The sequence below is a fragment of the Lithobates pipiens genome, unplaced genomic scaffold (genome assembly GCF_037356315.1).
Source record: "Lithobates pipiens isolate NorthernLeopardFrog02 unplaced genomic scaffold, aLitPip1_a1.2 Scaffold_22, whole genome shotgun sequence".
NCBI lineage: Eukaryota > Metazoa > Chordata > Amphibia > Anura > Ranidae > Lithobates > Lithobates pipiens.
The window spans coordinates 45,843,755-45,987,933 of NW_027507784.1; the positions used below are offsets into that span (position 1 = coordinate 45,843,755).

Sequence of the window (144,179 nt, forward strand, 5' to 3'; positions counted from 1 at the left end):
AGAGATAAATCGCTAGCTATTTGGTACACAAAAGTTATTTTCAGGACTGGTATAGGCGTTAGGTGTATATAGGTTTGCTGTGCTACTGATTGTTGCAGCAGCCTGAGTGTCTTTTGTCAGTTTAGATAAAGGGACAGAGCGCTGTGTCTGCTGCTATTTTAGGGACAGCCAGATTAGTCATCATCATCATCATCATCATTAGCTGTTACTATCAGGTCCACAAAAGTGCTATTCCAGTAACCAGTAATTGTTCCAGTCTCCTCTGTTTTGCCAGTTTGTATAGGGACAGGAAGGAAGCAGTGTGTCAGGCAGTGAGGGTCAGTTTAAACAGTTGCTGTTACTATTAGTTCCACAAAGGTTCTTTTCAGGACTGGTATCAGTGGTATGGTAATAGGCTTGTACACGTATAATATTCTTTCTTCCAAATATAGAAAGAATATTATACTTGACTGCTGCCCTTCTGCTGCAGTCTGCTAATCATTCACAACTCACTTGTTCCACAAAGCTCTTTATCAGGACTGGTAACTTGGTCTGTGTAGGGTGCTACAGTACATAGGGTTGAGTGCGGTACAGTCTGCCGTTCTGTAAGGACTAGTATCGGTCCACAATAGATAGGGTTGAGGTGCACCACTGCTGACCGCTGCCCTATACTGCAGCAGTCCTTCAGCAGTATAGGGACTGACGTACAGTCTGCTAATCAGTCACACACAACCTACTTGGTCCACAAAGGTCCTTATAAGGACTGGTAACTTGGTGAAGGGTGCTACAGTACATAGGTTTGAGTGAGGTACAGTCTGCTATTCTGTAAGGACTGGTATCGGTCCACAATACATAGGGTTGAGGTGCACTACTGCTGACCGCTGCCCTATACTGCAGCAGTCCTTCAGCAGTATAGGGACTGACGTACAGTCTGCTAATCAGTCACACACAACCTACTTGGTCCACAAAAGTCCTTCTAAGGACTGGTAAGGTATATAGGGTGCTACAGTACATAGGGTTGAGTGAGGTACAGTCTGCTATTCTATAAGGACTGCTATCGGTCCACAATACATAGGGTTGAGGTGCACTACTGCTGACCGCTGCCCTATACTGCAGCAGTCCTTCAGCAGTATAGGGACTGTCGTACAGTCTGCTAATCAGTCACACACAACCTACTTGGTCCACAAAAGTCCTTCTAAGGACTGGTAAGGTATATAGGGTGCTACAGTACATAGGGTTGAGTGAGGTACAGTCTGCTATTCTATAAGGACTGCTATCGGTCCACAATAGATAGGGTTGAGGTGCACTACTGCTGACCGCTGCCCTATACTGCAGCAGTTCCTCATCGGTATAGGGACTGAGAGTTTTGTCACAGGGTCATTTAAAAAATTACAGGCAGAGGAAGAGGCAGGCCCTTCCGCAGGGGTGGTAGGGGTAGGGCAGGAGCAACAGGCTTGAGCCAAAGTGGGAAGTTGCAGAAGGTGCGTTCAATTACTTTAACCACCTTCAGACCGGACCATTTTGCTGGTAAATGACCAGAGGTCTTTTTACAATTTGGCACTGCGCTGCTTTAACTGGTAATTGCGCAGTCATGCAATGTTGTACCCAAACAAAATTTGCGTCCTTTTCTTCCCACAAATAGAGCTTTCTTTTGATGGTATTTGATTGCCTCTGCGATTTTTATTTTTTGCGATATAAACGTAAAAAGACCACAAATTTTGAAAAAAAATGATATTTTCTACTTTTTGTTATTAGAAAAATCCAATAAACTCAATTTTAGTCATACATTTAGGCCAAAATTTATTCAGCCACATGTCTTTGGTAAAAAAAAAGTCAATAATTGTATATTTATTGGTTTGCGCAAAAGTTGTCACATCTACAAACTAAGGTACGTTTTCTGGAATTTACGCAGCTTTTAGTTTACGACTGCCTATCTCATTTCTTGAGGTGCTAAAATGGCAGGGCAGTACAAAACCCCCCCAAATGACCCCATTTTGGAAAGTAGACACCCTAAGGAAATTGATAAGTGGCATGTTGAGCCCATTGAATATTTTATTTTTTTGCCTCAAGCGATTGAATAATGACAAAAAAAAAATTTTTTTTTTTTTTTTACACAAAGTTGTCACTAAATGATATATTGCTCACACATGCTATGGGCATATGTGAAATGACACCCCAAAATAAATTCTGCTGCTTCTCCTGAGTACGGGGATACCACATATGTGGGACTTTTTGGGAGCCTAGACGCGTACGGGGCCCCGAAAACCAAGCACCGCCTTCAGGCTTTCTAAGGGCGTAAATTTTTGATTTCACTTCTCACTAACTATTACAGTTTTGAAGGCCATAAAATGCCAAGATGGCACAAAACCCCCACAAATGACCCCATTTTAGAAAGTAGACACCCCAAGCTATTTGCTGAGAGGCATTTTGAGTCCATGGAATATTTTATATTTTGCCACAAGTTGCGGGAAAATTACAAACTTTAATTTTTTTTTATTTTTTTTTCACAAAGTTGTCACTAAATGATATATTGCTCACACATGCTATGGGCATATGTGAAATGACACCCCAAAATAAATTCTTCTGCTTCTCCTGAGTACGGGGATACCACATATGTGGGACTTTTTGGGAGCCTAGCCGCGTACGGGGCCCCGAAAGCCAAGAACCGCCTTCAGGTTTTCTAAGGGCGTAAATATTTGACTTCACTCCTCACTACCTATTACAGTTTTGAAGGCCATAAAATGCCAAGATGGCACAAAACCCCCACAAATGACCCCATTTTAGAAAGTAGACACCCCAAGCTATTTGCTGAGAGGCATGTTGAGTCCATGGAATATTTAATATTTTGCCACAAGTTGCGGGAAAATTACAAACTTTTTTTTTTTTTTCACAAAGTTGTCACTAAATGATATATTGCTCACGCATGCCATGGGCATATGTGAAATGACACCCCAAAATAAATTCTGCTGCTTCTCCTGAGTACGGGGATACCACATATGTGGGACTTTTTGGGAGCCTAGCCGCGTACGGGGCCCCGAAAACCAAGCACCGCCTTCAGGCTTTCTAAGGGCGTTACAGTTTTGAAGGCCATAAAATGCCAAGATGGCACAAACCCCCCCCCCAAATGACCCCATTTTGGAAAGTAGACACCCCTAAATTTATGGGTACACTAGTGAGACTAGGTAATAAATGGCGGGTGCCCTGAAACTATAAAAAAAATAACTAACCAACCAGCGTCACCTGTAACAGTTATATGGTGATCACTGGTGAAAGGGTTAACTAGGGGGCAATCAGGGGGCTGTATGCGGTAGTATATGGGGGTCCCTGGCGCTATAAAAAGCTGCGGCGAACCTAAATACCTACCTGCCTAACTAGCGTCACCTGTGACACTAATACAGTGATCAGAAAAACGATCGCTTATTAGGCTGGGTTCACACTGGAGCGATGTGGGAACGCCACGAATCCGCGGCGGGTTCCCGCATCACATGCCTCCCGGCGGCAGTTCACACTGCCCTATGCGAACTGCTGGGAGTGTCAGTGAAATGTTAATGACACCCCCAGATCAGTTCGCATATCGCAGTGCGATCTGCAAACTCGGATCGCATGGTGTGAACACCCATGCGATCCGATTCTGCTGCGGACCAAAAAAAGGGTCCCGTGCGAGTTTGCGGCGGGTGCGGCGGGTGCGACACGAATTCAGCCATACTATCTGTATGGCTGAACTCGAATCGCACAGAGATCGGATGTGATTTGCACTGCAGTGCGGTGCGAATCACATTCGTTCTCATAAACCGCTGCAATGTGAACCCAGCCTTAGTGACACTGGCGACGGGGGGTGATTACGGGGTTAAACCTTTATTGGGGGGGTTAGGGGGGCACATTAGAACTAAAGGGGGCTAACCCTAACTGCCCTAACAGTTATTACAGTCACAAATGACACCAATGCAAAAAAAAAAAAAATAAGCAATTGGTGTCACTGTGACTGGGGGGGCAGGGGTAATTGGGGGGTGATCGGGGGGTAAAGGGGGGGTGTGAGTGTGCCTGGCATGTTCTACTGTATGTGGGGTGTGTTGGTGCAACTCACAGAACCTCTCTCCTCGGTGCCGGAACGAAAAATACCGACACGGAGGAGAGAATACATCACTTCCTCTCCTGTGTTTACATTACAGGAGAGGAAATGATGTCACCGGACATTTTCATTCGCCGGGAGCGATCGCGAGGGGGTGGCCATGAATGAATGGCCGTCCCCTCGTCCGGGATCGCTCCCGAACGAATACCGACCGCCGCAGGCACCGGGCGGGGGCCCGATCGGGCCCCCGACCGGCGGGCAGGCAAGGACGTACATGTAAGCCCTTATGCCTGCCCGTGCCATTCTGCCGACGTACATCGGCGTGCGGCGGTCGGCAAGTGGTTAAAGGACGCACCAGACTTGGTTGAATGGCTCGCTCAGCCTTACTCTTCTGCATCCTCCTCATCCTCTCGATCTGCACCCTCTTCTTCACTCTCTGCTATGTGCACCCCCAAAGACACTATCACCAACAACACCACCACCACCACATACCTTCCGCTTGAGTCACAGGAATTATTTTCCGATCCATATCAAGAGGACATTTCTGATGCGCAGCCACTCTTGGTATTGGATCAGGAAGAGGAGGTAGCAACAACCGCTACTCAGCAGTCTGACGACAGTACCCAGATCAGCCCAAGGAGGAGGTTGGTCCCCGGTGTTGCTGCCTACTCCGAGATCTCTACTTATAGCGGTGGGTAAGGTGACGTTGATGATGACGTGTCTAGTGATGTCACGTGGGTGCCCACAAGAGAGGAAGAGGAGGGGAGTTCAGAGGGAGATATGGACCAGCAGATAGGGAGGAGAAGCAGGAATAACTTACATTGCACAGGAGGGACAAAGCAGACTGCTAATGTATCAGGAGCGAGTCATCAACCATGCACGGTCACATCTGGCGCTCCCAGGACACCGGCACATGGCTCCGCAGTGTGGGCTTTTTTTAACGTGTCCGCTGCTGACAATAGCGTTGCCATCTGCAATCTTTTCAGTCAACGCATTAGTCGCGGTAAGCCCAACACTCACCTAGGGACGACCGCCTTAAGAAGGCACATGAGCAGCCATCACCGAGCCCAGTGGGAGCAACAGAACACACAAAGCCACATTGCAGGCTCTCACCGTCCAGCCTCGTCTTCTACTTCTCCTTCTCCTCTCGCCTCACAATTGTCCTCCACTCCACCTTCCATCACGCCAAGCTCACGTTTTTCTGCTAAAAGGCAGGCTTCCGTGGGCCTAATGTTCGAGCCTAAAAAAATGATGACGCCGCATAACCCTCTTGCCCAACGGTTGACGGCTGGCTTGTCAGAACTGATAGCCCGCCAACTATTGCCATATAAACTGGTGGACTCGGAGGCCTTTCGCAAATTTGTGGCCATTGGAACACCACAATGGAAGGTCCCAGGAAGGAAGTATATCTCAGAGAAGGGCATCCCAGAGCTATATGGCCATGTTCAGCGGCAAGTGAATGTATCTCTGGCACAGAGTGTCGGTGCCAAGATACATCTGACCACAGACACGTGGTCTAGCAAACACGGGCGGGGAAGGTATACCACTTTTACTGCCCACTGGGTGAACCTTCTGACGGCCGTCAAGCATGTAACCCGTGGCACCCGTGTAGATTTGGTTTTACCGCCACGGATTGCATGCAGGCCTGACTCTTCTTCTCCTCCTCCTCCTACTCCGTCCTCCTCCCTCTCCTCCTCAGCTGACTCCTCCTTTTCCGCTGCTAGCGTCTCTTCCGCTGCACCGTCCAAGCTCCCCAGAACCTATTCCACATGCCAGGTGAGACGTTGCCATGCTGTGCTGCTTCTGTTGTGCCTGGAAGCCAAGAGCCACACTGGCCCGGCACTCCTTTCAACTTTGCGTTCACAGGCAGATCAGTGGCTAACACCGCTCAATTTGACAGTTGGTAAAGTGGTGTGTGACAACGGTGCCAATCTGCTTAGCGCATTGAAACAGGGCAAAATCACGCACGTGCCATGCATGGCACACGTCTTAAACTTGGTCGTGCAGCGATTCCTTGTCAAATACCCTGGGGTCCAGGACATCTTGCGGCAGGCAAGGAAAATCTCGGCCCATTTCAGAAGATCTTACACGGCCATGGCTCGCCTTGCTGACATTCAGCGGCGACACAATCTGCCGGTCAGACGTCTTATTTGCGATTGCCCGACGCGATGGAACTCAACCTTCTATATGCTTGATAGGCTGCTCCAGCAGAAACGTGCAGTTAATGTCTACCTGTATGAACTCTGCGGCAGAAACGGTTCTGGGGAGCTGGGGTTTTTTTTGACCGAGCCAGTGGCTGCTCATGCGCGACGCATGCAGACTTCTGCGGCCATTTGAAGAGATCACCAAACTGATCAAGCTGTGGAGGAGCAGGAGCGGGAAGATGAGGAAGTCGCAATGCTGGATGAATTCCCAGGGGGGGGCTACTCTGAGACAAGTCAACAACAGGAGTCTGAAGAGGAGTCAGAGGAGGATGGTGCCGGGGCGGATGAGGAGGAGCAAGAAGAGCATGCTTTAAACCTTTCTGGGATCCCTGTTGTGCGTGGATGGGGAGAGGAGAATGAAGAGGATGATATTATCCTGGATGATGAGCAGGAGCCAGGCCACCACACCGCTTCCACTTTAGTGCAAATGGGGGCCTTCATGCTCCAGTGTTTTAATAGGGACCCCCGTATAAAAAGCATAAGGGTCAAGGACCAGTACTGGGTGGCAACGTACTTAGACCCCCGGTACAAACACAAAATGGCGGAAATGTTACCGCCGTAGCAGAGGGCTGTCAGAATGCAGCACTTCCAGGCCTTGCTTCGAGAAATGCTGCATTCTGCTTTTGCGTGTGCTGGCAGAGGAGCAATTCCCACTCCCAGAGAAGGAGTTGCGGGTACCAATCCAACAGCGCCTGCAAGAAGAGGCCGGTTTGAAGATGTGTTGGTGACTTCGGATATAAGGTCATTCTTTCAGCCGACCCATCGACATGTGTCACCTGGATCCAGCATCAGGGAACGCCTAGACCGTCAGGTGTCCGACTACATTGGGTTAACGGACGATGTGGACGCTCTGAGGAGTGATGAACCCCTGGACTACTGGGTGGGCAGGCTTGACCTCTGGCCAGAGCTTGCCCAATTTGCAATCGAACTGTTGGCTTGCCCCTCATCCAGTGTCCTGTCCGAAAGGACGTTCAGCGCAGCAGGGGGGATCGTGACCAATAAGCGTACTCGCCTAGCTCACGACAGTGTTAACTACCTCACATTTCTAAAAATGAACGAGGCATGGATCTCGGAGGAATTCAACACATGTGACCAGTAGACCTTGTATATGTCTATAAACTATTTTTTTAATCAAGCACACAGACCTTCTGTCTTCATTTGGCTCACTTCCTTGTCCAAAAAAAGCACACCGTACTATATGCCCCTACCCTCCTCTTTGAAGAGGTTGAACGGTGTCATATTTCTACTGGGGCTGCTTAATATGAGGGGCTCCCACCATCCCTGTGCTGTGCTGACATCCTCCTGGGGCTGTATCTCTGCTGTGCATATTATGAGGGGCTCCCACCATCCCTGTGCTGTGCTGACTTCCTCCTGGGACTGTACCTCTGCTGTGCATATTTTGAGGTGCTCCCACCATCCCTGTGCTATGCTCATTATGAGGGGCTCCCACCATCCCTGTGCTGTGCTGACTTCCTCCTGGGGCTGCTTATTATGAGGGGCTCCCACCATCCCTGTGCTATGCTGACATCCTCCTGGGGCTGCTTATAATGAGGGGCTCCCACCATCCCTGTGCTATGCTCATTATGAGGGGCTCCCGCCATCCCTGTGCTATGCTCATTATGAGGTGCTCCCACCATCCCTGTGCTATGCTCATTATGAGGGGCTCCCACCATCCCTGTGCTATGCTGACTTCCTCCTGGGGCTGCTTACGGTGCAGGTGTCAGTGCTGTATATCACGGTGCTGATGTCAGTACTCTCTATCACGGTGCTGCTGTCAGTGCTGTATATCACGGTTCTGGTGTTAGTGCTTTATGTCACGCTGCTGATGTCAGTGCTCTCTATCACGGTGCTGTTGTCAGATGACTCTATCACGCTGCAGGTATCATTGCTGTATGTCACGCTGCTGGTGATCATCACCTGCACCCTCTTCTTTGCCTACCCTGGTCCCTGACCTTCCCTCTCCTCCATTGTCTTCATGCGCGCCACAGTCCTGAATTGTCACAACAATTTCCCATATAAAAAAAGAATGCTTGTAGTTGTCGATCCCAGATTCACCTCATACATGTGTTATGTCATTGGCCATGTGGTAGGACTATGTTTGCACAGCTATTAATTATTTTGTGGCTGCAAATTTGACCTGTAGGTTTGCGAAGTTCGCCTCCCATTGAAGTCAATGGGGCCTGCCGCGAACGTTCTGATTCGCGAACTATCGGCCGCATCCCGTCGGAAGTTCGTCCATCACTAATAGAGAGCACTGACAGCAGCACTGATACCAGCAACTTGCTGCGGGACCCAAAAATATGACACCGCTCAACCTCTTCAAACAGGAGGGTACGGGCATATAGTACAGTGTGCTTTTTTTTGTACAAGGAAGTGAGCCAAAAGGTAGAAAAAAGGTCTGTGTGCTCGATTAAATAAATCGTTTATAGAGTTATACATATACATGGTCTACTGGTCACATGTGTTGAATTTCTCTGAGATCCATGCCTCATTCATTTTTATAAATGTGAGGTAGTCAACACTGTCGTGAGCTAGGCGAGTGTGCTTATCGGTCACGATCCCCCTGCTGCGCTGAACGTCCTTTCGGACAAGACACTGGACGAGGGGCAAGCCAACAGTTCCATTGCAAATTGGGCAAGCTCTGGCCAGAGGTCAAGCCTGCCCACCCAGTAGTCCAGGGGTTCATCACTCCTCAGAGCATCCACATTGGCCGTTAACACGATGTAGTCGGACACCTGTTGGTCTAGGCATTCCTTGATGCTGGATCCGGATGATACCTGTCGATGGGTCAGCTGAAAGAATGATCTCATATCAGAAGTCACCAACACATCTTCAAACCGCCCTCTTCTTGCAGGCGCTGTTGGATTGGTGCCCACAACTCTTTCTCTGGGAGTGGGAATTCCTCCTCTGCCAGCGCACGCAAAAGCAGAATGCAGAATTTCTCAAAGCAAGGCCTGGAAGTGCTCCATTCTGACAGCCCTCTGTGACGGTAGTAACATTTCCGCCATTTTGTGTTTGTACCAGGGGTCTAAGTACGTTGCCACCCAGTGCTGGTCCTTGACCTTTATGCTTTTTATACGGGGGTCCCGTATAAAACTGGAAGTGGTGTGGTGTCCTGGCTCCTGCTCATCATCCAGGATAATGTCATCCTCCTCGTTCTCCTCTCCCCATTCATGCACAACAACAGGGATCCCAGAAAGGTTTAAAGCATGCTCTTCTTGCTCCTCCTCATCCGGCCCAGCACCATCCTCCTCTGACTCCTCTTCAGACTCCTGTTGTTGACTTGTCTCAGATAGAGTAGCCCCCCCTGGGAATTCATCCAGCATTGCGATTTCCTCATCTTTCTGCTCCTGCTCCTCCACGGCTTGATCAATGACACGACGCAATGCACGCTCCATAAAGAAGGCATAAGGTACCATGTCACTGATGGAGCCATGGCTGCGACTGACCAGTTTGGTGATCTCATCAAATGGCCACAGAAGTCTGCATGCGCCGCGCATGAGCAGCCACTGGTTGCGGTGAAAAAAACCAAGCTCCCCAGAACCTGTTCTGCCGCAGAGTTTGTACAGGTAGTCGTTAAATGCACGTTTCTGCTGGAGCAGCCTATCAAGGATATAGAAGGTTGAGTTCCATCGCGTCGGGCAATCGCAAATCAGACGTCTGACCGGCAGATTGTGTCGCCGCTGAATGTCAGGAAGGCGAGCCATGGCCATGTAAGATCTTCTGAAATGGGCCGAGATTTTCCTTGCCTGCCGCAAGATGTCCTGGACCCCAGGGTATTGGACAACTAATCGCTGCACGACCAAGTTTAAGACGTGTGCCATGCATGGCACGTGTGTGATTTTGCCCTGTTTCAATGCGCTAAGCAGATTGGCACCCTTGTCACACAACACTTTACCAACTGTCAAATTGAGCAGTGTTAGCCACTGATCTGCCTGTGAACGCAAAGCTGAAAGGAGTGCAGGGCCAGTGTGGCTCTTGGCTTCCAGGCACAACAGACGCAGCACAGCATGGCAACTTCTCACCTGGCATTTCGAATAGGTTCTGGGGATCTTGGGCGGCGCAGTGGAAGAGACGCTAGCAGCAGAAAAGGAGGAGTCAGCCGAGGAGGAGAGGGAGGAGGATGGAGTAGGAGGAAGAGAAGAAGAGGCAGGCCTGCATGCAATCCATGGCGGTAAAACCAAATCTACACGGGTGCCACGGGTTACATGCTTGGCGGCCGTCAGAACGTTCACCCAGTGGGCAGTAAAAGTTATATACCTTCCCTGCCCGTGTTTGCTAGACCATGTGTCTGTGGTCAGATGTATTTTGGCACCGACACTGTGTGCCAGAGATACATTCACTTGCCGCTGAACATGGCCATATAGCTCTGGGATGCCCTTCTGAGAGAAATACTTCCTTCCTGGGATCTTCCATTGTGGTGTTTCAATGGCCACAAATTTTCGAAAGGCCTCTGAGTCCACCAGTTTATATGGCAGTAGTTGGCGGGCTATCAGTTCTGACAAGCCAGCGGTCAACCGCTGGGCAAGAGGGTTATCCGGCATCATCATTTTTTTACGCTCGAACATTTGGCCCACGGAAGCCTGCCTTTTTGCAGAAAAACGTGAGGACGGCATGATGGAAGGTGGAGTGGAGGACAATTGTGAGGAGAGAGGAGAAGAAGAAGTAGAAGACAAGGCTTGATGGTGAGAGCCTGGAGTGTGGCTTTGTGGGTTCCGTTGCTCCCACTGGGCTCGGTGATGGCAGCTCATGTGCCTTCTTAAGGCGGTCATCCCTAGGTGAGTGTTGGGCTTAACGTGACTTATGCGTTGACTGCAAAGATTGCAGATGGCAACACTATTGTCAGCAGCGGACACGTTAAAAAAAGCCCACACTGCGGAGCCATGTGCTGGCGTCCTGGGAGTGCCAGATGTGACTGTACATGGTTGATGCCTCGCTCCTGATACATTAACAGTCTGCTTTGTCCCTCCTGTGCAATCTACCACATGACATCACTAGACACGTCATCATCGACGCCACCTTCCCCACCGCTATAATTAAAGATCTCGGAGTAGGCAGCAACACCGGGGACCGACCTCCTCCTTGGGCTGATCTGACTGCTGAGTGGCGGTTGTTGCTACCTCCTCTTCCTGATCCAATGCCTAGAGTGGCTGCGCATCAGAAATGTCTTGTGATGGATCGGAAAATAATTGCTGTGACTCAAGCGGAAGGTATATGATGGTGGTGGTGTTGGTGGTAGTGTCTTTGGGGGTGCACACAGCAGAGAGTGAAGAGGGTGCAGATCGAGAGGATGAGTAGGGTGCAGAAGAGAAATGCCGCATACACACGTAGCAGACTATCCGTCAGAATTAGTCTGGCGGATTTTCCGCCGGACTTTCCGAACGAGCTACCTGCCCACACACGGTACTAAGTCCGCCGGACTATCCGCCGTACTTTTGAAATGAACGGACTCACCCACACACGCAGAGGAAAGTCCGCTCATTTTGAGCGCATCTCCAGGTAGCCGGGACCAGCGAAGGAGGCGTCGCTGGCCCCATCACCTGGTATGGACTTAAAGGGGAATCCCTACGCTGAAAATCGGCATGGGGTCTCCCCCTAGTTCCATATCAGACCCTTATCCGAGCACTCTACCCAGCCGGCAAGGAAAGGGGGCGGGGGTGAGCGAGCGCCCCCCTCCTGAGCCGTACCAGGCCACGTGCCCTCAACATGGGGTGTACCTTGGGGAGGGGGGCCCCACCCCAAAGCACCTTGTCCCCATGTTGATGAGGACAAGGGCCTCTTCCCGACAACCCTGGCCGTTGGTTGTCGGGGTCTGCGGGCGGGGGGCTTATCGGAATCCGGAGGGCCTGCCTCTTCCTCTGCCTGTCATTTTTTAAAAGACCCTGTGATAAAAGTCTCTAGAGAAGTCCAGTATGTATGTGGAAGAAGGTATATAACACCCCACTTCAATCTGTCGTTTTTGGGGGCCACTGGTCTATCACACCAGTTATAATACTTTTTTTTTAATTGCGTTTGTCACTCTTTGTAGTATCGCTGCAGAACCACTCAGCAGTCACAATGCTGCACAGTGGAAATGCACTATACTATGCTTTCTATATGTGCAAGTATTTTATACGTGTATTACACCCCTATATACTGCACACCAAATAGTACACCTATACCAGTCCTTAAAAGGACCTTTGTGAACTTAGTAGCTAGTGATTTGCAGACTGTCCCTCGGTCCCTACACTGATAAAAGACAGCTGCAGAATCGGTCAGCACTCAGCTCAGCAGTCAAGCAAGTATAATAGGCTTTCTATATTTGAAAGAAAGTATATTATACGTGTACAACCCTATATACTGTACACCTATACCAGTCCTTAAAAGGACCTTTGTGGACCTAATAGTAATATCTATTGATTAAACTGACTGTCCCCGCTCCACACAGTGTCCTGTCCCTACACTGACAAAAGACAGCTGCAGAATTGGTCAGCAGTGCACTCGGCAATCAGCAGCACAGCAGTCAGCAGCAGTGCACCAGAACCCTATATACTGTACACCTATACCAGTCCTTAAAAGGACTTTTGTAGACCTAATAGCTAGTGATTTGTGTCACTACAGTCTGTCCCTCCTCCACACAGCAACCTCTCCCTACACTGACAAAAGGCAGAATGTAAAATGGCCGCCAGATCAGGTCTATTTATAAGGTAGGGAGAAATGTCCAATTGTCCATGTGCTGAAATCTCTCAATTGGCTGTCCTGTACCCCATGATGGATGTGTCATCATGGGTCAAAGTTCTTTCACAGTTTAAACGCATGTGTCTGTCGCACAAACAGCGCCAGAAGTCCGCCGGTTTGGCCAATCGTGAACACGCAAAATTCGTTATGAACTGACCGCCGGGCAAACCGCAAGGGCATCCCTATTCATCAGTCAAAGCTCAAGGAACCCCTAGCAACCTCTGGAGGAACCCCAGGGTTCCACGGAGCCCTGGTTGAGAATGGCTGTTGTAGACTCTATAACTTTCACACAAACCAATTATCATACACTTATCAGGATTTTTTTTTTACCAAAGACATGTAGCAGAATACATTTTGGGCTAAATTTTTTGACGAAATTTAATTTATTTGGATTTCTTTTAAAACAGAAAGTAGAAAATGTATTTTCTTTTTCAAAATATTCAATATTTTTTCGCGTATATCGCAAAAAATAAAAAATGAAGTTGTGAATAAATATACCACCAAAAGAAAGCTCTATTTGTGTGAACAAAATGATATAAAATTCATTTGGGTACAGTATTGAGGTGGTTAAGAACAGAAAGTGAAAGGATTTTTTTCCTGCACGTTATTGTGTACATCTTGTTAATATGAAAACCTAAACTTTAGCACAAAGTACAAAGTTTGGATGCAGTATTCTTTCTTTAAGTACAAACTGAAGATAACTAAGAATAGTTGAGAAAGGTGCAGTGGTTACAAATGGATTACAGGAGGACACTTCTGCCTTTGTTTCTTCTATATTACACAGGTCAGTTCAGTTTAAGTTTTCTTTTTTCTGTTGGGGAAAATACAGCTAGATACAGTATACTTAACGTGTAAGGGGAAAAAAGTGATCTGAGGGACAAGGTGGACATTTTCCCCCTGGGCATATGTGTGCGTATCTTATTGCATCAGGGTGTGCACACCAAAGCTCAAACACATTGAAGCATAGTAAACTATAGTGAGTGTGTTCATTAAGAAAAGGAAGGGGTCCACAAATGACATATTGACCAGCCCTTTCCCCACTCTCTGTCCTGAAATATCCCCCTGAGCAACCGAGTGGAGAGGAGAGAAGAGGAGGGTGGCTATGGGGGGGAGGGGGTAACATGGGGGAGGGAAGCTTAGGTAATAAGAGAGAGTCGGCACTGTGCAGAGTGATTAGGGTGTGCCCAGGCACACCTGGCACAGCCCCTGCGCACGCCTATGCCCCTGGGCCAGTACTAATAATATACTTTGCACATCAATGCAATATTTACCAGGGATCACAGTGAGTAAAGGGATGAGTAAAGTCTTACTCATCCCTTGCCAATTTGTACATGGGATGGTGGGAACGGTCCCGAATTTTTGGAGCTGATAGTCCCAGCCAAGCACACACTGTGCTATACTGTGGCTACATAGACGACTTGTTGTTTATTGCCTCTGGACAACATTTCACTTTGGCTGGATTTCATGAATGATAATGAGCTTAATCTTCGGTTCATGGGACACAGTGATTTCTCATCGATCGGATTCTTGAATGTTTTTCTTACTGCTGATGGAGATTGAATAGCGTCCAGTCTATATAAAAAAAACCCTGTGCAGGGAACACCCTCCTAAGAGCTGACTCGAACCATCTGGGTCATACAATTAGGAGCATACCAGTTGGTCAATTCTATAGACTAAAACATATATGCAGTAAAGAATCTGACTTTAGAAGTGAGGCCATTCTCATGACCTCCAGATTTAAGGAAAGAGGTTATCCCAATTCTGTCATCAATAGGGCTTTGGATACTGCTGAGAAAACCCCACGGGATATGCTAATGTACAAAAAATCTTTGGGTAATAAATGCTGCAGGAGCTTGAAGCTAGAACCCCTGTTGCCTATGACTTGATCCTGCTGGGTGAGCTTGTCTGAATTGGAACTGTATTATGTTATATGCTGTGGCTGGGATGCTGAGCATTGTTTAAAATGGACTGTCTTATACAGCCAAGAAGAGGTGTTTTGCCGTTTTGAACTGCCTATGAAAACAAAGCCTGTTGTTTTTGCTCAATAAAGCCTCACAGCTGCCTGTTAACCCCTCAGATCCTGACTCCTGATCCTGGTTAAGGGGAACCCCCGTGCCAAACTTTTTAAAAAATGGCATGGGGGCCCCCCAAAATCGATACCAGATCCTTATCTGAGCAAGCAGCCAAGGCAGGCCAGGAAGGGGAAGGGAGGGGGGGTGTTGAGCAAGCTTGCTCAGATAAGGGTCTGGTATGGATTTTGGAGAGGACCCCATGCCATTTTTATTTTTTATTTTTGCATGGGATTCCCCTTAAAATACAAACCAGGCCTGAAGGGTCTGGAATTGATTTTGGGGGCAAGCCCCACACCATTATGTTTTAAAGTTTTGGCATAAAGTTCCCCTTAATATCCAGCCGCAAGTAATTTTGAATTACATTTTTTCCTTTAGAAATGTCATTTTGCTGCGGTACTGTAATAAATATAGAAAAGATGTGATACTTTACAGGCAGACTAAGGGGACCCCAGGGCACAATATTTAAAGGAATATTTCATTTTTATTGTTTCACTTTAAGCATTATTAAAATCACTGCTTCTGAAAAAGCTGTAGTTTTAAAAACTTTTTTTGCATTGGTGCATGTCCCCCGGGACAGGACCTGGGTTCCCATACACTTTTTATGACAATAACTTGCATATAAGCCTTTAAAATTAGCACTTTTGATTTTTTATGTTCATGTCCCATAGACTTTAATGGTGTTTGCACATCTTTTTCCTGTTTGCATGGGGGGGGGGGTGTTTGGCTCATCCATAGTCACAACAGGCCAGGGTCCATTTATTTTTGCACAGTAGTACTCAATTATATGTATGTTAGAATGTGTATTTTCCACACAAATGTGCATTGCTTTTTTTCTTCTCATTCAGATGCTGCTCTAAAAATGACGGGACCTTCAACACACAGAGCCATGCTGGGATCCGACACTCAAATTCCCTGCAAGTTTACAGCAGATAAACTTCCTGTGGATCCCAAATTTTTTGCAGTTATTTGGTATTATGCAAAAAATAGTATTCTAAGCTATGATAACACAGTGATGACAACTGATCCTAGATATTCAATTAATAAACATCAAGCTTTAAATGGCATTGCTGATCTGATTATATCAAACACATCGATATCAGACGGTGGAGTCTACATATGTTCAGTGACTGACAGTCCTTTCCGAATGGAGCAAGAAGTGACAGTAAACATTCAAGGTATTGAAATTAAGATTTGATTTATCATTAAAGGATCTTTTCCGCTGTTTTAGAAAGGTTTTAGATCTTTTCTTCCTTACTTCTACATCAGCAACAACTGAAATAGATATTTTATAGATAGGCAACGCCTATCCTCATATTGATTAGTGGTTCCAAATTAATAATAACTACTGCAGTAGGGAACAGACACAAAATATACGCTCAGCATTTTCCCAAATAACTGTTCTCCTTTATTATGACGCATTTGAAGGTTTTTATACATATGATTACGTAGGTATCACATTAATATTACAATTGTACGTTTATGGTAACAAGGGGTGTTACATAGGCAGGCTAATTCTAATCAGAACTCAAAATAATGCAAAACATGTACTGAAAACATTATTAGTGCTGTGTGCACAGTGAGGGCATTGTGCAATGCATATAAAATAGAATACAATTATATAGAGAACCTACAAATTTCCATTACAGTCTCCTCTCTTTTGATCAATATTTTGATCGCTAACCATACCTGCTATCACCTTTAACCTGGAACCTCCACACGCTTAGGTGGAGGTAATCCTGGCCAAAGAGGCAAAAACTCCATTGTGGAGAAAATAATAGCTGAGCAGTTTTTTTCATTACAAAATGACTTTTTATTGTGAAAGACAAATGATTGATGAGACATATTTACAGAGTACTGGCTGTACACTCCTGTGGCCAGAATGGCCTTCTAGCTTAATTGTTGGTATGCTGACTTATCAGCACATGTAAAACACAGACAATTCTACATAGAATGGAAGAGGTACAAAAGACAAATATGACTTCAACATGGATAAACTACTTTTCAAATATATATATCCCTTACAATTAAAGTAATTGAATCAAAAAGTACCCTAGACTGTGATCGCAAGAGGGAAACAAATCAAACACAGAGATTTCTTTCATTTAGTCATTTTTGCAGTGTCTGGTGTGGATCCAGGTGACTTTTCCTTCAAGTTTTGCAAAACTGTACATGAGATAGATGCTGTATTGAGTCTCCAAACATTGTAGACAGTAGGGGGTGTAAAAATAAAACCTCAAAACTTCTAATGAGGACTCTCCTATAAAAAATGATTTCCTCTGTTACTCTCTATAGAAACTGCACTCTGTACTTACAAACTACTTCTGATAACACGTTTTATTGTGGCCTTTGCAGAAGCATTTGCCACTGGACATCCAGAAAACATGTCCATAAAAAAAAAAATACATACCGTACTCGTAAGATCCTGACTTGGGCATCTGGATATATCTTTTTGTTATTTCTGGAAGGGATGTTCAGCTTTTGGTAACACCTTTGGTAACAGGTAAAACAAGAAGTGGTATGTTATAAAAACAACTGTGGTGAACCCTGGCTCTATCCCACGCTCATTTACTAAGGCAGCCATAACTACTTGTGACTGATGACACGGTCCATGTGTCAAGCTGGAGGGAAAATAGTAGCTGGCAGACATAAATTATCACCTTTTCCAAACTCTTGTTTTGTAAGAAGTTGCCCTCTTTGGAACACTTGTGCTTCTCGTTTTGGGGTCCTTAAAGTTGAATTATTGATCCCAGCTATACTGGGCCAGAACTAGGGTGGAATCTGTAAGTTGCACAGACCCAGCAAGTATCCGGAGCTGTAAATGCAGCATCCTTAGTCTGGTCTGCTTCCATATGCAAGTTTTAAAGTTGGTATGGCTACCTCAGCAAGAACCTGGAAGGCTGAAAACAGCCAATCAAATTAACTTAGCATGCTTGATTGGTTTACCTGCAGAAGTAAAAACAGAATTCTGGCCCTTCAAATGGAACCAAAAGATCTCTATATCTTGACTATCTATATAATTATATACTCTTTTTATAGCTCACAGGCTTTGCTACAACATGGAGCTCTGCTTCTTGAGCTGGGGAAAAGGGATCCAATGACTCTGAATACAGAGTATCCTTCTGGGTGATAAACTTCATCCTCGGTATAAAACCAGGAATAACACTACAAAAAAGTAAATACTCGGGTCTTCAGGGAGTGTGTCCTGCACTGGGCTCACAGCAGCTGATTCCCACGTCATCAATTTACCATGTGTGGTTTTTCTTTGTCTCCAGCCTCCTCCAATAAGAGGCAATAAGGTGGCTGGATTCAAATGTACAAATTTTTAATGGTTAGATTTGTACATAAAACAAATTCATATTTTGAGCCTTCCATTAGACAAACATTTAGTTAGCTATATATTTGCTGTGCAGAATGTCAGATCATTAAAAATTAAATATTTGACTAAAACAATATCTGTAACTTTGTCTAATAGCAACTTTCCATAAAAGCTACAGCTCTGATATATCGGGGTGAACCCTTCATTACTGGGTCCAGCTTGCATAAATATAACAATGGCTTGTTTTCTATCATGCTGTTTGTGTAAGAACTCCAATTTCATGTTTCAAAAAGACAACTTTTTCCTGGCAATATTATAATAAATGATAACAATACCCTGGGGTCATGCAGAGATGTCCATAAATCCAAAATATTCTTCTACTTATACCAACTGCACAAAGAAAAGGGGCACATCATTTCACAATCCACACATTCTGCTTTGGATTTCAAAAATAAAAATACATAAAAACAAAAAGGACCAACAATATGTATGACGGACCAGAAAGCACTTGGTCATCAAAAACTATAAAACAACTGGCTGCAGGCAGCAGCTATCCTATCAGGGTGTGTGGACTTGATGTGATGGGTCTGTTATATTTACATTTTATTTATTATTACTCTCACATCATGGACCGTACATCAAGTTATTATCAGACTTTAAGATTTAATTTCTGTAGAAAAACGTTTTATGTATCCCATCCATCTTGGCTTTGTTAAACATTATTGCAGCTGTATTCAAATTAACAACCTCATCTTGATCTTTTGTTTCTTTCCACTCAATAAATGTAAAATTACAAAATTGTTATCTTATTCTAAACTAATTCCTTTTTTACCAATTTCCCCATTAACCTGAATTTCATTTACAACCAAAGGTTGTCTAAACCAGTTTCAATATATCTATATTTATTAATAAAATTGTTAAACTCATATTAGAAAGTAATACTCATATGATAATTTCAATATCACACACTAATATATATGCACAGATAAATGTCCTTAACCACTTGCTTACTGGGCACTTAAACCCCCCTCCTGCCCAGACCAATTTTCAGCTTTCAGCGCTGATGCACTTTGAATGACAATTGCGCGGTCATACCACCTTGTACCCAAATTAAATTTTTATCATTTTTTTTCCCACAAATAGAGCTTTCTTTTGGTGGTATTTAATTACAGCTGGGAGTTTTATTTTTTGCTAAACAAACAAGAAAAGATGCAAAAAAAAAAATCATGTTTAATAGTTTGTTATAAAATTTAGCAAACAGGTAATTTTTCTCCTTCATTGAAATGCACTGATGAGGCGGCACTGGTGGGCAATGATAGGCAGCACTGGTGGGCACTGATAGGCTGCACTGGTGGGCACTGATAGGCACAGTTAAGGCGACACTAATAGGCAAAGATAAGGTGGCACCGATAAGCACAGATAAGGCAGTACGGATGGGCACAGATAAGGCGGCACTGATGGGCAAATATGGGCACAGATAAGATGGCACTGATAGGTGGCACGGATGGGTGGCACGGATGGGTGGCACTAAGGGGCAGTGATAGTTACCACTGATAGATGGGACTGATGGGCACTGATAGGTGGCACTGATAGGTGGCTCTGATAGGTGGCACTGCTGGGCACTGATGGGCGGCACTGATGGGCACTGGTAGATGACGGGCACGGATATGTGGCACTGAGGTGCAGCAATTTTGTTGAGGCAGATTGTGGGCACTGATAGGTGGCACTGTGGGCACTGATAGGTGGCACTGTGGGTACTGATGCATGGACACTGTGGGCACTGATGTATGGCACTGTGGGCACTGATGTATGGCACTGATGTATGGTACTATGGGCACTGATGGGTGGCACTGCTGGGTGGCACTTTTTTTAATATCTGGGTGGTACTGGCAGGGGGCAGGTGGGCACTGATAAGCTGGCCGTGATCGGAACTGATGTCCTGATCACGGCCGCCAGTGATCGGCTTTTTTTTTTCCCTCCTCGCGCTGTCAGCGCGAGGAGGAAAAATAGCCGATTACGTCTCTGTTTTGTCACATGATCAGCTGTCATTGGCTGACAGCTGATCACGTGGTAAGGGGTCGGGCTCGACCCCTTGCTCGGATCCGTGATCAGGCGAGTCCCATAGGGGGCGCGCAGGCCCCTCGTGCACGGGACGTCAATAGACGTGGTCACGGCAAAGCAGGTCCGCGCTGTAGCCGTCATTCGTCATCTCTAGTGGTTAAAGGGGGACATAATACTTAATTTTACTCAATTTCTCTTTTTTTTTTTAATGCACTGTTTCCACTATCACAGGATATTCAATTTGTGTAAGACACAGTTAAATGTAACCTTTATTTTACCGTGTTTGGAAAACATTAAAAAATAATTATGATCACATTGTTTATCATTAGATTTGTTAACCTGGCACATTTTGTTATAAATGTTTTGTCTAAAAAACTGAAATTGGCATGGTGTCCTTCCAGTTTATCACCGACCTCTCATCCCAGCTACATTCTTTCAGGAGAGCGCAAAGGAGGGGGTCACATCTGCATACATGACACACACAAGCGATAGAACTAAAAGTTCCAGCATTCACAAACATACACCAATATCTCTCTAAAATCGCTTAAATTTTTCCCATTTATACACAACATATGCATATCATTCTCTCACCTTCTTTTAACGCTTTTAATATTTCCTTGCTTAACTAATGCTTACCTGATTTTGTTCTGCCCCCTGAAATAGATATTTTATAGATAGGCAACTCCTATCCTCATATTGATTAGTGGTTCCAAATTAACAATAACTACTGCAGTAGTGAACAGACAAAAGATACCCTCAGCATCTTCCCAAATAACTGTTCTCCTTTATTATGATGCATTTGAAGGTTTTTATTCACATTAATATCACAATTGTACATTTATGGTAACAAGGGGCATTACATAGGCAGGCTAATTCTAATCAGGACTCGAAATAATGCAAAACATGTACTGAAAACATTATTAGTGCCGTGTGCACAGTGAGGGCATTTTGCAATACGTATAAAATAGAATACAATTATATACAGAACTTACAAATTTCCATTACACAACCTAAAAAAAAAAAGGTCTATCTTTGGAATGTATGTAAAGCTTAACTCGGTCTGGCCAATACTACTCATGTCTCCTGCTGACTCTGCCTGCTCCTAACACTCTCTTGCCTGCCTTGACCTCATCCAGGATATTGACCATGCTCTAGCTTGCCACCTGCCATAGACTCCATCTGGACACTGACTATGCACTAGCCTGCTGCCTGCCCCAACCCTAGCAACTTAAAGAAAAATGTGACACTCCAGGTCAGTCCGCCACTTACTGTCCAGACAAAACACAGGGTGCAGGGGTCCAGTTTGTGCGGCAGTTTCTACAAAAAGCAAGGATGTAGGACCACAAGTCGTACCTAAAAATCTGTCTTTTTTTATTTCCATCAATTAAAAACAGGACAGAAGCACACACAGACATCAAGGTTGATGAGTTTCATATCTTACTGATACTTAATCATAACCTAGGATTGTTATGATTACACATCAGTAAGGTGTGACGCACGTCAACCTTGCTGTCTGTGTGTGCTAACTGATGGAAATAAAGAAGACTGATTTTTAGGTATGACTTGATGTGTGCGGTCATCCAACCTTGCTTTTTGTAGTATCTGCCTCAACCTCAGCTTGTCCTCTGGCCTCCTGATGTTCCATATTCTTTTTCTGCATCATATTCATTCTGTTCCTAAGACACCATGGTGCGGCCACCCTGAAGACCACGACCTGGTGATAACTCATAAGAAACTGGATGATCGCTAATTAGAGTTTTGGTGAAGGCTGAGCTGTTGCTTAGACACCTCCTCTCACATTACCTGCCAGAAATGTCTCCTAACATAACCCTTTCCTGTTCTATCTGAAACTAAATAGAAGATTTGGGCAATGGTTGGCTCTTAACCTTTTTAATTTTTGCCATTGAGGATACATTCTGTATGGTAAGCCACTGTTTTTACTCACCAACACTGTAATAGCATAATCTAATTGCTTGTAGTGGGGCTACTCAAACTTGCCTGAGACAATTTGTCCTTTGGTCACTTTCATAAATAAAGTTAATTGTTTCATTTTATATTAGTGTAATAAAGGGTTAAACGTTATTACATAAACGTTCCTATGTTTAACCCATCAGATATGTGGGTATCGTACAATAATTTCAGTCAATTCGAGAGTATAATAATAAAAGGAATTGACTTAGCTTGATTTAACTACTTCAACCCCCGGATTTGCCCCCTTAATGACCAGGCCATTTTTTTTTGTTTTGGCACTGCATCGTTTTAACTGACAATTGTGCAGTCATGCAGTGCTGTATCTAAACAATATTTATGTCCTTTTTCTCCCCACAAGTGGAGCTTTCTTTTGGTGTTAATTGATCACCTCTACGGTTTTTATTTTTTGCGCTATAAATAAAAAAAGAGCGACAATTTTGAAAAAAAAAAAAAACAATATTTTTTCTTTTTTGCTATAATAAATATCCCAAAAATGAAGAAAAAAAATTGTCATCAGTTTAGGCCGATATATATTCTTCTACATATTTTTGGTAAAAAAATTGCAAAAACTGTATATTGATTGGTTTGCGCAAAAGTTATAGTCAAAAATGGGGAATAGATTTATGGCATTTTTATTATTATTATTTATTTATTTTTTTACTAGTAATGGCTGCGATCTGCGATTTTTAGTGGGACTGTGACATTGCGGAGGACAGATCGGACACTTTTTTGGGACCATTGACAATTATACAGCGATCAGTGCTAAAAATAGCCAGTGATTACTGTATAAATGTCACTGGCAGGGAAGAGGTTAACACTAGGGAGCGATCAAGGGGTTAAATGTGTTCCCTTTAAATGTGTTCCCTTGGTGTGTTTTAACTGTAGTGGGGATGAGCTTACTGGAACATGACAGATATCACTGTTCCCGATCACTGGGAACAGTAGATCTCTGACTTTTCCACTGTCAGAAGAAGGAAATGCCTTGTTTACAAGCAGTCCCCCATTCTGCTTATGTACAAGGCAATCATGGGTTGCTGGTGGACATCGAGTCTACCCGACCCACAGGCACGTTCCCGCAGCGTGCGAGAGCGCCTACCCACAACAGCGCTGGCATGAGTTGCCGTACAGCTATGACGATTTGCGCAGGAGAGACATTCTGCCTCTGTATGACGGCGGAAGGCCATTAGGCGATTAAAGAGGTATTATGGATGCTAAAAGTAGGTAAATACAGCATGTTCAGTCCAGGGGAGTTCACAGCTTCTTCATTTGAAGTTCCTGGGGGGGATAGTCCTTGATTAATACTTCTCTTCTGAATCCAACTCAATTAGTCCTTGGTCTTCCAGTCATACAGTATATATAGCAGGCAAAAAACTAGTTAAAACTGGTTTGAACCACGCCATAGAATATATAATATATAGAATATATGTAGCACTGACTCCCAAAGGAGCTGCTGAATTTGTTTGGGCCTGCACTCTATTATTATACCCCCACTGACTTGCCTCAGTCTCCTTGACACAGCTGTGGTGCTCTTGTTGGTATGGAGTAAATGGTGAAAAATAACCCCACAATATACAGTATAATGACAGTATACCTTGATTGTTATCTGGGTATCCAAGGGCTCCACCTGCTGGAGAAAGAACAATACCCCACACCAATGTACTTAACCAATAGGGTATTTTTACTGTGGTAAAAGTAAGGTGATTATTACAGTGATCCTGCTGTCACATCAACTTAACCTAACAATGCAGGGAATCTGAACAGGTAAATATGGCATAAATACAAGGGAGCTCCCCCTACATTGAGTTCTAGGGGCAAGGCCTTGCAATAACACACAGTCTTTGATCTTATTTTCTTCTGCTAGCTATAAAGGTCTGTAGTGATTTGTAATCCACAAAGTGAGATAAATGGGTTAACACAGAAGGGATCCTGGAACTGTTTCTGGAGGCACACTAATGGTTATTACCTCTGGTATGGCAGGGTACTAAAGTGTGATGAGGAGTAGGCTTTAGACCTGCCTATTGTCAGTCTTTGTTAGATGCTCCTCTGTGGGACTACAGGTCCCAGTACCTCTGTATGGAAGTCTAAGTGTATGCAAGTGCATAATAAACTGTGGGCCACAGCCCGCTCACCAACTGGATCTGATGGAATGCAGTAGTTACGCTCCGGTGCACTGTGTCTTGCTTCTAGCCGGCTGGCTCCATCACACCGCTCCATCCTGCAAGATGCACTGGGTCCCTCTGATGGCTCCAACAGGTGTCTCTGGATCCCTCCCAATCCGGTCACTCGGTCTCTCCAGCTATCAGATGAATGGCAACGTTTCTCTTAGCTGCGCTCCGCAGTGGCTGTAGTCCGCGCTCTCTGGAGCCCTCCTCACAGGTCTTCACAGGCAGGCCATGTGTCCAGAAGAGACCTAAGATGGCCATGCGGGGTGCTTTTGAAGCCTACCCAGCATGCCTTTCAGTACCAGGTGATCATGGGTTGGTCACCTGGCATTCTGGGTAGATACAGTAGGTGACAGCGATATTGTGTCAATTTCGCCGCTTTTATCGCTTTTAACTCCTTTCCATTTCAAAATGATCGCTTGCACAGTGCTCCTTGGGATGTTTAAAGCTTGGGAAATCTTTTTGTATCCAAATCCGGCTTTAAACTTCTCCACAACAGTATTACGGACCTGCCTGGTGTGTTCCTTGGTCTTCATGATGCTCTCTGCGCTTTCAACAGAACCCTGAGACTATCACAGAACAGGTGCATTTATACAGAGACTTGATTACACACAGGTGGATTCTATTTATCACCATCAGTCATTTAGGACAACATTGGATCATTCAGAGATCCTCGCTGAACTTCTGGAGTGAGTTTGCTGCACTGAAAGTAAAGGGGCCGAATAATTTTGCATGCACCACTTTTCAGTTTTTTATTTGCTAAAAAAGTTTAAAATATCCAATAGATTTCGTTCCACTTCACAATTGTGTCCCACTTGTTGGTGATTCTTCACAAAAAATTTAAATTTTATATCTTTATGTTTAAAGCCTGAAATGTGGCAAAAGGTTGAAAAGTTCAAGGGGGCCGAATACTTTCGCAAAGCACTGTGTGTATATATATATATATATATATATATATATCCATATCCCCAAAGTATAGTAATATGTATAGACAGAAGAGATTACTTATACACTAACATAATTGATAACAATTAACTATTACTAAGTTTCTCGTAAATCAATAACTGTTAAAAACCTACACTACACTTACTTAGCCCAGTTCAGTAGCATACATAACAATTGCCTCCACCCCAATTACTGAATACATACCTAGCAACATTTAAAAGACCTGGTTAGGATTCTTATAAGAGTGAACCTAATTTACCATCTTAACAGTTTGAAAAGTAACCATCTTTTAAGCAGCCGTGTAGCAGACATTTAACCACTTAAGGACTGCCTCACTCCGATATAAGTCGGCAGAATGGCACGGCTAGGCACAAGCACGTACAGGTACGTTGCCCAGAGCCCAGCCGTGGGTCGTGTGCCGCGATTGGGTCACAGAGCTGAAGAACGGGGAGAGGTAAGTGTAAACAAACCTCTCCCGTGCCTCCAAGTGAGTCTGTCACTGATCGTCGGTTCCCTGTCATAGGGAAAGCTGATCAGTAACATCACATGCCAAGCCACTTCCCCTACAGTAAAAATGTGTTAACCCCTTCACTGCCAGTGACATTTTTACAGTAATCAGTGCATTTTTAATCACACTGATTGCTGTATTAATGCCAATGGTCCCAGAAATGTGTCAAAATTGCCCGACGTGTCCGCCATAATGTCGCAGTCACAATAAAAATCACTGATCGCCGCCATTATTAGTAAAAAAAAAAAAAATATGAATAAAAATGCCATAAAACGATCCCCTATTTTGTAGAGGCTATAACTTTTGCGCAAACGAATCAATAATCGCTTATTGCGATTTTTTTTACCAAAAATATGTAGAAGAATACGGCCTAAACTGAGGAAAAAAATGTTTTTTTTATATATTTTTTGGGGATATTTATTATAGCAAAAAGTAAAAAATATTGAATTTTTTTCAAAATTGTCCCTCTATTTTTGTTTATAGCGCAAAAAAGAAAAACCGCACAGGTGATCAAATACCACCAAAAGAAAGCTTTATTTGTGGGGAAAAAAGGATGACACTTTTGTTTGGTAGCCACGTCGCACGACCGCACAATTGTCAGTTAAAGTGACGCAGTGACGAATTGCAAAAAGGGGCTTGGTCCTTTAGCTGCAAAATGGTCCGGGTCTTAAGTGGTTAAGTCGTTCCCCCTAATTTGTGTGACAACCCTAAAATACCTTTGTACATCTGGTGGTCAGCAAATGTTGCAAATGTTTATGCTGTTGTGCTAACTCTTTGGTTTTAATACTTTTTGTAGTTTGTAGCTCCAAAAAAACAAAAAAGTCCTTACTGACATATGTAATTTGGGATCAGTGACTCAAAGCATTGAAGCCAGGGCCCGCCAGACATCTAGCATTTTTGGAAGGAGAAATCAGTGATGTCAACCTCCATATTTCTTGTAAGGGGTTTCTTTTAAGAAAGTAGTGTTCGATTAAAATCCCCTTTTATACTGTGAATAAGAAGACCTTTTTGCACCACCCCCTATTGGAATTCTCCCAATATATGTATTAGTAGGAGGAAATAGCTTTGTCTTATGGTGATCGCCTCATCGGATCAATAGCAAGCTAACAGCTGGGTGGAACTGGCAGAGTGGTTTGTCAGAGAACACCCTAAAACCACTGTGCCAATATAGAGGAGACACTAGAGCTGCACGATTAATCGTTAAAAAACTGCGATCTCGATTCACCCCTTCTGACGATCTCTTCCGCTGAGAGTAGGTGATTCTTTCATATAAAGAAGTGGAGAGATTATCTGCTCACTCAGCTGTCAAAAAAAAGCATCCTGGGCAATCTGCCAAGTGTCCAAATTGAAATATTCTAACTAAATTTACTACTTAGATCAAAGGGAAAGAACTTCTTGTGTAAACAAATAATCTGGGCAGTCTGCCCAGTTTAACCACTTAAAGTCTAAATCTTTTTCTGACACTTCTTTCTTAAAGCGGAGGTCCACCCTAAAATGGACCTCCGCTCATCGGAATCCTCCCCCCCTCCGGCGCCACAATTGGCACCTTTCAGGGGGGAGGGGGGGTGCAGTTACCTGGATAATCCAGTTAACTGCACCCACTTCCGGGATAGCTGTCTGTGGAAAGGGGCGTAGATTACGCCCCTTTCCGCAAGTGCCCGCCCCTTTGCGCAAGTGCCCCGCTGCCTGCTGGGAAACACACAGATCCCAGAGGCAGCGGGGACCGTCCTGATTGCGCCACACGACTCGCGCATGCGCAGTAGGGAACCGGGAAATGAAGCCGAAAGAATTTCCTGATTCCCATACCCAAGATGGCGGCGGCAGCGGCAGCACACGAGTGTCGATCTAGAGATCGGCTTCGGGTGCCGACATCGCGGGCACGCTGGACAGGTAAGTGTCATTATTTTAAAAGTCAGCAGTAGCAGTATTTGTAGCTGCTGACTTAAAAAAAAAAAAAAAAACGCGGAGTCCCGGCGGACTCCCACTTTAAGTTAAAATCAATATTTTTTGCTATAAAATTACTTGGAACCCCCAAACATTTTATATATATATATATATATATATATATATATATATATATATATATATATATATATATATAAAATCAGAGACCCTAGGGAATAAAATGGCAATTGCTACAATATTTTATATCCCACTGTATAAGCCCAGCAGTCTTTCAAATGCAATTTTTTGGGGAAAAAATACACTTCAATAAATAAAAAATAAAAAACACAACAGTAAAGTTAGCACAATTTTTTTTTTTGTTTTAATGTGAAAGATGATACGCCGCGAGAATCGTGAGAGAATTGTGATCCATCTTCTAAACAAAAAAATCTCATTTTAGCCAGAATGGTGCAGCTCTAGGAGACACCTCTGAGCATTCATCTCCTGTTGGCTAAAATGATGCTTGCCCTGGCAAGGAGGTTAATGTGCTCATGTGCTAATAAGGAATATTCAGAGAGAACAGAGTGACAGAGGTGAGTTTATGAATAGGATGCTTCTCCTTTTATTGCCCAGTCACAGGGAGAGGGAGGGGCAAGACACAAGTCACTTAAATACACTGCTTTGCTGTGTGACAGAACTAGATGGATAGACAAATACATTTGTGGCAGGTAAACAGCTCCAATTGATGCATTCATTAGTGTATTTAGTTGTTTGCCTGGAGTTCAAGCTTTGAATGATTAGTGCCAAGTACATAAATAGAGCACAGGCTTATGCATCTGTGTTTAATTTGTATTCTTGTGAATATATATTCTCAAATTATAAAAGTGTAGTAATACCTATTTTTTAAAGTTGCTTTACTGTTTACTGTATTTTCTTATTTGCCAGCTATTCCAAATATTACAATTACAAATAAACTTGTAACAAACAATGAGAGCGTCCTGCAAAGTGTCATCTCTGGGTTCTATCCAGTGGACATTGATATTAAATGGCTCCGGGATGGAGAAATACTGGACAAAGTTATCGTGGAGAACCCTCAGAGAGACCCGGATGGGACGTACCATGTGAGGAGCTCAGTAACAATAACACCCACCGAGGAGGACAGAGAGCGGATCTTCTCCTGTAGAGTCCAACACAAGTCTCTTACTGCACCTCTCCAGGAAGACTTCCAGCTGGTGTATGGAGGTAAAGACACTAGTTATTTTAAGAAATACAAATCACCCCCTCAAAGAACCCCAATATGGACTCAACACTCTTATCTACCAAATTTAAATATATACTGTATTGAAAAAAATGCTTAAAACAGTCCCAATGACTGCTGCATAGAAATTGCTATGTCTAGTTACATATGCGGCATAACTATCATGGGCGTAGCATAAGGGGTTGCAGGGGTCACAATCGCAACACCCCCCCCTAGCTCCAGCAGGGGGTTCCTGCAGCCTCGCTCTCATATTATCATATCCTCCACAAAATCCAGCTCCAATCTGCCCTAGGGCTCCACAGCCATGCTCCAGTACTGGGCTTCTACTTTGCCTTGCACAGTCCACACCCCTCTGTTCCCATTGACTGGGGAGAAGCTGTGAGACATTTACTGAATGGAGAGGAGCACCAAGATGGGGGAGGTGTCTGTGTTGTGTGCTGGCAACATGGAATGGTAACCAAGCTCAGCAAGGCAAGAGGAGGAGAGTGCCGTACTGTAGCCACAATGGGGCCGATGTCACTGGTGAGGTATCTGCCTACTGCAACTACACTGCCGTTCTGACCAGAGAATTTCACAGGTCAGAAGGGCAACATGAAAGCCAGATACACCCTGTGAAGACTGACAGACTGTGTGTAAAGAATAGTGATTTCAGAACTGTGTAGTGTGTGTAGTGTGTGTGGGAGGGGGGAGCTGTATGCAGTGCTGGGATGGGAAAGGAGAAAACCTGCCAGGGGTCCAGCGGTGGAGGTATCTGCACGCACGTTGGAAGTAGCGGGGGGGGGGTGGCAGGTCAACTTTTGCATCGGGGGGCCCAGGACTTTGACATTGCGGCAGACATATCGGACATTTTTGACAACTATTTTGGGACCATTCATATTTACCCAGCGATCCTTGCTATACAAATGCACTGATTACTGTATGAATGTCACTGGCAGGGAAGGAATTAACACAAGGGGGCGATCAAGGGGTTAAATGTGTTACCTAGGGAGTGATTCTAACTGTGGGGGGAGGGGACTGACTTGGGGAGGAGACCGATCGGTGTCCCTATATACACGATCAGTCTCCTCTCCACTGACAGGATGTGGATCTGTGTGTTTACACACACAGATCCACGGTCCTGCTCTGTAACGAGTGATCGCGAGTTTACACACACAGATCGCAAGTCACGTCACAGAGCACACGCATTGGCTCCTCTGTAACGTGGCGGGTACGCACACCCCCAATACCGCCGGCAAGCCGAGGATGTCATATGACACCCACCCAGGATGGGAGATCCCATCTGCGGACGTCATATGGCTATGGGCGGGTAGAGAAGTGGTTAAGCCATACATGAAATCCTCTTCAAAACTCAAGCCATGGTCACCACATATATAGAAGAGGAGGAAGGAAGCTCCAATAGTGTGATATCATTTTTAAAAGGTTTATTTATAAACATGTATAATCAATAAACTCACATGTAACCGTTTTCGGACCAGCCGCCGCAGTTATACTGCAGCATGTTGGCTGCCCTGCGCGAGCTGTCGTATCTGTACGTCGGCTTTTTAGAATGCCTCCGGCGCGGATGCGAGTGCCCAGCAGGCACAATGACCACCGGGCTCCCGCGATCACTCGTGATAGAGCGAGAACCAGGATCTGTGTGTGTGTAAACACACAAATCCCGGTTCTCTCAGGGAAGAGGAGACAGATCATGTGTTCATACCAAGTATGAACACCGATCTCTGTCCTCCTCTAGTCAGTCCCATCCCCCCCACAGTTAGAACACACTTAGGGAACACAGTTAACCCCTTGATCGCCCCCCTAGCGTTAACCCCTTCCCTGCCAGTGACATTTATACAGTAATCAATGCATTTTTATAGCACTGATCGCTGTATGTCACTGATCCTAAAAATGTGTCAAAAAGTGTCCAATTTGTCCGCCGCAATATCGCAGTCTGGATAAAAAAAAAAATCGCTAATCACTGCTATTACGAGTAAAAAAAAATAATAATAATAAAAATGCCCTAAATAATAATGCAGCACAGACAATTAGATTAAAGTGAAACAACTTCCAAACGACACACATTGACAACATCAAAAATATTTGAGGGGAAAATATCCCCCCCACCCAAAAAATACAATAAACCAAAGTAATAAAAACTTTCTCTAAAACACAAAGACATAACAAACAAAATACAAAGAGAAAATACATGTGTTACAAACTCTATAAGGACACCCAAATGTACTCTCTTGCCGGCCACACGCACACAATCTTGCCTCTTTTCTGGGCAAGGTAAAGAATGCTATCTTCAAGCTTTATATAACATAGCTTTGCGTGCTAATGAGGCAATTGAAAAGCTAAAAAAAGAAAAATCAAAGTCCCTGAGCATAAAATAATATTGTGTAATTATTCCTGCGCTACCACATTTTTTTTTTTTACTAGTAATGGCGGTAATCTGCAATTTTTTTCATGACTGCGACATTATGGCGGACACATCGGACACTTTTGACACATTTTTGGGACCATTCACATTTACACAGCGATTGGTGCTATAAAATTGCACTGATTACTGTGTAAATGTGCCTGGCAGTGAAGGGGTTAACACTAGGGGGCGCTGCAATTATAGTCCCTGGGAGTGATTTTAACTGTGGGGGGAGGGGACTCACAAGGGGAGGAGACCGATCAGCGTTTCTCTGTACTAAGAGCACACCATCGGTCTCCTCTCCACTGACAGGACGTGGATCTGTGTGTTTACATACACACAGATCCACGGTCCTGCTGTGTTCCCGAGCAAGCGCGGGTGCCCGGCATACATTGAGGTACGCCTCCTAGACGGGCGGGAATGAGAGGACGTCATATGAACCCCACCCAGGATGGGAGTTCCCATCTGCGGGCATCATATTACAATATGCCGGTGCTGAAGTGGTTAAAAGCAAAAGTTAGCCCATGGAAATCCAAGGGTTTAGAGGGGGGAGACAAGAGCATTGTAGAATGGAGTGTGGAGTTTCCCTTTAAAAGCAAAAGTTAGCCCAAAGAAATCCTATGCATTAGAGGGGGAAGGTTAAATGCCGTTTTAGGAGGAGCTAGAGGAGCGAGAGTCTTTTTACATAATTTTAACAAGGTGCAAGTGACATGTTGGCAATGTAACATGCTGTGCGCAAATCTCCTTAAAAAAATACATAAAGATGAACCAGCATAAAAAAAAAGTCAAGTTTAGAGTTGCGCCCATTCAACCCATGCAATTGTATTTACGTTGCTTGACATTTACTAAAATTTTGGCCGCGCAGTGAACAAACGCATTTGAACAAGTGCAAGAGGTGCTTGCGCATGCGCAGTGCTTACATTGATCTCACATCGTTCTAAATGTACTTGCAGGCACAGCAGGCTTTCTGTGAAAAAGTTACTTTCTCATTCTATTTTGGGCATATTTGCTACTTGGGCAGTACTTACTAAACTTCTTCACATCAACCCACAATATTGGCACCTCCATCTTCTGTTAATATTGAATTGAAGATGCCGTGCGCCATGTCCATAGTGGTGCACTTATTGCATTCTCCCGTGCGCCGAGATCACTATAGTAAATGGGGGATTTGAGCTCTGTTCCCGGGGGAACCGTTTCGTAAATATGAAAATGTGCGTTGCGCCAAGCTATGCACCTCTACTGATGGCGCATGGCTTTCGTAAATCAGGCCCAGTGTCTCCATTATATGATGAAATGTGGCCCACGTCCGCCGCCTCATCTCCAGGGGCATATATCTTCTTTAGGTGCTGCCTCGTGGTGTCTGCACTTTGCATTATTTGGGCTCCTGCTGGAAGCATCCATCCCCCTTTGCCAGGCCGCCACAGACTCTTGAGTCTCTCGACAGAGCTCTGACACATGTGTCTCTCCTGCCATGTTGTCACCACGACGCAAAGACGAAGAGGCGTGGTTTGATTGTCAGAAGGCAGGGACAAAAAAGAATATTCGTAAAAAGAAACACACGGATCTTTCATTTACGAACGAACGTGTTCCGTGAGAATAGGGGAGCAGGCTGATGTTATAAGGGAAGTGGCGCTTAGTCACTGCCATCTTGGTACATTCCGCACTCGGCCACATTAATTAAGCATACTGTTAGAAGGCAGGAAGCGGTCATCTTATTACACCCACCAAAGTCTTCCCTTTCAATCACAGTGACACATGTTTTTAGCAGTAAACTTAACTGATGAATTGAAATAAACTTAGAAGAAGTCAGTGACTTCAAGTCTGATCTTGAATTTGAAAAGCATAAGCAAGCCTGAACACGTTTGTGAATCTGACAGAACACAGCTGCTTTCAAGCAACTTGCTAACGATCCAAAAATCGTCAGATCGTTAGTTTGTCAGAAAAAAAAAATGTAATTCTGATTTTTTTATCATGTGGCCTTAAGAAGTAAGAACACAATACATAGTCTTTGATCTCACCAAAATGTTTACAAATCAATTTTGAATTTTCAAATGGAATTCGATATAAAATCCGATTCAAATTGCATTTCTAAATAGCATCGAATTTCGGTTCGTTATTCGTTTATTCGGAATATTCGTAATTGTTTGTCAGGTGTAAAATTCCTTGTCGGAAATTTATCCAAATTAACGAATTTCGGTAATTCGTCCATAAAAAATTTGAAGCAAAACGAACTGCACGTCTAATATTTAGAAAACATAATTTGACATTGACCGTTCTGCCGAGTACTGTAGCATCTGTTGTGTTGCTGATGGTCTGTAGGTCTTTGAAGGTAGTAAAAATCCTGGTTAGGAGGCATGAATTCTGAATCATGTAGTTGTGCAAAGCTGGAAATCTTTTCCATGTAGGTAGTGGGGGATTCTTCACTGAAGGGGGATTTACATTAACAATCATGTAATAGGGGATTTTACCCCAATCACCAATATAAAGAGGGATTTCCACACTGGCCACCAATGTAAGGGGGGATTTCTACACTTACAACCAATGTAAGGGGGCACCCTACACTGATCCCCAATTTAACAGGGACATTTACACTGACCTCAGCACAACAGGAGTATCTACATCAACCACCAATGTAATTGAGACATTTACACTGACCTGCAATGTAACAGGTGTATTTACAGTATATTCCTCCATCTTACTGCATTCTTATCTCTCTCTCTGTACATCTCTGCCCCCCAAACTCTTCCTCTGCTAACCTCTGCCCCCCAAACCCTCCACTTCTAGCCTCTTCACCTCAAATACCACCTCTTCTAACCTCTGCCCCCCAACCTCTCCTCTACTAACCTCTGTCCCCGCAAACGCTAACCTCTGCACTCCAACCCATCCCCCCTTCCCATTTAAATCTGCACCTCCAACCCCCTTCCTTGTTTACCTCTACATGCCCCCTATGCTTACCTGTGCACACAAACCCCTCCCTCATATAATATTTATACCCCTTTGTGATACCTTCACTTTTTACTTCTTCGCCCTACTTGTTCTCTTTTTCTTCTCAAGCAATAACTCTTTTACTCTACTTACCTCTGCTGCATGTGCAGTCTGGTGACAGACTTAGTGGGCGTGATTTGCATATGAATCATGGCAGGTTGCCGATATCATTTGCATATTATATATATACACATACACACGCGTGATTTACAACCCTGGCGGGTTAATTGCATACCAATACCTTGCATTTCTCTCCCTCTAGCAGCTGAAAGCTAGCGGGAGGGGGATAAACAGGCTTTCAGCTGCAGAGAGCTGCACAGGGCAGGGTTCTGCTGCCAAACTGATCCCTCCCTGCCTGGGCCCCTCTGTGTGCTGGTTCTCCAACAATAGGATTGGTGCCCTGCCCCTACCCCCCCCCCCTCCCCCATCAGCGGCCCTGCTCGTTTTGCTTGGGGATCAAATACTTATGTTACTCACTGAACTGCAACTCAATTTATGACATTTGTATCATGTGGTTTTTCTGGATTTTTGGTTGATATTCTATCTCTATCATTTAAAATACACCTGTGATAAAAATTATAGACCCTTCAGTGGGCAAACTTCTGCAGGGGATTAAATAATTATTTTCCCCACTGTAAGCCTTCAAAATTGGGATAAAATCATTATTTTCCCCACTGTAAGCCTTCAAAATTGGGACTTCTGATTTTTCAAATTTGGGTCCCATTAGACTTCAATGGAGTTCAGGGTTCAGAGCTGAACTTTTTCTATGTTTGAGAGTTCTGTCGCAAACCGAACCAGGAGGTGTTTGGCCCAACTCTATATGAAAGGCGCTGAAGGATTGAGTTGAAGAATAGAGGGATATATTTATGTGTTACCAGTATCAATGGTATTGGAAGCCATGTGAAGTGGTCAACGAGGGTTGCTAACCGACCTTAAATTTGCGGACAGCTTGTAAAGATCAGTGATTTTTACAACTGTCTGTAAATGTCTGTTATGGACATTTTTTGTCCATGTAAACAAGGGCCTTTTGGTGACGTACTGGCAGACATCTCCACCAAAATACACTAGGAGCGTTGGGCAGGTGCGGGCTGTGGAAGGAGCAGGTGGCATTTTTTGCCTAAGTTGTTCCTATAGTCCCAGCTGCAGCCCTATCATGGCACAGTGGTGTGTCCTCTGCTTCTCGTCGCTTGCACAGCTTCACTTGCTGGGAGTCCAGGGCCCCCGCCCCCGCTGGCTACCATCCATATCCACTTCCTCACCTCCTCCCCCATCCTGAGCCCCACTGTGTCCAAGACTCCAATCCCTTCACCATACTGCCGCCCTGTGCGCACACTGCCAGGCCATGACCACAGCAGCACCTGCCCACTGTGGTGGAGAAGGAGAGAGCCAGACCGAGCTCAGCTCAGGTGAGACAACATGATACGAGGCACACAACAGGCACCTTATCACATACAGAGATTGCCACCTCCAGTCCAGGGGTCCCCCCATTAGAGAGACTGCCACCTTGAGTCCAGGGGCCGCTTCATAGAGAGATTGCCACCTCTAGTTCAGTGACCCCTCCATAGAGATACTGCCACCTTCAGTCCAGAGTCCACTCCATAGATAGACTGCCACCTCAATCCCTGGGGCCCCTCCATAGAGAGACTGCCACCTCAACCCCTGGGACCCCTCCATAGAGAGACTGTAACCTCAATCCCTGGAGCCCTTCAAATGGGATAAATATTACATCCTCTAGTAGTCCATGGGTCCTTCACACGGAGAGAGAGGTAGGTGGTCAGAGGGTGGTTCTATTTAATGGTCCTCTTTTAAGATACAGCCATTGTTAGATGCAGTCTGGCTGTGGCTATTGCTCCCTGTGGCATGCAGAGCAGAACTTGTTTTTTAGCTATATTGATTTTTTAAGAGTAAACCAGGAAAATTTGTTGTTATGGGTATTGTCAGTGTTTCCATAGCATGCGGTTGAGGCGTGGTAGTGTGGCATTTACAGGGTTGAATCAGGTAGTAAGGAGGTGACATATTGCCTCTTCACTGCCTGTCATAGGGAACCGCAAGTGTGAATGAGCCCTAAATGTCAAAGCTAAAGGAACTATAAAAAGGTAAAGTGTTGTGTTTACCAGTAATAATGAGAAAAATGCTTCACCTTACTTAACCAGTTGACAACCGCCCTATAGCACATTTATTGCTACGGGGCGGCCGCGCTGCACTGGATCATGTATTTATACGTGATCCTGCATTTCTGGATATCAGATGCAAGTGCACGCTGCCAGTGGCTCGCTCCCGCTGGGATTCTACACAGCGGGAGCTGATTAGCAGGTCCCGCGGATCCAATGTCTACCGGGACGGAAGGCATTGATCCTGTGTTCCTGCAAAGCATGGACACGGATCTATGCCTTCTATTAGTACAAGCACCTCCCCCACTACAGTAAAACACTAGGTAGACACACATTTAACTCTTTGATCGCCCCTGATGTTAACCCCTTCCCTGCCAGTGTCATTAGTACAGTGACAGTGCTTTATTTTATCACTGATCACTGTATAAAAAGTGTAAAAAGTGTCAGGTGTCGAATTTGTCTGCCACAATATCACAGTCCCACTATAGGTCACTGATTGCCACAATTACTAGTAAAATAAAAATAAAAGTTCCATAAATATATCCCATAGTTTGTAGACGTTATTACTTATTACGATATTATACATCAACCCCACTATGGCAAAGGAGTGCAACACGTTAACAAAGGGAGCCAAAAATGCTGCTAAACTTATCAGCTATGATGCATGTATGGTCAATTTCTTGTTTGTAAAAGTATCTTGGCAATGTTGATAGTTAATAGCAGATACAGTCAAATGTTTACGTGTCAATGTCTTTTATTCTCATCGCACAAGATTTCTCACCTTTTTAGGGTAAATTGTTTTTAAACAATGGATGCCAATTTTATAAACCATATATGTGTTCTCTGCAGCCATACCTCTAATCTCCATAGTTAGCACAAAGGTCCAGAGAAATATAAAGAACACCCTGATCTGTAAGGCCACTGGATTCTTCCCACCACAGATCAAAATAATGTGGTACAGAAATGGAAAGGTCCTAAAGAACCAGTTCATGGAAAAGCCACAAGAGTATGGAACTGGAACCTATCAAGTCACCAGTACTTTGACAATCACACCAACCAATGATGACCAGAACCAGATCTTCTCCTGTAGAGTCCAACATGACTCTCTACAAGAACCTCTGCGGGAGGACTTCCAGCTCATTTATGAAGGTATCAATGATCAACTCGTGCCAGGTTTATAATGTAATTCCTCCATGAATGCTGTGCTAGGAAAACATTTTCTCTTCTTTAACCACTTGTGTCTTTTTTTTCCATAGAAACATCAATGTTTTTGGTCATTTTGATCTGTAGTATTGTGGTGGCTCTGCTTATAATTGCTGTAGTTGTGAGCTTGTGTTGCTGGAAACATAAACACAAGAGATCAGGTAAGGCATTCACATTGAAATGAATGAAAGAAAATAGATGCAAGTCTAAAAAAGCAAAACAATCAATCTCGTGGATTTAAAGTGTTTGTGTTCGTTTTGTATGGAGTTGAAAAGGAAAATAAGTCTTATTCGGTTTTTATTGCCCTCCAGAGCTCTGCCAGAAAGAACCAAAGTTCTTTTGGAACCAACCCCCTTGATCCCATTTTGCTTTCCAGGCGTCCTTCACTTTGGACAGATGTGTAGGCCTTTAAAATATTTGTAATACTACTAAAAGTACTAATACTAAGGTATTACACTACACTAAACATTTCACACAAATATTTATTCATTCTTTATTTACTAATTCCTAATGGACTACATAACTGGGGGTGTGGCAGGGTATTTGCCTACACACTTTGTCTCTCTTTCCCATAACCAAAAGTTGTGAAGTATGTACATGGAGCATGGAGACCAATGAGAGCAGCAGAAAGATCAAATATCTAAACAGGAAAGAATTCTAGATACCATGTTAGAGGAGGTCAGGAGGTAATATTGGGCAAAGTTGGAAATAAAAAAATTACCCCTTGGTGTATTGCATTGCATTGTATTTTGCACGTCTCACTCAGGGGCGTACCTAGAGCATTCGGCACCCGGGGCGACTCCTATATCTGGCACCCCCCCTCACTTTAAAATGTAAAAACACAGCACTGTGTCCCCTGCATACCTCTGCATCCCCCAGTATCTCTGTGTCACTACTTTGTACCCCCTCTCCACAACTGGACCCCTTTACATTGCACAGCCCCCCGCAGCTCTGGATCCCTTTACATTACACACCTCTGGACCCCTTTACATTACAAAACCAGTGAACCTCTAGACCCCTTTACATTATACAGCACCCTGCACCTCTGGACCCATTTACATTACACAACCCCCTGAACCTCAGGGCCCCTTTACATTGCACAACACCCTGCACCTCTAGACCCCTTTACAATACACAACACCCTGCACCTCAGGACACCTTTACATTACAAAACCCTCTGCACCTCTGGACCCCTTTGCATTACACAACCCCGTGCACCTGTGGACCCCTTTACATTACACAGCCCCCTGCACCTCTGGACCCCTTTACATTACACAGCACTGTGCACCTCAGGACACCTTTACATTACAAAACCCTATGCACCTTTGGACCCCTTTACATTACACAGCACCCTGCACTTCTGGACCCATTTACATTACACAACCCTCTGAACCTCAGGGCCCCTTTACATTACACAGCACCCTGCACCTCTAGACCCCTTTACATTACACAGCACCCTGCACCTCATGACACCTTTACATTACAAAACCCTCTGCACCTCCTGGACCCCTTTACATTACACAGCACCCTGCACCTCAGGACCCCTTTACATTACACAACTCCCTGCACTTCAGGACCCCTTTACATTACACAGCACCCTGAAGCCTTTGGGTTCACACTGGTGTCTTGGAGTTTGTCGCAGTGCTGGGGTATATGCAGTTTTTCTGCATATAATCCTCATTTTTAGCTGCAGTCCCACAGACGTCTATTAGCTTGTGTCATTTTACTGTGTTTTCTGAAAGATTCAGTATAGAGGACATTCGGTGCGCTTTCAGAAAATGGTGCAAAAATGTGTAACCTAATAGAAGTCTGTAGGACTGTAGTGAAAATTGAGGCAACTGAACCACAGCGCATCAGTGTGAACCCACTTGAGTCCTGGTTCACATATATGCGATGCAGGAACCAGCGAGATTCCAGTGCGGATTCCTGCATTGCATGTTGCTTGTTGGCTGTTCATACTGCCCTTTGCAAGCTGCTACGGGTGTCAATGTAAAATTAATGACATCCCCAGATCGGTTTGCAAATCGCAGTGAGAACTGTGAAATGGTGAAAGAATCGCATTGCATAGGTGTGAACACCCATCCAATCCAATTCCAGTGCAACCAAAAAAAAGGGTCCCTCACCATTTTGGTGCAAATGTGATTTCAGCCATACAGTTTGTATGGCTGAATTTGCATCGCACAGACATTGCATGTGATTTGCACAGCAATTCAGTGTGAATCACATGCAATGTCTATGAACACAGTAGTGTAAACCCTGGTAAAGGAACATGATGGGGAGCATGATGGGAATATGATGGGGACATGATGGGAATATGATGGGGACATGATGGGAATATGATGGGGACATGATGGGAATATGATGGGGACATGATGGGAATATGATGAGAATATGATGGAAAGACACTGGAGGACAACAGAGGAAAGAGGGGGAGTGGATGAGATTTGGGAGAGAGAGGGCAGAGTCTGCACACAGGTACAGTGCTGATAACTTACTTGGATGTTCTTCCTCACACTGTTTAAATGTCCCCTCCCCCACATTCCTGTCAGAGCAGCTCAGCACACAGGCTGCACGGAGCATGGATGGGACACGCAGGGGAGAGAGGGGGCAGAGCTAAGGCAGACTCTTCCATCTCTATGGAGGGGAGGGGGGAATTGTACTCACTCGCTGGGCTGTTATAATTAAACAGAGAGTAAGAGCATTGTGACAATGGGTCAGTCTGCCTGAGGTCTCCCTGCTCAGCATGTCACATCGGCTGCACTACCAAGCCTGTCCCACTCTCACTGTTTCATACAGGGGAGCTGCCTGACACCCCCCTAATGTGTGGCACCTGGGGCGGACCGCACCCCCCGCCCCCTAGTTAGTACGCCACTGGGTACAGGGATCTACAGTATGTGTTCCCTTAGTAAAAGCACCTCCCCCACAGTGAGGCACACATTTAGCCCATTGATTACCCTAGATGTTATCCCCTTCCCAGCCAGTGTCATTAGTACACTGACAGTACATATTTTTAGCACTGCTCACTATATTAATGTCAATGGTTTCCACAAAGTGTCAAAAGTGTCACTTATGCCACGTACACACGATCAGACTATCGGACAATCCGCCCGTGTGTGGGCTCCGGCGGACTTTTTGAGCATCCTCCGGGACTGTGACATCATAAGGGGCGGGGACATCACCCGGTGACCTAATCCATTGTCCCTATATAAGTCGGCGCACAACGCGTCCCTGTCATCGCGGCCAGAGACAGCATTGAGTCAACATCTCAAGGAAGAAGAAGAGAAGAAGAGAAGGCGGCAGCTGCAAACGGTGATAGCGATGACAGAAGACCGGGCCACCACTAGTAAAAGAGCTGGAAGAAGGAGCGGAGGCCCGGCAAGAAGAACCGAAGAGGGGGACAAGACCCCCGAAGTCAGAAGAAGAAGAAGGTGCGGCGACAGAAGACCAGGTCACCACTAGTAAAAGAGCTACAGTGAGAAAGCGGAGGCCCGGCAAGAAAAACCGAGGAGGGGGACAAGACCCCAAAGAGGGGGACAAGACCCCCGAAGTCAGAAGAAGACCCCCAGGCGGAGATGAAAGCCGGGCTCCTCCGCTAGTAAAAGAGCTAGCTAGCAAAAGAGCAGAAAATAGCGGAGTCCAGCGAGAAGACCCCCCAAGACGGAAGAAGACCCCTGGAGCTGTGCAATAAATTATTTTAAAACCTTGTGTTGTGTTTTATTTACATTTTTTCACCAGGTGAATGAGTAGGGGTACATTGTACCCAATACTCATGCACATAGGGTGGGGGGCCAGTATCTGGGGGCTCTCTTATTAAAGGGGCTCCCGGATTCCCATAAATTCCCGCCTGCATACCCCGACAACTAATGGCCAGGGTTGTCGGGAAGAGGCCCTTGCCCTCATTAACATGGGAACAAGGTGCTTTGGGTACCCCCCAAAGCACCCCCCCATGTTGAGGGCACACGGCCGGTATGGCTCAGGAGGGGGGGGGCGCTCGCTCGTCCCCACCCCCTTTCCTGACCGGCCGGGTTGTGTGCTCGGATAAGGGTCTTATATGGACCTTGGGGGAGACCCCATGCCGTTTTTTCAGCGTAGGGCTTGCCCTTTAAGTCCATACCAGGTGACGGGGCCAGCAACGTGTCAATCTCACCGCTGAAGGCGGCGACATTGACTTCCTTCGCTAGTCCCGGCTACCTGGAACCGCGTTCAAAATAACTTTCCTCCATGTGTGGGCAAGTCCTTTCATTTTAAAAGTACGGCAGACTCCTGCCATATTCCGCTGGAAAAGTCCGGTTGTGTGTGGGCAGGTCCACTCGTTCAGAAAGTCCAGTGGACTTAGTCTGGCAGGCAAACCACCAGTCTAATAGTCTAAAAGTCGTGTGTACGCAGCATTAATGTCCGATTTGTCCACCGCAATATCGCAGTCCTGATATGAGTCACTGTTTGCTGCCATTACTAGTAAAATTAAAAAAAATATGTCCCCAGATTTCATTTTAAAAATCTGGTCACCTTATCCTAAGACTAAAATGAAAATTTCGAAAATTTGCTCCCAAAATTAACACTGGTGTACACAGTACACAATACAGTGCAGCAGTAGTACAGTTTCTACTACTTTTCTGGTGGTGTACACAGTATGTAATACAGTGTGTACAGTTTCTACTACACTTCTGGTGGTGTACACAGCACACAATGCAGTGCAGCTGTAGTACCGTTTCTAATACACTTCAGGCGGTGTGCAAAGTATCTAATACAGTGTGTACAGTTTCTACTACACTTCTGGTGGTGTACACAGTACACAATACAATGCAGCTGTAGTACGGTTTCTAATACAGTGTAGGCGGTGTACACAGTATTTAATACAGTATGTACAGTTTTTAATACACTTCAGGCGGTGTACACAGTATCTAATACAGTGTGTACAGTTTCTACTACACTTCTGGTGGTGTACACAGTACACAATACAATGCAGCTGTAGTACCGTTTCTAATACAGTGTAGGCAGTGTACACAGTATCTAAGACAGTGTGTACAGTTTTTAATACACTTCAGGCGGTGTACACAGTATCTAATACAGTGTATACAGTTTCTACTACCCTTCTGGTGGTGTACACAGTACACAATACAGGGCAGCCATAGTACAGTTTCTAATACAGTGCAAGCGGTATACACAGTATCTAATACACTTCATATAATATTGCATTCAGTGTAGCCCATATATACAGTGCATTTGGTGGTGTATAGTTTCTAATAAACTTATAATTACACTTATATTTTCTAGTACAGTATATAATGCAGTGTCGTGTGATGTTGCGAAACCAAAAATACATCATGTCCGGAGGGCCACCAAGGAGAGGCAGACACTCGCAGGTTACTAAAAGAGGGCAAGCAGCCTGTGTCTACAGTCAACAGTGGTGGTCGTGGACATGGTGCATCCTCTACAGGTGGCCATGGGGCGCTCTTGTCCTTTTTTGCTGCTGCTGGCCGTGTTATTGAGCCACAACATGCAGAAGAGTTGGTGGAGTGGATAACGAAGCCATCCTCATCCTCTGTCACCCAGGCTCAAAGTAGTTTGCCTTCCAATGCATATGCCTATTCCACTGGCTCCTTATTCAGTCACTCCTTCCATAACCCCACCATCATGCACGGAGGAGTTCCCAGAATTATTCGACCACAGTGTCGGGTACATGCTGCTGGAGGATGCGCAGCGATTTGAAGGCTCTGATGTTGGTTCCCAGGTTGAGGAAGGGAGTAATATGAGCCTAGAGAGAGGGGGTGCCACAGAAGGTCAAGGACATACTGCAAACGTTGCTTCAGTGACGAGGAGGAAGGGGATGATGAGGTCACTGACTGTACTTGGGTGCCCGAGAGAAGAGAGGAGGAAAGTGAGGAGGAAGCACAACTCCAACGAGGCAGGATGTCCTCTAGGGCGCCGCTTAAGGGCAGCCACTCTATTGCATCACAGCGCAGAGCTCCACAGATGCAGGGAGCTGCTGACTCCCTGCTGACTTTTATAGGTAATTTTTATAGGTTGGTGTGGGCATTTTTCGACATGCGTGCAGCAGATAGCACCATTGTGGTTTGCAACCTATGTCTTAAGCGGATAAAGCATGGCCAGAACAGCAGCTGCTTGGGCACCCTGTGCATGGCCAGACATATGATGACCTGCCATGCAGTCCGTTGGCAACAGCACTTGAAAGACCCACATCAAAGAAAAAGGCGGACTTCTCCTTGCTCCTCATCTGGGATATCCAACCCCACTATACCTCCAGTCGTCTCAAAAACCTGCACTGAGAGGAATGAAGGTATAGCAATAGGTGTCCCAAGTACTTGCAGCCAATCTGTTAGCAGTACACCACCAATTGATTTTAGCAGGCAAATTTCCCTACCACAGTAAAAAGAAATTCGGTCCCAGCCATCTACATGCTCAGCATCTAAATGCTAGCTTAGCCAAATTGCTAGAACTGCAACTGCTGCCTTTTCAGCTTGTAGACTCTTCCCCCTTTCGTGAATTTTTGGAATGCCAAGTTGCAAAATGCCATTTCTTTTCACGGAAGGCCATTCCAGCTCTCTACCGGCATGTGAAAGGCAATGTTTTGGCCTCGTTGGACAGGGTGATCAGCAGTAAGGTTCATATTACTGCTGATTCATGGTCCAGCAGGCATGGGCAGGGACGTTACCTTTTACTTCATGGCACACTGGGTAACTCTGCTGGCAGCTGGGAAGGATGCAGGACAGGGTTCAGTGTTGTTGGAGCTTGTTCCGCCACCATGCCTCCAAAATGCTAGCAGCTCTGTCCTCCACCCCCTCCTCTTCTTCTTCCTCTATGGCCTCTTCTGCAGATTTGTCCTCTAACCAGCAGTGCTCTGTAAGCGTTCAATGGGCTAAGTAAGCAGTCAGGCTAAAAGATGCCATGCAGTGCTTGCATTGGTCTGCCTAGGGAACAGGAGCCACACTGGGGCAGAGATTCTGTAAGCTCTTCAGGGGCAGGCTCAGAGGTGGTTGACATCATGCCAGCTTCAGCCAGGAATGGTTGTATGCGACAAAGGCACCAACCTTCTCTCCGCCCTCCAACAGGGACACTTCCATGTTTGATACACATCCTGAATTTGGTGGTGAAGCGGTTCTTGAACAGGTACCCAGGCTTACAAGATCTCCTGAGGCAGGCCAGAAAATTCTGTGGTCATTTCCACAGGTCATACAATGCCAGTGCTCGGCTGGCTGACATTCAAAGAGAATGCAACCTGCCCACCAACCGCCTCATTTGTGACATGCCCACCAGGTGGAACTCAACGTTGGCAATGTTGCAGTGGCTGCACACACAGCAGAGGGCCATCAATGAGTACCTGTGTGAGTATGGCACCAGGACAGTGCCAGGGGTGCTTGGCTTCTTTTCACCACGCCAGTGGCTACTGATCAAGAATGCATGCACTGTCCTGTCACCATTTGAGGAGACCACAAGGATGTGTTCCTCTAGTCTTCCTGCTGGAGCACACACGTCATGGACAGGGCACTTGAGGCAGAACAGCGGGAGGAAGAGGAGGACTTCCTTTCCTCTCAAGGCCCCCTTTATCCAAATAGCATTCCTGCAGCCCGTCAAACACACAGGAAGAAGAGGAGGAGGAGGATTGTGTCAGCATGGCTGTATAGGATAACACTCAGCAGCAGTCTTCAAGGGATGATTTTCAGTCCCCAGAAACCCAAGGAGTTGTACATGGCTGGGGGAAGGTAGTTATATAATGTCATCCTTAGTGACCCAGAGGACTCAGAATCAAATGCCTCTCCAAACTTGCACTGTATGGCCTCCCTGATTCTGCAAAGCCTGTGAAAGGACCCTAGGATTTGTGGTATCAAGGAGAGGGATCATTACTGGCTGGCAACCCTTCTTGATCCATGTTACAAGAGTAAAGTTGCAGAACTCATCCTGCCTTTGCAGGGGATGAAACATCTTCAAGAGGTCATGAAGAAAGGTTTGTGTAATGCATTTCCAGACCCTGGGAGGTTACCATTTCCCGGTGCTGGACGTGTTGCTGAGGCTTTGTTCAGTCAGAGGAAGAGCAGTGGAGGAGGTGGCCGTCTGACAGATGTCTTTAGACAATTTTTCAGTCCCAAGGTCTGATCGGTTCAAGCAACCAGTGCCCGCATCTGCATTATATGGTGCAGGAATATCTAGGGGCAAGAGCAGACTTGGAGACATTTCCAACAGAGCATCCACTGGGTTACTAGGTCTTGAGGATGGAACACTGGCCAAAACTTGCTCAATATGCAATTGAGCTACTGGCCTGTCCTGCATCCAGCGTGCTTTCTGAATGCACATTCAGTGCTGCTGGAGGTTTGTAACGGATCAAAGATTGCGCCTATCCACAGACTCCGTTGATAGGCTCACATTCATAAAAAAGAAACAGTCTTGGATCAGCAGCTATCAAGCACCCGATGCTGATGTAACTGATTGAATTTGCTATGAATCTGGGATCCCTGGAAGACTGCCTATACTGGCTATCCTAATCATCCTCAATCTTGATGATGCTAGCATCCAATAATACTTTTGGTTTAGGGCACCACGACCACTACCCAAGGCCCAATTTTATTGCCCCTGTTTAACAAGAGTAACTGTGAGGAGGTTACAGTGTTCTGGCACAACCAAAACCAAAGGCCCAATTTTTCTGCCCCTGTATAACAAGGGCACGTAATTACAATTGTTGATATAATATTTCAGAGCAGGGCCTGTTCCTGCCCCCAACAAGAGTAACTGTGAGGGGTTACAGTGTTCTGCACCACCAACACCTAAGGCCCAGTTTTTCTGCAGAGTACAGTGGTGTGAAAAAGTGTTTGCCCCCTTCCTCATTTCCTGTTCCTTTGCATGTTTGTCACACTTAAGTGTTTCGGAACATCAAACCAATTTAAACAATAGTCAAGGACAACACAAGTAAACACAAAATGCAATTTGTAAATGAAGGTGTTTATTATTAAAGGTGAAAAAAAATCCAAACCATCATGGCCCTGTGTGAAAAAGTGATTGCCCCCTAAACCTAATAACTGGTTGGGCCACCCTTAGCAGCAACAACTGCAACCAAGCATTTGCGATAACGTGCAATGAGGCTTTTACAGCGTCCTGGAGGAATTTTGGCCCACTCATGTTTGCAGAATTGTCCTAATTCAGTTACATTAGAGGGTTTTCGAGCATGAACGGCCTTTTTAAGGTCATACCACAACATCTCAATAGGATTCAGGTCAGGACTTTGGCTAGGCCACTCCAAAGTCTTCATTTTGTTTTTCTTCAGCCATTCGGTGGTGAACTTGCTGGTGTGTTTAGGATCATTGTCCTGCTGCAGAACCCAAGTTCGTTTCAGCTTGAGTCCACGAACAGATGGTCGGACATTCTCCTTCAGGATCTCTTGGTAGACAGCAGAATTCATAGTTCCTTTTATCACGGCAAGTCTTCCAGGTCCTGAAGCAGCAAAACAGCCCCAGACCATCACACTGCAAATGGGCACTTTTCCACTTACAGTAGCTGCGCATTTCTCACCCTAGGCTTATACTCGATTCAATAAGTTTTCCCAGTTTTTTGTGGTAAAATTAGGTGCCTCGGCTTATAATCGGGTCGGCTTATACTTATATCTGGTACTTTGTGCCATGTTTTAAGTAGTTCTGTTTGGTTTGAATTATGTTAAGTTTATATTATACAATTTAAAGGATCCCTATTGCAAACATATTGTTGTCTGGTAACTTTATGGGGTTACCGTATATACTCGAGTATAGGCCGACCCGAATATAAGCCGAGGCCCCCAATTTACCCCCAAAAAAACTGGCAAACTTATTGACTCGTGTATAAGCCGAGGGTGAGACATGCCTGTCCATCCCTGTGTGTGTGTCCGTCCATCCCTGTGTGTCCGTCCATCCCTGTGTGTCCGTCCATCCCTGTGTGTCCGTCCATCCATCCCTGTGTGTGTGTGTGTCCATCCATCCATCCATCCCTGTGTGTGTGTGTCTCCATCCATCCATCCATCCATCCCTGTGTGTGTGTGTCTCCATCCATCCATCCATCCATCCCTGTGTGTGTGTGTCTCCATCCATCCATCCATCCATCCCTGTGTGTGTCTCCATCCGTGTGTGTGTGTGTGTGTGTGTGTGTGTGTGTGTGTGTGTGTGTGTGTGTGTGTGTGTCCAGCCTACCTTTGTCCCGAGCCTCCGTCCCGTGCCTTGCCTCCTTGCCTCCGTCCCGTGCCGTGCCTTGCCTCCTTGCATCCGTCCCGTGTCGTGCCTTGCCTTGCCCCCGTCCCGTCCCGTCCCGTGCCGTGCCGTGCCTTGCCTTGCCTCCGTCCCGTGCCCTCTTCGTCGGCGGCCATTGTAAAATTCAAAAGCTGCGCCGCCGCCTTCGCCTGTGATAGGCGGAACACTGAATTTCCCAGCAGCCTGTGTTCCGCCTATCACAGACGTCGTATCATCCTCGTCCGTAGTACGAGGATGATACGATGTCCGTGATAGGCGGAACACAGGCTGCTGGGAAATTCAGTGTTCCGCCTATCACAGGCGAAGGCGGAGCCGGAGGCGCGGCTTTTGAATAGAATGGCCGCTGTCTGTCTGCTCGACACGCTGATCGAGCGGGCAGACAGCGATGACTCGAGTATAAGCCGAGGGGGGCACTTTCAGCCTCAAAAAAGAGGCTGAAAATCTCGGCTTATACTCGAGTATATACGGTAATATCTGCAATGACAGTATTTAGTATATGAATTTCTTTATTTCACATGCCTTCATTTATATTTTTCTCCACCTTCCTGTCAAAGAAAACCAATCGGCAAATATAACCAGAGGAAACCATCCTGAACATTCAGAGCAACTACTTCCACCAAAGAAAGGTATAGTAGCTTCAGCAACATGATCTCTTATACAAACCGCAACACCCCAGAGAATGGTCAGTTATATAATAATAATAATAATGATAGATTTTATTTATAATGCACTTTACATCAAAAAGATCTCAAAGTGCTACAAGTTAAAATGAACAACTATACGGATAAAACAAACATCTAAAACGATCAAAAAGCTTTGCTAAAAAGAAATGTCTTAAGGCCTTTTTTAAAACATTCAGTAGATTGAGGAGCCCTAAGGATGTCAGGTAGGGCATTCCACAGGCGCGGGGTAGCTGCACAAAAGGCCCTGTCTCCCATTGTCCTTAGTCTAATTCTGGATATTTGAAGAAGATTTGCGGGAGTGGAGTGGAGGGAACGAGTTGTGTTTTGCGAGTTAAGAAGTTCTTTAAGATATGGTGGGGCATGTCCATAAATACATTGATGTGTAAGAAGGGAAACCTTATACTCAATCCGGGCGGAAACAGGAAGCCAATGGAGTGAGTGGAGAAAGGGGGTAATGTGCTCATGTTTCTGTTTCATGTTTATATGGATTGACCTGACAGGAAGCCCAGTGGGCAGCTGATGGCTTACAGCAGGCTGATGTTGTGGCTGCTAATTGCAAAGCATTAATTTCATTTTGTAAATCTGAAAACAGGAAGTGCTCTGCAGGATCTTCAGGTAAGAAACTTTGCAATAAATTCACAAAAAACAATTAGTATTCCCACTTTTGCAGCCAAATTAGAATGGCACTTACTTTATTTTTGTTCTATGTTCTCATTAATATAGCGTATTTTAATAGGAAAAAAAAAAGCTTGCTTTCTTGGAATGTAAACGTGAGTTTGGTGAAAGGTTTCCTCTCCTGGCACAGTTAGTATCCGTTAGGGACACCAGGAGACCAAAAGTGTCCTAATTTTTTAGTTAGCCTATATAAGGGAATTTCTCTTAATTTAATGCATTAGATATATTATTCAAATCCCTAAGACTACGGTACATGCTTCGTTTTACTGAGATGTCTTTATTTCTTTTCCAAATGGAAATAATTGTCTTAAGTTGGCATTTACCAGGATATAGTAATACTGATATGTATTGTAGCGTACTAATTTGTATTATTTTATTTCAGAAAATAAAATATTTTGAAAAAAAAAAAAAAAACTTGCTAGTTACCTTTTTTTTTCAAACTGACAGTTTTATTGATTTTCAAGAAAGGAGGACAAAAATAAGAGAACAAAAAAAAAAGAGAACATAGCATTTCCAAAATGGAGTACAGAAAAATACATGGTACAGTAATGATCATAACATCAGATTTCCAATGCAACAAACATTGCAGCCAAGGGTAAGGCTTATTGCCGGCTCATGAAGCTTGCAGCCCCTGATGGCAGGCTCAGCTACCATATTGTAAGGTGGCTGTAATAGTGTACATCCTGTACAAGAACTCTTTAACAAATAGAAGTAGGAGCAGTAGAGAGGAGAAAAGCTAAGTCAGGAAAAGGAAAGAAAGATAAGAAATAGAGTGATAGAAGGTTAGGACAACCGCCCGCCCCAGGGGTCCAGTACCGCCGCCAAGACATCTCCCTCAGACATCGTTAGTCTCTGTGAGGAGAGAGTTGTGGGTCATAAAGCTGGGGGAGTCTCCAGTAGGACCCAAGGCTCCCATATTCTATTGTGCTTGTCAAGAGTGTCATTTAGGGAGGCTGTCAGGTATTCCATTCTTTTAACATCTCTGATCCTGGTGTGTAACTCGAATAGGGAAGGGGCTCCGTCTGTTTCCACTTTAGGGTCACCAGACAGCGTGCTGCAGTTAACACATGCGATAGTAGTTTCTGTGACACTTTAGAGAAGGAGACAAGTGGTAAGCCTAACAGGAAGACTTTCGGGTCGAAGGGCGCCTCGGCGCCGAAGATGGATCGGAGCAGAGAGTGCACCATCAGCCAGTACGGGAGAAGTAGAGGGCAGGTCCAATAGATATGGAAAAGCGTTCCCCTATCTTTATGGCAATGCCAGCAGAGAGAATCAACCGAAGAATATATGGAGTGGAGCAGGTCCGAGGTCTGGTACCAATAAAATAAGATCTTGTATTGATTCTCCTTATAGAGCGTGCAGATGGAGCTCCTAGAAGCCTGCGACCAAATACGCTGCCATGTGCTTAAGGGTATAGTTTCACCCAGGGCCTGCTCCCACTTACCCATATAGGCATGTCGTGGTCCAGTTGGTGATATGGACACGATCAGGAGCTGATAAGTGCGTGAGATCATACCCTTTATGGGATGAGCCCTCTAAACATATTTTTCGAATTCGGTTAAAGGGGAGAATTGAAGGTTGGCTACCAGGGATTGTGCATAGTGCCGTAGTTGCAGATAACTGAAGAAGGCCTGTTTGGGTAAATTAAAAGTGTTTTGCAGGTCCTGGAAGGATTTTAAAAATCTAGTTCTGGGGTTTATCAGGTGACCATAGTGGAATAGACCTTTTTCCATCCAGAAGTGGGACATCTGTGAGGTCAGGCTATCTTGGATATTAGGCGTGAACAGGAATGAGGTCACTGGAGAGAAGGCAGTAGTAAACAGATACGACAATTTCGCGTGCCGCCATAGCATACGCAGTATGACCATTGGGCCAGGAGCTGCGCCCCCCCCAACTGTTATATCAGAGCTCCAGAGCATGGAGTTCGGGTGGACGGGGGGCTAACAACAGTTTTTCAATTTGCGTCCAGCGGTTAACGGCGTGGAGGGTGTACCAAGAGGCCACAGGGCGCAACTGGGCAGCCAAATAATACTTGGCTAAATTAGGAAACGCGAGGCTGCCTTGAGTGCGGGGGGCGTACAAAACCGATCTGTTGATCTGGTGTCTCTTATAGTTCCAGAAAAAATTTAGGAGATCACCTTGCAGTCTTTTGAAATATGAGGTGGGGACGGGGATGGGTAACGTCTCAAAAAGGTACAGAAGTGTGGGTAGAATGGTGATTTTTAGTGTTGCGAGGCAACCAAGCAGCGTTAACCTCAGAGACTTCCACTTGGCCAGGGAGGCCTTGATAGATGCATACAGTTGGGGAAAGTTGGCTTTATAGAGAGAATCCTAGGTAGGTGTTAAGTGGACCCCCAGGTATTTTAGAGAGGATGTCTTCCACGTGTAATGAAACGTTTGTGAGAGGACCGATAGTGTTTGGGGGGGGTATATTAAGGGAGGGGGCTTCCGTTTTAGAGCTATTGATTTTCTATCCCGATAGGGTGCTATACCTATCCAGTTCTACGTGTAGGTCCGGGAGAGAGATTTGAGGCTGCGTAATAGTGAGGAGAACATCATCAGCGAATAGGGAGATTTTGAAATCTCTGATGAGGACTGGGATCCCGTGAATGTTCGGGTTCTGTCTTATATGGGTCGCTAGGGGTTCGATACACAGGGCCTATAGAAGAGGGGAAAGCGGGCAGCCTTGCCAGGTCCCATTGGAGATCTGGAAGGCAGGGGAAGTGGCAAATTGGGTGCGGCCACTGGCTGAATGGGATGAATACAGGTATGTGATGGCCCTGAGGAAGGGTCCCTCAATGCCCGCCCGTCGGAGCGTTGCGAACAAAAAGGGCCAACTCAGCCTATCAAAGGCCTTTTCTGCTTCCAGACTAAGCAGTAGAGCCTTCAGTCTGGCCCTGTTCGCAACCTCCACAAGGTCAATGACCCTCCGTGTATTGTCCCCTGCTTGGCGAAGGGGAACAAATCCCACTTGGTCTCTGTGTATTAGAGATGGCATGAGGACGTTCAACCTACCGGCCAGTAGTTTCGTAAAGATTTTTAAATCTGTATTGAGCAGTGCAATTGGCCTATAGTTAGAGGGGAGGGTGTGGTCTTTGCCCGCTTTGGGAATTAGCGTAAGGTAGGAAGCTTGCATGTCCCTCGGGATAGGTGTGCGTGAGAGAAATGAGTTGAACAGGGTCGCCATATGGGGTAGTAAATGTGGAAGGAAGGTTTTATAATACTGGTACGGTAGGCCGTCCGGGCCCGGGGCTTTGTCATTCGGTAAAGATTTTACCACGTCCCCTATCTCCTCCTCTGTGATCGGGGAGTTAAGGCTCTTGAGAGCCGCAGAGGAGAGTACAGGGAGGTCACAGTCCATCAAGTAGGAGTGGATATTCTTGGATAGTTCAGGAGAGGGGGGAGTATGTGGGACATTCGGGTCATTGTAAAGGGTGGAGTAATAGTCATGGAATAGTTGGGCGATTTTAGTGGGATGGGACTGGAGAATGCCGTTGGCATCTTTGAGGTGGGCAGGCGAGGAGGTCGCTGCCCGTTCATGAAGTTGTCGGGCTAGGAGTGTGTGTGGCTTGTTGTCTTTATCATAATAGGTCTGCCGAAGCCTGAGCGGAGCCTTCTCTATCTTAGCTAGGTCTATGTCCTTCAGCCAGGCCCTGACACTTATAAGCTCCCTAAGGATGGCCAGGGATGGGGAGGTGAGCAGTCTCGCTTCCAAATGCTTAAGTCTATCTAGGAGAGTTCTACGGGCTGTGTTAGCATTTCTTTTCAAGGCCGAGGAGAGGAATATGCACTGACCGCTAAAGACTGCTTTATGACCCTCCCACAGAGAGGAGATGGAGACCCCAGAGGAGCCATTTTCAGCAAAATACAAATTCAATGTTCGCTCCAGTTCCAATCTGGTAGGACTATGTTTAAGTAGGAAGTCATTTAAGCGCCAGTTGCATGTGCGGAAGGTACCTGGGGAGAGTGTAAGGGAGAGTTTGATGGGGGCATGGTCCGACCATGAGATGGCTTGAATGTGTGAATCCATACAGGCTCTTAAAGTTGGGGCATTAACAAAGAAATAGTCCAGTCGTGAGTGGGATTTATGGGGATGGGAATAGAAGGTAAATTGTTTCGCTGACAGATACATGGTGTGCCAAGTATCAAACAGGGTGTACTTCCTGGTCATCCTGGTCAGTTGGCGGAAGAGGGTAGATTTTCTATCGGTAGTCTTGGGGGTTTTCCCGCACCCCAGGGAGTGTTTGTCTAGACCGGGGGAGTAAGCCAGGTTGAAATCCCCTCCAATAACCAGATATTGGTGGGGAGCCTCAAATAGCCGTTTATACACTTTGGTCAGAAAGGGGACCTGATTAACATTTGGGGCGTAAATGTTGCATAGCGTGATATCAGCACCTTTCCAAGTGCCTCTGAGGATAAGGTAATGCCCCAGTGGGTCTGAGTGTAGGGATTGCAGCTGAAAGGGGGTGCCCCGTTTAAAGAGAATTGCCACCCCTGCTCTCTTGCGAGGGTTAGAGGCTGTGCATATTTGTGGGTAAGGTTTGAGGGCAAAAGCCATGGTGCCCGTCTTGGCAAGATGCGCCTCTTGAATAAAAATAATATCAGCTGCGGACCGCTTAAACTCTCGCAGCACCAGGCTCCGTTTAATATTGGAATTTAGGCCCTTTACGTTAAGTGATAATATGTCAATCATGGTGGATGCGTTATGCGGGGAGGAGGTAGCTTGATGGGGTCCAGGTGATCCCAAGGGCCGCCAAATGCACCCTCGGCACAATCAGAAGCTGGAGAGTTGCGGTCTCGTAAATGGGACCCGAGCCCCAGAGGCAGGAGGCGTCTAGTAGGGTGATGGTGAAAAGAGAAAGAAGAGGAGAGAAGCCAGAAGAGAAAGATAGGAGCCATAAAAATAAAAACATTAGATTCATTACAAAACTAATACCAGATAACCAAGCACAATATAACCCACCTAAAAAAGGCGGTGGGTTGGGGATCTCCGGAGGGCCCCCCCCCCAGCAGGAGGGGCAGAAAAGTCCCAAACAAAGAGACCACAGCAGGGAGCCATCCGGAGAGCCCCTGTGGGGGAGGAAGGCAGACCGGGGGCAGAGGTGGTCCGCTCCAAGGCCTGCCTGCATTTGCAAATATAAGTGCGGAAGAGAGGAAAAAAAAAGGAAAACCTGCACATATCAAGTTGAGTAATCTATACCCACAACAGGGGCTAGGCCCAAGAAAAAAGACAAAAAAAATGTTAACCAACCGATGTAACCATTAACCCAAGGGGTGCAAAATGAAGGGAGGGGGTGGGGGGAAGGTAGGGTGAGAAGGGTGGGGGGGTAGGGAAGAGGGGTAGGGGGAATAGGAAGGCAAAGGAGTAGGGAAGGCAGGGTAGGAAAGTAGGACGGGAAAGTAGGGCGGGAAGGGTAGGGGGATTGGGGAAGGGGGGGAAGGGGAGGGGGAGCTAGTTACCTTTTTTAAGGGGTTCTTACTTGCTTGAAAATCCTTAAGGTAAGGTGACTAGACATCCGCGATTTCTGGGGACAGTCCCCGGATTGAGGACACTGTCCCCGGACCAAGTCTGTCCCTGGTTTTGTCCCCAGATTGGATTTGAACAGGGACTGGGGCAATTTCAAAGACAGTCAATGCAGAATAAAAAAAAATCTGAATTACACACCTCTGCTCCGCCACTCCTACTAGCTTAGGGGGGTGTATTTTTTTCCATTATCTGTGCCCCTTTCTGATGATCATGTGCTGGTCGGAGCGGAGGGACTATTTCTTCAGTTTCGTGCCCATTCAGCTCCGCTCGCATGTTCTTCTGACTTGGCTCAAGTCCTAGCCAGCCGCCTGCCTGCTTATCTCCTTGCATTCCCTGGCGGAGTGATCTTCCTCTGCTCCCCACCCAGTAGTAGCCAGGCCTGGAGAGTTAAGCCGCGTACACACGGGCGGACTGTATGGCCTACTTAGTCCGTCATACAATCCGACGGACAGTCCGTCATACTTTCGAATGAACGGACTTGACCACACACGGCACTTTTTGAGCGGACTAATACGGCGTACTAAGTCCGCCGTACTATCCGCCCTACTTTTGAAATGAACGGACTCGCCCACACACGCGAAGGAAAGTCCGCTCATTTCGAGCGCGTCTCCAGGTAGGCGGGGCCCGCGAAGGAGACGTCGCTGGCCCGCCGCCTGGTATGGACTTAAAGGGGAACACCAACGCCGAAAAAAATCGGCGTGGGAGTCCCCCCCAAGTCCACAACAGACCCTTGTCCAAGCACGCTACCCGGCCGGCCAGGAAAGGGGGGCGAGCGAGCGCCCCCCCCTCCTGAGCCGTACCAGGCCGCGTGCCCTCAACATGGGGGGGTGCCTTCGGGAAGGGGGGGGCGCGTGGCCCCCCCTCCCCAAAGCACCTTGTCCCCATGTTGATGAGGACAAGGGCCTCTTCCCGATAACCCTGGCCGTTGGTTGTCGGGGTCTGCGGGCGGGGGGCTTATCGGAATCCGGGAGCCCCCTTTAATAAGGGGGCCCCCGGATACCGGCCCCCCACCCTATGTGAATGAGTATGGGGTACAATGTACCCCTACCCATTCACCTGTAAAATAAAAGTACAAAAAAAAAACACAACACACGAGATAAAATACTTTATTGCACAGCTCCGGGGGTCTTCCGTCTTTGGGGGTCTTCTCGCCGGACTCCTCCGCTATCTTCTTGTAGCTCTTTTGCTAGCGGAGGAGCCCGGCTTTCTTCCTCGCCGCCGGCCTCTTCTCCCGACTTCGGGGGTCTTGTCCCCCTCTTCGGTTCTCCTGCCGGGCCACCGCGCCTTCTTATAGCTCTTTTACAGGCGGTGGCCCGGTCTTCTGTCGTCGCCGCCACCGCCGCCCGTTCTTCTTCTTCTTCTCCTGGAGATGTTGCCTCGACGATCTCTCCGGCTGGAATGCCAGGGACGCGCTCCGCTGCCACTTATATAGGGACAAGGGGCGGTGTCACATGGCTTTATGTCACATGGGTTGGTGTCACATGGTGACCCCGCCCCCTTACGATGTCATAGTCCCCATGTGACATCAACCCATGTGACCAACCCATGTGACATAAAGCCATGTGACACCGCCCCTTGTCCCTATATAAGTGGCCGCGCAGCGCGGCCCTGGCATTGTGGCTGGAGAGATCGTCGAGGCAACATCTCCAGGAGAAGAAGAAGAAGAAGAAGAAGAACGGGCGGCGGCGGCGGCGACAGAAGACCGGGCCACCGCCTGTAAAAGAGCTAGAAGAAGGCGCGGTGGCCCGGCAGAAGAACCGAAGAGGGGGACAAGACCCCCGAAGTCGGGAGAAGAGGGCGGCGGTGAGGAAGAAAGCCGGACTCCTCCGCTAGCAAAAGAGCTACAAGAAGATAGCGGAGGAGTCCGGCGAGAAGACCCCCGAAGACGGAAGACCCCCGGAGCTGTGCAATAAAGTATTTTATCTCGTGTGTTGTGTTTTTTTTTTGTACTTTTATTTTACAGGTGAATGGGTAGGGGTACATTGTACCCCATACTCATTCACATAGGGTGGGGGGCCGGTATCCGGGGGCCCCCTTATTAAAGGGGGCTCCTGGATTCCGATAAGCCCCCCGCCCGCAGACCCCGACAACCAACGGCCAGGGTTGTCGGGAAGAGGCCCTTGTCCTCATCAACATGGGAACAAGGTGCTTTGGGGTGGGGGGGCCGCGCGCCCCCCCTTCCCCAAGGCACCCCCCATGTTGAGGGCCTGGTACGGCTCAGGAGGGGTAGCCGGCCGGGTAGCGTGCTCGGACAAGGGTCTGTTGTGGACTTGGGGGGGACCCCCACGCCGATTTTTTTCGGCGTTGGGTTTCCCCTTTAAGTCCATACCAGGTGGCGGGGCCAGCGACGTCTCCTTCGCGGGCCCCGCCTACCTGGAGACCCGCTCGAAATGAGCGGACTTTTCTCCGGGCGGGAAAAGTCCGCTCATTTCAAAAGTACGGCGGACTGGCATACACACGGGCGGATTGTCCGCCGAAATGCGAGTACGACGGACAGTATTTCGAACATTCCGAAATACTTAGTCCGCCAGACTGCACGCTGAAAAAGTCCGCTGAAGCCCACACACGAGCGGACTGTCCGCTGAAATGTGTTTCGGCGGACTAAGTAGGCCATACAGTCCGCCCGTGTGTACGCGGCTTAAGACTTGACACGCTGGGAGGCGGGCGGCGATAGACAGAGAGTCGCTGATTGGCGCTATTACCAGTAAAAAAAAAAAATGTCCCAGGATTTCATTTTAAAAATCTGGTCACCTTATCTTAAGGGCTTTTGTAATATTTAGAAGGGGCTGTGATGTAATGTTTAACATAAGTTCACTTGTAGCAACATGTTATATCTATACCTGGGTGCAACATGTAACATGTTACTAAAGTACCCCCCCCCCTCCAATTCCCCATTGTGACAACAGGCAGGGGATCCTCTCCCCACATAGCACATAATTTGTTCACAGAATACTGTGAATGAATGAACTACAAGTACCGTCTGCCAGCGGCAGCACAGCAGACAACTTGTAGTTGGATGCTGGTGAGATGAGCATGCTGGTGAGCACCCTTGTAGTTCATTGATTCTTCCTGCACTTCAGTAACAGTCTACCTGTATAGGAGGTACAGCAGACAGCTGTACTGAGAATCTGCAGGATCCTGGCATTGCATCCCCATCTGCTGATTGTGGGTACAATGCTCTGCAGGCTCTTAAGTAAAACAAGAATAAATGCAAATTTTTACTTTCAAAATGTAACCCTATCTGTACTGTGTGCACAGTTCTTCATTACCAACTGTAAGCTAGATTTGAACACCCTCTGTCCCAACAAAGGGTTATAAATTTAGAGACCGCCCTCCGACACTGTATATTAACAACTTCAATGTCGGTTATGCAATGCGGTACCCATAGCAAATTTCTATAATTTTTTTTTTTCACCAAATTTTTTTCTGTTTCATTTAATCACCTTTGGAAAAAAAGACAGAAAATTTTGAAAAAAAACAAACAAGTTTTTCTTTGTTGCTGTTATGCTTCTCCACATCGATCACATGGTACTGACAATGATCTGTCATCGGCTGTGTCCGACGGACTCGGTGGATGATAGATCATGTTGGACCATGGCCCTGTAGCATGCACGATCCTGGGAGGATGTCACATGAGGTCCTCCCAGGATAACATTGCACCCTCCCTCCTGTCATTTTACAATACGCTGGGCGAGAAGAGGTTAAGGAGGAATAGCTCAGTCTGTGTGGGGACAATGACAACGCAAGAGAAATGACTATGCCTGGTATACACAGCAAAGTTTTTTTTTTCTGTTCAACCCAGCGAGCTGAACAAAAAAAAAAAAAAAAACTGAGGAGCTGACGATGTTAGTACAGTTTTCTCCCTGCTGTGCTATTGTGTTATGGCAGAGAGACCAACCCCCCCTTCCCCCTACAGAACACACTGTTAGCGTTCGCAGCTATTTGTTGCAAGTGCTGATCAGATGCCGATCCACTTCTGGTTTTCCAGAATGCTTGTTCAACAGAAGTCGGTTGTGAGATCGGCTTCTGTCAGACAAGGACCTGTACACATGGGCTGAATGTTGGCTGGTTTATATCCTACCAGCCGATTCTGGCCAATATTCAGCCCGTGTATATGGGGCTTTAGAATTAGCCATGACATCTCCCTTCTTAGAAGCATCTTTTTATTTTCTTTTTTTAAGGTATGCTGCGTGAATGGAAACTTTTAAATTCTCAAATGTGACCGCAACAGTGGCAATACCCTTTAGGAAATCAGTTTTTATGTCTTTCTTACTTCTCCTTCAAGCAATCTGTATATAGCATGATGACAACCATATTGAAAAACAGATTTGGGTTTATGTAGACTTTAGCTGTGTTAGATAAAGCTAAGGTCACAATCCTGACTCAGGTGTCTGGCAGAAATGTGTAGATATTTTTGTTTAGTTTTCATCACTGAAAATATGCAGCTGACAAAAACTATGACAAAAATATTTTCATTGACAAAATGAACACTGCCAGAAAGCAGGGGGGCACAGATACCGATTCTCCTGCAGTGCAGCCGGAGGGAGAAAGAGGGGAGAAGCCAGCAGCACTGCAGGGGGAATCACAAAAGGAGAAATAGGGCAATACAGCCATCCCTCCTGCTTAGAAAATGCCTGGGCCCCACTTTTGAACTGATAGGGTCCAGGTCAGGTTCAGCTGGGCTGGCTGTACTGGCTTATCAGCAGCCCCCTACTTACATCAGAGTCCCCAGAGAGCCTCCCCTTACATCAGAGTCCCCGGAGAGCCTCCCCTTACATCAGAGTCCCCAGAGAGCCTCCCCTTCCATCAAAGTCCCCAAAGAGCCTCCCCTTACATCAGAGAGCCTCCCCTTACATCAGAGAGCCTCCCCTTACATCAAAGAGCCTCCCCCTTGCACCAGGGTCCCCAGAGAGCATCCGACTTGCATCAGGGTCCCCAGAGAGCCTCCGACTTGCATCAGGGTCCCCAGAGAGCCTCCGACTTGCATCAGGGTCCCCAGAGAGCCTCCGACTTGCATCAGGGTCCCCAGAGAGCCTCCGACTTGCATCAGGGTCCCCAGAGAGCCTCCGACTTGCATCAGGGTCCCCAGAGAGCCGACTCCACTAAAATCAGGGTTCCCCAGAGCCCCCCACTAAAATCTGGAGTCCCCAGAGAGTCGCTCCATACATCAGGGCCCCCAGAGATGCCCCACTTACCTCAGAGTCCCCAGAGAGCCGCTCCTTACATCAGGGTCACCAGAGAGAGGGCGAGCAGCAGAGAGATGATGTAATCTCTCTGCTGCCCACGGCTGCACAGTGAGGGTGGAACATCAGTGATGCAGGGTGGGAGGTGAGAGCTCTCTGCGCTCTCGCTTGCCCGGCTCTCCTGTGCTGCCTGCCACAAGGCTGCAGAGAGGCCACAGCCTGGTAGTGGGCCATGGCCCTGTGGTTGGGGACCCCTGGACTTGGTGCTATGGGCCCCAGATTCGGGGCTATAGCCCCAAAAGTCACCATTTGGCGACCCCACTGGTGTTCATTCAGGAGAGGAAGGACACATTTACCAGCCCCCTGCTTTTCATCCCGAAACATATACCCCTGTGTGCCTGCAGCAGCTGCCAGCAAGAGAGAAGAGGGGAGGAGGGGGGACCATACGGGGCCCCAGGTAGCAGTGTTAAATTTGGCATTCAATTTAGATTTAGTCATGTTCTTTTGACTAAAATGCCATTTTAGTTGTATTTTAGTCAATTAAATCTGTTACATTTTAGCCAACTAAAATTGAATGGGTTTAGTCAAATTGTAATGCATTATTTAAGCATTTCTCTAGAATTGCCAAACTAATTCTTTACGCCTGGAGTAAGACCCCTTTCACACTGGAGGCGTTTTTCAGGCTCTTTAGCACTAAAAATAGCACCTGTAAAACGACCTGAAAAAACGTCTCTCATGCCACCCCAATGTGAAAGCCCGAGTGCTTTCACACTTGGGTGCCGCGCTGGCAGGATATAAAAAAAAAAAGTCCTGCAAGCAGCATCTTTGAGGCGGTGTATACACCACTCCTCCACTGCCTCTGCCCATTGAAATGAATTGATATCGCTGCCAAAGCGCCCGCAAATTGATTAGGCAGCGGTGTTTTTTGGGCGCAATTAACAGTTTCTTTGTCTGCTAGCGGGGGTGAAAAACGCCCCACTAGCGGCCGGATTGCATCTTAAAACGACGGTAAAGCGCCACTAAAACTAGCATCGCTTTACCACTAACGCGGCTCAATGTGAAAGGGCTCTTAAAGTCTAATAACATATTATTTATTTACAGACAGATTCAGTCATTGTGATATATAACGTCTTTATGAATAAAATCAACTTTCATAAACAAACAAAAATATTGCCTTTTGACAAACAGAAGTGCAACTTTAAAATATAAAAAAACAAAAACATTGTAAACTCTTTACCTGAATATATTACCAACATTAAATATTAAGGAAAAAAAATAAGAAAAGCCTTCTTATTGTTTGTTTTTCTTTCATTAGCTTAGTAGATGTCCCCTACATATTCTTATGTGGTATGCACTAGTGCAATACATGTTCAAACATGTATAGAATTCTGATTTAGAAAAGGCCAGTAGGGGGCACCAACGAGCCTGTGTGAATGAGTGCAATTGTATAGGAAAGCGAAAGGATTGATGGGAGTCTGCGTCTCTCAGCCAATACAGTTTGCCAATAGAGTCAAGGAGCTGGGGCTTACAGACAGACGGAGCTCCGAAGAAAGTGAATGTTCAGGTGGGTAAATGTCCCTACCTCACATTTTTAGTAAAATAGTTTGTAAGGTTATATTCAAAAAGCCCATAGTCCATAGTCTGGATCACCTTGATCCCATATATCAGAACATTAGCGAAGCTTGAGAAGGACAATCCTTTCTAATATTTCGAAGATCAATATAAATATATCTAATCACCTATTCAACAAAAACACCTATACTTAAGTAACCATTATTTCACTTGGGCAAGAATCTGCCCAAAGGCAAAACAAAATAGACGATAAAAAGAAAAAAAAAGGAAAGGAAATATGTTTTTCCGTTTTTAAACTTTGAACTTTTTTAAAAGTTTTCTTCAATTGACTTAATTAAAATTGTATTTCTCATTCATTCATTGACAGACACGGCCTGCTTTATTCAGAACGGTAGAGTTATACGATCTCCGCAGGAGTAGGACTAGGCAGAACAAAAAAAAACAACCCCTGGCTAGTGATGGACGAACTTCCGACAGGACGTTTCGCGAACACGGCCAAAAGGCGAATCTTAAAAACATCCAGGTCATATTTTAAGCCACAAAATACTTACTAGCTGTGCACACATAGTCCCACAACATGGACACTGACATAACAAAAGTATTAAAGAGGGATTCCACCTAAAAAAAAAAAATATTAAAAGCCAGCAGCTATAAATACTACAGCTGCTGACTTTTAATAAATGGACACTTACCTGTCCCGGGTTCCAGCGATGCCGGCAGCCGAAGCCGATCGATCGCTCGGCTCTCGGCTGCTGCCGTCACCATTCTAGGTGAGGGAATCAGGAAGTGAAGCGAATTCCCAATAGGAATTGTCCGCGCTGTCACTGGGACCCGTGTGTGTCCCAGCAGACAGCGAGGCAGGACAGGAAATGGCGTAGACTCCCACGGGAGTCTATGCCCGGAAGTGGGTGTAAATACCTGTCTTTGACAGGTATCTCCACCCCCCTCCCCCCTGCAAGGTGGCAATTGTGACACCGGAGGGGGGGAGGGTTCCGATCAGCAGAAGTTCCACTTTAGGGTGGAACCCTGCTTTAAGTGAATCTGGGATCAACAACGACAAGCATTCTTTTTTTATCTGTGAAATTTTGACAATTCAGGAGCGCATGAAGGCCATGGAGGAGAGTCAAGGTAAGGCCAGGCTATGAAGGGGGTGCAGGAGATGATCAGTGCCACAGTCAGGGCAGCGCAGTCCTGTGCCAGTGTCCCAGTGTGCCAACCTGTGCTTGAGCCCCTCCCTCTGCCCGGCCCTTACCCCCACCTATGCAGGGCTCCACTGAGGTGGTCCGGATGTTCCAGTCCAGTGCTGATCCTCAGCCATAGTGCTGGCACTGCCTGCTGATTGGCTTCTCCGCTGCTATCTCCCTCACTGACACCAGCCCTGAGATTGAACACTGACACCAGCACCGTGATAGAGACTGAGCACTGACACCAGCACCGAGATAGAGAGCACTGACACCAGCACCGTGATAGAGAGCACTGAATCCAGCACCGTGATAGAGAGCACTGACACCATCACCGAGCTAGAGAGCACTGACACCAGCACCATGATAGAGAGCACTGACACCAGCACCGTGATAGAGAGCACTGAGACCACACCAGCACGAGATAGAGAGCACTGACACCACACCAGCACCGAGATAGAGAAAGAGCACTGACACCAGCACTGAGATAGAGAGAGAGCGCTGACACCAGCACCGTGATAGAGAGCACTGAATCCAGCATCGTAATAGAGAGCACTGACACCATCACCGAGCTAGAGAGCACTGACACCAGCACCATGATAGAGAGCACTGACACCACACCAGCACCGAGATAGAGAGAGAGCACTGGCACCAGCACCGAGATAGAGAGCACTGACAGCAGCACTGATACCAGCAACTTGCTGCGGGACCCAAAAATATGACACCGCTCAACCTCTTTAAACAGGAGGGTACGGGCATATAGTACGGTGTGCTTTTTTTGTACAAGGAAGTGAGCCAAAGGTAGAAAAAAGGTATGTGTGCTCGATTAAATAAATAGTTTATAGAGTTATTCATATACATGGTCTACTGGTCACATGTGTTGAATTCCCCCGAGATCCATGCCTCATTCATTTTTATAAATGTGAGGTAGTCAACACTGTCGTGAGCTAGGCGAGTGCGCTTATTGGTCACGATTCCCCCTGCTGCGCTGAATGTGCTTTCGCACAGGACACTGGATGAGGGGCAAGCCAACAGTCCCATTGCAAATTGGGCAAGCTCTGGCCAGAGGTCAAGCCTGCCCACCCAGTAGTCCAGGGGTTAATCACTTCTCAGAGCGTCCACATCGTTTGTTCACCTGATGTAGTCGGACACCTGTCGGTATAGGCGTTCCCTGATGCTGGATCCGGATGACACCTGTCGATGGGTTGGCTGAAAGAATGACCTCATATCAGAAGTCACCAACACATCTTCAAACCGCCCTCTTCTTGCACGCGCTATTGGATTGGTACCTGCAACTCTTTCTCTGGTAGTGGGAATTCCTCTTCTGCCAGCGCACGCAAAAGCAGAATGTATAATTTCTCAAAGCAAGGCCTGTAAGTGCTCGATTCTGACAGCCCTCTGTGACGGTGGTAACATTTCCGCCATTTTGTGTTTGTACCAGAGGTCTGAGTACATTACCACCCAGTACTGGTCCTTGACCTTTATGCTTTTTATACGGGGGTCCCTGTAAAAACACTGGAGCATGAAGGCCCCTATTTGCACTAAACTGGAAGCGGTGTGGTGGCCTGATTCCTGCTCATCATCCAGGATAATGTCATCCTCCTCGTTCTCCTCTCCCCATCCACGCACAACAACAGGGATCCCAGAAAGGTTTAAGGCATGCTCTTTTTGCTCCTCCTCATCTGCCCCGGCACCATCCTCCTCTGACTCCTCTTCAGACTCCTGTTGTTGACTTGTCTCAGATAGAGTAGCCCCCCTTGGGAATTCATCCAGAATTGTGACTTCCTCATCTTCCTGCTCCTGCTCCTCCATGGCTTGATCAATGACACAATGCAATGCACGCTCCATAAAGAAGGCATAAGGTACGATGTCACTGATGGCACCATGGCTGCGACTGACCAGTTTGGTGATCTCATCAAATGGCCACAGAAGTCTGCATGCATCGCACATGAGCAGCCACTGGAGTGGTGAAAAAAACCAAGCTCCCAGAACCTGTTCTGCTGCAGAGTTCGTACAGGTAGTCGTTAACTGCACGTTTCTGCTGGAGCAGCCTATCAAGCATATAGAAGGTTGAGTTCCATCGCGTTGGGCAATTGCAAATAAGACATCTGACCAGCAGATTGTGTCGCCGCTGAATGTCAGCAAGGCGAGCCATGGCCGTGAAAGATCTTCTGAAATGGCCCGAGATTTTCCTTGCCTGCCGCAAGATGTCCTGGACCCCAGGGTATTTGACAACGAATCGCTGAACGACCAAGTTTAAGACGTGTGCCATGCATGGCACGTGTGTAATTTTGCCCTATTTCAATGCGCTAAGCAGATTGGCACCATTATCACACACCACTTTACCAACTGTCAAATTGAGAGGTGTTAGCCACTGATCTGCCTGTGAACGCAAAGCTGAAAGGAGTGCAGGGCCAGTGTGGCTCTTGGCTTCCAGGCACAACAGACGCAGCACAGCATGGCAACGTCTCACCTGGCATGTCGAATAGGTTCTGGGGATCTTGGGCGGCGCAGCGGAAGAGACGCTAGCAGCGGAAAAGGAGGAGACAGCCGAGGAGGAGAGGGAGGAGGATGGAGTAGGAGGAGGAGAAGAAGAGCCAGGCCTGCATGCAATCCATGGTGGTAAAACCAAATCTACACGGGTTACATGCTTGACAGCCATCAGAAGGTTCACCCAGTGGGCAGTAAAAGTTATATACCTTCCCTGCCCGTGTTTGCTAGACCACGTGTCTGTGGTCAGATGTATCTTGGCACCGACACTGTGTGCCAGAGATACATTCACTTGCCGCTGAACATGGCCATATAGCTCTGGGATGCCCTTTTGTGAGAAATACTTCCTTCCTGGGACCTTCCATTGTGGTGTTCCAATGGCCACAAATTTTCTAAAGGCCTCCGAGTCCACCAGTTTATATGGCAGTAGTTGGCGGGCTATCAGTTCTGACAAGCCAGCCGTCAATCGTTGGGAAAGAGGGTTATCCGGCGTCATCATTTTTTTATACTCGAACATTTGGCCCACGGAAGCCTGCCTTTTTCCAGAAAAATGTGAGAACGGCATGATGAAAGGTGGAGTGGAGGAAAATTGTGAGGAGAGAGGAGAAGGAGAAGTAGAAGACGAGGCTGGACGGTGAGAGCCTGGAGTGTGGCTTTATGGGTTCCATTGCTCCACTGGGCTCGGTGATGGCAGCTCATGTGCCTTCTTAAGGCGGTCATCTCTAGGTGAGTGTTGGGCTTACCACGACTTATGCGTTGACTGCAAAGGCTGCAGATGGCAACACTATTGTCAGCAGCAGACACGTTAAAAAAAGCCCACACTGCGGAGCCATGTAACGACGTCCTGGGAGAGCCAGATGTGACCGTACATGGTTGATGCCTCACTCCTGATACATTAGCAGTCTGCTTTGTCCCTCCTGTGCAAGCTAACTTCCGCCTGCTTCTCCTCCCTATCTGCTGGTCCATATCTCCCTCTGAACTCCCCTCCTCTTCCTCTCTTGTGGGCACCCACGTGACATCACTAGACATGTCATTATCGATGTCACCTTCCCCACCGCTATAATTAGAGATCTCAGAGTAGGCAGCAACACTGGGAACCAACCTCCTCCTTGGGCTGATCTGGGTACTGTCGGCAGACTGCTGAGTGGTGGTTGTTGCTACCTCCTCTTCCTGATCCAATGTCAAGAGTGGCTGCGCATCTGCAATGTCTTGTGGTGGATCGGAAAATAATTCCTGTGACTCAAGAAAAGGGTGTATGGTGGTGGTGGTGGTGTTGGTGGTAGTGTCTTTGGGGGTGCACACAGCAGAGAGTGAAGAAGAGGGTGCAGATCGAGAGGATGAGGAGGGTGCAGAAGAGTAAGGCTGAGTAGCCACTCAACCAAGTCTGGTGTGTTCTTTGACGTAATCGCACGCATCTTCTGCAATTTGCCACTTTGGCTCAAGCCTGTTGCTCCTGCCCTACCCTTACCACCCCTGCGGAAGGGCCTGCCTCTTCCTCTGCCTGTCATTTTTTAAATGACCCTGTGACAAAAGTCTCTAGAGAAGTCCAGTATGTATGTGGAAGAAGGTATATAACACCCCGCTTCAATCTGTCGTTTTTGGGGGCCACTGGTCTATCACACCAGTTATAATACTTTTTTTTTAATTGCGTTTGTCACTCTTTGTAGTATCGCTGCAGAACCGCTCAGCAGTCACAATGCTGCACAGTGGAAATGCACTATACTATGCTTTCTATATGCACAAGTATTTTATACGTGTATTACACCCCTATATACTGCACACCAAATAGTACATCTATACCAGTCCATAAAAGGACCTTTGTGGATCTAATAGTAGCTAGCTAGTAGCTAGTGAATTGCAGACTGTCCCTGCTCCAAAAGCCAAACTGTCTCTCCCTACACTGAGAAACAACAGCTGCAGAATCGGTCAGCAGCACTGCATGCAGTGCACTATAATATGCTTTCTATATTTGAAAGAAAGTATATTATACGTGTACAACCCTATATACTGTACACCTATAAAAAGGACCTTTGTGGACCTAGTAGCTAGTGATTTGCAGACTGTCCCTGCTCCAAACACCAAACTGTCCCCCAGTCCCTACACTGATAAAAGACAGCTGCAGAATCGGTCAGCACTCAGCTCAGCAGCACAGCAGTCAAGTATAATATGCTTCCTATATTTGAAAGAAAGTATATTATACGTGTACAACCCTATATACTGTACACCTATACCAGTCCTTAAAAGGACCTTTGTGGACCTAGTAGCTAGTGATTTGCAGACTGTCCCTGCTCCAAACACCAAACTATCCCTCAGTCCCTACACTAATAAAAGACAGCTGCAGAATCGGGCAGCAATCAGCTCATCAGTACAGCAGTCAAGTATAATATGCTTTCTATATTTGAAAGAAAGTAAGTATATTATACGTGTACAACCTTATATACTGTACACCTATACCAGTCCTTGAAAGGACCTTTGTGGACCTAGTAGCTAGTGATTTGCAGACTGTGCCTCGGTCCCTACATTGCTAAAAGACAGCTGCAGAATCGGTCAGCACTCAGCTCAGCAGTCAAGTAAAATGGGCTTTCTATATTTGAAAGAAAGTATAATTATACGTGTACAACCCAGTATATAAGTGACATAGCCCCACTGGACAGGGGCTGGCCCTGCAAGTTAAACGTCTTGCGAGGTCGCATGCGACCGGGTCTCGGCCTGTGTCGCAGCGTACCTCATGGCCGACAGCTCCCCCCATTTCAGTGGCGAGGAGGATCTGTCCTGGAGTGTTACCCGCGCTTTCCACTGGGGAGGTAAGTAAGGGGTCCCCTCCTCTCCATCCCCGGAGTGGTGTGGGGTGCGGGTACTCCCTGGGGTGGTCAGTCCCTCCAGGGGTCTCCTCCACCCCCTCCCCCCATCCCCGGTGAGGCCCAGGCTCCTGGCCTAGGGGCTTTGGGACATAGTTCCCCTTCAGGTTGTTACTGGGGGGGGCATCTAGGGTTGGGCCTGGGAGGTGAGTGGCTGTAATTTGCAGCCTACCAGCTGAGGGGCTGCTCTCGTCGCCGGCAGCCAAAAAATTTAGGCCACGGCTTTGTGGCCTACCGCAGTCACGGCCGGCGGCTGAAAATTTAGGCCACGGCTTGGAGGTCCAAAAGCCTACCGACTGGCTGTCTGTTCCGTGGGCCACGCATTTGCTGTCTACTGGGATGCTTTTTTGTACCTATTGGGCCACGGCTTCTGTGGCCTCCTGGATTGGGACCCAGGTATATGCCCCCTGTGAGTGGCTCCGGAATGTGTCCCCCCGTATTTGCCCCCTGTGAGGGGCTCTGTTTTGTACCCCATGTAAAGGGCCCTTGGACTGTGAGGGTCATCCCATATGTGGACCTCGGGCAGGGGTGTTCCAGTTGGTGGCCCCCTCCCCCTGTTTTTTTTGTGATAGCGCTTGGGCATATTGCCTAGTATATGGCACCCCTGCCCTCCCCTCCTCCCTCTGTCTCCTATCTGGCTCTGAGGACATGGCCCACCTTGCGGGGTGGTGGCCACGCTCCCTATCTTGTTAGGGAGTGAGGATGACTGCAGTAGGGCATGTTATCACACTTATTACATCTGTGCAGGAACCTTTCAAGATGGGGGATGCAGCAGAGAGCCGATACCTCATAAGCAGTCCTGCGCGGCAAAAGCGTTCCCTTTTCCCTCTTTTGTCCTTGAAAATTTTGAGGGTCAACAGCGCATCTGTGTTTCTAAAACAAAAAAAAAATGCTTGCTGTGAGGTACCCATTTGGGAATTCCCCTGCCTTTGCTTCATTGCCGGACCGATGGCATAGACACTGCAGTATGTCAGCCACGCCTTGGCCGTAGTTCCCCTGGTTGCTGAGCTTCTAAGGTCTCCTGAGTGGTGCTTAGACAGGTATTTTGGGGGCTACCCTGAATGTCAATACTTTCAATGGGCATCTACTGCCAGACCGCTTGCTGTTCTCCACGGGGGAGGGGGGGATGTGCAAACTCCATTGCTGCAGAGTGCTTGTCATGGTTCCCATGTCCGGACCGCTTGAGATCCGCGCTATAGCCGAATGACGGCTACAGGGCGGACCTGCTTTGCCGGAACTACGTCTATTGACGTCGTCCCGTGCACAAGCGGCCTGAGGGGCACACACGGCGCGCTCTGTGATCAGCGAGTCTATGAGACTCGCCTGATCACAGATCGGAGCAAGGGATCGATCCCGACCCCTTACCACATGATCAGCTGTCAGCCAATGACAGCTGATCATGTGATCACAACAGAGCCGGTAATTGGCTATTTTTCCTCCTCGTGCTGATAGCGCGAGGAGAAAAAAAAAAGCTGATCACCAGCAGCCGTGAGAGGGACTTCAGTCCCGATCACGGCGAGCTGGGGCCAAGTCGTCAGTGCCCACCTGCCCCCTACCAGTGCCCCCTAATTATAGTAAAAGTGCCACCCATCAGTACCACCCCTTAGAGCACATAGTGCCACCCATTAGTGCCCATAGTGCCACCCATCAGTGCCCACAGTGCCACCCATCAGTGCCAACAGTGCCACCTATCAGTGCCCACAATCTGCCTCAACAACAGTGCTGCACCTCATATGCCACATATCCGTGCCCATCAGTGTCATCTACCAGTGCCCATCAGTGCCGCCCATCAGTGCCCATCTGTGCCACCCATCCGTGCCACCCATCCGTGCCATCTTATCTGTGCCCATCTTTGCCCATCATTGCCGCCTTATCTGTGCCTATCAGTACTGCCTTATCTGTGCCTATTGGTGCCACCTTAACCGTGCCTATCAGTGCCCACCAGTGCAGCCTATCAGTGCCCACCAGTGCCGCCTCATCAGCGCATTTCAATGAAGGAGAAAAATGACCTGTTAGCAAAATTTTATAACAAACTATTAAACATGATTTTTTTTTGCATTTTTTTTTTGTTTGATTAGCAAAAAATAAAACTCCGAGCTGTAATTAAATACCACCAAAAGAAAGCTCTATTTGTGGGAAAAAAATTATAAAAATTTCATTTGGGTACAGTGTTGTATGACCGTGCAATTGTCATTCAAAGTGCATCAGCGCTGAAAGCTGAAAATTGGTCTGGGCAGGAGGGGGGTTTAAGCGCCCAGTAAGCAAGTGGTTAAGGCCCTGACCTGCCTTGTGTGGGTACAGAAGGTCAGGATGGAGTTCATTAGCACGGCAGTAGCACTTGTTCATCATGGGGATCTTCTGGTTTCTATCGACATCACGAATGCTTGTTTACGCATTCCGTCATGTGCCCGAATCCAGCAGTTCCTCCATTTTGCTGTGGGTGCGGCGCATGATCATCACACAGTCTGGCCACCACTGCTTGGGAGTTCAGGTGTTGGCCCCGGATTGGGCGGGGTTGCATCTTTGGGGTTTTGCGGTCCTGGCTGCCTGGACGATCTTCTTCTGCCACTCCTTGGCTACCCCAAAGGGCAATGTAGTTTCTATACAGACCTTGACTGATTTCAGTAGGCATCTATACTATCTGAAGTCTGCTTGGGCCCTTCCAGAAACGTTGGATTATCTAAGCCCGAGCTTCAGCTCTGGCCAGCGTGTTTTCTTCTCTTGGACAAATTCCAGAAGTTGCATGCTGTGTTTTTAATTTTTCTGTCCAGCAGGTAGGCCCTATGCGGACCTGTGTGTGGGTGTTGGGTCTGAGAGTTTCTACCTTTTTGAAACAATTCCATTTGTGCAGTTCCATACAAGCTCCCTTCGGGGAGATCCTGGCATGAGACAAATGCCCGAGGTCTCGGGACAATCGGACTCGGCTGAGTTAGGAAACCAGGGTTCCCTGGTCTGGTGGCTCGCTCTCCGGTTCTTTGGCGGGTTAAATCCTTCCTCCCATTGTATTAAACAGGGTGACCACCAATGCTAGTCGGTCTGGGTAGGATGTCCTGGGACTGAGCTCTGCTCAAGGTCATTGTACGCTGGTGGAATCCGGACTACCAGGTAATATCCTAGAACTTCAAGCGATCAGGCTAAGTCTGGATCATGGACAGATCGACTTCGGGGGCTCCCGGTATGGTTCTATTCGGACAAGGCAACCACGATTGGTCAAATAGGATGTGGCAGCCCTGGCGCTTTTCCGGCGTATGCATTCTAGTAGTGTAATGCTGACAGGCAGATACCTCAGTTGGTGAGGGACGAATAGGCCCTTTACTGGGCCGTGTTTGTTCATGTTTGTTCCCACTGGGACACTCATGAGGTAGTTCTCTTGGTGTCCTGGTTCAAATGGATGGTACCAAGGTTTCTGGTAAGGTCACGGGTTGCTCTGGCAGCTCTGGTGGCCCATGGGGCTAGTGATGTTTCCCTATGCCTTTCCTCCTCTCCAGCTTCTGTTGTGGCTTTTACACAGGATCACAGCTGTGGGGTTCATTCTATTATCCCCGGATGGTCCAGTCGGTCTGCGTAAGCCTGATCACCGGCGTTCCTTGTCAATTGCCTCTCAGGGAGGATCTATGGTCCCAGGGCCGTGCTTCCATCCTGCCTTAGAGTCACTGGTTTTAACGGCGTGGTTGTGTTGAGCCAGGTGCGGCAGTTCCGACACTGTTGATGGCTAGGGAGTCCATCTTTTAGGAGGTTTTAACCTCCGGGTGTGGAGAGCGCATATATCCTGGTGTGAAGCACCAGGCATTCATCCTTGTTCTTTCTAGCTGGCTCCAATTCCAACCCCCATTTACGGGGGGGGTTAGCAGGGATGCGCCTCGAGTACCATTGAGGGCCAGGTGTCAGCCTGGTGGTCTTCTTCAGCATCCCCTGTTCTTGCGCTCCCTGGTGCTTAGCTTTATTCAAGGGGTTAGACGTCTGTTTCCACCGGTGCAATTTTTTTCTACCGTCGTGGGATCTGAACTTGGTGTTTTCGGTTCTCCAGGAGCCGCGCTTTCTCCCTCTCTCAAAATATCAGGAGATTCCACTGCTTACTCTGTCTCGGAAGGTGGCCTCTTGGTGGTTTTCACCTCTGCTCACAGGGTGTCAAAAAGGGTGACGTTAACTTCTCGTTCACCTTACCCAGGTTTAGGCGGTGCTTCGCCCTTTTCTATAGTTCCGTCCCTGGGTTTCCATTTGAAAAGGACATTGTGTTTCTTTTGTTGTGTCCCTGGCAACACATCCCAAGGAATTTGCTGTATCTGCCTGGGATGTGGTTTGGGGCATTTGGTTGTATTTGCCAACCACTGAGTCTTTTGGAGGTCAGGCTCTCTGTACTCACCAAGAAAGGGGCTGTTTGTTTCTTCTGCGACCTTCTTCTACATGGATCAGACATGACTCTGGGGCTATTCTGTCAGGAATTGGGTTCCTGTTTTCCCTGTTACGGCTCATTCTTCTCGGGTGCCTAGTGCGTCTTGGACCCTCTGTCTTCAGGCATTTGTGGCGCATTTTTCACAAGTTCTACAAAGTGGATGGGTTGGCATCTGCGGGTGCCTTTTTGGCTGCAAGCTTTTTGCAGGCTGCTGTTAAGAGGGTCAAATCCCTCTTGAAGGGGTATCGTTCAGGTTGGGTTCCAGCTTGTCCTGTATGAAGCTTCTGTACTCTGGTTGGCTTTTGTGTTAAGCTTGGGATTTTTCGCTGTCCCACCCCTCATGTTCAGCACTGCTTTGGGACGTCCCTACTGTTCTGAATAAAGAAAGCTGTGTCTGTCAATGAACAAAACTTACCGTAAAATCTGTTTCTCTGAGTTCATTGACAGACACAGCATCCACCCCTCTATGGAGTTTTTTGATACTTCTAATAATGCTTGCTACTAAACTGAATACCTAGAGCAGGAAGGGGATTATATACTGACGGAGGACAGCCCAGCCAGGGGTTGTTTTTTTTTCTGCCTAGTCCTACTCATGCGGAGATGATATAACCCTACCGTTCTGAATAAAGAAGGCTGTGTCTGTCAATGAACTCAGAGAAACAGATTCTACAGCAAGTGTTTTGTTTTCATCACTGAAAATATGCAGCTGACAAAAAATATGACAAAAATATTTTCATTGACAAAATGAACATTGCCAGACAGCAGGGGGGCACAAATCGCAAAAGGAGATATAGGGCAAAACAGCCGTCCCTCCTGCTCGCCAAATGCCTGGGCCCCACTTTTGAACTGATGGGGCCCGGGTCAGGTTCAGCAGGGCTGGCTGTACTGCCCATTCAGTAACCCTGTGGATGTAACCTCCTTTCTTTAATTTTCTTTAACTGGTTGCTAGGGATGAGCCGAACACCCCCCTGTTCGGTTCGCACCAGAACCTGCGAACAGACCTAAACTTCGTGTGAACTTTAGAACCCTATTAAAGTCTATGGGACTCGAACGTTCACAATCTAAAGTGCTCATTTTAAAGGGTAATATGTAGGTTACTGTCCTAAAAAGTGTTTGGGGACCCGGGTCCTGCCCCAGGGGACATGGATCAATGCAAAAAGAAGTTTTAAAAACGGCCGTTTTTTCAGGAGCAGTGATTTTAATAATGATTAAAGTGAAACAATAAAAGTGTAATATTCCTTTAAATTTCGTAGCTGGGGGGTATCTATAGTATGCCTGTGAAGGGGCGCATGTTTCTGGTGCTTAGAACTCTCCCTGCACAAAGTGTCATTTGTGCAGGGAAAAAAGTCTTTTAAAATCACTTGCGGCTAAATTGTCGGGTCTCCGTAATACAGAGAACACTCAATGAGTGTTCTCTGTATTAGCCGACAATTCATTCATTCATTGATAAAAAAAAAAAAAAAAGCGTGGGGGTTCCCCTAAATTCAATTACCAGGCCCTTCAGGTCTGACATGGATATTAAGGGGAACCCTGTGTCAAATTTAAAAAAAAATTGACGTGGGGGTCCCCCTAAATATCCATAACCAGACCCTTCAGGTCTGATATGGATATTAAGGGGAACCCTGCATCAAATTTAAAAAAAAAAATTGACGTGGGTCCCCCTAAAAATCCATATCAGACCCTTTATCCGAGCACGCAACCTGGCAGGCCGCAGGAAAAGAGGGGGGGACGAGAGAGCGGCCCCCCCTCCCTCCTGAACCGTACCAGGCCACATACCCTCAACATTGGGAGGATGCTTTGGGGGTCTGTGACCCCTCAAAGCACCTTGTCCCCATGTTGATGAGGACAAGGGCCTCATCCTCACAACCCTGGCCGTTGGTTGTAAGGGTCTGCGGGCGGGGGGCTTATCAGAATCTGGAAGCCCCCTTTAACAAGGGGACCCCCAGATCCCGGCCCCCCCCCTGTTTGAAATGGTAAGGGGGTACAAAAGTACCCCTACCATTTCACAAAGAAAGTGTCAAAATGGTTAAATAAGACAAACACACTTTTGAAAAATTCCTTTATTAAAAATAAAAAAAATAAAAAAAAGATTCCAGCGGTGCTAATCCACTCTTGCTATCCAGCGACGGATCTCCGGGGTCCAGCGATGGATGATCATATCCAGCGACGGGGGATCTCTCAGTCCAGCGCTGTCCATACATCCTTCTTCTGTATCCATTGCGGAGACACTGCAGAGATCTCAGCGCTGACGTTTCTTATATTAGGAGGGCGGGCCCCCCGTCACCTGACCCCGCCCCTCTGACGCTGGAGAGGGAAGCCAGGGGTTCTCCAGTGACGTGTGGGTGACCCCGCCCCCTCTGATGTAACGCAGGTTTCCGTTACATCAGAGGGGGCGGGGTCACCCACACGTCACTGGGGAACCCCTGGCTTCCCTCTCCAGCGTCAGAGGGGCGGGGTCAGATGACGGGTGGCCCCGCCCTCCTAATATAAGAAACGTCAGCGCTGGGATCTCTGGACTCAGTGTCTCCGCAATGGAGACAGAAGAAGGATGTATGGACAGCGCTGGACTGAGAGATCCCCCGTCGCTGGATATGATCATCCATCGCTGGACCCCGGAGATCCGTCGCTGGATAGCAAGAGTGGATTAGCACCGCTGGAATCTTTTTTTTATTTTTTTTATTTTTAATAAAGGAATTTTTCAAAAGTGTGTTTGTCTTATTTAACCATTTTCACACTTTCTTTGTGAAATGGTAGGGGTACTTTTGTACCCCCTTACCATTTCAAACAGGGGGGGGGGGCGGGATCTGGGGGTCCCCTTATTAAAGGGGGCTTCCAGATTCTGATAAGCCCCCCGCCCGCAGACCCTTACAACCAACGGCCAGGGTTGTGAGGATGAGGCCCTTGTCCTCATCAACATGGGGACAAGGTGCTTTGAGGGGTCACAGACCCCCAAAGCATCCTCCCAATGTTGAGGGTATGTGGCCTGGTACGGTTCAGGAGGGAGGGGGGGCCGCTCTCTCGTCCCCCCCTCTTTTCCTGCGGCCTGCCAGGTTGCGTGCTCGGATAAAGGGTCTGATATGGATTTTTAGGGGGACCCCCACGTCAATTTTTTTTTTAATTTGATGCGGGGTTCCCCTTAATATCCAAATCAGACCTGAAGGGTCTGGTATGGATATTTAGGGGGACCCCCACGTCAATTTTTTTTTTAAATTTGACACGGGGTTCCCCTTAATATCCATGTCAGACCTGAAGGGCCTGGTAATTGAATTTAGGGGAACCCCCACGCTTTTTTTTTTTTTTTTATCAATGAATGAATGAATTGTCGGCTAATACAGAGAACACTCATTGAGTGTTCTCTGTATTACGGAGACCCGACAATTTAGCCGCAAGTGATTTTAAAAGACTTTTTTTCCTGCACAAATGACACTTTGTGCAGGGAGAGTTCTAAGCACCAGAAACATGCGCCCCTTCACAGGCATACTATAGATACCCCCAGCTACGAAATTTAAAGGAATATTACACTTTTATTGTTTCACTTTAATCATTATTAAAATCACTGCTCCTGAAAAAACGGCGGTTTTTAAAACTTTTTTTTGCATTGATCCATGTCCCCTGGGGCAGGACCCGGGTCCCCAAACACTTTTTAGGACAGTAACCTGCATATTACCCTTTAAAATGACCACTTTAGATTTCTCCCATAGACTTGTATAGTGTGTTCCGGCTTTTCGAATTTTCTGCGAACAGCCCAAATTGTTCACTGTTCGCTGAACAGGCGAACAGGCAATGTTCGAGTAGAACATGAGTTCGACTCGAACTCGAAGCTCATCCCTACTGGTTGCTGACCAGCCGTTGCAGTTTTACTGTGGCAGAAGGGCATGGCTGGGTGAAACAATGTTACCTTACGTTTATCTTACCTTTTGGCCACTAGGCAGTGTGTGTCCAGAGTCGATGCGAGTGCCCGGCGAGCGTGATGACCGCCGGGCACCCGCGATCGATCGTGACAGAGTGAGAACTGGGATCTGTGTGTGTAAACGCACAAATCCCGATTCTTTCTTTCAGGGCAGAGGAGACAGATCGTGTGTTCATACAAAGTATGAACACCAATCTATCTCTTCCCCTAGTCAGTCCCAACCCCCCCCCACAATTAGAACACACCTAGGGAACACAGTTAACCCCTTGATCGCCCCCTAGTGATAACCCCTTCCCTGCCAGTGACATTTATACAGTAATCAGTGCTTTTTTCTAGCACCGATTGCTGTATAATTGTCAATGGTCCCAAAAATGTGTCAAAAGTGGCCAATTTGTCCGCCGCAATATCGCAGTCCCAATAAAAATCGCAGATCACTGTCATTACTAGTAAAAAAAAAGAATAATAAAAAACTATTCCTTTTTGTAGTAAGCTATAACTTTTGCGCAAAACCAATCAATATATACGCTTATTGCTATTTTTTTTTTTTTTTTTAACCAAAAATATGTAGAAGAATACAGATCGGCCTAAACAGTTTTTTTGAAAAACGTAGGATGTTTATTATAGCAAAAAAGTTAAATAAATAATAAAAACCGCAGAGGTGATCAAATACCACCAAAAGAAAGCTCTATTTGTGAAGGGAAAAAAGGACATCAATTTCGTTTGGGTACGGTGTCGCATGACTGCACAATTGTCAGTTAAAGCGACGCAGTGACATATTGCAAAAATGGCCTGGTCATTGAGCAGCCAAATCTTCTGGGGCTGAAGTGGTTAAAAATTGTTTTATGGTAATTACATATAGAGGGTGAAATTGTGTATGTGTGGGTGTGTAATTGTATTAATATATAGTACATTCCCTGTGACTGCAGACATAGGTAGGGAATGTCACAGTATTTGTTTTGTGTGCTATTCCATTCACTGACGTTGAGTCTGAATTTCTACAGCAGAGCTGCTTGATCCAGAAATTGGAGAAATAAAGGTACCAGAACTGACAGAAGGAGAACTTGCCGAACTGGAGTGCAAAATATACAATTATGCCACATTATCATATACAGTTTTGTGGCTTCAAAAGTTGGAAGATAAACTAAAATTTGTAAAGCTGAACAAAGCTATAAAAAGAGATGAAACATCTAAAGACCAAAACACCTACATAGCAACCCTGACTTTGTCCGATGTCCAGATGTCAGATGATGGATCAGAATACATCTGCAGAGTGCAATGTTCAGATGCATGGTCTATCATAGAGAGAAGTACAGGACCAATACGAGTCAAAGGTGAGCAAAGCCAACATATTTTATAGAAACCCCATAGTGTAGTTGCACATAAACACCATGAAGAGTTAGCATTTGGGTCATTATAGAGTAGTTTTGTATTATAATGATTTAAGTGACTCTATCGACACAAGATCACTTACAGTAAAAACAGCTGCTCTGTAACGGAAGAGACACCATTATTACCTTTTATACAGTGTGTGCCTTAATGCCTGCTACTTTGCTGTTCTCTATCCATAATCTGTTTTTGGAGCATCCTATTCAATTCACTCAACCCTATCCCAGTTCTCTAAAAAATAAAATCAACAACATAAAAGGACACCCTAAAGCCTTGTGCACACGATCGGATTTTCTGCAGGCGATACGTCAGTCTTTTGTCCGAAGGTCGTTGGCCAGCAACTTGTCTTGCATACAAATGGCAAGTCAAGGCAAGAAAACATGAACGTAGTGACGTACTAGACGTGCTACGAGATTACAAAGAGGAAGTTCAATCATCATGCGCCACGCTTTGGGGTCCTGTAAGGGCTTACCTAGGTTGGAGTCCATGGCGCATAGATGTACGCTCACCCTTGAAAATACACACAGCCCACGGTAACAAGGAGATAAGCTACCGGGGCTGTGAATCTGTGTACGGGGGCTTGACAGGACTAGCCAAGGGACAGTCGAGGTAAAGCCGCAGTCAGGGATTCCAGAAGTCAGGATAACAATAAACAAAGCCAGGCTCTGAAGCCGGAGTCAGTCTTGGAACACTGGCAAACATGAGAAAATGAACTGACAAAGTCCTCAGAGTGAGAGGATTTTATACCCAGTTAATCAGGTAACCTGCTTAAGCCGATCCAGGAGTGACAGGTACAAAGTATTGCCCACAATGCTTCATGCTAAACTAGGCATGGATTGAAAGCAGGCTGAATGGAACTGAGGTGTGGCTCAGAGGTAAAGAGACAGGGGAGCAAGAAGAGATAGTCATGAGTTCTGCAAGGCACGGTAGAAATTGTGACAGCTCCTTCTGCTAATTTCGTGTTAGTAGAAGTTTGGTGAGTGTTGATTTGCGCTCGATGCGAGCATACGAGCGGATGTCTGTGATAGGCAGAACACTCAATTTCCCAGCAGTCAGTGGTCCGCCTATCACGGACATCCGCTCATCCTCATACTACGGACGAGGATGAGAGGATGTCCGTGATAGGTGGAACACAGACTGCTGGGAAATTGAGTGTTCCGCCTATCACAGACGGAGGCGCGGCTTTTGAATAGTAGAATGGCCGCCATCTGTCTGCTCGACACGCTGATCGGGCAGACAGACGGCGATGACTCGAGTATAAGCCGAGGGGGGCACTTTCAGCCTCAAGAAAGAGGCTGAAAATCTCGGCTTATACTCGAGTATATACGGTAATCTTATGTATGTATTTAACACCAAGTCATTAAGGAGAAATGTGAACTGCGCCTGGGTGATCAATGCAGCTGTCAAAATCAAGGGAGCTTTATTTAAAGTGTTTGTAAAGGTAATGAAAAACAAAACAAACATGTCTATACTTACCTTCTCTTTTTGGGTCCGCCGCCAGCGCTCCTGGCCCCTCCTCTCTGTACAGTGGCCTCTCTGCACTTGTGTGTGCTCACACCTGAGTCCCTCTGCTACATTCGTTGACACAGACAGGACTCGGCGCTACCCCCTGCTTCCTTGTTACTGTACTGGCTTTGATTGACAGCACAGGGAGCCAATGGCTCCCTTTGCCCCAGCAAAGCCAACAAGACCTGGAAGAGAGGGGAGAAACGATCTGCCAACGTGAACGGCGCTGGATCGAAAGGGGTCTCGGGTAAGTAAGGGGAGCTGGGGGGGGGGGGCAATGCTGACACCTAACCATTTGTTTACCCTTTTAAAATGTATATCATCAGGATAACAGCACTGTTGGAGGAGAAGCTGTTTGTTTATACTTCTCCATTTATACAAAGAGTTATGCCCTGTACACACAATTGGACTTTCCACCAACAAAACCATGGATCTTTGTTCGAAGGATGTTGGCTCCAACTTGTCTTGCATACCCACGGTCAAACAAATGTTGGCCAACAATTCTGAATGTGGGAACGCGGTGATGTACAAGACGTACTATGCGCAGAGAAAAAGGAAGTTCAATAGCAAGTGCGGCTCTCTCTGCTTGATTCCGAGCATGCGTGAACTGTTGTGCGACGGACTTGTGTACACACGATTTGACTTTCCGACAACAACGTTTTGTTGGCGGAAAATTTGATAACCTGCTAGCCAACATTTGTTGGCGGAAATCTGACAGCAAATGTTTGATGGAACATGCACACGGTCGGACTTTCCGACAACAAGCTCACATCCAACATTTCCCATCAGAAAATACAACCGTGTGTACACGGCATTACTATTGTAATAAAATTGCAAGTATAGGGTTTCTAGTGCTTAATACTTGTCTGTAGCTATATAACAGTAAATGTGATGGACTATGTCCTCCCACATATAAATGCCAGTGTGCTGAGTGAAAAAAAAAATACATATGTGTCTGAAAAAGGTATGTGTGCAAATCTTATCATATAAACCAATAGGTTTGTAAAGTGCTTTAGTGCAAATCACATATGAAATCAATCATATATATCCCAAAATTCCCCCACAAATATGACAATAATAGTGATTCTTAATAAAGTCCAAAAAAGAAAAAACAATAAAAAAGGTGTATATGAAAGTCTCTTCAAGCTATCTTTATAACGTTTTCTTTATGTGTCCACATATGATCAGGGGCGGACTGACAACTCATGGGGCCCCTGGGTAATAGTAGATTATGGGGCCCCCGGGCAATAGGAGAAGATTATGGGGCCCCCAGGCAATAAGAGATTATGGGGCCCCCAGGCAATAGGAGATTGGGGCCACACAGTATACACACACAAATACAGTATACACACACACAGACACACAATATACACACACACACACACACACACACACACACACACACACACACACACAGAATACACATACGCACACTGAAAAGGTACTGGAGAGGCGAGGCAGCTATAATCTTGGGATTTTTAAATAAACGCAGATTTTTACATACTGTCTCAGGTTTAATTGAGGCTGGCAACCCTGATGGGGCCCCCTAGTGGCATGGGGCCCTCAGGCAGTGCCCGAGTGCCCGAATGGTCAGTCCGCCCCTGCATATGATCCACTACCATAAATGTCCTAAATTTACTCACCGAATCTCATTGCTGGTCAGGTTATAAACCAGCTCAAAACAGAGCTATCCTCTGCAGTGATCTTTGTAGTGCAATCCCCTGCTGTTTCCCAATTCGACAACGATCTCTCATGCCACGTACACACGACCGGACTTTCCATCAGAATAAACTCTGAGGGTCTTTCCGTCGGAGTTGCGCTGAAATGGACTTGCCAACACATGATCACACTAAAGTCTGTTCGTTTAGAACGTGATGACATATGATGGGACTAGAAAAGGAAGTTCAATAGCCAGTAACTAATAGCTGCCCTTGCGACAGATTTGGTCTGTCGGAAAGGCATACAGGCAAACGGTTTTCCCAATAGGAATTGATTCCGTCGGAAAGATTTAAAACATGTTCTATTTCTAGGTCCAGAATGTTTGAAGAAAAAAAAAGTCCGCTGAAGCCCACACACGATCGCAATATCCGATGAAATTATTCCGTCTGACCTTTTCTGATGGAAAGTTCGGTGGTGGATACGCGGCATTAGTAGACTTGATCGTATCAATATAGGAGGAAGAAGCTTTAGATGACATAAAATGTTTTTGGGTGGAGCTCCGCTTTAAGAATTGTTACATAGAAACCACACTCTTAAAAATTTTAGTACAATAGTAACTCTTTATTTGAATAAATAGAGAAGTATAAACAAATAGCTTCTCCTTGCACAGTGCTGTCGTCCTGATAATACCCCCCCCCCCCCCCCCAAGTCATGCCTGTAAAGGTCGAATATAGTTTGGGATGTATCTCGGATGGTTAACACCTGTAATAACAGTATTTAATATATCAAGTTTTTTTTTTGGTTTTTTTTTAACATGCCTTTGTTTTTATTTTCTCCACTCACCTGTCAAAGCAAACCAATCAGCAAATAGAACCAGAAGAAATGGTCCTGAACATTTAGAGCGACTGCTTTCACCAAATAGAGGTACAGTAGTTTTAGCAACATCATCTCTTACCAACCATAAAACACTAGAGAATGATCAGTTGCATGAATAGGCAGCCCAGTGGGCAGGTGAGTGCTTACAGCAAGATGATAATAGCTTAGTGTTGTCAGTCTGAATGAGGAAGTACTGTTACTGGCAGGATCTCCAGCTAATAAATATATTCACAAAAATCAATTAACTTAACCACTTGCCACCCACACTATAGCCGAAAGATGGCTACAGTGCGGGCTATAATTGCTGGGAGGGCATCCATAGACGTCCTCCTGTTCTCACGCTTCCGGGCAGTGCCCTTTGTGATAGCCGAGTCCGTGAGATTTGACTGATCATAGATCGGGTAAAGGGCCATATCATAGCAGGCCCTTTTCCATGTGATCAGCTGTCAGCCAATGACAGCTGATCACGGAAATAAACAAATGCCGGTTATCGTTTTTTTTCCCCCTGTTTCAAGGAAAAAGAAGCTGCAGCTGCTGTTAGATGGACATCGGTACCGATCATGCTGCAAATCAGTGCCATTCAGTGCCTGCCAATGCCACATATTAGTGCCCACCAGTGATACCTATCAGTTCCCACCAGTGCCCCCTATCAGTGCTGCCAATTAGTACCTCATCATCAGTGTTACCCATCAGTGCTGCTTACCAGTGCCCATCAGTGCAACTTATCAGTGCTGCCTCATCAGTACCCATCTGTGAAGGAGAAAAATGACCTGTTTGCAAAATGTTACAACAAACTATGAAAAACATCGTTTTTTTTTCAAAATTTTCGGTCTTTTTTGTTTGTTTAGCAAAAAATAAAAACCTCAGTGGTGATTAAATTCCACCAAAAAGAAAGCTCTATTTTTGTGAAAAAAAATTATAAAAAATGAGTTTGGGTACAATGTTACATAACATTGTCATTCAAATTGTGAGAGCTCTGAAAGCTGAAAATTGGCCTAGGCAGGAAGGGGGTACAAGTACCCAGTATGCAAGTGGTAACATAGTTGGTGAGGTTAAAAAAGACACAAGTCCATCCAGTTCAACCTATGTGTGTGATTATACATATGTCAGTATTACATTGTATATCCCTGTATGTTGTGGTCATTAACCACCTCAATACCGGGTACTTAACCACTTAACAACCGCCCATTGCCAATTAACGGCTTCAGGGCGGTTGTTTAACTCTGAGAGGCCGTTAATTAACGGCCTCCCAGAATTCTGCTCTCGCGCGCCCCCTGGGGCGCGCACACGAGAGCATCCGTGACCGCTGGGTCCAGTGGACCCGGTGCATCACGAATCACGGTAAACGGCCGCTCATCGCGGCCGTTTACCACGTGATCGCTCCGTCAAATGACGGAGTGATCACTTGTAAACAAGCCGGCGTCATATTATGACACCGGTTCCTCCCTCCCCCTCTCTGTACCGATCGGTACAGCGGAGGGGGAAGAGATCGGTGTCAGCAGCGATGTGGGCTGCATCTGCAGTGCCCACATCGCTGCTCACCGAAAATTAACCCCTCAATTCCCTGCCAACACTCTGCAATGCCCTGCAACACTCCGCAATGCCCTGCAACACTCCGCAATGCCCTGCAACACTCTGCAATACTCTGCAACACCCTGCAACACTCTGCAATACCCTGCAACACTCTGCAATACCCTGCAACACTCTGCAATACCCTGCAACACTCTGCAACACCCTGCAATACCCTGCAACACTCCGCAACGCTCCGCAACGCTCTGCAATACCCTGCAACACTCTGCAATACCCTGCAATGCTCTGCAATGCTCTGCAACACCCGCCAATACCCTGCAACACTCTGCAATGCTCTGCAACACCCGCCAATACCCTGCAATGCTCTGCAACGCAATACTCTGCAACACCATACTCTGAGATACCCAGCCATACTCTGAGATACCCAGCCATAGTTGGTGATACCCTGCAATACCCAGCCATAGACATCCCCCCCCCTCCCGCCGCCCTCCGGTGCTTCTACCGAATCGCTAATACGATCAAAGCCAGAATCTTTTTTTTTTGTTCAGGCTTCCCAGCTTAGAGGTGAGATGCGGGGTCTTATTGACCCCACATCTCACTGTAAAGAGGACCTGTCATGCCATATTCCTATTACAAGGGATGTTTACATTCCTTGTAATAGGAATAAAAGTGATCAAAAAAATTATTTTTGGGGAAAAAAATGTCAAACTAAAATAAATAAAGTAAAATGAACAATAAAAAAAAAAATGTTTTTTTTTAAAGCGCCCCTGTCCCCATTTGCTCGCATGCAGAAGCGAACGCATACGTAAGTCCCGCCCACATATGAAAATGGTGTTCAAACCACACATGTGAGGTATCGCTGCGAACGTTAGAGCGAGAGCAATAATTCTAGCCCTAGACCTCCTCTGTAACTCAAAACATATAACCAGTAAAAAAAAATTGAAATCGTCGCCTATGGGGATTTTTAAGTAGCGATGTTTGGCGCCATTCCACGAGCGTGTGCAATTTTGAAGAGTGACATATTAGGTATCTATTTACTCAACGTAACTTCATCTTTCACATTATGCAAAAATTGGGCTAACTTTACTGTTTCCAAAAAAAAGCATTCGAGAAATTACTGCGCAAATACTGTGCGAGGTAAAAAGTTGCAAAGACCACCATTGTATTCTCCAGGGTGTTTGCTAAAAAAACATATATAATGTTTTGGGATTCTATGTAATTTTCTAGCAAATAAATGATGATTTTTACATGTAGGAGAGAAATGTCAGAATTGTCCTGGGTGCTCCAGAACGCCTGATGGCGCTCCCTGCATGTTGGGCCTCTGTATGTGGCCACACTGTGTAAAAGTCTCACACATGTGGTATCGCCATACTCGGGAGTAATAGCAGAATGGGTTTTGGGGTGTAATTTGTGGTATGCATATGCTGTGTGTGAGAAATAACCTGATAATATGACAATTTTGTGAAAAAAAAAAAGTAAAAAAAATCTTGATTTTGCAAAGAATTGTGGGAAAAAATGACAACTTCAAAAAACTCATCATGCCTCTTACTAAATACATTGAAATGTCTTCTTTCCAAAAAGGGGTCATTTGGGGGGTATTTGTACTTTTCTGGCATGTTAGGGTCTCAAGAATTGAAATAGCCCGTCAGTACTTCAGGTGTGATCAATTTTCAGATATTGGCGCCATAGCTTGTGGACTCTATAACTTTTACAAAGACCAAATAATATCCACCAATTTGTACTTATTTTTACCAAAGATATGTAGTGGTATAAATTTTGGCCAAAATTTATGAAGAAAAAATTACTAATCTGCTAAATTTTCTAACAGAAACAAAGAAAAATTCATTTTTTTACAGAATTTTCGGTATTTTTTCTTTTATAGCACAAAAAATAAAAAACCCAGCGGTGATTAAATACCACCAAAAGAAAGCTCTATTTGTGTGAAAAAAAGGACAAAAATTTCATATAGGTCCAGTGTTGCATGACTGAGTAATTGTCATTCAAAATGCGAGAGCACCGAAAGCTGAAAATTGGTCTGGTTATTAAGGGTGTTTAAGTGCCCAGTGGTCAAATGGTTAACCACTTGCCACCCACCCTATAGGGAATTGACGGCGGCAAAGTGGTTTCATAATCCTAACCGGACGTCATATGATGTGATTAGGATTATGAGCCGCTGCGCGCCCCCGGGGGCGCGCATCGCGGCGATCGTTGTTGCGGGGTGTCAGTCTGACACCCGGCAACTACGATCTCGGTAAAGAGTCTCCGACGGAGACTCTTTACCATGTGATCAGCCGTGTCCAATCACGGCTGATCACAGTGTAAATGGGAAGAGCCGGTGATCGGCTTTCCCTCACTTGCGTCTGTCAGACGCGAGTAGAGGAGAGCCGATCGGCTACTCCTCTGACAGGGGGGGTCTGTGCTGATCGATTATCAGCACAGCCCCCCCGAGGATGCCCACACTGGACCACCAGGGACACCACTAGACCACCAGGGAAAAGGTAATAAAATCCATAATCCTCCCTAGACCACCAGGGATGCCAGTCAGCACAATGGGTGCCAATCAGTGCCCATAATGGATGCCAATCAGTGCCCACAATGGGCATCACTGATTGGCATGCATTATTGTTTGGCACTGATTGGCATCCATTACTATAACACCGATGCCGCCTATGAGTGCCCACCTGTGCCGCCTATCCATGCCCATCCGTGCCGCCCATCCGTGCCAGCTATCGGTGCCAATTTGTGCCACCTATCAGTGTCCGTCTGTGTCGTCCATCCGTGTCGCCCATCCGTGTCGCCCATCAGTGCCACTTCATTGGTGCCACATTGGTGCCCATCAGTGCCACCTTATCAGTGCCCATCAGTGTAGTCCCATCAGTGCCCATCAGTGAAGGAGAAAACGTACTTATTTTCAAAGTTTTGAAACTGAAACAAAAAAAAACATTTTTTTTTTCAAAATTTTCGGTATTTTTTTATTTGTAGCGCAAAAAATAAAAACCGTAGAGGTGATCAAATACCACCAAAAGAAAGCTCTATTTGTGGGAAAAAAATGATAAAAATTTCATTTGGGTACAGTGTAGCATGACCGCGCAATTGTCATTCAAAGTGCGACAGCGCTGAAAGCTCAAAATTGGTCTGGGCAGGAAGGTGTTTAAGTGCCCTGTATTGAAGTGGTTAAACACCTTCCTGCCCAGACCAATTTTGAGCTTTCAGCGATGTCGCACTTTGAATGACAATTGCGCAGTCACGCTACACTGTACCCAAATGAAATTTTTATCATTTTTTTCCCACAAATAGAGCTTTCTTTTGGTGTTATTTGATCACCTCTACGGTTTTTATTTTTTGCTAAACAAATCAAAAAAGACCGAAAATTTGGAATAAAATAATGTTTTTGTCTTTGTAAATAAGTATGTTTTCTCCTTCACGGATGGGCACTGATGGGCACTGATAAGGCAGCACTGATGGGGCTGCACTGACGGGCACTGATAAGGCAGCACTGATGGGCACTTATGAGGTGGCACCAATGAAGTGGCACTGATGGGCATGGATAGGCGGCACAGATGGGCATGGATAGCCGGCACAGATGGGCATGGATAGGCAACACTGATAGGTGGCACGGATGGGCACTGATTGGCATCCATCAGCACAAAACATTACAATACAATGTCGCCTATCAGTGCCAAACAATAATGCATGCCAATCAGTGATTCTCATTGTGGGCACTGATTGGCATCCATTGTGGGCACTGACTGGCATCCATTGTGGTCTAGGGTGGCATACCTAGTGCTGGCCATCCCTGGTGGTCTGGTGGCATCCTTGGTGGTCCAGTGTGGGCATCCTGGGGGGGGCTGAGCTGATTGAGGAAAAGCCAATCACCGGCCATTCCCATTTACACTGTGATCAGCCGTGATTGGACAAGGCTGATCACGTGGTAAAGAGTCTCCGTCGGAGACTCTTTACCAAGATCGTAGTTGCGTGATGTCAGACTGACCCCCAGCAACAACGATCGCCACAATGTGTGCCCCCGGGGGCACGCAGGGGCTCAAAATCCTGAGGATGTCCTATGACGTCCAGTCAGGATTTTGAAACCACTTTGCAGCCGTCATTTGACAATTGGCGTGCGGCAAGTGGTTAAGGTACCCATTTAATACTTTTTTTGAATTTATCAATGCTCCCTGCTGAAACCACTGCTTGTGAAAGAATTCCACATCCCCACCACTCTGGCAGTAAAGAACCCTCTTCGCAGTTTCAGGTTAAACCACTTTTCTTCTAATTTTAGTGAATGGCCACGTGTCTTTTTTAAATTATCGTTTTATCTCTGGAGTTGATCCCCTTTTTAACCACTTGACCACTGGGCACTTAAACCCCCTTCCTAACCAGATCAATTTTCAGCTTTCGGTGCTCTCACATTTTGAATGACAATTACTCAGTCATACAACACTGTACCTATATGAAATCTTTGTCCTTTTTTTTTTTTTTTTACACAAATAGAGCTTTCTTTTGGCGGTATTTAATCACCACTAGGTTTTTATTTTTTGCGTTACAAAAGAAATTTAGCAAGTTAGTAATTTTTCTTTATACATTTTGGCCAAAATTTATACTGCTACATATCATTAGTAAAAATAAGTACAAATTGGTGTATATTATGTGTTCTTTGTGAAAGTTATAGAGTCCACAAGCTATAAGCTATGGTGCCAATAGCTGAAAATTGATCACACCTGAAGTACTGATGGCCTATCTCATTTCTTGAGACCCTAACATGCCAGAAAAATACAAATACCCCCCAAATTACCCCTTTTTGGAAAGAAGACATTCATTTAGAAAGAGGCATGGTAAGGTTTTTGAAGTTGTTGTAATTTTTTCCCACAATTCTTTGCAAAATCAAGATTTTTTTTTCTTTTTCCACAAAATTGTCATATTATCAGGTTATTTCTCACACACAGCATATGCATACCACAAATTACACCCCAAAACACATTCTGCTATCACTCAAGAGTATGGCGATACCACATATGTGAGACTTTTACACAGCGTGGCCGCATACAGAGGCCCAACATGCAGGGAGCGTCATCAGGCGTTCTGGAGCACCGAGGCCAATTCTGACATTTCTCTCCTACATGTACAAATCATCATTTATTTGCTAGAAAATGACATAGAACCCCAAAACATAATATATGTTTTTAGCAAAGACCCTAGAGAATACAATGGATTTCCGTTGCAACTTTTTATCTCGCACGGTATTTGGGTAGCAATTTTTCGAAGGCATTTTTTTGTCAAAAAAACGTTTTGTGCTTTAAAAAAAAAAAAAAAACAAGTTAGCCCAATTTTTTTGCATAAAGTGAAACATGAAGTTACGCCGAGTAAACAGATACCTAACATGTCACCCTTCAAAATTGCATATGCTCGTGGAATGGCACCAAACTTCGCTACTTAAAAATACCCATAGGTGTTCATAGTTTCATAGTTAGTAAGGTTGAATAAAGACACCAGTCCTTCCAGTTCAACCTGAGTGAGTGTCTACAATTGTCCCTATCCCCATACATTGCACACTCACATCTGTCCCTACACTCAATAAACCCACAAAGGTGACGCTTTAAAATTTTTTACTCATTACATGTTTTGAGGTACAGAAGAAATCTAGGGCCATAATTATTGCTCCCGCTCTAACGTTCGCAGCGATACCTCACATGCATGGTTTGAACACCGTTTGCATATGTGGGCGGGACTTACGTATGTGTTCGCTTCTGCATGCGAGCACATGGGGACAGGGGCGCTTTAAAAAAAAAAAAATTTTTATTGTTCATTTTACTTTATTTTAGTTTGACACTTTTTTCCCCAAAAATATATTTTTTGATCACTTTTATTCCTATTACAAGGAATGTAAACGTCCCTTGTAATAAGAATATGGCATGACATGCCCTCTTTAAGCCCCATACACACTATCAGATTTTCTGCTGAGTTTTTCCTTCAGATTTACCAAAACCATGTAGTGCAAGGGCCTGCCTGATTGCATACACATTGAAACTCCTAAGGTTACTATTAGGTCCACAAAAGTGCTATTCAAGTTATTGTTCCAGCAGCCTCTGTTTTGTCAGTTTAAATAGGGACAGGCAGGAAGCTGTGTGTGAGGCAGTGAGGGATAGTCAGTTTAAACAGTAGCTGTTACTATTAGGTCCACAAAGGTTCTTTTCAGGACTGGTATGGTAATAGGCTTGTACACGTATAATATTCTTTCTTCCAAATATAGAAAGAATATTATACTTGACTGCTGCCCTTCTGCTGCAGTAGTACTTTATCAGTATAGGGACTGAGGTACAGTCTGCTAATCATTCACAACCTACTTGTTCCACAAAGGTCCTTATAAGGACTGGTAAGGTATAGGGTACTACAGTACATAGGGTTGAGTGAGGTACAGTCTGCTATTCCTTAACCACTACAGCCCCGGACCAATTAAGGACCAGAGGTCTTTTTCCAATTTCGCACTGCGCTGCTTTAACTGGTAATTGCGCGGTCATGCAATATTGCACCCAAACGAAATTTGCGTCCTTCTCTTCCCACAAATAGAGCTTTCTTTTTATGGTATTTGATTGCCTCTGTGATTTTTACTTTTTGCGATATAAATGGAAAAAGAGCGAAAATTGTGAAAAAAAAGATATTTTCTTCTTTTTGTTATAAGAAAAATCGAATAAACTAAATTTTAGTCATACATTGACGGCAAAATTTATTCAGCCACATGTCTTTAGTAAAAAAAATGTCAATAAGCGTATATTTTTTGGTTTGCGCAAAAGTTATAGCGTCTACAAACTAGAGTACATTTTCTGGAATTTACACAGCTTTTAATTTATGACTGCCTATCTCATTTCTTGAGGTGCTAAAATGGCAGGGCAGTACAAACCCCCCCCCCAAATGACCCCATTTTGGAAAGTAGACACCCCAAGGAAATTGCTGATGGGTATGTTGAGCCCATTGAATATTTATTTGTTTTGTCCTAAGGGATTGAATAATGACAAAAAAAAAAAAAAATTTTACAAAAAGTTGTCACTAAATGATATATTGCTCACACATGCTATGGGCATATGTGAAATGACACCGCAAAATAAATTCTTCTGCTTCTCCTGAGTACAGGGATACCACATGTGTGGGACTTTTTGGGAGCCTAGCCACGTACGGGACCCCGAAATCCAAGCACCGCCTTCAGGATTTCTAAGGGCGTACATTTTTTATTTTACTCCTCACTACCTATCACTACCTATCACAGTTTTGAAGGCCATAAAATGCCAAGATGGCACAAAACCCCCCCAAATGACCCCATTTTGGAAAGGGGACACCCCAAGCTATTTGCTGAGGGCCATGTTGAGACCATTGAATATTTTTTTTTTGTCCCAAGGGATTGAATAATGACAAAAAATAAATTTTTTTTTTTTTTTTACAAAAAGTTGTCACTAAATGATATATTGCTCACACATGCCATGGTTATATGTGGAATTGCACTCCAAAATATATTCCACTACTTCTCCCGAGTATGGAGATACCACATGTGTGGGACTTTTTGGGAGTCTAGCCGCGCACGGCACCCCGAAAACCAATCACCACCTTCAGGATTTCTAAGGGTGCAAATTTTTGATTTCACTCCTCACTACCTATCATAGTTTCGAAGGCCATAAAATGCCAAAATAGCACAAAACCTCCCAAAATTACCCCATTTTGGAAAGTAGACATCCCAAGCTATTTACTGAGAGGCATGTTGAGTCCATGGAATATTTTATATTTTGCCACAAGTTTCGGGAATATTACAAACTTTTTTTTTTTACACAAAGTTGTCACTAAATGATATATTGCTCACACATGCTATGGGCATAAGTCAAATTACACCCCAAAATAAATTCTGCTGCTTCTCCCGAGTACGGGGATACAACATGTGGGGGACTTTTTGAGAGCCTAGCCACGTACGGGACCCCGAAAACCAAGCACTGCCTTCCGGATTTAAATATAAAATGCTACCAAAAAAAACTGTTAGCGATCGCAGGGATCAGGCCTGACTCTGCGATCGCTGCAGTTATGTGTTTAGTGTTTTGTAAGTGACAGTGATCGATCGATACTGCACTTGGGTGGGCTGGACAGAGGGGCAAAACGCAGGTGCTAGCAGGTATCTGGGCTGATCCCACTAACAAAGCGTTTTTTTGGAACCCTGAACTGCTGGGGACGCTAGTATAGATCTGATCAGATCAGATATTGATCTGTTCAGATTCTATACCACTACAGGAGGTTTATGCTTTGCGTGCGGGTGTTAGCGGAACTGGCACTAACCTCGCGCTGCCTGGGGCGACGCAGACCCTGACCCTAAAACCTAATTGATATCACCCGCCGGGTGATCAGGGGGTTAAAACTTTATTGGGTAATAAATGGTGGGTGCCCTGATGCTATAAAAAGCAAACTAACCAGAGTCACCCGTAACACTTATATGGTGATCAGTGGTGAAAGGGTTAACTAGGGGCAATCAGGGGGTTCAAATTTTTATTAGGTAGTATATGGGGGTCCCTGGCACTATATAAAAACCTGACGGGGAACCTAAATAACTAACTGGCTAACCAGCGTCACCAGTGACACTTATACTGTGATCGCTGGTGAAAGGGTTAACTAGGGGCAATCAGGGGGTTAAAACCATTATTGGGTAGTATATGGGTGTAGCTAACGCTATAAAAACCTGGCGGTGACCCTAAAAAAATAACTAGCTACCTAACGACACTAGTGATACTAATGCAGCGATCAGAAAAAAGATCGCTTAGTGACACTGGCAAAAGGGGGTGAAAGGGTTAACTAGGGGCAATCAGGGGGTTAAAACCATTATTGGGTAGTATATCGGGGTACCTAGCGCTATAAAAACCTGGCGGTGAACCTAAAAAAATAACTAGCTACCTAGCGACAGTAGCGACACTAATGCAGTGATCAGAAAAATGATCGCTTAGTGACAGTGGCAAAAGGGGGTAAAAGGGTTAACTAGGGGCAATCAGGGGGTTAAAACCATTATTGGGTAGTATATCGGGGTACCTAGCGATATAAAATCCTGGCGGTGAACCTAAAAAAAATAACTAGCTACCTAGCGACAGTAGCGACACTGATGCAGCGATCAGAAAAATGATCGCTTAGTGACACTGGCAAAAGGGGGTGAAAGGGTTAACTCTAGGGGCAATCAGGGGGTTAAATCTTTATTGGGGGTGATAGGGGGCTACCCTGGACCTAACACTAACTGCCCTGACAGTTTTAACTTTTACAACTGACACTGAATGCAGTGATCAGTAAAGAAATGATCAATGCAATCAGTGATACTGTGACTGGGGGGGGGGGATCGGGGGGCGAATCGGGGGGGTTTGTGTACCTATGTGTCAGTGTAGTGTTTTGGTGTACTTACATTTAGTCGTCAAAAAGACCGCCCCGAGGAGACTGACATCACTTCCTCCTTCCTGTGTAAACAATACACAGTGGGAGGAAGCTCGTCATTGGCCAGGAGCGATCCAGAGGGGGTGTCCAGAAACCAACGGCCATCCCCTCATCACGGATCACTCCTGGAGGGAACCGGACTGCGGTATCCAGCGGGAGGGGGTCCGATCGGACCCCCCACCCGCTGGAAGGCAGGCACGTACATGTACGTGCTTGTGCCTGCCTGTGCCATTGTAATGACGTACATTGGCAATATGGCGGTCCTTAAGTGGTTAAGGACTGGTATAGGTCCACAATACATAGGGTTGAGGTGCACTACTGCTGACTGCTGCCCTTCTGCTGCAGTAGTCCTTTATCAGTATAGGGACTGAGGTACAGTCTGCTAATCATTCACAACCTACTTGTTCCACAAAAGTCCTTATAAGGACTGGTAAGGTATAGGGTACTACAGTACATAGGGTTGAGTGAGGTACAGTCTGCTATTCCTTAAGGACTGGTATAGGTCCACAATACATAGGGTTGAGGTGCACTACTGCTGACTGCTGCCCTACTGCTGCAGCAGTCCTTTATCAGTATAGTATAGAAGTTTTCCCCTTAAAAAAGGCGGGACTTTTTAGGCATAGACTGTGACACCATTTATGGTTTAGTAAAAATGTAAAAAGATAAATTTATTTAAACATAAAAGAAAAAGCAGATTATATATTGACATACATTTCCAAAGGGAGAAAGGGACACATTACTTCCTCCATGTAATCATATTAGTAAAAACAAAAACATTGAAAAATTATTTCCTAATTGTTATTCCAAAAGAACAGACTCCTATCACATTGTATATAGGCATATTCACAAATTATACAGACAAACTCTGCCTGAGTTTGTCTGTATAATTTGTGAATATGCCTATATACAATGTGATAGGAGTCTGTTCTTTTGGAATAACAATTAGGAAATAATTTTTCAATGGGGTTTTTTTCACCGCGCCAGTGGCTGCTCATGTGCGACGCATGCAGACTTCTGCGGCCATTTGAAGAGATCACCAAACTGGTCAGTCGCAGTCATGGTGCCATCAGTGACATGGTACCTTATGCCTTCTTTATGGAGCGTGCATTGCGTCGTGTCATTGATCAAGCTGTGGAGGAGCAGGATCGGGAAGATGAGGAAGTCACAATGCTGGATGAATTCCCGGGGGGGCTACTCTATCTGAGACAAGTCAACAACCGGAGTCTGAAGAGGAGTCAGAGGAGGATGGTGCCGGGGTGGATGAGGAGGAGCAAGAAGAGCATGCTTTAAACCTTTCTGGGATCCCTGTTGTTGTGCGTGGATGGGGAGAGGAGAATGAAGAGGACGACATTAGCCTGGATGATGAGCAGAAGCCAGGCCACCACACCGCTTCCAGTTTAGTGCAAATGGGGGCCTTCATGCACCAGTGTTTTAATAGGGACCCCCTTATAAAAAGCATAAGGGTCAAGGACCAGTACTGGGTGGCAACGTACTTAGACCCCCGGTACAAATACAAAATGGCGGAAATGTTACCACCATCACAGAGGGCTGTCAGAATGGAGCACTTCCAGGCCTTGCTTCGAGAAATGCTGCATTCTGCTTTCGCGTGCGCTGGCAGAGGAGCAATTCCCACTCCCAGGGAAGGAGTTGCGGGTACCAATCCAAAAGCACCTGCAAGAAGAGGCCAGTTTGAAGATGTGTTGGTGACTTCGGATATGAGGTCATTCTTTCAGCCGACCCATCGACAGGTGTCATCCGGATCCAGCATCAGGGAACGCCTAGACCGTCAGGTGTCCGACTACATCGGGTTAACGGCCGATGTGGACGCTCTGAGGAGTGATGAACCCTTGGACTACTGGGTGGCCAGAGCTTGCCCAATTTGCAATCGAACTGTTGGCTTGCCCCTCATCCAGTGTCCTGTCCGAAAGGACGTTCAGCGCAGCAGGGGGGATCGTGACCGATAAGCGTACTCGCCTAGCTCACAACAGTGTTAACTACCTCACATTTCTAAAAATGAATGAGGCATGGATCTCGGAGGAATTCAACACATGTGACCAGTAGACCATGTATATGTCTATAAACAATTTTTTTAATCGAGCACACAGACCTTCTTTCTTCATTTGGCTCACTTCCTTGTCCAAAAAAAGCACACCGTATTATATGCCCGTACCCTCTTGTTTGAAGAGGTTGAGCGGTGTCATATTTCTACTGGGGCTGTTTATGAGGAGATCACACCATCCCTGTGCTGTGCTGACTTCCTCCTGGGGCTGCTTATTATGAGGGGCTCCCACCATCCCTGTGCTGTGCTGACTTCCTCCTGGGGCTGTACCTCTGCTGTGCATATTATGAGGGGCTCTTACCATCCCTGTGCTATGCTCATTATGAGGGGCTCCCACCATCCCTGTGCTGTGCTGTGCTGACTTCCTCCTGGGGCTGTACCTCTGCTGTGCATATTATGAAGGGCTCCCACCATCCTGTGCTATGCTCATTATGAGGGGCTCCCACCATCCCTGTGCTATGCTGACATCCTCCTGGGGCTGCTTATTATGAGGGGCTCCCACCATCCTTGTGCTGTGCTGACTTCCTCCTGGGGCTGCTTATTATGAGGGGCTCCCACCATCCCTGTGCTGTGCTGACTTCCTCCTGGGGCTGCTTATTATGAGGGGCACCCACCCTACCTGTGCTGTGCTGACTTCCTCCTGGGTCTGTACATCTGCTGTGCATATTATGAGGGGCTCCCACCATGCCTGTGCTATGCTCATTATGAGGGGCTCCCACCATCCCTGTGCTATGCTGACTTCCTCCTGGGGCTGCTTACGGTGCAGGTTTCAGTGCTGTATATCACGGTGCTGGTGTCAGTGCTGTATATCACGGTGCTGGTGTGAGTGCTTTATGTCACGCTGCTGATGTCAGTGCTCTCCATCATGGTGCTGGTGTCAGTGCTGTATATCACGGTGCTGGTGTGAGTGCTTTATGTCACACTACTGATGTCAGTGCTCTCTATCACGGTGCTGGTGTCAGATCACTCTATCACGGTGCAGGTGTCATTGCTGTATGTCACGCTGCTGATGTCAGTGCTCTCTATCACAGTGCTGGTGTCAGATCACTCTATCACGGTGCAGGTGTCATTGCTGTATGTTACACTGCTGATGTCAGGGCTCTCTATCACTGTGCTGTGATAGAGAGCACTGACATCAGCAGCGTGATATACAGCAATGACACCTGCACCGTGATAGAGTGATCTGACACCAGCACTGTGATAGAGAGCACTGACAGCAGCGTGACATACAGCAATGACACCTGCACCGTGATAGAGTGATCTGACACCAGCACCGTGATAGAGAGCACTGACATTAGTAGCGTGACATAAAGCACTCACACCAGGACCGTGATATACAGCACTGACAACAGCACCGTGATATACAGCACTGACACCTGCACCGTAAGCAGCCCCAGGGGGAAGTCAGCATAGCACAGGGATGGTGGGAGCCCCTCATAATGAGCATAGCACAGGGATGTTGGGAGCCCCTCATAATATGCACAGCAGAGGTACAGCCCCAGGAGAGTCAGCACAGCACAGGGATGGTGGGAGCCCCTCATAATAAGCAGCCCCAGGAGGAAGTCAGCATAGCACAGGGATGGTGGGAGCCCCTCATAATAAGCAGCCCCAGGAGGAAGTCAGCACAGCACAGGGGTGGTGGGAGCCCCTCATAATGAGCATAGCACAGGGATGGTGGGAGCCCCTCATAATATGCACAGCAGAGGTACAGCCCCAGGAGGAAGTCAGCACAGCACAGGGATGGTGGGAGCCCCTCATAATGAGCATAGCACAGGGATGGTGGGAGCCCCTCATAATGAGCATAGCACAGGGATGGTGGGAGCCCCTCATAATATGCACAGCAGAGGTACAGCCCCAGGAGGAAGTCAGCACAGCACAGGGATGGTGGGAGCCCCTCATAATAAGCAGCCCCAGGAGGATGTCAGCATAGCACAGGGATGGTGGGAGCCCCTCATAATAAGCAGCCCCAGGAGGAAGTCAGCACAGCACAGGGATGGTGGGAGCCCCTCATAATAAGCAGCCCCAGGAGGAAGTCAGCACAGCACAGGGATGGTGGGAGCCCCTCATAATGAGCATAGCACAGGGATGGTGGGAGCACCTCAAAATATGCACAGCAGAGGTACAGCCCCAGGAGGAAGTCAGCACAGCACAGGGATGGTGGGAGCGCCTCATAATAAGCAGCCCCCAGGAGGAAGTCAGCACAGCACAGGGATAGTGGGAGGCCCTCATAATAAGCAGCCCCAGTAGAAATATGACACCGCCCAACCTCTTCAAAACAGGAGGGTACGGGCATATAGTACGGTGTGCTTTTTTTGGACAAGGAAGTGAGCTAAATGAAGAAAGAAGGTCTGTGTGCTCGATTAAAAAATCATTTCTAGACATATACATGGTCTACTGGTCACATGTGTTGAATTCCTCCGAGATCCATGCCTCATTCATTTTTAGAAATGTGAGGTAGTTAAGCGTACTCGCGTAGCTCACAACAGTGTTATCGGTCACAATCCCCCCTGCTGCGCTGAACGTCCTTTCGGACAGGACACTGGATGAGGGGCAAGCCAACAGTTCGGTTGCAAATAGGGCAAGCTCTGGCCAGAGGTCAAGCCTGTCCACCCAGTAGTCCAGGGGTTCATCACTCCTCAGTGTCCACATCGGCCGTTAACCCGATGTAGTCGGACACCTGACGGTCTAGGCATTGCCTGATGCTGGATCCGGATGACACCTGTCGATGGGTCGGCTGAAAGAATGACCTCATATCCAAAGTCACCAACACATCTTCAAACCGGCCTCTTCTTGCGGCGCTGTTGGATTGGTACCCGCAACTCCTTCTCTGGGAGTGGGAATTGCTCCTCTGCCAGCGCACGCAAAAGCAGAATGCAGCATTTCTCGAAGCAAGGCCTGGAAGTGCTCCATTCTGACAGCCCTCTGTGACGGCGGTAACATTTCCGCCATTTTGTGTTTGTACCGGGGGTCTAAGTATGTTGCCACCCAGTACTGGTCCTTGACCCTTATGCTTTTTATACGGGGGTCCCTATTAAAACACTGGAGCATGAAGCCCCCCATTTGCACTAAACTGGAAGCGGTGTGGTGGCCTGGCTCCTGCTCATCATCCAGGATAATGTCGTCCTCTTCATTCTCCTCTCCGCATCCACGCACAACAGGGATCCCAGAAAGGTTTAAAGCATGCTCTTCTTGCTCCTCCTCATCCGCCCCGACACCATCCTCCTCTGACTCCTCTTCAGACTCCTGTTGTTGACTTGTCTCAGGTAGAGTATCCCCCCTGGGAATTCATCCAGCATTGCGACTTCCTCATCGTCCCGTTCCTGCTCCTCCACAGTTTGATCAATGACACAACGCAATGCACGCTCCATAAAGAAGGCATAAGGTACCATGTCACTGATGGCGCCATGGCTGCGACTGACCAGTTTGGTGATCTCCTCAAATGGCCGCAGAAGTCTGCATGCGTCGCGCATGAGCAGCCACTGGCGCAGTGAAAAAAATCCCAGCTCCCCAGAACCTGTTTTGCCGCAGAGTTCATATAGGTTGACATTAACTGCACGTTTCTGCTGGAGCAGCCTATCAAGCATATAGAAGGTTGAGTTCCATCGCATCGGGCAATCACAAATAAGACGTCTGACCGGCAGATTGTGTCGCCGCTGAATGTCAGCAAGGCGAGCCATGGCCGTGTAAGATCTTCTAAAATGGGCCGATATTTTCCTTGCCTGCCGCAAGATGTCCTGGACCCCAGGGTATTTGACAACGAATCTCTGCACGACCAAGTTTAAGACGTGTGCCATGCATGGCACGTGCGTCATTTTGCCCTGTCTCAATGCGCTAAGCAGATTGGCACCGTTGTCACACACCACTTTACCAACTGTCAAGTTGTGCGGTGTTAGCCACTGATCTGCCTGTGAACGCAAAGCTGAAAGGAGTGCCGGGCCAGTGTGGCTCTTGGCTTCCAGGCACAACAGACGCAGCACGGCATGGCAACGTCTCACCTGGCATGTCAAATAGGTTCTGGGGAGCTTGGGCGGCGCAGCGGAAGAGATGCTAGCAGCGGAAAAGGAGTAGTCAGCCGAGGAGGAGAGGGAGGAGGAGAGGGAGGAGGATGGAGTAGGAGGAGGAGAAGAGCCAGGCCTGCATGCAATCCGTGGCGGTAAAACCAAATCTACACGGGTGCCACAAGTTACATGCTTGACGGCCATCAGAAGGTTCACCCAGTGGGCAGTAAAAGTGATATACCTTCCCTGCCCGTGTTTGCTAGACCACGTGTCTGTGGCCAGATGTATCTTGGCACCGACACTGTGTGCCAGAGATACATTCACTTGCCGCTGAACATGGCCATATAGCTCTGGGATGCCCTTCTCTGAGAAATACTTCCTTCCTGGGACCTTCCATTGTGGTGTATCAATTGCCACAAATTTTCGAAAGGCCTCCGAGTCCAACAGTTTATATGGCAGTAGTTGGCGGGCTATCAGTTCCGACAAGCCAGCCATCAACCATTGGGCAAGAGGGTTATCCGGTGTCATTTTTTACGCTCGAACATTAGGCCCACGGAAGCCTGCCTTTTTGCAGAAAGACGTGAGCTTGGCATGATGGAAGGTGGAGTGGAGGACAATTGTGAGGAGAGAGGAGAATGGAGAAGTAGAAGACGAGGCTGGACAGTGAGAGCCTGGAGTGTGGCTTTGTGTGTTCCATTGCTCCCACTGGGCTCTTCGATGGCTGCTCATGTGCCTTCTTAAGGCGGTCGTCCCTAGGTGAGTGTTGTGCTTACCGCGACTAATGCGTTGACTACAAAGATTGCAGATGGCAACGCTATTGGTAGCAGCAAACACGTTAAAATAATCCCACACTGCGGAGCCATGTGTCGGCGTCCTGGGAGCGCCAGATGTGACCGTACATGGTCGATGACTCGCTCCTGATACATTAGCAGTCTGCTTTGTCCCTCCTGTGCAATGTAAGTTATTCCTGCTTCTCCTCCTTATCTGCTGGTCCATATCTCCCTCTGAACTCCCCTCCTCTTCCTCTCTTGTGGGTACCCACGTGACATCACTAGATACGTCATCATCGACGTCACCTTCCCCACCGCTATAAGTAGAGATCTCGGAGTAGGCAGCAACACCGGGGACCAACCTCCTCCTTGGGCTGATCTGGGTACTGTCGTCAGACTGCTGAGTGGCGGTTCTTGCTACCTCCTCTTCTTGATCCAATGCCAAGAGTGGCTGCGCATCAGAAATGTCTTGATATGGATCAGAAAATAATTCCTTTGACTCAAGCGGAAGGTATGTGGTGGTGGTGGTGTTGGTGATAGTGTCTTTGGGGGTGCACATAGCAGAGAGTGAAGAAGAGGGTGCAGATCGAGAGGATGAGGAGGGTGCAGAAGAGTAAGGCTGAGCGAGCCATTCAACCAAGTCTGGTGCGTCCTTTAAAGTAGTTGAACGCACCTTCTGCAACTTCCCACTTTGGCTCAAGCCTGTTTCTCCTGCCCTACCCCTACCACCCCTGCGGAAGGGCCTGCCTCTTCCTCTGCCTGTCATTTTTTAAATGACCCGGTGACAAAGCTCTCAGTCCCTATACCAATGAAGGACTGTTGCAGTATAGGGCAGCGGTCAGCAGTAGTGCACCTCAACCCTATGTATTGTGGACCGATACCAGTCCTTATAGAATAGCAGACTGTACTTCACTCAACCCTATGTACTGCAGCACCCTAGACAAAGTTACCAGTCCTTATAAGGACTTTTGTGGACCAAGTAGGTTGTGTGTGAATGATTAGCAGACTATACGTCAGTCCCTATACCAATGAAGGACTGCTGCAGTATAGGGCAGCGGTCAGCAGTAGTGCACCTCAACCCTATGTATTGTGGACCAATACCGGTCCTTATAGAATAGTAGACTGTACCTCACTCAACCCTATGTACTGTAGCACCCTAGACCAAGTTACCAGTCCTTATAAGGACTTTTGTGGACCAAGTAGGTTGTGTGTGAGTGATTAGCAGACTGTACGTCAGTCCCTATACCAAAGAAGGACTGCTGCAGTATAGGGCAGCGGTCAGCAGTAGTGCACCTCAACCCTATGTATTGTGGACCGATACCAGTCCTTATAGAATAGCAGACTGTACCTCACTCAACCCTATGTACTGTAGCACCCTAGACAGACCAAGTTACCGGTCCTGATAAAGAGCTTTGTGGAACAAGTGAGTTGTGAATGATTAGCAGACTGCAGCAGAAGGGCAGCAGTCAAGTATAATATTCTTTCTATATTTGGAAGAAAGAATATTATACGTGTACAAGCCTATTACCATACCAGTCCTGAAAAGAACCTTTGTGGAATAGTAACAGCTACTGTTTAAACTGACCCTCACTGCCTGACACACTGCTTCCTGCCTGTCCCTATATAAACTGGCAAAACAGAGGTTACTGGAACAATAACTGGTTACTGGAATAGCACTTTTATGGACCTGATAGTAACAGCTAATGGCTAAACTGGCTTTCCCTGCAGCACACACCGGCCTGTCCCTTTCTCTAAACTGACAAAAGACACTCAGGCTGCTGCAACAATCAGTAGCACAGCAAACCTATATACACCTAACACCTATACTAGTCCTGAAAAGAACTTTTGTGTACCAAATAGCTAGTGGTTTATCTGTCCCTGCTCCAAACAGCAACCTTTCCCTATAGTGACAGAAGAAAGAATGTAAAATGGCCGCCGGATCGGGTGTATTTATAGGTTAGGGGGAATGTCCAAGTGTCCATGTGCTGTAATGTCTCAATTGGCTGTCCTGTACCCCATGATAGATGTGTCATCAGGTCAAAGTTCTTTTACACAGTAAAAACATGGAAGTCCGCCGGGCGAACGGCGCCAATAGTCCGCCAAACTTGCGGACCGCGAACAGCCGAAATTCGCTGTGAAACGACCGCCGGGCGAACTGTTCGGCCATCACTAGTCCCTATACTGATAAAGGACTACTGCAGCAGAAGGGCAGCAGTCAAGTATAATATTCTTTCTATATTTGGAAGAAAGAATATTATACGTGTACAAGCCTATTACCATACCAGTCCTGAAAATATAGTAACAGCTACTGATTAAACTGACTGTCCCTCACTGCCACACACAGCTCCCTGCCTGTCCCTATTTAAACTGACAAAACACAGGCTGGAACAATAACTTGAATAGCACTCAAAACTATATCCTGTACTACTTTACCATATCAGTCCTGAAAAGGACTTTTGTGGATCTAATAGTAACAGCTAATGATTAAACTGACTGTCCCTGCTGCACACAGCATCCTGTCCCTCTCTCTACACTGACAAAAGACAGGCTGCTGCAACAATCACTAGCAAAGCAGTGCCTCAAACCTATATCCTGAACTATACCTAACACTTATACCATGATACCAGTCCTTAAAGGAACTTTTGTGGACCTAATAGCTAGCAATTTGGGTCACTGAAGTCTCTCCCTGCTCCACACAGCAACCTCTCCCTATAATGACATACGAAAAAATGTAAAATGGCCACCGGATCGGGTCTATTTATAAGTTAGGGGGAATGTCCAAGTGTCCATGTGTTGTAATGTCTCAATTGGCTGTCCTGTACCCCATGATGGATGTGTCATCATAGGTCAAAGTTCTTTTACACAGTAAACACGGAAGTCTGCCGGGCGAACGGCGGCAATAGTCCGCCAATCGGGTGGACGGCAAACAGCCGAAATTTGTCACGAAACGACCGCCGGGCGAACCATTCAGCCATCCCTATTTACAAACTCCTGGACAACGTGTTGCTGAGGCATCGGTCAGAAGGAGCGGAGAAGGTGGCCGTCTGACAGATGCGTTCAGACAATTTTTTAGTCCGCAGCCCCAAGGTATGATCGGTTCCAGCAACCATCGCCAGCGTCTGATTTACATGGTGCAGGAATAGCTAGGGGCAAGGTCAGACTTGGACACCTTTTCCACCGAAAATCTTCTGGCTTACTGGGTCTTGAGGATGGATCACTGGCCAGAGCTTGCACAGTATGCAATTGAGCTATTGGCCTGTCCTGCATCCAGCGTTCTTTTGGAACGCACCTTCTCTGCTGCTGGTGGCTTTGTTACCGATCACAGGGTGCGCCTGTCCATTGACTCGGTTGATCGACTGACCTTCATAAAGATGAATCAGTCTTGGATCACCACCAGCTACCAAGCACCTGAAGCTGATGTAACCGAATAATTTTTTTTTAAAATATCACATCCCTTCAAGACTGCCTATGCTGATGCTGAGTGACTGTCCTGTTATGTTTATTGTCTATCCTCTTCCTACTCCGCTGATATGTTGGAAGAACATTTTTGGTTCTGGATGATGCCACCAGCCCAATTTTTCAGCCCCTGTTTAACAAGGGCGTGTAATTACAATTTTTGATGCAATGCTTTGCAGCAGGGCTCATTCCTACACTACAACTAGAGTATATGGGAGAGGTTGCAGTGTCGTGGCACCAGCACCAGTGCCCAAGGCCCAATTTTTCAGCCCCTGTTTAACAGAGGCATTTAATTACAATTTTTGATGCAATGCTTTGCAGCAGGGCTCATTCCTGCACTACAACTAGAGTATATGGGAGAGGTTGCAGTGTCGTGGCACCAGCACCAGTGCCTAAGGCCCAATTTTTCAGCCCCAGGGGCATGTAATTACAATTCTTGATGTAATATTTCACAGCAGGGCCCAATCCTGTGCCCACTGAGAGTAACTGTGAAGACTTATAGTGTTGTGGCACAAGCACCACAACCACCAAAGGCCCAATTTTTCTACCACTGTTCAACAATGGCATGTAATTACAATTCTTGATATAAATGTTCACAGCAGGGCGCTCCAGCGCCCACCAAGAGTCACTTTGAGGGCTTACAATGTTGTGGCAACACCAACACCTTATTCCGTCATTTCTGCAGAGCATATAGGGCAGGCCCCTACTTTCAAACATCCAACTTACAAACGTCTCCTACTTGCAAACGGAAGGAGACAACAGGAAGTGAGATGAAAAAAGGCAGACGGCAAAACAAATTATACAGGGGTGATAACCCTTCCCTATGTTCAAAATTACAAACAGATTCTACTTAACACAACAAACCTACACAGTCCCTGTCTTGTTTGCACCGCCTGTATACTGCTGTTCTGAGTATATAGGGCATGGGGGCCACACAAATTTCCTTTTTTTAATATGGGTACGGGGTTCCCCTTAATATCCGTACAAGACCCAAAGGGGCTGGTAATTGGCAGGGGGGCTACCCATGCCATTTTTCTCAATGATTTTCATCCATATTGCCGGAACCAGATATTACATTAAAAATGCAAGCAGTTTTAAATGACTTTTTTTCCGTTAAATGTCATTTTGTGCAGGGACTGTACTAAACACGGGAAACATGGGGCACTTCACAGGCATACTATAGACACCCCCAGGCACGATATTTAAAGGAATATTTCACTTTTTTTTCACTTTAATCATCATTAAAATCAGTGCTCCTGCCAAAACGGCCATTTTTAAAAACATTTTAGGCATTGACCCATGTCCCCTGGGGCAGGAGGCAGGTCTCCAAACCCTTTTTAGGACAGTATCTTGCATATTAGCCATTAAAATTAGCACTTTTTATTTCGAACGTTTGAGTCCCATAGACTGCAAAGGGGTTCTAAAGTTCGTATGAATTTGCAATATGTTCAAAAGTTCGATGCGAACCGAACCGGGGGGTGTTCGGCTCATCCCTAGTCAGCAGCTGCAGAATGTGTTTTTTGGATGTGGGGACGGAACTCCGCTTTAAGAAATGCATTTCTGTGTCTCTCTTATTTCTCCTTGAGGCTTGGGTCACACTTATGAGAACTGGATGCAGGTTTAGCAATGGTTTTGTGAATAATAACTAGAAAATGCATTTCCTGGAGAAAAATGCGTGGGAATGCTGAATAGCATCAAAACTGCCCCATCATATCCCTCTATTATAAATCAGTACATGGGGTGTCTGTGCTCTCCCCCACTGCCCATCACTGTGTATAAGAAGCTTTGGTAACCATGGAAACAAAACAGACAACAAAAGCCTGGATGCCCTAAATTTAATTAAATTTTCTGAAATGATCACTAAACTTAACCAGCTTTTTCACAAAAACTGTAAAAGATATCAAACTGAAAAGATATAGCCAGATAGCTGAATATTTTGTGAACTTTTTTTAAAGTTATATTTTTTAAAGTTTGGCTTTTGTAGGTGAAAGTATGAAGGAGCTGAAACTTTTGGTAGCGGAAGAAGATTTTAAGGATTTTAAGCATGCTGTCATTGACTTCAATGTTAAAAAAAGTGTTAAAAAGCTTAATATTTTAAAAAGTAGAAATAAAAAAAAGGTGAAGAAGTCCCATCATCAGCTGAAAGAGCTGAACATTTTAAAAGTTAATGGCTTTAATAGCTGAAAGTATGCAGAAGTTACGCAGAGCCAAAAAATGTACAGAATAATAATAAAAAGAAGGTTTTCTGTGTGTGTATTGTTATACCTAGTGACTGCAGACCTAGGTTGGGAATGTTGCAGTCTTTTTTTTTGTGTGTTATTCCATACATCTGACATTGAGTCTGAACTTCTACAGCAGAGCTGCCTGATCCAGAATTTATAGAATTCATTTTACCAAAAATGATTGAAGGAGAACCCGACACCTTGAAGTGCGAAATCCGCAATCTGACTAAGTCACACACAGTGAATTGGCATCAACGGCTAAAAAAGGAACGCAAGGTTCTAAATAGGGGCTCACCTGTAAAAAGAGATGAAACATCTACAGATCAAAACACCTTCATAGTGACCCTGGATTTGCCAGCTGTCCAGATGTCAGATGATGGAACAGAATATGTCTGTGAAGTGGAATTTCCAGGTGCGCTGCCTCCCAAAAAACCTGCCATTAAGAAGCCCATACGGGGAAGTACAGGACCACTACAGGTCAAAGGTGAGAAAAAACAAACCCGTAGTGTGGTTGCCTAGAAACAGCATGAAAAGTTAGCATTTGTGTCATTATAAAGTAATTTTGTAGTACTAGGTCTACCACTTGTCTACTAAGGTATATTTATAAATGGCGTGGTACAGAAGAGGTTTACTCAAGCTCACAGCTGTTGCTGCAGGTGTAAGCTTGGTACCAGTGAAGGGCTTTCTGATAAAAGTGATTAGTTGGCTCTAGAGCCGGCCGACACTTTCTTGAGGTTGTCAAATTGCAGGACCATGGGAAACGATTTCCCCAGTGAGATCAAGAAGAACTTTGTAATACCCATTTCCCAATCCTTCCTGTGAATAATGACTCTAGAAGTGACATGCATTATGTCCCCTCCAGGGTCACAGCTGCCATGTCTCAACGAGTGCAGCCAAGGATGTAGCTATTTAACCTGACCGACTCCTGTACTTATACGTCGGCAGAATGGCACGGCTGGGCAAAGTAACGTACCGGTGACTTTCTTGCCATGCCCGCGCGCACCTGCCGCATGCTCTGTGACCGTGCTCACGGGACCCTCAGGCTTGATCTCCGCGGGGATACCCACGATCACGTCACAGAGCTCAAGAATGGGGAGATGTCGGTGTCAAGAACGGGGAGACGCCCCTAGGATACACTTAACCCCTCCCCGTCCCCTAGTCGTTAACCGCTTCACTGCCAGTGACATTTTTACAGTAATCAATGCAATTTTATAGCACCAATTGCTGTATTAATGGCAATCGTCCCAAAAATGTGTCAAAATTGTCCGATGTGTCTGCCATAATGTCGCAGTCTCGATAAAAATTGCTGATCGCCGCCATTACTAGTAAAAAAAAATTATTAATAAAAATGCCATAAAATTGTCCCCTATTTTGTAAACGCTATAACTTTTGCGCAAACCAATCAATAAATGCTTATTGCGATTTATTTTTTTTACCAAAAATATGTAGAAGAATACATATCGGCCTAAACTGAGGAAATTTTTTTTTATAGATTTTTGGGGGATATTTATTATAGCAAAAAGTAAAAAATAATGTGTTTTTTTCAAAATTGTCACTCTTTTTTTGTTTATAGCACAAAAAATTAAAACCGCAGAAGTGATCTAAGACCACCACAAGAAAGCTCTATTTGTGGGGAAAAAAAGGACGGCAATTTTTTTTTTTGCACGGACGTGCGTCGTGGCTCCCATTGTCAGTTAAAACGATGCAGTGCCGAATCGCAAAAAAACCCTCTGGTCAGGAAGGGGGTAAATCCTTTCCGGGGCTGAAGTGGTTAAACACAATGGGGGTTATTTACTAAAGTAAAATCCACTTTGCACTGAAAGTGCACTTGGAAGTGCAGTCGCTGTAGATCCCAGGGGGATATGCAAGGAAAATAAAAACCTGCATTTTAGCTTGCACATGATTGGATGATAAAATCAGCAGAGCTTCCCCTAATTTCAGATCTGTCCCTTAGATGTAGAGCGACTGCACTTCCAAGTGCACTTGCAGCGCAAAGTGAATTTGCCTTTCGTAAATAACTCCCAATCTGTGCTTAAATAGCTACATTTGTGGGCAGGAGAGACACTGGGGTCTCATAGACAACAAGTGTTTCCATAAAGAATATCTGTCAATTCCCCCCCCCCCCCCCCCCCCAAAAAAAATATTTTTTTTTCAATTAGAACAAATAAAAAATGTATAATTTAAGCACGCCTGTATATACTCCATATAAAAGTATTACATACCCCATATCAAAAAAAGGCCAGCTCTATTGTGAGCACATGTATGTAACCATCAAGCGTGCCACCCATGTGAGGTATTCGTGCAATCATGCTAGGGCTATAATTCACAGTAAACATTAAACTGATAACCTGTAAGGGCCTTTAAAGCATTGCCTATGGAAAATTTGGTGTTTCTTATAAATCCACAGACATGTGAAATTTTCAGACTTGACATGCTTGGTATCTAGTTACTCAATGCAACCCAATCTTTTATATTTGATTAACAATTGTGTATATTATTTTATTTGTACTAACATTTATTTCAGTACATTTGCCTTCCATACAATAAGAGTTTGATAAATAACTGCGTCAATATTATACAACATTAAAAAAATGCAAATACCATCATTTTATTCTCCAGGGTCTCTGCTTTCACAAAGTACTCTGTGGGCATTTCTAGCAAAAAAATTCAGATTTTAACACACGTGCAAAAATGTTTTAATTTTGCCTTGTAGACAAGTCACTAAAGTGACCTCTAAAGGAAAAGGCACTATAATTACTTGTTAGAGTAAAGTACCTTGAAATGCCATTGGTTCTTTGTGCTTCAACCACTGCAGGTATTCGAATCAGGACCACTGACAAGCCAGTACATCTTGCCCTGTTGTACCTGGCTCGGCCAGCAGGGGGGAGGGCGGGCAATCTGACAGAAAAGAAAGCATGCATAAAAAAATAAAATGTCCCCAACCAGCGCCCCAGGCAGTGAGACATTGCCCGATCCCTGCAGCCACGCAATCGGGCAATGTCTCACTGCCTGTGATTAGCGCAGCGCTTCGCCGACTTACTGGCGGGCTCTGCACGTGGAACATGCGGACACGCCTGAGCTCATCCTTGCTGATGCATGTAAGCCAAGTCCTGTACTAGGGGAATACAGAGACAGTCTAAGAAGGTAGGGGGTAAATCTGCAGTGCCAGATAACTAGTCTGCTGTCGGTTACATCTGTATAATTCTTCTTTAAGGGTGTGACAGGGGTGTGTCCTTTACCTACATAATTTTGCTTGTAGGTGTCCCTCGTTCCCATCTCAAAAAGTTGGGTGGATAGGGTCAGTATGACAGCTTAGGTATAGCATTTTCAGGCTAAATTAACCAAGGCAGCCTTTAGGACCGGTTCACATTGCTGCAATAGGATTTTGCTCTGACTTTCAGTGCAATTATGTAGTGCTACTTGGATGCAACTTTTATAAGGTTTGTATATTCTATGGGGCCAAAATCACACTGGAATCATACCAAAGTAGCACAGGAACATTTTACAAAATCACTCCACACTGAGTAGCATTGATGTGAATGGACCACTGAAAACAATGTGATTCTGTGCGATTCAAGTCGCATCTGAAATCGCACTAGTGATAACCATGTGTGAGAATGTCAATGCATTTAGTCAAACTCTGCTCCCTTTAAATACCCTAAACCATAGACAGTTGAGTATTTAGTAGTTGATATACTAAAGGCAAATAGACTGTGCACTTTGCAAGTGCAGTTGAACACATTTTCCCCAGAGCTTAGTGAATTTGGTAAAGCTCTGCTGATTTCCATCATCCAATAATTTTTTTCCTTAACCTAATTAGGGATTCTTTACAAACTGAAGCTTCACCACATTCATTAAAGTGGAACTTCCCCCAGGGGAAGTTCTGCTTTGAGCCCCCCAACCTTTATCTAATTTGGCATTTTATTTTTTTGGGGAGGTGGCGGGGTACCAAGTTTTGAGAGGTACCCGCTCCCACATATGCTTAGATTGTCTAGACCAGGGATATGCAATTAGCGGACCTCCATCTGTTGAAGAACTATAAGTCCCATGATAGAGTATACACTATGGTTGCCACCTTTTCATCACGTCAAACCTGAACACTTTAGCAGCGCACAGCAATTTTTTTTAAAGTATAAACTATACACATATTTTTCTATTAAATAACATTTCTAATCATATGAAGTTAATAACAAGAGTCCCCCTTACATCAGAGTCCACAGAGTTCCCCTTTTACATCTGAACTCACAGAGTTCCCTTTCACTGTAAGGGAGGACTCTACAGACTCTGAAGTAAGGGATGCTCTGAGAACCCTGATTTAAGGGGGAACACTGAGAACTCTGATGTACGGAGAGGACTCTGATGTAAGGGGGAACACTGTGGCTTCTGGTGTAAAGGGGAACTGTGATATAAGGGGTGCTCTGAGAAACCTGATTTACCTTAGTGTACTCACTCAGAGGCTGGAGAGAGAAGGGGGAGACTTCAGCCACAGACATGGATGGATGGTAAGCTCACTCACCCCTTGGTAGTCAGCACCTCTCATCCAGATATATCTGAGGCTGCTGGAATTTCCTTTTCTGAGGCACACCCCTGGGGATTGGAGTGTGGGCAGACACAGAGGCAGAGGGGTGGGAGAAAGGTGCAACTCAAGCCCTCTCTCCTCTCCTGTCTGTGTGTGTTTTAGGCAGGGGGATTGTTAGGGTTGGCTTTGGGCAGCATGAAACAGAGTATTAAGCCCCATACACACTATCAGATTGTCTGCTGAGTTTTTCCTTCAGATTTACCAAAACCATGTAGTAGAAGGGCCTGCCTGATTGCATACACATTGAAACTCCTAAGGTTTGACCTCATATTATATGGTTTTGGTAAATCTGAAGGAAAAACTCAGTAGACAATCTGATAGTGTGTACGGGGCTCAACAGACACTCTTGGCTTGGACAACTGCAGCCAGCAACCCTGCTGGGAAGCCATAGTAAAGTCTGAATCATGTGTCTGGGTTTCAGGCAGTCTGAAACCCGGATGCATGATTCCAAACCCGAACTGTCCTAGTGAATCCTGGACAGTTGGCAACCCTAGTATACACCTGGGCGATGGACAGACGTAGGATGAGACAGGTACCTATGGCAGGTTACTGGAATTCATTACCTAGCCATGACACCCAGAGGCAGAGGCATGATGGGACCTGTAGTTTTGCAACAGCTAGAGGTCCGCTAATTCCCACACTAAAGATGCCAGCATCGGGAACCCCAAAGGCTACGGAAGAACTAACCCAGGTGTGGACGGCGCTGGTTCCTTGGACAGATGCCTTTAATTTATTTTTCTAGAGTGAAGCTCTGGGGGAAATCAGTGCAACTGCACTTGCAAAGTGCACAGTCTGTTTGCCTTTAGTAAATCCACCCCACAGTCACATGCTTAGTCCTAAAGCTCAAGGATCTCAAACATGCAAATATTTACTTTTATTCCATTAAATGCATTAATTTTGCCCCACTCGAGCTAATGGTAGATTTAGATGGCTTAATTTACAAGGACGTACGAAAGCATATGCCCATGCGAGGGCTATGTTTGTCCACACAGAAATCCACTGATGTCTCTCATTCATGTCAATTGGGATGTAGCAGCTGCATGGACACTGCCACTGCTCCCAAATCTAGTCCTGCCGCTCACACATCCCCCATGTCACTATTGATCGATAAATAAAACAGACAGCTTTATTGACAAGTATATACAGTGCCTTGAAAAAGTATTCATACCCCTTGAAATTTTCCACGTTTTGTCATGTTACAACCAAAATCATAAATGTATTTTATTGGGATTTTATGTGATAGACCAATACAAAGTGGCACAAAGTGGAAGGAAAATTATAAATGGTTTTTAAAAATGTTTACAAATAAATATCTGAAAAGTGTGGCATACATTTGTATTAAAGTGATTGTAAACCTTTGTGTTTGGGAGTGGCCCCCGATTGTCCTCTTCTGGGGTCCCTGGGCGGCTCTCGCAGCTCCTCCTTGCGTCAGATAACACCCTAGGAGAAGCGCTCTCCCAGGGGGTTACATTGTGGGCGCGCTACCGAGTCCAGCATTTGCAACCCTAGACACAAATGCCGGACTCGGCCGCCGTTCCCTGCATCCTTGAATTAGATTGACAGCAGTGGGAGCCAAAGGCTACGCTGCTATCAATCTCTCCAATCAAGAGTCGGGACCCCATGCAGAGAGGGAGAGCGTGTTTCTGCTGAGGGAAATACGGGGCTCAGGTAAGTAAAATGGGGGAGAGCTGGTCACTGCCAGAAGTTTTTTCACCTTAATGCATAGGATGAATTAAGGTGCAAAAACTTGAGGGTTTACAACCCCTTTAAGCCCCCTTTACTCTGATACCCCTAACTAAAATCTAGTGGGACCAATTGCCTTCCGAAGTCACCTAATTATTAAATAGAGTCCACCTGTATGTAAGTTAATCTCAGCATAAATACAGCTGTTCTTTGAAGCCATCAGAGCTTTGTTAGAGAACCTTAGTGAACCAACAGCATCACAAATTCCAAGGAACACACCAGACAGGTCAGGGATAAAGATGTGGAGAAGTATAAAGCAGAGTTAGGTCATGAAAACATATCCCAAGCTTTGAACATGTCACAGCACTGTTCACTCCATCATCCAAAAATGGAAAGAGTATGGCACAACTGCAAACCTACCAAGACCCATGGTAACTTTGGAGAAGCTGAAGAGATCCACAGCTCAGGTGGGAGAATCTGTACACAGGAAAACTATTAGTCGTGCTCTCCACAAATCTGAAGAGTGGCAAGAAGAAAGCCACAAGAAGTCCTGTTTTCAGTTGGTCAGAAGCCATGTGGGAGACACAGCAAACATGTGGAAGAAGGTGCTCTGGTCAGATGAGACCAAAATTGTACTTTTTGTCTTAAAAGCAAAACACTATGTTTGGTGGAACACTAACATCACCCTGAACACACCCTCCCCACTGTGAAACATGTTGGTGGCAGAATCACATTGTGGGGATGCTTTTCTTTATCAGGGACAGGGAAGCTGGTCAGAGTTGATGGGGAGATGGATGGAGCCAATTACAGGGCATTCTTAGAAGAAAACCTGTTAGAGTCTGCAAAAGATTTGAGGTTCACCTTCAAGCAAGACAACGACCCTAAACATACAGCCAGAGCTACAATGGAATGGCTTGGATCAAAGCATATTCATGTGTTATGCCGCGTACACATGTAGCAGACTATCCGGCGGACTTAGTCTGGTGGACTTTCCGCCAATATGTCCACCGGACTTTCCGAACGAGCTACTTGCCCACACACAGTACTTTTGCGGCGGACTAATACGGTGTACTAAGTCCGCCGGTCTATCTGCCTCCGAAATGTGAGTCCGGCGGACATATTGGAGTGCAAAAATACTTTTAGTCCGCCGGACTATCCACCGTACTTTTGAAATGAACGGCGGACACACGCGTGGAGGAATGTCTGCTCATTTTGAGCGGGTCTCCAGGTAGCCAGGGCCAGCGAAGGAGGCGTCGCTGGCTCCGTCACCTGGTATGAACTTAAAGGGGAATCCCTACACCGGCGTGGGGCCCCCTAGGTCCATATCAGACCCTTATCCGAGCACGCTACCCAGCTGGCCAGGAAAGGGGGTGTGGATGAGCGAGCGGGGAAGGGGGGGCCGCGCGGGCCGGGTAGCGTGCTCGGATAAGGGTCTGATATGGAACTATGAATCCCTACGCCAATTTTTCGGCGTAGGGATTCCCCTTTAAATCCATACCAGGTGACGGGGCCAGCGACGCCTCCTTCGCTGGCCCCGACTACCTGGAGACGCGCTCAAAATGAGCGGACTTTTCTCCGGGCGGGAAAGAGTCCGCTCATTTCAAAAGTACGGCAGACTGGCACACACACGGCCGTACTGTCCGCCGAAATGCGAGTCTGGCGGACATATTGGAGTGCATAAATACTTTCTTAGCCCGCCAGAGTTTTGGGTAAAAAAAGACTGCCGAAGCCTACACACGGGCGGATTGTCCGGTGGACTTGAGTTCGCCGGACTTTTCCACTGGATTGTTTGATCGTGTGTACGAGGCATTCGAATGCCATTCTAAGTCCAGACCTAAATAGAATTGGGAATCTGTGGCAAGACTTGAAAATTGCTGCTCATAGATGCTCTCCATCCAATCTGACAGAGCTTGAGCTGTTTTTCAAAGAAGAATAGGCAAAATTTTCACTATCTAGATGTGAAAAACTGGTAGAGACATCCCCAAAAAGACTTGCAGCTTTAATTTGCAGAGAAAAGCGGTTCTACAAAGTATTGACTCAGGGGGGCTGAATACAAATGCACCCCACACTTTTCACATAATTATTTGTAAAAAAGGCTAAAAACCATTTATCATTTTCCTTCCACTTCACAATTATGTACAACTTTGTGTTGGTCTATCACGTAAAATCCCAATAGAATACATTTATGTTTTTAGTTGCAACATGACAAAATGTGAAAAATGTCAAGGGGTGTGAATACTTTTTCAAGGCACTGTATATAAATGGTGACAGGGCCAAGCACAACATTAGAAACTAAAGTGCAATTTTTCTTCAGGCATTTCAGGATCTCAGTGTGCAAGATACGTGACAATATATCCAAAATTAACATCTGCCTAAACAAATTGTATATAGAGTAATGTTCCATTCCATACAACATGTAACATGATGTTTATTTTATGTTTCTGATGACCTCCCTTTTAAATGTCTGCAGTAAAACAGAGAGCAGAGATTTCATCAGAAAACAGCAAGTCTCAAACATCTGACCTGAAACAAATATGCAAATCAGACCATGAAACCTCTGAAAAACATAAGGAGGATCAACCACAATATAATATGGCTAGTGAGAAAGAAGATAAAGGGGATAAACATTAGTCGGGTCAATTACTTGATCAAGAAGAACACACTGCCTTGCTGAGTGGTAGTTCTTCTGAATTGGAAGTAAAAGAACCGATGCAAAGTTCTTCCCTTTCCTCATACATTGAAGAGGATCCAGGAAAATGTTCAGTGAAGATGAATGAGAAAGAAAAAAGAGATCAAAGTCCAGAAAGTCAATCACATCAGCAACAAAACCAGACAGACGCTGTTTTGCTAAAGGATAGTTCTTAGTTCATCTGAACTGGAAGAAGATGAATAGAGGGCACTAAGAACAAATGCAATGTTATTTTTTTTCCTAACATGCACAAAATAATCCAGGAAAGCATTCTATCTAGATCAGGAACAGCAGACAGAGGGTGCCTGTGTCAGTGTGATAGTAAAAGCAAGTAACACTTTATTCAGTTAAACTTATCCATCTGTCCTCTGGACTTCTCCTTGATATCCCTTACTACTATGGACTGTATGGACTAATTCTTATTAATTGATTTTTCTGTCTTGCAGAGATACTAGATTTTCTAATATATTTTCTGAAACTCCCATACCTACATCTTCAATTGTCTGCAATTCAAATTCCCCCCTCCCCTAATACCAACACACACACACAATTAAATTTGAATTGTATATTGCGAAAATTGTTTTATAAATTAGAAGATCTACTGGCATCAGAAAATCACCAATGGTGGGACATAATTTTTCTTAACAAATATCTACAGTTGAAATTGACACCCAGAGGTCGTAGAGTGTAGCCCCGTACACACAATCAGATTTTCCTGTCGGAAAAATCTTGGATGTTTTTTTCTGACGGAATTACGCTCAAGCTTGCCTTGCATACACACGGTCACACAAAAGTTCTCTGAACTTTCAACCGACAAGAACGCGGTGACATACAACACTACGACATGCTGAGAAAATTAAATTCAGTGCTTCCAACCATGCGTCAAATTGTTTGAGCATGCATAGGAATTTTGCGTGTCGGAATTGCTACAGACGATCGGATTTTCCGATCTGAACTTTTTCCATCAGAAAAATAGAGAACCTGCTCTCAATCTTTTGTTGCCGGAAATTCCACCAGCAAAAATCTGATGGAGCATACACACGGTTGCATTTTCCGACCAAAACTCTCATTGGTCTTTTGCTGGCCGAATTTCCAATTGTGTGTACACGGCATTGGAGTTGTCCCTTCCTTGATCCAGATCTTATGAAGGAATGGAGGCACATCTCTGATTTTTGTACTACACAATGGATAAAAGTCATTATCCAGCAGAGGACTAGAAATTTAGCCAAATATAAGTCTGAGATTGAGAATGTTTGTTTTTATAAGCTTATTAGTGAACACAGCTCCTTTTGCCTAATGGATAGAAGGTTTGCCAATTTACTTCAGAAAATAGTTGATAAAAAAAATAAGTTTTCTGCAAAAAAAATCAAAAATTATAAAGAGATCTAGATCTTCATGTGCGCCCCCTAAGAAAACCTCTGACCAGCAATGGGAACCCAAGGGGCAATGTCACAAACTCCCTCTGAAAGACATTCCACTTCTAGCCACAAATAGAGCCAGCAATAAAGGGGGATAAAAATGGGTAAAAGCCTTGTGAGCTGCCACACTAAGCCTAAATTAACCTAAAATAAACACATGTAATTTACTATAATCAGCTGCCCACACTTCCCACACTTCCCCAGATGGTGATAACGCAAACTATATAACACACTGTGCAGTGCTGATAAATATTGAAACAATACTATATAAATATATGAATCCAGTAAACACTAATATATATATATATATATATATATATATAAATATATATATGAAAAAAAGTGATGTAGAGTAGTAGAAATGTAAATGTAGTGGAAACTCTACATACTCTACACTTCCCAGTAAAATACATAATACTCTAGTATTCAACTATACTCACAGGGGCGTTTCTTAATGAATAGCAAAGTCTTTGTGTATTATGTGAATCAGTATCCCTGCTCCTAAAGGGTGTGTAGCGGAGATATGTATGTCTTCATCCAAGGCATTTCGAACGTACTTTCAGGAGTAGAAATTGAAGAATCCTTTGTTCGTTCAATAGTTGGTTTATTGTTCAGAAAGATAAGCAAAGACAAGATTGACATCTGGTAACATATGGCATGGTTTTGGCTTCTAAGGTGGTACTTCTGGTGTTACATTTTCAAAGTATAGCATTCCTTCTCTTCCCACCAATCTACTCTTTCTCCTAATCTTACTCCATTCTTATACTGTTTCATGATGTTATGTCAGCATATCCTAATAACTCCCACATTTGCATATATACCTAATATGGTTCAGTCTATAGATAAGTAGCATAACTCCACCCATTGTCCTGATATAGTAACTCAAAAATAGAAATACCTACTCAGCAAAACCACTCCTCCCTGTACTCTCTGTTGTTCTGTAACCTTCAGAAACCATCACTTATTACCGTACATATAACTTACATATATTTTCTGAAACTTTTATCACTTAAAATATTAATTAACTCAAAAACTTCTAACAATTCCCCCTCAATGCACTATATTCAACAAATAATAAGTGCATTCATCTTAAATAATAAATGTCTCTGATTCTCTTTTTTCCAATACAAACAATACAATAAACATTAATACAATACACATTAATACATTTTAGTGTGTCAGATATTGTACATAAACATTTTCCAAAATTCTAAGATGTTTCTATGAAAAATATTTAAATATTTCATTCCATTGAGAAAGTATGAATTATTATATGTATTAATTGTAATTAATTTTCCATCTAAATCATATAATATTAAATATTTTCTTCTTTCAACTTTATAAATGTATTTAACTTCTTGTGAAACTCTTATAACTTTAACCATATCATATAATTATTTTATGGATAATCTATGATTTTACTTTAAAATGATCTTCTTTTCAAGTATATTGTTCCATTATATGACACATTATCTATGTGTATTCTTATCTGTAAAACCACTGACCTACTGACCTTTAGTCATAAACTCTGGACATGGAGAACAACTGGTACCAAAATGACATTCACACAACTTAGCTATTACCTAAATCACTCACACTTCATTTATAGCCCTTTCATACACATTTTGAATCAATTGCTCCAGATGTACCATAACTAAACACTGAATCAGATAAATCAGAAGTAATTTTCCGACTAAAAATACTTGTCATAATTTTTTCACCTTTTTTCATTTCTTCCTTAATTTATAAAATTGTTTCATTCTAACCATAATACAGATTTGAATCAAAATACATAAAAACTTTCCCATTATTTGATTGTCATATTTTATATATTCTATCTATCATTCTATTTATTTTTCAATTTATTTATCCATCTATCCATGACCAGCAAGCAACTTTTCTATATTTTTTTTTTTAAACATTCTAAAATTATTTAATTTAACAATAACTTTGTTTAGACACATTGAAATCCTTTTCTTCATATACTCTAATTTATACCTTTTTTGTCTTTCCTATTATCTTATCACTATCATCATTATTCAGATAATTCATAAAAAAATTCTTATATGAGAATCACATCCTAACTCCCCCTCACATAATGATCGACCGATCAATATGTCGCTTTTGATGCAAGTTCACCAAAAAATGATAGTCCTTGATAACATAATCAAAAAAATAATAACTTTTGAAAAAACAAGAAATAGTAACATATAGAAATTTAGTTGTGCTTGTTGCATTGTCATGGAAGAATAAAAAAAAAACGAAATAAAAAAATAAAAAAATAGTTTTCTTTAAATTTAGAAACAAAAGACATATCTATAAAAGAAAATGAAAACAAGTATCAAATTCTTTTAAAAATTATGTTTTCCTAAATAATTTTCATTAATCAATTTAAACCATTTTAGAATGATAATGCTTTCTGTGTTTACCAATTTTATTCTTATTTTTACCAATTATTTTTAATTCTACCAATACTTTTGAAACAAAAACTATAATCCCAATCTACTTTTAAAATAACAAAATAATCTTCCCAATTTAAATCCCAGTTGACATTTCTGTTGACATCTTTGGTACCTTCAGATCTATAATTCTTAACCATAACTTTAGCTACTGGAATAAATTACTAAACATACTCATTAGAAGTAGAAATCTCATTCAAGACATCATTTCTATTTAAATTTATCAAAGGCCTAGCCATGTTTTGTGAACAAACTTCTGAGATACCTATACTTGTTGTTTGTAGACATGTGCAGAGTAAAATATTTTGTTTCGGAATTTCGTTTTCGTCCGAAAAACTTAATTTATTTAGTTACTCCCGAAATTCGTTTTTATTTATTTAGTTTTTCGTTCAAAAATTGCATTCGTCCGAAAATCCACGTGAATTACGGTCGAATCTGTCTTTGAAGGCTTATGGTGTCTGTCAAATGTATAAAGAAGATTCAACGGAGCTAGTATATAGCATACTTTAGAACCCTATTAAAGTCTATGGGACTCCAACGTTCAAAATCTAAAGTGCTAATTTTAAAGACTAATTTGCAAGTTACTGTCCTAAAAAGTGTTTGGGGACCCGGGTCCTGCCCCAGGGGACATGTATCAATGCAAAAAAAAGTTTTAAAAATGGCAGTGATTTTAATAATGATTAAAGTGAAACAATAAAAGTGTAATATTCCTTTAAATTTCGTGGGGGGGTGTCTATAGTATGCCTGTGAAGGGGCTCATGTTTCTGGTGCTTAGAACTGTCCCTGCACAAAGTGTAATTTATGCAGGAAAAAAAGTCCTTTAAAATCACTCGCAGCTATTATGAATTGTCGGCTAATACAGAGAACACTCATTGAAGGGTCATTGATAAAAAAATAAATCAATAAAAAAGCGTGGGGGTCCCCCAAATTCAATTACCAGGCCCTTCAGGTCTGGTATGGATATTAAGGGGAACCCTGCCTCAAATTTAAGAAAAAATTTGACCTGGGGTTCCCCCTAAATATCCATAACCAGACCCTTCAGGTCTGGTATGGATATTAAGGGGAACCCCGCGTCAAATTAAAAAGAAATTGACGTGGGGGTCCCCCTAAAAATCCATACCAGACCCTTTATCCGAGCACGCAACCTGGCAGGCTGCAGGAAAAGAGGGGGGGTGAGAGAGCGGCCCCCCCTCCCTCCTGAACCGTACCAGGCCACATGCCCTCAACATTGGGAGGATGCTTTGGGGGTCTGTGACCCCTCAAAGCACCTTGTCCCCATGTTGATGAGGACAAGGGCCTCATCCCCACAACCCTGGCCGGTGGTTGTGGGGGTCTGCGGGCGGGGGGCTTATCAGAATCTGGAAGCCCCCTTTAACAAGGGGACCCCCAGATCCCGCCCCCCTGTTTGAAATGGTAAGGGGGTACAAAAGTACCCCTACCATTTCACAAAGAAAGTGTAAAAAATTGTTAAATAAGACAAACACACTTTTGAAAAATTCCTTTATTAAAAATAAAAAAAAATAAAAAAAGATTCCAGCGGTGCTAATCCACTCTTGCTATCCCCCCCTACAAAATTTAAAGGAATATTACACTTTTATTGTTTCACTTTAATCATTATTAAAATCACTGCTCCTGAAAAAACGGCCGTTTTTAAAACTTTTTTTTGCATTGATACATGTCCCCCGGGGCAGGACCCGGGTCCCCAAACACTTTTTAGGACAGTAACTTGCAGAATCTTTTCTCTCTGTCAAATCTTTTTTCTCTGTCGAATATTTTCTCTATATAATCTTGGACTAATGGAGGTAAGGTTAGGCACATTCGACCACGGGTTCTATAGACAGATTGTTATTGTCAGAGTCACGTCGAATCTCCTATTCTATATCGAACTGTTGTAACAATGAAAACGAAAATAAAGCATTTATTTATGTCGGATCTTTCGTTTTTTGGATTCTGTGCTTTCGATATCGTTTGTCAAAACGAAAACGAAAATAGCTGAAATTCGTACGAAAATGCATTCGGACGAAAACGAATGCACATGTCTAGTTGTTTGCAAAATTTGCAACCACACTACTTTCTATACAACAGATTATATAAATAACTAAGTATGCCAATCTTAAAAGACATCCTGTCGTTAACTTAAAAAGTTAACACCTTATTCTTGAATCATCTTACCCAAAACTATTGATACGTTCTACAATACCCGAGTACTTAAGATGATAAGAAACAAAAAACTTTACTAAACCTAAAATTGCATACATGTCCTTTACTACCTGTCCTATAAAATTTTAAATCATTAACTGATTCCATGGTTTGAAAATCCAACCCCAATGGAATATGACATAAGTTCACTACAACTTAGCTTTTATAAAAAAATATTATTTTTTCTAGAATTACCTCAATTAATTTATCAAAAAGAAACATTAACTAAAAACAACATCCTAGCATCCTAGTTTAGCAGGTGAAAAAACTAATATAATCAATCTATATAGATTTGCCAAATCCCTTAATACTTTGTAGTATCAGGTTAGGCCTCTTTCACTTTAGATAATTCTATAAACAAATAAAACAATATTCAGAAGTTTGATGACAAAGTGTTCTAAAATGAGTAGTTCAGAATTTCCTTCATTAGCTTAAACAAAAAATCAATCAGTCAGTCAGGTACCTGGATATGCAAAAAGAAATATTTTCATTTTAAAATAACTTTTTCCATTATTATTGGAATCCAATTATTTTTACAATAAATTTCCTCCTTTATCAGTCTGTACTGATTCTAACTAAGACAATATGTCATAGTTCCCCTCTTTATCCTGTGACTAATATTAAACTTGTAAAAGAATAACCTTGCCAGATTACTGTTTTTTTCTTTACAATTTCTTTAATTTTGTAAAGAACATTAATTTAGGTTGGGCTTTCCAAAATATTCTATTTCTGAAAGAAATTTGATCATGTTGAAGTTTCTTTTCAGAACCCAGCATTCCCCTCATACAGTATGATTGAATGAACCACACCTGCTCTGTCACTGACTGCTAAACCAACACATGGCAGTCTTAAGATCAGCTTTTAATGCGTCCACTAAAAATTGAAAAGGTGACATTTTCATGATTATTTTACACAACTTTGGCTCTATCCCTCACACCGCATCAATTTAACACAGTGTTTTTAAATCTCACTACAACTGATCTTTTTAACATCATATTGCCATTAAACAAAGCTGTGTGTATTGACACCTCCTGTTTTCCTTGAAAAGATGTTTTCAAAACAAATGGTGCTAAACCCACAGTGTCTCTGATCTGTAGCATTGGACAATTCACCCCTAACACATTTATTTATAAATACCAATTAAATTGTATCATCATCCACATACACTTGAATGTACAATGGCTGAGATAGATCTCTATAATTTACCAAAAATACTAAATTTATAAGGGCTTTCTTTAGATCTTCAAATGTTTGTATATAAGTTATCTTTTGTTATTAAAAATATATTTGCCCTACAGTAAGCCCATATAATTCATTAAAATTTACTCAGACAGATACTTTGTCTGTCTGCAAAAATCTCAATGAACTCTCGAAAAAAGTTAAGGCCTAAAAAATCTTATTTTTCAAAACAATTACTTTTAGTAAGTAATAATACCTTTTTAAATATATATTTTCCTCATCAGTGAACCCTCTTACAAGTATCTGTAAAATTTAACACAAAAATGTATTGTGCTTTGATCCCTAACAGTGAAAAATGTCATGGCATGACTGACCAGTCTGTAACTTGATCTGCATCTCTCTGTTGGTAATACACTCCTCACATGTCACATACTCTTCAGAGAATGATCTGTTACTGACAGTCTTAGCTACCATGGTTTGTACACTCTACACTGTACAATTCGGTAACAATCTCGTTTCTCGTTTTTTAAAATGTTTAACCTTTTTATCACTTTTTAACCACTTAACAACCGCCCATTGCCGATCAACGGCTTCAGTTAATTAACGGCCTCCCAGAATTCTGCTCTCGCGCGCCCCCTGGGGCGCGCACACGAGAGCATCCGTGACCGCTGGGTCCAGTGGACCCGGCGCATCACGAATCACGGTAAACGGCCGCTCAGCGCGGCCGTTTACCACGTGATCGCTCCGTCAAATGACGGAGTGATCACTTGTAAACAAACCGGCGTCATGTTATGACGCCGGTTCCTCCCTCCCCCTCTCTGTACCGATCGGTACAGCGGAGGGGGAAGAGATCGGTGTTAGCAGTGATGTGGGCTGCATCTGCAGTGCCCACATCGCTGCGCACCGAAAATTAACCCCTCAATTCCCTGCCAACACTCTGCAATACCCTGCCATTACTCTGCATTACTCTGCAATACCCCCATTACTCTGCATTACTCTGCAATACCCCCATTACTCTGGATTACTCTGCAATACCCCCATTACTCTGGATTACTCTGCAATACCCCCATTACTCTGCATTGCCCTGCAACACTCCGCATTGCCCTGCAACACTCCGCATTGCCCTGCAACACTCCGCAATGCCCTGCATGCTCCGCAATACCCTGCAACACTCCGCAATACCCTGCAACACTCCGCAATACCCTGCAACACTCCGCAACACCTTGCAACACTCCGCAACACCTTGCAACACTCCGCAACACCCTGCAACACTCCGCAATACCCTGCAACACTCTGCAATACCCTGCAACACTCCGCAACACCTTGCAACACTCCGCAATACCCTGCAACACTCCGCAACACCTTGCAACACTCTGCAATACCCTGCAACACTCTGCAACACCTTGCAACACTCTGCAATACCCTGCAACACTCTGCAATACCCTGCAACGCCCTGCAACACTCCGCAACACCTTGCAACACTCTGCAATACCCTGCAACACTCTGCAATACCCTGCAACACTCTGCAATACTCTGCAACGCTTTGCAATACTCTGCAACGCTTTGCAATACTCTGCAACGCTTTGCAATACCCTGCAACACTCTGCAATACCCTGCAACACTCTGCAACACCCGCCAATACCCTGCAACACTCTGCAATGCTCTGCAACACCCGCCAATACCCTGCAACACTCTGCAATGCTCTGCAACACCCGCCAATACCCTGCAATGCAATACTCTGCAACGCCATACTCTGAGATATCCAGCCATGCTCTGAGATACCCAGCCATAGTCGGTGATACCCTGCAATACCCAGCCATAGACATCCCCCCCTCCCGCTGCCCTCCGGTGCTTCTACCGAATTGCTAATACGATCAAAGACAGAATCTTTTTTTTTTTTTTCAGGCTTCCCAGCTTAGAGGTGAGATGTGGGGTCTTATTGACCCCACATCTCACTGTAAAGAGGACCTGTCATGCCATATTCCTATTACAAGGGATGTTTACATTCCTTGTAATAGGAATAAAAGTGATCAAAAAAATTATTTTTGGGGAAAAAAATGTCAAACTAAAATAAATAAAGTAAAATGAACAATAAAAAAAAATGTTTTTTTTTAAAGCGCCCCTGTCCCCATGTGCTCGCATGCAGAAGCGAACGCATACGTAAGTCCCGCCCACATATGAAAACGGTGTTCAAACCACACATGTGAGGTATCGCTGCGAACGTTAGAACGAGAGCAATAATTCTAGCCCTAGACCTCCTCTGTAACTCAAAACATATAACCAGTAAAAAAAAATTGAAATCGTCGCCTATGGGGATTTTTAAGTAGCGACGTTTGGCGCCATTCCACGAGCGTGTGCAATTTTGAAGAGTGACATATTAGGTATCTATTTACTCAGCGTAACTTCATCTTTCACATTATGGAAAAATTGGGCTAACTTTACTGTGTTTTTTTTTTTTTTTTTTTTTTTTTAAGCCCAAAACTGTTTTTTTTTCCAAAAAAAAGCATTCGAAAAATTACTGCGCAAATACCGTGCGAGATAAAAAGTTGCAAAGACCACCATTGTATTCTCCAGGGTGTTTGCTAAAAAAACATATATAATGTTTTGGAGTTCTATGTAATTTTCTAGCAAATAAATGATGATTTTTACATGTAGGAGAGAAATGTCAGAATTGTCCTGGGTGCTCCAGAACACCTGATGGCGCTCCATGCATGTTGGGCCTCTGTATGTGGCCACACTGTGTAAAAGTCTCACACATGTGGTATCGCCGTACTCGGGAGTAATAGCAGAATGTGTTTTGGGGTGTAATTTGTGGTATGCATATGCTGTGTGTGAGAAATAACCTGATAATATGACAATTTTGTGAAAAAAAAAAAAAGTAAAAAAAAATCTTGATTTTGCAAAGAATTGTGGGAAAAAATGACAACTTCAAAAAACTCATCATGCCTCTTACTAAATACCTTGGGATGTCTTCTTTCCAAAAAGGGGTCATTTGGGGGGTATTTGTAATTTTCTGGCATGTTAGGGTCTCAAGAATTGAAATAGGCCGTCAGTACTTCAGGTGTGATCAATTTTCAGATATTGGCACCATAGCTTGTGGACTCTATAACTTTCACAAAGACCAAATAATATCCACCAATTTGTACTTATTTTTACCAAAGATATGTAGTAGTATAAATTTTGGCCAAAATTTATGAAGAAAAAATTACTAATCTGCTAAATTTTCTAACAGAAACAAAGAAAAATTCATTTTTTTACAGAATTTTCGGTATTTTTTCCTTTATAGCACAAAAAATAAAAAACCCAGCGGTGATTAAATACCACCAAAAGAAAGCTCTATTTGTGTGAAAAAAAGGACAAACATTTCCTATAGGTCCAGTGTTGCATGACTGAGTAATTGTCATTCAAAATGCGAGAGCACCGAAAGCTGAAAATTGGTCTGGTTATTAAGGGTGTTTAAGTGCCCAGCGGTCAAGTGGTTAAACATATTTTGTTTGTACATCTGCGAGAACTTATGTACACTATGTTATATGACTTTCCTGATTATAATAATGATAAAAAATTGTTTAGAAGACAATCTCATGACACTCACAGATTGGATCCTACCCATGACCTGCGATTGACCATTTCCCCGAGAAAACTCCTCCCACAACAAAAGTCCTTACTTTTACCAGAAATACTAATTTACAAAAACTTTTAACAGTAGTTATTTTTACAATTTTTTTAGATTGAACAAAACTTTCATATTTTAATATTTTCTCTGGGTCACCTTAAGTAAATTAGAACAATTTACTACTTTTAAATTGCTCAATCCTTAAATTATTGTTTCCTGCAACCAAATCTTTAGAATTTTTGTAAAACATTAAACATCATGTTTTTTCCATTATCTCAATTTCATACAGTTCTTTCCACAATCTTAATCAATAGTTTTATTTCTCTGAAAACTTTGTTCAGGGCTTAAATATTCATAAACATATACATGCAGCATTCAACTTAATTTTCTTATTAAAGAACTTCTTTACACTCTGGCATAAATTAATTAATTACCTTACTACTGCATGTATTCCTATACTCCATACATATGAAATATATCAATTTCCCGATCGTACTGAGACTTACTTCTGAGCCTAGAGATGTTAACCATTCCCATGTTATTCTTTCATTTAAACAAACACACTCACCCCTTGTTAGTATGATAGTCCTGTGTGCACTTAAAATAAAACAAGAGATGAATAATGTCCTTTTAACTTTGTTGTTCGTTGCTTTTTCTTTCTTTTTCTTCTTTTCTTGTAGCTCTTTGCCTTGTTCCTTGAATTGTGTGCTGTAGTGTCATGCCCGTTGATCTATTCTTTGCCTTTGTGCTTGGACCTTCCATCTTCAAACATCAAAATCCGACTTACATATTAGCTCACCCAAAGTGTACATTTGCCTTTGTACCTGCAACGGTGACTTTTTCAAATAACGTGAAGTCTTTGTTCCTATTTCAACACTTTTTTCTTCTTGGGTAACAACCCAATATTTTCTTATGTGAGACTTTCTCACCTTCTTAGGAACTAACCTTGGCAGATATCTTCACGTACGTAACTAAATTATGTCTTCACAAAGTCCTGGATTTTCCAAAAATAACATGAAGTATACCGTCCAACTGGCCTTGTCAATCAACTTCGTAGGCTGTATCTTTTTTTTTTTTTTTCTGTGTACAGAGAGGTGAGAAAACAAAGAGAAAAACTCACCCTCCACTTTTTACTGGACCGTTGTCCACATCTGACGCAAACGCTTCCTTCTAGGTTCTTTGATCATTTTTTCCTGAGACTTGATCATGAAATTTGAGTTCATCTCCCCCCTTTGTCAAGGAGTGGGGAAAAAAATTGATAATTTCGGCTGGCTCAACATTGAAAGAAATGGCGTGGAGAATAGAAAGCTCTACTCTTAGTAAAATACATAATACTCTAGTATTCAACTATACTCACAGGGGCGTTTCTTAATGAATAGCAAAGTCTTTGTGTATTATGTGAATCAGTATCCCTTCTCCTAAAGGGTGTGTAGCGGAGATATGTATGTCTTCATCCAAGGCATTTCGAATGTACTTTCAGGAGTAGAAATTGAAGAATCCTTCACTCGTTCAATAGTTGGTTTATTGTTCAGAAAGATAAGCAAAGACAAGATTGACATCTGGTAACATATGGCATGGTTTTGGCTTCTAAGGTGGTACTTCTGGTGTTACATTTTCAAAGTATAGCGTTCCTTCTCTTCCCACTCTTTCTCCTAATCTTACTCCATTCTTATACTGTTTCATGATGTTATGTCAGCATGTCCTAATAACTCCCACATTTGCATATATACCTAATATGGTTCAGTCTATAGATAAGTAGCATAACTCCACCCATTGTCCTGACATAGTAACTCAAAAATAGAAATACCTACTCAGCAAAACCACTCCTCCCTGTACTCTCTGTTGTTCTGTGACCTTCAGAAACCATACTTATTACCGTACATATAACTTAAATATATTTTCAGAAACTTTTATCACTTAAAATATTAATTAACTCAAATACTTCTAACAATATATATATATATATATATATATATATATATATATATATATATATATATATATATATATATATATATATAATGTCTAAAGCATAACAACATATAAACTCTGTAAATAAAGTGCTCGTGCTCCGTGATATTGCACTCAGTCCATGAGGTTATTAAACTAAACAACAGTCCACACACATATACATATTATTTATATATATATATATATATATATATATATATATATATATATATATATATATATATATATATATATATATATATATATATATGTGTGTGTGTGTGAAAATAAAGTGCTTGTGCTCCGTGACTTTCAATTAATCATTGATGAGTGTTTAATCTAAACAGCAAAAGTCCATATTAACCATGTGATAATTGTGTCTGCATGCGTTGTGCACACACATAACCCCCACCGGGTGTACCCCCACCTTAGGGGCTTAAAAAATAAGCCTGTAATTGATAGCAATAGCCTGCAGAGATCCTCCTTTGCTTCCTTTATCCTATGCAGGTTTATGGGACACTATTTTCTTCTGGTATGTTCAGAGACTCTCCACATATACATCACATGCAGGAAATGACAGAGGCATGCAATAGCATGATAACGTTTAAACATTTTTAATTGCAAACACAACTCCACATATATACAACTCACATTTCAAATAAATAAAAATCACCTTTAAAGTGCTATAGTGCTGAGGAGTGATAGAGTCACCTGTGGTCCGGTTCCGCAGCCCCGGTTTACATGGCGTTCCCCCTGTCCTATGCCAGCCCTGCAACACTTCCTGGTACTTCTCTCGTCAGCCGATCAAGCGCCTCCTACCGGTTTTGTCAAAGTCTTGTGACTTCCTCTGGGAATACTGATTGGCTGATGTTTTTTCCATACTATATTAAGGCGACGATCTCCACTTGAATGCAGACCCAGATTTCTGCCATTTTGTTGTAGTCTGTTTTTATAAACACACAGCTGTGATCTACTAACTCCTCTGCCTTGAAATCATAAGCTATACCCTGTATAGTGTCCCATAACTCACAATATACGTAAACTACAGTGCAAACTACGTTGTGCACTGCTATATATGATTACTGTAGCTGCAATCGCTGCCATTTTCTTATAGCTCAGATGGAGTAAGTCACCGATCACCACCATTTTCTCATAGCCCTTCATTATTAGTTAGAAAACGGTGGTGGTCTGGTGCCCCCCCGCTATACTATCACAGCAGTTAATGCACTTTTTAAAATCTAATATCCTCCACTTTAAATAGACCATAGCAAAATACTAATTACAAAGTCAACATGTAAGCTGGTATCTGTATATATTGGATCACCATGTTCACACATAAAATTTAATACAAAAGGGTGATACTTGGTGGTAATACATAAAAACAACAAGGATATACTGTAAATCCTTATTGTGCTATTAGCTAATATTGCTGGGGGACCCATTTCTGGTATCATTGCAACCATCCCATATCTATAAGTGACTGGTCCATGGCTGCACTTATCAATACCATAGCTCCCAACTGTCCCTGATTTTGAGGGAATGTCCCTGATTTGCAGCAATGTCCCTCTGTCCCTCATTCCTCCTCATTTGTCCCTCATTTTGGTCTGATCTATATAGTTATATATAAAAGGCATTTTTTAACTTTCAAAAAGTGTTTCCCAGTGCTAAACCTTTCATCTAAATTCTAAATGGCTGCATTTGTAAATTTTATAAGGCCAATATGAAGGAATAGTAGTAGTAAAAAAAAATCCCTTGTGGATTTAATTAACCATTTGATTTTGGTTAATTCCTCTTTAAGGGGGTGTGGCAGGGGGCATGTCCTATCACAGGAACATTAGCTTCTATAGACGGCCCTTCTACTGACAGCATGCCAGCCCTGTTGGATGATACCTCACAAGAGAAGAGGCAGGCAAGGTGGGAGGCATAAACAAAAAGCACCACAGGGAACTACCTCAGATACCATAAAAAAATATTTAATTTACCATCCCACATTTTATTTATGGAGGAAACCTCTATCCTTAACCACTTGCCGCCTGCCCTATAGGGAATTGACGGCGGCAAAGTGGTTTCATAATCCTAACCGGACGTCATATGACGTGATTAGGATTATGAGCTGCTGCGCGCCCCAGGGGGCGCGCATCGCGGCGATCGTTGTTGCGGGGTGTCAGTCTGACACCCGGCAACTACGATCTCGGTAAAGAGTCTCCGACGGAGACTCTTTACCATGTGATCAGCCGTGTCCAATCACGGCTGATCACAGTGTAAATGGGAAGAGCCGGTGATCGGCTTTCCCTCACTCGCGTCTGTCAGACGCGAGTAGAGGAGAGCCGATCGGCTGCTCCTCTGACAGGGGGGGTCTGTGCTGATCGATTATCAGCACAGCCCCCCCGAGGATGCCCACACTGGACCACCAGGGACACCACTAGACCACCAGGGAAAAGGTAATAAAATCCATAATCCTCCCTAGACCACCAGGGATGCCAGTCAGCACAATGGGTGCCAATCAGTGCCCATAATGGATGCCAATCAGTGCCCACAATGGGCATCACTGATTGGCATGCATTATTGTTTGGCACTGATTGGCATCCATTACTATAACACCGATGCCGCCTATGAGTGCCCACCTGTGCCGCCTATGAGTGCCCACCTGTGCCGCCTGAGTGCCCACCTGTGCCGCCTATGAGTGCCCACCTGTGCCGCCTATGAGTACCCACCTGTGCCGCCTATCCATGCCCACCTGTGCCGCCTATCTATGCCCACCTGTGCCGCCTATCCATGCCCACCTGTGCCGCATATCCATGCCCATCCGTGCCGCCCATCCATGCCGCCCATCCGTGCCAGCTATCAGTGCCAATTTGTGCCACCTATCAGTGTCCGTCCGTGTTGCCCATCCGTGTTGCCCATCCGTGTCGCCCATCAGTGCCGCCTATCAGTGCCACTTCATTGGTGCCACATTGGTGCCCATCAGTGCCACCTTATCAGTGCCCATCAGTGTAGCCCCATCAGTGCCCATCAGTGAAGGAGAAAACGTACTTATTTACAAAGTTTTGAAACTGAAACAAAAAACATTTTTTTTTTCAAAATTTTCGGTATTTTTTTATTTGTAGCGCAAAAAATAAAAACCGTAGAGGTGACCAAATACCACCAAAAGAAAGCTCTATTTGTGGGAAAAAAATTATAAAAATTCCATTTGGGTACAGTGTAGCATGACCGCGCAATTGTCATTCAAAGTGCGACAGTGCTGAAAGCTCAAAATTGGTCTGGGCAAGAAGGTGTTTAAGTGCCCTGTATTGAAGTGGTTAAAAAAAGGTTTGACCTTTGCTCTGTCTGGTTCTCCCAATCCCTTTGTGCTCTTCAGAGATTTAAATAGTTTTACTCGTAAATTAACGCTAAAACAATTCTTTTACATAAAGGATTCTTCTTCCTCCTCTTCTAAAGATACCCCTGCACCTCCTTCTCCCATTACCTGTTATGGAATGTGGAATGAGGAGGATATTAAAATCCTTGAGATTCTTGAAGAACTTCAGGCGGAACAAATATTTGAGGAATATCCCCCCTACATACCCATGTCATATGCCACAATTGCACATACAACTTTCAAACCATCTTCTTCTTTTTATCTGCCAGATTATAGAAACATACTTAACAGTCATTATTCTTACAAAGCATACAACATAATATAAAAAAAAGTTCAACATACAACACCCACCACCACCCCACAAATCCACACTGGAAGCTGCATTTCTGTGTACATAATTAAGCAATGAGATCAAAGAGTAGACGGTCAGCACATGCTCCCGAAACCATGTTTGAATGGTCAGACAGGAACAATACAATACAACATTGACAGCATGGCCACATAAACCCACTTTTGAAAAAATGCACAAGAATTTCAACAAACAGCCCTAGTTGGGCGTTTGTCAATAGGCACAATACCATTCCTTCACCACAAATCACAGCAAAAACCTGACCTTCTCAGGCCCTACTGCAGCCCTTTATATAAGATAGGTTGTATTGTTAGCACACTGACACACGCCCAATAGAAGTACACGTCCACCAGTATCTTTCAATCTGTCTCTTTGTGCATGTCTAAAGTGATTGCACCTGATGAGAAGGAACACATAATACTATATGCAACTGTGTTAGCCCTTGGCTGTGTGCATCAAATCTCCAACAACAGGCCAAAGATCGAAGTCCATTTGCATGCACATAAACAAGGCAACAGTTTTCTAAGCATATGCACCTATGCCGTGTAAACCCTACAATTTTAAATGTCCAAACCCCTGGGCATGATTAGTGCTAACAAACATTAACATCAGCCCCTGGCTGCAATGAGCTTCCAATCTTAAGTCCAAAACTAACTTTCTTACATTAGAGACTATTTTGACAGGAGACAAATAAGACAGCATGTCTTTGGATTGTAACATTGGTTGAAACATACAGTGCCTTGCGAAAGTATTCGGCCCCCTTGAACTTTTCAACCTTTTGCCACATTTCAGGCTTCAAACATAAAGATATAAAATTTTTATTTTTTGTGAAGAATCACCAACAAGTGGGACACAATTGTGAAGTGGAACGAAATCTATAGGATTTTTGAAACTTTTTTAACTAATAAAAAAATGAAAAGTAGGGCGTGCAAAATTCTTCGGCCCTCTTGTGTTAATACTTTGTAGAGCCCCTTTTGCTGCGATTACAGCTGCAAGTCGCTTGGGGTATGTCTCTATCAGTTTTGCACATCGAGAGACTGAAATTCTTGCCCATTCTTCCTTGCAAAACAGCTGGAGCTCAGTGAGGTTGGATGGAGAGCGTTTGTGAACAGCAGTTTTCAGCTCTTTCCACAGATTCTCGATTGGATTCAGGTCTGAACTTTGACTTGGCCATTCCAGCACCTGGATACGTTTATTTGTGAACCATTCCTTTGTAGATTTTGCTGTATGTTTGGGATCATTGTCTTGTTGGAAGATAAATCTTCGTCCCAGTTTCAGGTCTTTTGCAGACTCCAACAGGTTTTCATCCAGAATGGTCCTGTATTTGGCTGCATCCATCTTCCCCTCAATTCTAACCATCTTCCCTGTCCCTGCTGAAGAAAAGCAGGCCCAAACCATGATGCTGCCACCACCATGTTTGACAGTGGGGATGGTGTGTTGAGGGTGATGAGCTGTGTTGCTTTTACGCCAAACATATCGTTTTGCATTGTGGGCAAAAAGTTTGATTTTGGTTTCATATCACCAGAGCACCTTCTTCCACATGTTTGGTGTGTCTCCCAGGTGGCTTGTGGCAAACTTTAGACGAGACTTTTTATGGATATCTTTGAGAAATGGCTTTCTTCTTGCCACTCTTCCATAAAGGCCAGATTTGTGCAGTGTACGACTGATTGTTGTCCTATGGACAGACTCTCCCACCTCAGCTGTAGTTCTCTGCAGTTCATCCAGAGTGATCATGGGCCTCTTGGCTGCATCTCTGATCAGTCTTCTCCTTGTCTGAGCTGAAAGTTTAGAGGGACGGCCAGGTCTTGGTAGATTTGCAGTGGTCTGATACTCCTTCCATTTCAAAATGATCACTTGCACAGTGCTCCTTGGGATGTTTAAAGCTTGGGAAATCTTTTTGTATCCAAATCTGGCTTTAAACTTCTCCACAACAGTATTACGGACCTGCCTGGTGTGTTCCTTGGTCTTCATGATGCTCTCTGCGCTTTCAACAGAACCCTGAGACTATCACAGAGCAGGTGCATTTATACAGAGACTTGATTACACACAGGTGGATTCTATTTATCACCATCAGTCATTTAGGACAACATTGGATCATTCAGAGATCCTCGCTGAACTTCTGGAGTGAGTTTGCTGCACTGAAAGTAAAGGGGCCGAATAATTTTGCACGCACCACTTTTCAGTTTTTTATTTTCTAAAAAAGTTTAAAATATCCAATAGATTTCATTCCACTTCACAATTGTGTCCCACTTGTTGGTGATTCTTCACAAAAAATTAAAATTTTATATCTTTATATTTGAAGCCTGAAATGTGGCAAAAGGTTGAAAAGTTCAAGGGGGCCGAATACTTTTGCAAGGCACTGTATATACTTCAACACAAGCATTAGCATGGTGGGGAATTGAACTTGCAACCCCAGTGCTGCTAGACAGAATTGCTACCCTTTCATCCAGCAGGCAACCTCACACATGTTCTCTGCATCTCTGTGGTGTGAACCAACCTTAAGTTCATAGCCATGCTCAGTGTCACAAGCAATATACAATATATTGGCCTAAGTATTGGCACACCTGCCTTTAACCACCTCAATACAATACAATACCAATTTTCAGCTTTCAGCGCTCTCACAGTTTGAATGACAATTACTCAGTCATGCAACACTGTACCCATATGAAACTTGCGTCCCTTTTTCCACACAAATAGAGCTTTCTTTTAGTGGTATTTAATCACTGGTGGATTTTTTATTTTTTGTGCTATAAATAAAATAAAACGTAAATTTTGTGAAAAAAATGCCTTTTTCTTTGTTTCTGTCATAAATTTTTGATAATTAGAAACTTTTCTTCATACATTTTGGCCAAAGTTTATACTGCTACATATCTTTGGTAAAAATAACCCACATCAGTATATATTATTTGGTCTTTGTGAAAGTTATAGAGTCTACAAACTATGGTGCCAATCGCTGAAAATTGATCACATCTGATCAGGCCTTCAGTACATCAGGTGTATCTCATTTCTTGAGACACTAACAAGTCAGGAAAGTACAAATACCCCCCCAAATGACCCCTTTTTACAAAGTAGACATTCCAAGGTATTAAGTAAGTAGCATGGTGAGTTTTTTTAAGTTGTCATTTTTTCCCACAATTCTTTGCAAAACGAAGATTTTTTTTTATTATTATATTTTTTTTTACAAAATTGTCATATTATCAGGTTATTTCTCACACACAGCATATGCATACAACAAATTACACCCCAAAATACATTCTGCTACTCTTCCCGAGTTTGGCGATACCACATGTGTGAGACTTTTACACAGCCTGGCCACATACAGAGCACCAACATTGATGTAGTACCTTCAGACGTTCTACGAGCAAAAATGACACATCTCATTTCTCAACCACCTATTACACTTTTGAAGGCCCTGGAGTACCAGGACAATGGAATTTCCCATAAAATGACCCCATTTTGGAAAGCAAACACCCCAACGTATAATCTGTGAGGCATAATGAGTCTTTTGAACGGTTAATTTTTTTCCAGAAGTTTTTGGAATATGTGGAAAAAAATTAAAACGCTTTTTTTTTTTACACAAAATTGTCAATTTATAAGATATTTCTAACACATAGTATGTATATAGCAAAAATTACACCCCAAAACACATTCTGCTACTCCTCCCGAGTACAGCGATACCACGTGTGTGAGACTTTTACACATCCTGGTCACATAGAGAGGCCGAACATTGAAGTAGTACGTTCAGCATAAATGACACATCTCATTTCATTCCTACCCATCACACTTTTAAAGGTCCTGGACCACCAGGACAGTGAAATTACCCACAAAATGACCTCATTTTGGAAAGTAAACACCCCAACATATATTCTATGAGACATGGGCTGCAAATAGGTACTCGGGTACTCTGATGGGCTGGAGATAGGTACTCTGGTACTCTGATGGGCTGGAGATAGGTACTCTGGTGGTACTCTGATGGCCTGGTGACAGGTACTCGGGTACTCTGATGGCCTGGGGACAGGTACTCTGATGGCTTGGTGACTGGTATTTGGGCACTCTGAAGGGCGGTGACAGGTATTCATATGGACTGTGACAGGTACTCAGGTACTCAGATGAACTGTGACAGGTACTCGGGTACTCAGATGGACTGTGACAGGTACTCGGGTATTCTGATGGGCTGTGACAGGTACCCAGGTACTCGGATGAACCGTGACAGGTACTCGGGTACTTTGATGGACTGTGACAGCTACTCGGGTACTTGGATGAACCGTGACAGGTACTCGGGTACTTTGATGGGCTGTGACAGGTACTCGGGTACTCTGATGAACCGTGACAGATACTCGTGGGTAAACAGCCGGCCAATGGCTGTTTACCAGCGTCGGTGATGAGCAGTGTTCCCGGGGAACACGCCGCCACCGATGTGCATGCGCAGCGCGATTGCGCGCATGCACTGTGCACAGTCGGGGTGTGACCATCTGTGATCGGCTGTGACTTCATCACGGCCAATCACGTGGTGAACAGCCATAACCAATGGCTGTTCACCCCCTTCGGTGGAGAGCGGTGTCTCCGTGACACGCTGCCACCGAAGAAACAGGGATGCGCGGGGACGATCGCACGCATTTCCTTTTTAAACGGGAGGCGCTACAATAGGTGTGCCGCCTGGCCGTCATTTGACTGCCGGTGGTCAGCAACCAGTTAAACGCACATGAATTGTAATCGCATCCCAGTCTTAGTCAGTAGGGTTCAAAATTAATTTGGCCCACCCTTTGCAGCTATAACAGCTTCAACTCTTCTGGGAAGGCTGTCCACAAAGGTTTAGGAGTGTGTCTATGGCAGGAGTAGTGAACCTTGGCTCTCCAGCTGTTTTGAAGCTACAAGTCCCATGAGACATTGCAAGACCCTAAAAATCACAGGCATGACTCTTAGACACAGAGGCATGATGGGATTTGTTGTTTCAAAAAAGCTGTAGAGCTGAGGTTCCCTACCCCTGGTCTATGGGAATGTTTGACCTTCTTTCAAGTGCATTTTTGAGGTCAGGAACTGATGTTGGACGAGAAGGCCCGGCTTACAGTCTCTAATTCATCCCCAAGGTGTTCTGTTGAGGTCAGAACTCTGTCCAGGCCAGTCATGTTCCGTAAAGACATGGATAAGTGAATTTGGGGTGGAGGACCTTGACTGGCCGCACAGAGTCCTGACCTCAACCCGATAGAACACCTTTTGGCTGAATTAGAGCAGAGAATGCGAGCCATCAGTGCCTGGCCTCACAAATGCACTTTTGGAAGAAAGATCAAACATTCCCATAGACACACTAAACCGTATATAGACAGCTTTCCCAGAAGCTGTTCTAGCTGGAAAGGGTGGGCCAAATCATTTTAACCCTACGGACTAAGACTGGGCTGCCATTAAAATTCATGTGTGTAAAGGCAGGCGTCAATACTTTTTACTAGATAGTGTATCTGGCAAGATTTACAATAGTGGTGGAACCCTCTTCACATAAATCCTACATTTAGACATAGTTTTAGACTGGGGAGATGAGTCAACTTCTCTACATGAAGTGGCACGTTTGGGATTTGAACCCAGATGGTCAGGGATGCTAAGCAGAAGTTCTAACCTCTAAGTCCACGTGGCTGCCACATGTGAAAACCTTCTACACATGAATACACGTATACTGCATTTCTTTGCACATACAGGTGATGGAATTACATTACTTAACAGTTATTCAACTTGATTTATTCTGTGATATTTGGTGGCTCTTTGTGGGTGAGTGTACAATAGTGATATTACCCTCAAATTTAGATTTCTGATGTTGGTACACATCACATTTTTTTGGGGCTCAAATGATAATTATTTAGAAACAATAAAAAGCACAAAAAATTGTGACTCATTTTAAATTTGCATCAGCAATGGTTTGGGTAAAGATTGTTGTGAGATGGAGAGTAACAAGTGAAAGTGACAGAGAAAAATATATTTTACCAAAACATTAAAACATTCCACATTTTAGCATTCTTAAAAACAAAATATCTGAAGTAGAAGCAATAATGTTGCAAAGGAAAATTTATTTCAGAGAAAGATACATTTCATCTCAACATTAAGGGCCGGTTTACACTGCTGCGATGCGGGAACCCTGCGAATCCACCAGTGGCAGTGCGTCCATAAGGGCGCAGGAGCGCCCCCCCCCTTCTGTGACTCTCTAATCACCATAGATAGATTCATGCATTGCATACAGCGGTGGGGTTTTTTTTTGGAAGCACCTGACTAGAGCCATAGGCTCTAATAGGCGTCCAAAAAAGTGAGAAGCGGGCACAACACTGTGCATTTCTTTTCACTCAGCTCAATGTTTGCAAAGCCAAAAGAATTTGCTTTGCTAACATTGACCTGCCTCTCAGCCAATCAGGTTTCCGGTTCTGTTCCCGGTCGCCTGATTGGCTGAAACATCAGGCGCTGTGATTGGACTCCTATCAGGCATCCAATCATGGGAGAGGACGGGAGGATAGGAGGACAGGAGAAGACACATGGAAGACACCACTCACCGTCACCCGCTGCCTCACCGAGACAGGGTAAGTGCCGGGCAGATGGCGAGCGGGGCAGGGGGGGTCACAGTGGCAGCATTGGAAAGCACAGTGCATTTCATGGCACCGTGGCAGCATTTAATGGCACAGTGGCAGCATTATATGGCACAGTGGGAGCATTTGATTGCACAGTGGCGGCATTGGGAGCATGTGATGGCACAGTGGCGGCGTTTGATGGGCACAGTGGCTGCATTTGATGGCACAGTGGTACCGTTTGATGGCACAGTGGCACCGTTTAAAGGGCACAGTTACAGTGGCTGCAATTGATCAGCACAGTGGCACCGTTTGATGGGCACAGTGGCGGTATTTGATGCCACAATGGCTGCATTTGATGGCACAGTGAGGATGCAATTGATTTTTTTTTTTTTTTGAGCACCAGCCACCACTGGAATCCACTGCTGGTTCCTGCATCACATGTTTTCCAGCAGCAGTTCACACTGCCCTATGAGAACTGCTGGGAGTGTCAGGTAAAAGTTAATGACACCCCCAAATCAGTTTGATGCAAATTCAGCCATACGATCTTTATGGCTGAAATCGCACAGAGATCGCATGTGCTTTTCACTGCAGTGCGGTGCGAATAACATCCGATCTCTGACTTCGCACCAGTGTGAACCGGCCCTAAAAGGATTTATTTGTGAAAGTTACAATTGTACCATTAGAATCAATGGCTAACACTTGCATTGGACTATAATAGCGACAATTTTCACTTCCAAAAAATGCTCTTTAACCACTTCAGCCCCGGACCAATTAACAGCCTAAGGACCAGAGGTCTTTTTACAATTTCGCACTGCACTGCTTTAACTGGTAATTGCGCGGTCATCCAATGTTGTACCCAAACGAAATTTGCGTCCTTTTCTTCCCACAAATAGAGCTTTCTTTTGGTGGTATTTGATTGCCTCTGCGATTTTTATTTTTTGCGATATAAATGGAAAAAGACCGAAAATTTTGAGAAAAAAATATATTTTCTACTTTTTGTTATAAGAAAAATCAAATAAACTCAATTTTAGTCATACATTTAGGGCAAAATGTATTCAGCCACATGTCTTTAGTAAAAAAAATGTCAATAAGCGTATATTTTTTGGTTTGCGCAAGAGTTATAGCGTCTACAAACTAGAGTACATTGGAATTTACACAGCTTTTAATTTATGACTGCCTGTCTCATTTCTTGAGGTGCTAAAATGGCAGGGCAGTACAAACCCCCCCAAATGACCCCATTTTGGAAAGTAGACACCTCAAGGAAATTGCTGAGAGGCATGTTGAGCCCATTGAATATTTTTTTTTTTTGTCCCAAGTGATTGAATAATGACACAAAAAAAAAAAGTTTACAAAAAGTTGTCACTAAATGATATATTGCTCACACATGCCATAGTTATATGTGGAATTGCACCCCAAAATATATTCTGCTGCTTCTCCTGAGTACGGGGATACCACATATGTGGGACTTTTTGGGAGTCTAGCTGCGTACCGCACCCCGAAAACCAATCACTGCCTTCAGGGTTTCTAAGGGTGCAAATTTTTGATTTCACTCCTCACTACCTATCACAGTTTCGAAGGCCATAAAATGCCAAAATAACACAAACCCCCCCCCCCAAATGACCCCATTTTGGAAAGTAGACACCCCAAGCTATTTACTGAGAGGCATGTTGAGTCCATGAAATATTTTATATTTTGCCACAAGTTGCAGGAATATTACAATTTTTTTTTTTTGCACAAAGTTGTCACTAAATGATATATTGCTCACACATGCTATGGGCATAAGTCAAATTACACCCCAAAATAAATTCTGCTGCTTCTCCCGAGTATGGGGATACCACATGTGGGGGACTTTTTGGGAGCCTAGCCATGTACTGGACCCCGAAAACCAAGCACTGCTTTCCGGATTTAAATATAAAACTCTACCAAAAAAACCTGTTAGCGATCGCAGGGATCAGGCCTGACTCTGCGATCACTGTAGTTAAGTGTTTAGTGTTTTGTAAGTGACAGTGATCGATCGATACTGCACTTGGGTGGGCTGGGCGGAGGGGCGAAACGCAGGGGCCAGCAGGTATCTGGGCTGATCCCGCTAACAATGAATTTTTTTGGAACCCTAAACTGCTGGGGACGCTAGTATAGATCTGATCAGATCAGATATTGATCTGTTTAGATTCTATACCACTACGGGAGGTGTATGCTTTGCGCGTGGGTGTTAGCGGTACTGGCACTAACCTAGCATTGCCTGGGGCGACGCAGACCCTGACCCTAAAACCTAATTGATATCACCCGCCGGGTGATCAGGGGGTTAAACCTTTATTGGGTAATAAATGGTGGGTGCTCTGATGCTATAAAAAGCAAACTAACTAACCAGAGTCACCTGTAACACTTACACGGTGATCACTGGTGAAAGGGTTAACTAGGGGCAATCAGGGGGTTCAAATTTTTATTAGGTAGTATATGGGGGTCCCTGGCGCTATATAAAAACCTGACGGGGAACCTAAATAACTAACTGGCTAACCAGCGTCACCAGTGACACTTATACGGTGATTGCTGGTGAAAGGGTTAACTAGGGGCAATCAGGGGGTTAAAACCATTATTGGGTAGTATATCGGGGTACCTAGCGCTATAAAAACCTGGCGGTGAACCTAAAATAATAACTAGCTAACCAGCGTCACCAGTGACACTTATACGGTGATTGCTGGTGAAAGGGTTAACTAGGGGCAATCAGGGGGTTAAAACCATTATTGGGTAGTATATCGGGGTACCTAGCGCTATAAAAACCTGGCGGTGAACCTAAAATAATAACTAGCTACCTAGCGACACCAGTGACACTAATGCAGCGATCAGAAAAATGATTGCTTAGTGACACTGGCAAAAGGGGGTGAAAGGGTTAACTAGGGGCAATCAGGGGGTTAAAACCATTATTGGGTAGTATATCGGGGTACCTAGCGCTATAAAAACCTGGCGGTGAACCTAAAGAAATAACTAGCTACTTAGCAGCACCATTGACACTAATGCAGCGATCAGAAAAACGATCACTTAGTGACACTGGCAAAAGGGGGTGAAAGGGTTAGCAAGGGGCAATCAGGGGGTTAAAACCATTATTGGGTAGTATATCGGGGTACCTAGCGCTATAAAAACCTGGCGGTGAACCTAAAAAAATAACTAGCTACCTAGCGACACTAGCGACACTAATGCAGCAATCAGAAAAATGATCGCTTAGTGACACTGGCAAAAGGGGGTGAAAGGGTTAACTCTAGGGGCAATCAGGGGGTTAAACCTTTATTGGGGGGTGGTAGGGGGCTACCCTGGACCTAAAACTAACTGCCCTGACAGTTTTTACTTTTACAACTGACACTGAATACAGTGATCAGTAAATAAATGATCACTGCAATCAGTGACACTGTGACTGGGGGGGAGGGGGGAGGGGGGGGGCGATCGGGGGGGTGGTCGGGGGGGTTTGTGTGCCTGTGTGTTAGTTAGTGTCAGTGTAGTGTTGGTGCACTCACTTTTAGTCTTCTCCTCGTAGGCCGGTCAAAAAGACCGCCCCGAGGAGAATGACATCACTTCCAGTGCCAGAGCAGCGATGACGTCACTCCCGCACATGCGCACCGGAGCTGCCACTAATGTCTTATTGCCGTTAGCAGCGGCATGACGCTAACGGCCATAGTGCACCTGCGCGCCGCTATCTACGGCGCATGCGCCGTAGACAGCTGTCAATGTCTTTTAGTAAATATCTCCTAAACCATGTAGGTTTAGGAGATATTTTTTGGACCTACAGGTAAGTCTTAATCTAGGCTTACCTGTAGGTCAAAGTGGTTTCAGTGGCGTACTAACTAGGGGGCAGGGGGTGCGGACTGCCCCAGGTGCCACACATTAGGGGGGTGTCAGGCGGCTCCCCTGTATGAAGCAGTGAGAGTGGGACAGGCTTGATAGTGCAGCCGATGTGACATGCTGAGCAGAGAGACCTCAGGCAGACTGACCCATTGTCACAATGCTCTCACTCTCTGTTTAATTATAACAGCCCAGTGAGTGAGTACAATTCCCCCCCTCCCCTCCACAGAGATGGAAGAGTCTGCCTTAGCTCTGCCCCCTCTCTCCCCTGCGTGTCCCATCCATGCTCCGTGCAGCCGGTGTGCTGAGCTGCTCTGACAGGAATGTGGGGGAGGGGACATTTAAACAGTGTGAGGAAGAACATCCAAGTAAGTTATCAGCACTGTCCCTGTGTGCAGACTCCGCCCTCTCTCTCCCAAATCTCATTCACTCCCCCTCTTTCCTCTGTTGTCCTCCAGTATCTTTCCATCATGTCCCCATCATATTCCCATCATGTCCCCATCATATTCCCATCATGTCCCCATCATGTCCCCATCATATTCCCATCATATTCCCATCATATTCCCATCATGCTCCCCATCATGTTCCTTTACCAGGGTTTACACTAGTGTGTTCATAGACATTGCATGTGATTCACACTGAATTGCTGTGTAAATCACATGCAATGTCTGTGCGATGCAAATCCAGCCATACAAACTGTACGGCTGAAATCGCATTTGCACCAAAATGGTGAGGGACCCTTTTTTTGGTCTGCACTGGAATTGGATTGGATGGGTGTTTACACCTATGCAATCTGATTCTTGCACCATTTCACAGTTCTCACTGTGATTTGCAAACCGATCTGGGGATGTCATTAATTTTACATTGACACCAGTAGCAGCTTGCAAAGGGCAGTATGAACAGCCAACAAGCAACATGCAATGCAGGAATCTGCACTGGAATCTCACCGATTCCTGCATCGCATCGCATATATGTGAACCAGGACTCAGGTGGGTTCACACTGATGCGCTGTGATTCAGTTGCCTCAATTTTCACTACAGTTCCACAGACTTCTATTAGGTTACACATTTTTGCACCATTTTCTGAAAGCGCACCAAATGTCCTAAAATGACACAAGCTAATAGACGTCTGTGGGACTGCAGCTAAAAATGAGGATTATATGCAGAAAAACAGCATATACCCCAACACTGCGACAAACTCCAAGACACCAGTGTGAACCCAAAGGCTTCAGGGGGTTGTGTAATGTAAAGGGGTCCGGAGGTTCAGGGGGTTGTGTAATGCAAAGGGGTCCAGAGGTGCAGAGGGTTTTGTAATGTAAAGGTGTCCTGAGGTGCAGGGTGTTGTGTAATGTAAAGGGGTCTAGAGGTGCAGGGTGCTGTGCAATGTAAAGGGGCCCTGAGGTTCAGGGAGTTGTGTAATGTAAATGGATCCAGAGGTGCAGGGTGCTGTGTAATGTAAAGGGGTCCAGGAGGTGCAGAGGGTTTTGTTGTATTGTCCTGAGGTGCAGGGTGTTGTGTAATGTAAAGGGGTCTAGAGGTGCAGGGTGCTGTGTAATGTAAAGGGGCCCTGAGGTTCAGGGGGTTGTGTAATGTAAATGAGTCCAGAGGTGCAGGGTGCTGTGTAATGTAAAGGGGTCCAGGAGGTGCAGAGGGTTTTGTTGTATTGTCCTGAGGTGCAGGGTGCTGTGTAATGTAAAGGGGCCCTGGGGTTCAGGGGGTTGTGTAATGTAAATGGGTCCAGAGGTGCAGGGTGCTGTGTAATGTAAAGGGGCCCTGAGGTTCAGGGGTTTGTGTAATGTAAATGGGTCCAGAGGTGCAGGGTGCTGTGTAATGTAAAGGGGTCCAAAGGTGCATAGGGTTTTGTAATGTAAAGGTGTCCTGAGGTGCACAGTACTGTGTAATGTAAAGGGGTCCGGAGGCTGTGTAATGTAAAGGGGTCCACAGGTGCAGGGGGTTGTGTAATGCAAAGGGGTCCAGGAGGTGCAGAGGGTTTTGTAATGTAAAGGTGTCCTGAGGTGCAGGGTGTTGTGTAATGTAAAGGGGTCTAGAGGTGCAGGGTGCTGTGCAATGTAAAGGGGCCCTGAGGTTCAGGGGGTTGTGTAATGTAAATGGGTCCAGAGGTGCAGGGTGCTGTGTAATGTAAAGGGGTCCAGGAGGTGCAGAGGGTTTTGTTGTATTGTCCTGAGGTGCAGGGTGTTGTGTAATGTAAAGGGGTCCAGGAGGTGCAGGGTGTTGTGTAATGTAAAGGGGTCTAGAGGTGCAGGGTGTTATGTAATGTAAAGGGGTCTAGAGGTGCAGGGTGCTGTGCAATGTAAAGGGGCCCTGAGGTTCAGGGGGTTGTGTAATGTAAATGGGTCCAGAGGTGCAGGGTGCTGTGTAATGTAAAGGGGTCCAGGAGGTGCAGAGGGTTTTGTTGTATTGTCCTGAGGTGCAGGGTGTTGTGTAATGTAAAGGGGTCTAGAGGTGCAGGGTGCTGTGTAATGTAAAGGGGCCCTGGGGTTCAGGGGGTTGTGTAATGTAAATGAGTCCAGAAGTGCAGGGTGCTGTGTAATGTAAAGGGGTCCAAAGGTGCATAGGGTTTTGTAATGTAAAGGTGTCCTGAGGTGCACAGTGCTGTGTAATGTAAAGGGGTCCAGAGGTGCAGGGGGCTGTGTAATGTAAAGGGGTCCACTGGTGCAGGGAGTTGTGTAATGTAAAGGGGTCCAGAGGTGCAGGGGGTTGTGTAATGTAAAGAGGTGCAGAGGGTTTTGTAATGTAAAGGTGTCCTGAGGTGCAGGGTGCTATGTAATGTAAAGGGGCCCTGAGGTTCAGGGGGTTGTGTAATGTAAATGGGTCCAGAGGTGCAGGGTGCTGTGTAATGTAAAGGGGTCCAAAGGTGCATAGGGTTTTGTAA

General features: G+C 45.0%; 1 protein-coding gene across 3 annotated transcripts; it reads left to right on the top strand.

Annotated features, from left to right (window-relative positions):
- The first annotated feature begins 13,636 nt into the window (after positions 1 to 13,636).
- Positions 13,637 to 115,007, top strand: LOC143923724 (uncharacterized). 3 transcript variants are annotated; one of them, XM_077447536.1, is made up of 10 exons: positions 13,637 to 13,753; positions 15,887 to 16,216; positions 28,834 to 29,130; positions 37,490 to 37,789; positions 37,897 to 38,004; positions 48,621 to 48,692; positions 77,540 to 77,869; positions 81,942 to 82,013; positions 105,572 to 105,922; positions 114,171 to 115,007. In XM_077447536.1, exons 1-10 carry the CDS (start codon positions 13,705 to 13,707, stop codon positions 114,329 to 114,331), a joined length of 2,070 nt encoding a protein of 689 aa, XP_077303662.1. In that variant the 5' UTR covers positions 13,637 to 13,704; the 3' UTR covers positions 114,332 to 115,007. The 3 variants fall into 3 exon arrangements, with proteins under 3 accessions (XP_077303662.1, XP_077303663.1, XP_077303664.1); XM_077447537.1 differs by having other exon boundaries at positions 105,575 to 105,922; XM_077447538.1 differs by having other exon boundaries at positions 77,543 to 77,869.
- The last annotated feature ends 29,172 nt before the right edge of the window (positions 115,008 to 144,179 follow it).

Coding starts and splice junctions, on each gene's coding strand:
- LOC143923724 (XM_077447536.1), top strand. CDS start 13,705: ATGGATTACAGGAGGACACTTCTGCCTTTGTTTCTTCTATATTACACA. Junction 16,217..28,833: donor AGTGACAGTAAACATTCAAG/GTATTGAAATTA, acceptor CTTATTTGCCAG/CTATTCCAAATATTACAATT. Junction 29,131..37,489: donor CTTCCAGCTGGTGTATGGAG/GTAAAGACACTA, acceptor TGTTCTCTGCAG/CCATACCTCTAATCTCCATA.